The following is a 143,411-nucleotide window of genomic DNA, read 5'->3' on the forward strand; positions in this document are numbered from 1 at the left end:
CACCGGTATATAAGCACTGTGCAGTAATCTTGTATTCAGTATAGTCCCTACCTCCAACCAGTAAAGACCTGTTTTTATTGTTACTCATTAGTCTGTGTCTTAATTAACTAAATAATTCACAGATTTAACACTGGCGACGAGTCAGGTTCTTACCCTGCGGCAGTTATTCCACGGCGGTTGAAGAGAGGTTTCAAACCACCCCACCCCACTGGAAGCGACAGGCATTAGGACCCTGAAGCCTCCATCAGCTTGTGAACCGGAGTAGAAGACAGGGCTGGGGAAGACAGGTACAGGGCGATAGTGATCGGCAGATAAGGGCCGGGCCGCTTTCAAGTGCGAGGCGCAGCCGGGCCATCGATCGCATCCGCTGATAAGGGCCGCACTCGGGCGATCGCGGCGAAGATAAGGGCCGCACTCGGGGGCTGAAGGGAGACGGCGTCGGGGGACGGGTGAAGACCGCCAAGCGCGGGAAAACCGCCATTTTGTGGGCGGAGGACGACGGCAAGAGCGGGAAGCCGCCATCTTTGATAACAAGTAAAGAAAAGAAAATCTGAGTAATTGCAAATCTACAATGCCTAAACATGGGAATATTAGCACCTTTGATAGTGACCTTGAAGATTGGGCCATATATGTTGAAAGAATAAAAAAAATTTGTAAGGCCAATAAAATTCATGACCAAGATAAAGCTCTAACATTATTAAATTTAATGGGTGCGAAGACATACGGGCAATTGAAACACCTGTTATCACCAGATGAACCGGCGGATAAGACGTTCGATGAGATTGTTACTGTCCTGAAAGATCATCTAAACCCCACGCCGCTGATGCTAGCGGAACGATTTAAATTTTACGACAGAAGGCAGCTACAGCATGAAAGCAATGCTGAATATTTGCTGGAATTGCGTAAATTAGCGAAATATTGCCAGTTTGGAACGGGACTGACAGATGCACTACGAGACAAATTTGTGTGTGGTTTATTTAAACAGGATACACAAAAGCGACTGCTCGAGGAGAATGAGCTGACGCTTGAGAAGGCGGTCACTATGGCAGCAGCACACGAAGCCGCAGCGAGAGGCACGGCAGTAATGCAGCTACGGTCACCGGAGCTCAGTGCACACAAATTGGGTGTGAGTTCTGGCAAATGTTATCGTTGTGGAAAGACAACGCATGATCAGAACCAGTGTTGGTTTAAAAACCAAGAATGTAGAACTTGTGGTAGGCTTGGACACATAGCTAGAGTATGCAGGTCAGGGAAGAAGACCAGCAACAAGAAGTCACCGCAAGGAAAATACGCAAAGGTACACAAGGTGACCGAACAGGAGTCCGATTCAGATGCAAGCTGTAATGAACTGGCTAGCTTAAGAGTACTCAATGCTGGTAAGGGTGCAGACCTCCAGACAATTTGGGTCACTCTTCAGATAGAAGGAGTCCAAGTAAAACTGGAATTGGACACTGGATCGGCATTGACGGTCATAAATAAGAAAGATTACGGAAAGTTATTCCAACATATTCCCCTACAGGATACGGGGATTATATTGAAAACATACACGGGGCAAAGAGTGTACCCCATCGGGAAAATAGAGGTTGCAGTGGTCCACAAGGGCGAAGACAGTCAAATAATGGACTTATATGTGATATCTGAAGGAGGTTCTCCACTACTAGGACGGGAGTGGATTAGGAAAATGAATATGGACTGGCATTTCCTACAAACAATAACGAGTGAGAACTCGGTGAAGATAGTCGGCCCAGACTCTGGAACGGATGATGGTAAGCCCAACTCAGGTGCAAAAGACAAAGTTTCAGCACAGAATTCCACTGAGCAACAACAACATAGTTTAACTGTGGATTCTGAGTCTGGCAAGTCTACTGATGTGCCCATTTCTGAGGGACACCGGGCTCGAACTCAACTCCATTTCAAACTACAACAGCAATTAGAACAAATGCTTCGCCGTTGTGAGCAAGAGTTGAATGCAACGAAAGAGTTCTTTGATATAGAGTTGGAGAATCTGGAAAGACAACAGAAGCAGCTGATGGAGAAAATGGAGCAGGAGCACACAAAACGTCTGATGTCAGAGGAGTTAACGGTCAGCCAACTCCTGCATATGCTGAAGGACAGGACTCTGAAATGGGAAAAACTTGAACACGAACTTCAATATTCAAACGAAAGGGGTTCGGAGCTCTCAAAGGTTATTGGAAGAGCTGAGGTGGCAACACAGACTGAGATGACTGCAACAGAGCAGCCCTTGGATGCCAAAAGTACGCTGACTCACGTCAACGTAGAACAACAGACCGCTGAAACAGCTGCTCCGGTAGAGGGATTGAATAGTCCGATCAATCAATCTCCAAAAGAAGTTGAAGTAGTAAAATCTCAAATGAGGTCATTAGTAAACGACTTGCTGAAAGCCCAGAAAAAGCTGGATGAAGAGGTACGCATGAAGAAGTCTCTTCAGGAAAGATGTCTGGACTTGGAACAAAAGCTGGCTAACGCCCAGCTGGGTATGGAGGAAATAGAAGACCCTCTCGCTGGCCTAGATCAGGACGACACCGAATATTACTATGTCCTGTCCTGCCCAACTTGTAACTTCGACTCCCACCATACAGAAATCATGGAGGAGCACCGAAAGTCTACGGAACATCGGGAGAAGGTGGCTCTACTACGGAAAAAGGAGGGAGAGAAGGAGGAACTGCGCATGCAGCTGGCAGCTGACAGTGGAGCCCAGAGAGTCTCCAAGAAGCAGAAAAGGAAAAGTCGAAACAGAAGATGACCCATCTGAACCATTATTACCTCTACCAGATCACACACGTCCCTCCGAACGGAGCCAATTCAGTTCGGAAGTTCAAACTGTTAAATCCATGGAAGGACTATTGAATGAGTCACTCCAGCAACGTGAACCGACTCCACCACAGAGATTGAATCTGTGAACTGTTTTCCGCAGAGACTGAATCTGTGATCTGTTTTGACATGAAGTTATCTATGTATCTATGTTATTCTGTTATGTTAAATGGGGAGATGACTGTAAAGCTAGGAAGGGAGGAATGTTGTGTATGTAATATGTGTGCTACTTTGAACCTATGGACAGGACTGCACTACTTGTTGGGCGTAGTGATACGCAGCACCACTCCTGGCCATAGGGGTATAAATAGTACTGTGGGTACTGATCTCCCCTCAGTTCCCGCCTGTGGGCATGAAGTAAAGACCTACGTATAGTCCCTACCTCCAACCAGTAAAGACCTGTTTGAGTTATACGTTTAAGTCTTTGTGTTAATTGTTCAATACAATACACATACTTAACACTCCCCAAGTTGGCGTCTGGCACGGCACGCACCAGAAGTGCGCACGCATGGCGCGGCCACCATTTTGTTCACGAAACGGCACCCATAACGGCGGAAAATCGGGCGCCACGGAGCCAAATTTTTCGCCCAGCATCTCCACACTGGAAGTGTATGCCAATCATATTTTAACGTGCGGTTAGGAAATTACTGTCCGCGATCAACATTCTGTGATAACCACTGGCTGCAGAAAGAAAGACTTGCATTTCTATAACCCCTTTCACAGCACTGGGAGCGCCAGCCTGGATTTTGTGCTCAAGTCTCTGGAGTGGGGCTTGAACCATGATGACTCAAGAGGCGTGAGAGAGTGCTGCCCACTGAGGCACAGTTGACACTGTACTGGTTAGTAATCTGGTGCACACTGCACGGCCATAATCCACTGTCATTCGCATCAGCAACTCCTCGGCTCTGGAGCTCAGTGCTACAATTGAGCTGTGGTGGGTTAACTGAATTTACAAACTTTGATAGGCTTTGTTTTTCAGATTAGTAGTGAAACACACACATCCACACAAATTAAGTCATTTAAAAACTTCAGTGAGGACACGAGCAGTTCTCACTAATTGTGAAATCTCATAACATGGTTTAGCAAACAAGTGAGCGAAGAACTGAGCACAGGACTGACATGTCAATCACATAGAGGTGTCCAATTAGGTCAAGTGAAAGGGGAAGGGCTGGCTCAACACAGTACAAATAAGCATTGAAAAAGTATCAGAAAAGACTTTCGACTTTGAACCTTGCAGTACCTGGTCCGAGAATGCTGCTTTTTGCAGATTCTTTGCTGAATGGCGCCCTGGCATTGATTGGCACACTGACGTGCCTCTACTACTTTGCTAAGTACACTTGGGAGCTCCTGGTTGGCATCAGGACTTACGTCCTATCCAAATTTTGGAGAACAGACCTGACATCCTACGGGGAATGGGCTGGTAAGGTTGTGGTTTGTTTCCTGCTCAGAATTTTCTTGGCGTCTCCTGATGGTGTGGACTCTTTCCTGGGTCGCGAACTCGCAGGCGCTTCCCACCACCTGGCACCGTGTGGTGGGTAATCGCACGCAGACCTAAGCCGCGAATGCTGGCAGGGGCTATTTGCATCACGGCAGAGGCTGGTCCATAGTCAGCTGACACTCCCCCCCCCCCCCCCCCCGCCCCCCGCCCTAACACACGTTTACCCTGAAGGGTTTCTGGATAGTGATCAGAACCGGGAGTTCTGGTTGATCACCCTTGAGGCAGGACAGAATGGTGAAGAAATTAGGAATGTGCGATATAGCAAATTTCATATATCTTGGATAGCTATCTATGGGTGGTGTGTTTGGGGAACTTTTCCAAAAATAGTCTGTTCCCAGAACATTCCCAAAGTCACTTGGGAAGCCATGCTGATGGAACAAAAAAAAATCATAATTTTAAAGTAGGCACTCTCTTTGCCTAGTTTTGCTCATGTGCAATCTGAATTTGTTAATACCCGCTTTCGTTAAAATGTAATTAAATTGATCACTGCCTGGGCAGCATTGGGGCGCTCCTGCGTAGTCACCCGTGGCTCTCTTTTGCCTCTGAGTCAGAAGGCCGTTGGTTCAAGTCCCATTCCAGAAATTTGAGCATAAAATCAAGGCTGACACTCCCAGTGCAGTACTGAGGGAGCGCCGCACTGTCGGAGGGGCAGTACTGAGGGAGCGCTGCACTGTCGGAGGGGCAGTACTGAGGGAGCGCCGCACTGTCGGAGGGGCAGTACTGAGGGAGCGCCGCACTGTCGGAGGGGCAGTACTGAGGGAGCGCTGCACTGTCGGAGGGGCAGTACTGAGGGAGCGCCGCACTGTCGGAGGGGCAGTACTGAGGGAGTGCCGCACTGTCGGAGGGTCAGTACTGAGGGAGCGCTGCACTGTCGGAGGGGCAGTACTGAGGGAGTGCCGCACTGTGGGAGGGGCAGTACTGAGGGAGCGCTGCACTGTCGGAGGGGCAGTACCGAGGGAGTGCCGCACTGTCGGAGGGGCAGTACTGAGGGAGTGCCGCACTGTGGGAGGGGCAGTACTGAGGGAGCGCTGCACTGTCGGAGGGGCAGTACCGAGGGAGTGCCGCACTGTCGGAGGGGCAGTACTGAGGGAGCGCCGCACTGTCGGAGGGGCAGTACTGAGGGAGCGCTGCACTGTCGGAGGGGCAGTACCGAGGGAGTGCCACACTGTCGGAGGGGCAGTACTGAGGGAGCGCCGCACTGTCGGAGGGGCAGTACTGAGGGAGCGCCGCACTGTCGGAGGGGCAGTACTGAGGGAGCGCCGCACTGTCGGAGGGGCAGTACTGAGGGAGCGCCGCACTGTCGGAGGGGCAGTACTGAGGGAGCGCCGCACTGTCGGAGGGGCAGTACTGAGGGAGCGCTGCACTGTCGGAGGGGCAGTACTGAGGGAGTGCCGCACTGTCGGAGGGGCAGTACTGAGGGAGCGCTGCACTGTCGGAGGGGCAGTACTGAGGGAGTGCCGCACTGTCGGAGGGTCAGTACTGAGGGAGCGCCGCACTGTCGGAGGGGCAGTACTGAGCGAGCGCTGCCTGTCGGAGGGGCAGTACTGAGGGAGCGCCGCACTGTCGGAGGGGCAGTACTGAGGGAGCGCCGCACTGTCGGAGGGGCAGTACTGAGGGAGCGCAGGACTGTCGGAGGGGCAGTACTGAGGGAGCGCCGCACTGTCGGAGGGGCAGTACTGAGGGAGCGCCGCACTGTCGGAGGGGCAGTACTGAGGGAGCGCAGGACTGTCGGAGGGGCAGTACTGAGGGAGCGCCGTACTGTCAGAGGGGCACTACTGAGGGAGTGCTGCATTGTCGGAGGGGCAGTACTGAGGAAGTGCTGCACTGATGGAGGGGCAGTACTGAGGGACTGCTGCACTGATGGAGGGGCAGTACTGAGGGAGTGCCGCACTGTCGGAGGGGCAGTACGGAGGGAGCGCCGCGCTGTAGGAGGGGCAGTACTGTGGGAGCGCCGCACTGTAGGAGGGGCAGTACTGAGGGAGCGCCGCACTGTCAGAGGGGCAGTACTGAGGGAGAGCTGCACTGTCAGAGGGGCCATCATTTGGATGTAACATTTTGCCCTCTCAGGTGGACGTAAACGTTCCAATGGCCACTATTCAAAGAAGAGCAGGGGAGTTTTTCCCCGGTGTCCTGGCCAACATTTATCCCTCAACAGATGATCTGTTTGTTATTACATTGCTGTTATTGGGAGCTTGCTGTATGCAAATTGGCTGCTGCGTTTCCTACATTGCAACAGCGACTACACTTCAAAACATTGGCTGTAAAGCGCTTTAGGACGTCATAGAGTCATAAGTCATACAGTCATAATGGCACAGAAGGAGGCCATTCGGCCCATCGGGTCCATGCCGTCCTGAGGTCATGAAAGGCGCTATAGTAATGCATGTCTATTTTCTTTCCACTGAGTTTTAATGCTCCTGATTTGAGGGGGGCAGAGAAAGAGAGAGTGGTGGGGGAGAGGGTGGGATTAAGTTAAACCTCCTCTTGTGCACCCCTTCTGGAAAGTGTGGATGTTGAGACTGGGTTTTGGGGTGACAATAGAATCGGGGTCTGCTGTGCTGCCCCTCACACTTAAAGAGCCTGCTGCACAAAATAGCCACTTGGCATAAATACAGGAGCCGCTGCCCTCTGGAGGGAAAGCAATTTATCAAGGTTATCGCAGAGGCTGTGGTGCTCAAGGGCAGAACGATGTTACCTCACAGTCGCGTCTGGTCAGCTGTGTACATGCACAAAGCTCTATTGCTGACACCATTAAAAGAAAGAAAGACTTGTATTTCTCCAGTGCCTTTCATGACCACCGGACGTCTCAAAGCGCTTTACAGTCAATGAAATATTTTCACTGTTGTAATGTGGGAAATGCAGCAAGCTTCCACAAACAACGATGTGATAATGACCCGATAATCTGTTTTTGTTATGTTGTTGAGGGATAAAAATTGGCCCGAGGACACCGGAGAGAACTCCCCTGCACTTCGAAATAGTGCCGCGGGATCGTTTATGTCCACCTGAGAGAGCAGGCGCTAACTCAGTTTAACATCTCATCCGACAGTGCAGCACTCCTTCAGTACTGGAACTGGAGTGTCAGCCGAGATTTATTGTGCTTAAGTCTCATGGAGTCAGAAACTCAGAGGCGAGGGTGCTACCGACTGAGCCACAGCTGGCAATCTTTAGAAGTAGTTAAAATCTTTAGAATTAAAATAACTTGCAAAGATCAGTAGATGTCAACAAGTCTGTATGACTGTAACTGTCATCTTATAAAACAGCCTTGGATCAGCCTCTGGTGGTCACAATGATATATTTCTTCTTTCTATACATGTGAATAGGTGAGGTGCTTTAATTACGTCTAGAGATTGGACGGTGTAGCCTATGGAGGCGAAATTCCCCTTGTTTGCGCCTCCAGTGAGAGGCGATAACGGGGCGCAAATGGCTTTCCGCCCCCCGCCACCCCACTCCGAGGCGATAACTGCACCTCCCGCAAAATTCCGCGGGAGGTTAGCGGCGGTGCTATCGGGTACCGCCCCGATCTTCTGCGCCCGGAGATCGTGACGTCAACTCCAGGCACAGCTACCCGGCAGCGCCTCAGGAGAAAGGTTTGCACTCACGCCCCGCAGCAGCCCGGCGCTAACTAGCCAAACATTTTTCACTTAGCCCCTCAAAATGGCCCTCTGGGGGAATTTCCTCCCCCTTTGAGTCTTTGGTAGGTTCAGGCAGTTATAACTAATGTAACACCAAGCCTAACAGGTCACGGAGGAGGTGATGTAGTCACTTGTAATGTGAGCTGGGGAGAAGCGAGAAAACTGGAGCGTTAAGCTCAATGGACAGGCACATGTGCAACCATATCTTATGTAATCTCGTTGGCTGTGAGGAAGTTCTTGTTCGTTTAACTGTCAACTGTGTCTGGCTAGGACTTTGAACTCGCTATTAATACAGGGACAGAATGCAAACTCTGTCTATGTACTAAAACAAATTTACGTTCCTAACAATGCCTCCACGTTTAAAGCTCTTGAGAGCACCGAATCTGGGATAGGGTGCCTCCGCTGCCACTGAGCTACAGTCCCCGGGCTGGAGAGTGAAGTGTGTTAAGTATGTGTATTGTATTGAACAATTAACACAAAGACTTAAACGTATAACTCAAACAGGTCTTTACTGGTTGGAGGTAGGGACTATACATAGGTCTTTACTTCATGCCCACAGGCGGGAACTGAGGGGAGATCAGTACCCACAGTACTATTTATACCCCTATGGCCAGGAGTGGTACTGCGTATCACTACGCCCAACAAGTAGTGCAGTCCTGTCCATAGGTTCAAAGTAGCACACATATTACATACACAACATTCCTCCCTTCCTAGCTTTACAGTCATCTCCCCATTTAACATAACGTAATAACATATATACATATATAACTTCAGGTTTACATAACAGAATAACATAGATACATAGATAACTTCATGTCCAAACAGATCACAGATTCAGTCTCTGCGGAAAACAGTTCACAGATTCAATCTCTGTGGTGGAGTCGGTTCACGTTGCTGGAGTGACTCATTCAATAGTCCTTCCATGGATTTAACAGTTTGAACTTCCGAACTGAATTGGCTCCGTTCGGAGGGACCACGTGTGTGATCTGGTAGAGGTAATAATGGTTCAGATGGGTCATCTTCTGTTTCGACTTTTCCTTTTCTGCTTCTTGGAGACTCTCTGGGCTCCACTGTCAGCTGCCAGCTGCATGCGCAGTTCCTCCTTCTCTCCCTCCTTTTTCCGTAGTAGAGCCACCTTCTCCCGATGTTCCGTAGACTTTCGGTGCTCCTCCATGATTTCTGTATGGTGGGAGTCGAAGTTACAAGTTGGGCAGGACAGGACATAGTAATATTCGGTGTCGTCCTGATCTAGGCCAGCGAGAGGGTCTTCTATTTCCTCCATACCCAGCTGGGCGTTAGCCAGCTTTTGTTCCAAGTCCAGACATCTTTCCTGAAGAGACTTCTTCATGCGTACCTCTTCATCCAGCTTTTTCTGGGCTTTCAGCAAGTCGTTTACTAATGACCTCATTTGAGATTTTACTACTTCAACTTCTTTTGGAGATTGATTGATCGGACTATTCAATCCCTCTACCGGAGCAGCTGTTTCAGCGGTCTGTTGTTCTACGTTGACGTGAGTCAGCGTACTTTTGGCATCCAAGGGCTGCTCTGTTGCAGTCATCTCAGTCTGTGTTGCCACCTCAGCTCTTCCAATAACCTTTGAGAGCTCCGAACCCCTTTCGTTTGAATATTGAAGTTCGTGTTCAAGTTTTTCCCATTTCAGAGTCCTGTCCTTCAGCATATGCAGGAGTTGGCTGACCGTTAACTCCTCTGACATCAGACGTTTTGTGTGCTCCTGCTCCATTTTCTCCATCAGCTGCTTCTGTTGTCTTTCCAGATTCTCCAACTCTATATCAAAGAACTCTTTCGTTGCATTCAACTCTTGCTCACAACGGCGAAGCATTTGTTCTAATTGCTGTTGTAGTTTGAAATGGAGTTGAGTTCGAGCCCGGTGTCCCTCAGAAATGGGCACATCAGTAGACTTGCCAGACTCAGAATCCACAGTTAAACTATGTTGTTGTTACTCAGTGGAATTCTGTGCTGAAACTTTGTCTTTTGCACCTGAGTTGGGCTTACCATCATCCGTTCCAGAGTCTGGGCCGACTATCTTCACCGAGTTCTCACTCGTTATTGTTTGTAGGAAATGCCAGTCCATATTCATTTTCCTAATCCACTCCCGTCCTAGTAGTGGAGAACCTCCTTCAGATATCACACATAAGTCCATTATTTGACTGTCTTCGCCCTTGTGGACCACTGCAACCTCTATTTTCCCGATGGGGTACACTCTTTGCCCCGTGTATGTTTTCAATATAATCCCCGTATCCTGTAGGGGAATATGTTGGAATAACTTTCCGTAATCTTTCTTATTTATGACCGTCAATGCCGATCCAGTGTCCAATTCCAGTTTTACTTGGACTCCTTCTATCTGAAGAGTGACCCAAATTGTCTGGAGGTCTGCACCCTTACCAGCGTTGAGTACTCTTAAGCTAGCCAGTTCATTACAGCTTAAGCTAGCCAGTTCATTACTGCTAGCGTCTGAATCGGACTCCTGTTCGGTCACCTTGTGTACCTTTGCGTATTTTCCTTGTGGTGACTTCTTGTTGCTGGTCTTCTTCCCTGACCTGCATACTCTAGCTATATGTCCAAGCCTACCACAAGTTCTACATTCTTGGTTTTTAAACCAACACTGGTTCTGATCATGCGTTGTCTTTCCACAACGATAACATTTGCCAGAACTCACACCCAATTTGTGTGCACTGAGCTCCGGTGACCGTAGCTGCATTACTGCCGTGCCTCTCGCTGCGGCTTCGTGTGCTGCTGCCATAGTGACCGCCTTCTCAAGCGTCAGCTCATTCTCCTCTAGCAGTCGCTTTTGTGTATCCTGTTTAAATAAACCACACACAAATTTGTCTCGAAGTGCCTCTGTCAGTCCCGTTCCAAACTGGCAATATTTCGCTAATTTACGCAATTCCAGCAAATAATCAGCATTGCTTTTATGCTGTAGCTGCCTTCTGTCGTAAAATTTAAATCGTTCCACTAGCATCAGCGGCGTGGGGTTTAGATGATCTTTCAGGACAGTAACAATCTCATCGAACGTCTTATCCGCCGGTTCATCTGGTGATAACAGGTGTTTCAATTGCCCGTATGTCTTCGCACCCATTAAATTTAATAATGTTAGAGCTTTATCTTGGTCATGAATTTTATTGGCCTTACAATAATTTTTTACTCTTTCAACATATATGGCCCAATCTTCGAGGTCACTATCAAAGGTGCTAATATTCCCGTGTTTAGGCATTGTAGATTTGCAATTTCTCAGATTTTATTTTGTTTACTTGTTATCAAAGATGGCGGCTTCCCGCTCTTGCCGTCGTCCTCCACCCACAAAATGGCGGTTTTCCCGCGCTTGGCGGTCTTCACCCGTCCCCCGACGCCGTCTCCCTTCAGCCCCCGAGTGCGGCCCTTATCTTTGGTTCCGATCGCTGGCCCGCGCTGCGCCTCGCACTTGAAGCGGCTCCCGGCCTCTGGCTTACCCGCTCGCGCGGCTCTTGCTCGCTCCCTCCCGGGCTCTGGCTTACCCGCTCGCGCGTTTCACCGCGGCTCTTATCAGGGATTGCGATCGCCCTTATCTTCTCCAACTTCCCCAGCCCTGTCTTTGCAGCCAACACTGCACGGCTTACCCCACCACCTAGGTTGAACAAGGAAATTGCAGAAAGACTTCTGTCAGTCGCTGGAAGCTGTCAGGATGTTTGTTGCACTCCAGTGCTCAGTCGCTGATGGAGGCTTCAGAGTCCTAAAGCCTGTCGCTTCTAGTGGGGTGGTGATGTTTGAAACCTCTCTTCAACTGCCGCAGGGTAAGAACCTGACTCGTCGCCAGTGTTAAGTATGTGTATTGTATTGAACAATTAACACAAAGACTTAAACGTATAACTCAAACAGGTCTTTACTGGTTGGAGGTAGGGACTATACATAGGTCTTTACTTCATGCCCACAGGCGGGAACTGAGGGGAGATCAGTACCCACAGTACTATTTATACCCCTATGGCCAGGAGTGGCACTGCGTATCACTACGCCCAACAAGTAGTGCAGTCCTGTCCATAGGTTCAAAGTAGCACACATATTACATACACAACAAAGTGCACATGGTATACTGCTCTTCTGGCTCTTCCCCTCAGACTCGTCCCACGTTCACAGACTGTTATCACAGCCAGGCGCCTGGAAAAGAACAGGAAAAGATGCTCAAGTTGTCATCCGTGGCTCAGTGGGTTGCACTCTGAGTCAGAAGGTTGTGGGTTTGAGCCCATAATCTAGGCTGACACTCTCGGTGCAAGTACTGAGGGAGCGCCACACTGTCGGAGGGACAGTAGTGAGGGAGCGCCACATTGTCGGAGAGGCAGTACTGAGGGAGCGCCGCACTGTCGGAGGGGCAGTACTGAGGGAGCGCCACACTGTCGGAGGGACAGTACTGAGGGAGCGCCACATTGTCGGAGAGGCAGTACTGAGGGAGCGCCGCACTGCCGGAGGGGCAGTACCGAGGGAGCGCCACACTGTCAGAGGGGCTGTACTGAGGGAGCGCTAAAACGGTCAGACGGGCAGTACTGAGGGAGTGCTGTATTGTCAGAGGGGCAGTACCGAGGGAGCGCCGCACTGTTGGAGAGGCAGTACTGAGGGAGCGCCGCACTGTCGGAGGGGCAGTACTGAGGGAGCGCCGCACTGTCGGAGGGGCAGTACTGAGGGAGAGCTGCACTGTCGGACGGGCAGTACTGAGGGAGCGCTGCACTGTCGGAGGGGCAGTACTGAGGGAGAGCTGCACTGTCGGAGGGGCAGTACTGAGGGAGCGCTGCACTGTTGGAGGGGCAGTGCTAAGGGAGTGCTGCACTGTTAGAGGGGCAGTGCTGAGGGAGCGCCGCACTGTCAGAGGGGCAGTGCTGAGGGAGCGCTGCACTGTCGGAGGGGCAGTACTGAGGGAGTGCTGCACTGTCGGAGGGGCAGTATTGAGGGAGCGCTGCACTGTCGGAGGGGCAGTACTGAGGGAGCGCAGCACTGTCGGAGGGGCAGTACTGAGGGAGCGCCGCACTGTCGGAGGGGCAGTACTGAGGGAGAGCCGCACTGTCGGAGGGGCAGTACTGAGGGAGCGCCGCACTGTCGGAGGGGCAGTACTGAGGGAGCGCCGCACTGTCGGAGGGGCAGTACTGAGGGAGCGCCGCACTGTCGGAGGGGCAGTACTGAGGGAGCGCCGCACTGTCGGAGGGGCTGTACTGAGGGAGCGCCGCACTGTCGGAGGGGCAGTACTGAGGGAGCGCCGCACTGTCGGAGGGGCAGTACTGAGGGAGAGCTGCACTGTCGGAGGGGCAGTACTGAGGGAGCGCTGCACTGTCGGAGGGGCAGTACTGAGGGAGCGCAGCACTGTCGGAGGGGCTGTACTGAGGGAGCGCTGCACTGTCGGAGGGGCAGTACTGAGGGAGCGCTGCACTGTCGGAGGGGCAGTACTGAGGGAGCGCAGCACTGTCGGAGGGGCAGTACTGAGGGAGCGCAGGATTGTCGGAGGGGCAGTACTGAGGGAGCGCCGTACTGTCAGAGGGGCACTACTGAGGGAGTGCTGCATTGTCGGAGGGGCAGTACTGAGGAAGTGCTGCACTGATGGAGGGGCAGTACTGAGGGAGCGCAGCACTGTCGGAGGGGCAGTACTGAGGGAGCGCAGCACTGTCAGAGGGGCAGTGCTGAGGGAGTGCCGCACTGTTGGAGGGGCAGTACTGAGGGAGCGCCGCACTGTAGGAGGGGCAGTACTGAGGGAGCGCCGCACTGTTGGAGGGGCTGTACTGAGGGAGCACTGCACTGTCGGAGGGGCAGTGCTAAGGGAGCGCTGCACTGTCGGAGGGGCGGTACTGAGGGAGCACCGCACTGTAGGAGGGGCAGTACTGAGGGAGCGCCGCACTGTTGGAGGGGCTGTACTGAGGGAGCGCTGCACTGTCGGAGGGGCAGTACTGAGGGAGCGCTGCACTGTCAGAGGGGCGGTACTGAGGGAGCGCTGCACTGTCGGAGGGGCAGTGCTAAGGGAGAGCTGCACTGTCGGAGGGGCAGTACTGAGGGAGAGCTGCACTGTCAGAGGGGCCATCATTTGGATGTAACATTTTGCCCTCTCAGGTGGACGTAAACGTTCCAATGGCCACTATTCAAAGAAGAGCAGGGGAGTTTTTCCCCGGTGTCCTGGCCAACATTTATCCCTCAACAGATGATCTGTTTGTTATTACATTGCTGTTGTTGGGAGCTTGCTGTACGCAAATTGGCTGCTGCGTTTCCTACATTACAACAGCGACTACACTTCAAAACATTGGCTGTAAAGCGCTTTAGGACATCATAGAGTCATAAGTCATACAGTCATAATGGCACAGAAGGAGGCCATTCGGCCCATCGAGTCCATGCCGTCCTGAGGTCATGAAAGGCGCTATAGTAATGCATGTCTATTTTCTTTCCACTGAGTCTTAATGCTCCTGATTTGAGGGGGGCAGAGAAAGAGAGGGTGGTGGGGGAGAGGGTGGGATTAAGTTAAACCTCCTCTTGTGCACCCCTTCTGGAAAGTGTGGATGTTGAGACTGGGTTTTGGGGTGACAATAGAATCGGGGTCTGCTGTGCTGCCCCTCACACTTAAAGAGCCTGCTGCACAAAATAGCCACTTGGCATAAATACAGGAGCCGCTGCCCTCTGGAGGGAAAGCAATTTATCAAGGTTATCGCAGAGGCTGTGGTACTCAAGGGCAGAACGATGTTACCTCACAGTCGCGTCTGGTCAGCTGTGTACATGCACAAAACTCTATTGCTGACACCATTAAAAGAAAGAAAGACTTGTATTTCTCCAGTGCCTTTCACGACCACCGGACGTCTCAAAGCGCTTTACAGTCAATGAAGTATTTTCACTGTTGTAATGTGGGAAATGCAGCAAGCTTCCACAAACAGCGATGTGATAATGACCCGATAATCTGTTTTTGTTATGTTGTTGAGGGATAAATATTGGCCCGAGGACACCGGAGAGAACTCCCCTGCACTTCGAAATAGTGCCGCGGGATCGTTTATGTCCACCTGAGAGAGCAGGCGCTAACTCAGTTTAACATCTCATCCGACAGTGCAGCACTCTTTCAGTACTGGAACTGTGGTAGGGAAATTATTGGAAAAAATTCTGAGGGACAAAATTAGCCTCCACTTGGAGAGGCAAGGATTAATTGGGGATAGTCAGCATGGCTTTGTCAAGGGTAAATCATGTCTGACAAATCTGATTGAATTTTTCGAGGGGGTGACTAGGGGGGTGGATGAGGGAAATGCTGTGGATGTGGTTTACATGGACTTCAGTAAAGCTTTTGACAAAGTCCCGCATAGGAGACTGGTCAAGAAGGTAAGAGCCCATGGGATCCAGGGTGCCTTGGCGCGTTGGTTCCTAAACTGGCTGAGTGGCAGGAGGCAGAGGGTGATGGTCGAAGGTTGCTTTTGTGACTGGAAGCCTGTGTCCAGTGGGGTACCTCAGGGATCGGTGCTGGGTCCCTTGTTGTTTGTGATCTACATAAATGATTTGGATGAGAATGTAAAAGGGATGATCAGTAAGTTTGCAGATGACACGAAAATTGGTGGGGTGGTAAATAGCGAGGAGGAAAGCCTCAGGCTACAGGACGATATAGACGGGTTGGTCAGTTGGGCGCAAAAGTGGCAAATGGAATTTAACCCTGAAAAGTGCGAGGTGATGCATTTTGGACGGACAAATAAGGCAAGGGAATACACAATGAGTGGTAGGACCCTAGGAAGTACAGAGGGTCAGAGGGACCTTGGTGTACATGTACATAGATCTCTGAAGGCAGCGGAACAGGGAGATAAGGTGGTTAAAAAGGCATATGGGATACTTGCCTTCATTAGCCGAGGCATAGAATATAAGAGCAGGGAGGTTATGATGGAGCTGTACAAAACGCTGGTGAGGCCACAGCTGGAGTACTGTGTGCAGTTCTGGTCGCCTCACTATAGGAAGGATGTGATTGCTTTGGAGAGGGTGCAGAGGAGATTCACCAGGATGTTACCTGGGATGGAGCGCCTCCGCTATGAAGAAAGACTAAACAGGCTGGGGTTGTTTTCCTTGGAGCAAAGAAGGCTGAGGGGGGACCTGATTGAGGTGTACAAAATGATGAGGGGCATAGATAGGGTAGACAAAGAGGAACTTTTCCCCTTAGTAGGGGGGTCAATAACAAGGGGGCATAGATTCAGGGTAAGGGGCAGGAGATTTAGAGGGGATTTGAGGAGGAACTTTTTCACCCAGAGGGTGGTTGGAATGTGGAACTCAATGCCTAAAAGGGTGGTAGAGGCAGGAACCCTCACAACATTCAAGAAGCATTTGGATGAGCACTTGAAATGCCATTGCATACAGGGCTATGGACCAAATGCTGGAAAATGGGATTAGACTGGACAGGGATGGATGGGCGGCGCAGACACGATGGGCCGAAGGGCCTCTTTCTGTGCTGTAAAACTCTATGACTCTATGACTCTATGGAGTGTCAGCCGAGATTTATTGTGCTTAAGTCTCATGGAGTCAGAAACTCAGAGGCGAGGGTGCTACCGACTGAGCCACAGCTGGCAATCTTTAGAAGTAGTTAAAATCTTTAGAATTAAAATAACTTGCAAAGATCAGTAGATGTCAACAAGTCTGTATGACTGTAACTGTCATCTTATAAAACAGCCTTGGATCAGCCTCTGGTGGTCACAATGATATATTTCTTCTTTCTATACATGTGAATAGGTGAGGTGCTTTAATTACGTCTAGAGATTGGACGGTGTAGCCTATGGAGGCGAAATTCCCCTTGTTTGCGCCTCCAGTGAGAGGCGATAACGGGGCGCAAATGGCTTTCCGCCCCCCGCCACCCCACTCCGAGGCGATAACTGCACCTCCCGCAAAATTCCGCGGGAGGTTAGCGGCGGTGCTATCGGGTACCGCCCCGATCTTCTGCGCCCGGAGATCGTGACGTCAACTCCAGGCACAGCTACCCGGCAGCGCCTCAGGAGAAAGGTTTGCACTCACGCCCCGCAGCAGCCCGGCGCTAACTAGCCAAACATTTTTCACTTAGCCCCTCAAAATGGCCCTCTGGGGGAATTTCCTCCCCCTTTGAGTCTTTGGTAGGTTCAGGCAGTTATAACTAATGTAACACCAAGCCTAACAGGTCACGGAGGAGGTGATGTAGTCACTTGTAATGTGAGCTGGGGAGAAGCGAGAAAACTGGAGCGTTAAGCTCAATGGACAGGCACATGTGCAACCATATCTTATGTAATCTCGTTGGCTGTGAGGAAGTTCTTGTTCGTTTAACTGTCAACTGTGTCTGGCTAGGACTTTGAACTCGCTATTAATACAGGGACAGAATGCAAACTCTGTCTATGTACTAAAACAAATTTACGTTCCTAACAATGCCTCCACGTTTAAAGCTCTTGAGAGCACCGAATCTGGGATAGGGTGCCTCCGCTGCCACTGAGCTACAGTCCCCGGGCTGGAGAGTGAAGTGTGTTAAGTATGTGTATTGTATTGAACAATTAACACAAAGACTTAAACGTATAACTCAAACAGGTCTTTACTGGTTGGAGGTAGGGACTATACATAGGTCTTTACTTCATGCCCACAGGCGGGAACTGAGGGGAGATCAGTACCCACAGTACTATTTATACCCCTATGGCCAGGAGTGGTACTGCGTATCACTACGCCCAACAAGTAGTGCAGTCCTGTCCATAGGTTCAAAGTAGCACACATATTACATACACAACATTCCTCCCTTCCTAGCTTTACAGTCATCTCCCCATTTAACATAACGTAATAACATATATACATATATAACTTCAGGTTTACATAACAGAATAACATAGATACATAGATAACTTCATGTCCAAACAGATCACAGATTCAGTCTCTGCGGAAAACAGTTCACAGATTCAATCTCTGTGGTGGAGTCGGTTCACGTTGCTGGAGTGACTCATTCAATAGTCCTTCCATGGATTTAACAGTTTGAACTTCCGAACTGAATTGGCTCCGTTCGGAGGGACCACGTGTGTGATCTGGTAGAGGTAATAATGGTTCAGATGGGTCATCTTCTGTTTCGACTTTTCCTTTTCTGCTTCTTGGAGACTCTCTGGGCTCCACTGTCAGCTGCCAGCTGCATGCGCAGTTCCTCCTTCTCTCCCTCCTTTTTCCGTAGTAGAGCCACCTTCTCCCGATGTTCCGTAGACTTTCGGTGCTCCTCCATGATTTCTGTATGGTGGGAGTCGAAGTTACAAGTTGGGCAGGACAGGACATAGTAATATTCGGTGTCGTCCTGATCTAGGCCAGCGAGAGGGTCTTCTATTTCCTCCATACCCAGCTGGGCGTTAGCCAGCTTTTGTTCCAAGTCCAGACATCTTTCCTGAAGAGACTTCTTCATGCGTACCTCTTCATCCAGCTTTTTCTGGGCTTTCAGCAAGTCGTTTACTAATGACCTCATTTGAGATTTTACTACTTCAACTTCTTTTGGAGATTGATTGATCGGACTATTCAATCCCTCTACCGGAGCAGCTGTTTCAGCGGTCTGTTGTTCTACGTTGATGTGAGTCAGCGTACTTTTGGCATCCAAGGGCTGCTCTGTTGCAGTCATCTCAGTCTGTGTTGCCACCTCAGCTCTTCCAATAACCTTTGAGAGCTCCGAACCCCTTTCGTTTGAATATTGAAGTTCGTGTTCAAGTTTTTCCCATTTCAGAGTCCTGTCCTTCAGCATATGCAGGAGTTGGCTGACCGTTAACTCCTCTGACATCAGACGTTTTGTGTGCTCCTGCTCCATTTTCTCCATCAGCTGCTTCTGTTGTCGTTCCAGATTCTCCAACTCTATATCAAAGAACTCTTTCGTTGCATTCAACTCTTGCTCACAACGGCGAAGCATTTGTTCTAATTGCTGTTGTAGTTTGAAATGGAGTTGAGTTCGAGCCCGGTGTCCCTCAGAAATGGGCACATCAGTAGACTTGCCAGACTCAGAATCCACAGTTAAACTATGTTGTTGTTGCTCAGTGGAATTCTGTGCTGAAACTTTGTCTTTTGCACCTGAGTTGGGCTTACCATCATCCGTTCCAGAGTCTGGGCCGACTATCTTCACCGAGTTCTCACTCGTTATTGTTTGTAGGAAATGCCAGTCCATATTCATTTTCCTAATCCACTCCCGTCCTAGTAGTGGAGAACCTCCTTCAGATATCACACATAAGTCCATTATTTGACTGTCTTCGCCCTTGTGGACCACTGCAACCTCTATTTTCCCGATGGGGTACACTCTTTGCCCCGTGTATGTTTTCAATATAATCCCCGTATCCTGTAGGGGAATATGTTGGAATAACTTTCCGTAATCTTTCTTATTTATGACCGTCAATGCCGATCCAGTGTCCAATTCCAGTTTTACTTGGACTCCTTCTATCTGAAGAGTGACCCAAATTGTCTGGAGGTCTGCACCCTTACCAGCGTTGAGTACTCTTAAGCTAGCCAGTTCATTACAGCTTAAGCTAGCCAGTTCATTACTGCTAGCGTCTGAATCGGACTCCTGTTCGGTCACCTTGTGTACCTTTGCGTATTTTCCTTGCGGTGACTTCTTGTTGCTGGTCTTCTTCCCTGACCTGCATACTCTAGCTATATGTCCAAGCCTACCACAAGTTCTACATTCTTGGTTTTTAAACCAACACTGGTTCTGATCATGCGTTGTCTTTCCACAACGATAACATTTGCCAGAACTCACACCCAATTTGTGTGCACTGAGCTCCGGTGACCGTAGCTGCATTACTGCCGTGCCTCTCGCTGCGGCTTCGTGTGCTGCTGCCATAGTGACCGCCTTCTCAAGCGTCAGCTCATTCTCCTCTAGCAGTCGCTTTTGTGTATCCTGTTTAAATAAACCACACACAAATTTGTCTCGAAGTGCCTCTGTCAGTCCCGTTCCAAACTGGCAATATTTCGCTAATTTACGCAATTCCAGCAAATAATCAGCATTGCTTTTATGCTGTAGCTGCCTTCTGTCGTAAAATTTAAATCGTTCCACTAGCATCAGCGGCGTGGGGTTTAGATGATCTTTCAGGACAGTAACAATCTCATCGAACGTCTTATCCGCCGGTTCATCTGGTGATAACAGGTGTTTCAATTGCCCGTATGTCTTCGCACCCATTAAATTTAATAATGTTAGAGCTTTATCTTGGTCATGAATTTTATTGGCCTTACAATAATTTTTTACTCTTTCAACATATATGGCCCAATCTTCGAGGTCACTATCAAAGGTGCTAATATTCCCGTGTTTAGGCATTGTAGATTTGCAATTTCTCAGATTTTATTTTGTTTACTTGTTATCAAAGATGGCGGCTTCCCGCTCTTGCCGTCGTCCTCCACCCACAAAATGGCGGTTTTCCCGCGCTTGGCGGTCTTCACCCGTCCCCCGACGCCGTCTCCCTTCAGCCCCCGAGTGCGGCCCTTATCTTTGGTTCCGATCGCTGGCCCGCGCTGCGCCTCGCACTTGAAGCGGCTCCCGGCCTCTGGCTTACCCGCTCGCGCGGCTCTTGCTCGCTCCCTCCCGGGCTCTGGCTTACCCGCTCGCGCGTTTCACCGCGGCTCTTATCAGGGATTGCGATCGCCCTTATCTTCTCCAACTTCCCCAGCCCTGTCTTTGCAGCCAACACTGCACGGCTTACCCCACCACCTAGGTTGAACAAGGAAATTGCAGAAAGACTTCTGTCAGTCGCTGGAAGCTGTCAGGATGTTTGTTGCACTCCAGTGCTCAGTCGCTGATGGAGGCTTCAGAGTCCTAAAGCCTGTCGCTTCTAGTGGGGTGGTGATGTTTGAAACCTCTCTTCAACTGCCGCAGGGTAAGAACCTGACTCGTCGCCAGTGTTAAGTATGTGTATTGTATTGAACAATTAACACAAAGACTTAAACGTATAACTCAAACAGGTCTTTACTGGTTGGAGGTAGGGACTATACATAGGTCTTTACTTCATGCCCACAGGCGGGAACTGAGGGGAGATCAGTACCCACAGTACTATTTATACCCCTATGGCCAGGAGTGGCACTGCGTATCACTACGCCCAACAAGTAGTGCAGTCCTGTCCATAGGTTCAAAGTAGCACACATATTACATACACAACAAAGTGCACATGGTATACTGCTCTTCTGGCTCTTCCCCTCAGACTCGTCCCACGTTCACAGACTGTTATCACAGCCAGGCGCCTGGAAAAGAACAGGAAAAGATGCTCAAGTTGTCATCCGTGGCTCAGTGGGTTGCACTCTGAGTCAGAAGGTTGTGGGTTTGAGCCCATAATCTAGGCTGACACTCTCGGTGCAAGTACTGAGGGAGCGCCACACTGTCGGAGGGACAGTAGTGAGGGAGCGCCACATTGTCGGAGAGGCAGTACTGAGGGAGCGCCGCACTGTCGGAGGGGCAGTACTGAGGGAGCGCCACACTGTCGGAGGGACAGTACTGAGGGAGCGCCACATTGTCGGAGAGGCAGTACTGAGGGAGCGCCGCACTGCCGGAGGGGCAGTACCGAGGGAGCGCCACACTGTCAGAGGGGCTGTACTGAGGGAGCGCTAAAACGGTCAGACGGGCAGTACTGAGGGAGTGCTGTATTGTCAGAGGGGCAGTACCGAGGGAGCGCCGCACTGTCGGAGGGGCAGTACTGAGGGAGCGCCGCACTGTCGGAGGGGCAGTACTGAGGGAGAGCTGCACTGTCGGACGGGCAGTACTGAGGGAGCGCTGCACTGTCGGAGGGGCAGTACTGAGGGAGAGCTGCACTGTCGGAGGGGCAGTACTGAGGGAGCGCTGCACTGTTGGAGGGGCAGTACTGAGGGAGCGCAGCACTGTCAGAGGGGCAGTGCTAAGGGAGTGCTGCACTGTCAGAGGGGCAGTACTGAGGGAGCGCTGCACTGTCGGAGGGACAATACTCAGGGAGCGCAGCACTGTTAGAGGGGCAGTGCTGAGGGAGCGCCGCACTGTCAGAGGGGCAGTGCTGAGGGAGCGCTGCACTGTCGGAGGGGCAGTACTGAGGGAGTGCTGCACTGTCGGAGGGGCAGTATTGAGGGAGCGCTGCACTGTCGGAGGGGCAGTACTGAGGGAGCGCAGCACTGTCGGAGGGGCAGTACTGAGGGAGCGCCGCACTGTCGGAGGGGCAGTACTGAGGGAGAGCCGCACTGTCGGAGGGGCAGTACTGAGGGAGCGCCGCACTGTCGGAGGGGCAGTACTGAGGGAGCGCCGCACTGTCGGAGGGGCAGTACTGAGGGAGCGCCGCACTGTCGGAGGGGCAGTACTGAGGGAGCGCCGCACTGTCGGAGGGGCTGTACTGAGGGAGCGCCGCACTGTCGGAGGGGCAGTACTGAGGGAGCGCCGCACTGTCGGAGGGGCAGTACTGAGGGAGAGCTGCACTGTCGGAGGGGCAGTACTGAGGGAGCGCTGCACTGTCGGAGGGGCAGTACTGAGGGAGCGCAGCACTGTCGGAGGGGCTGTACTGAGGGAGCGCTGCACTGTCGGAGGGGCAGTACTGAGGGAGCGCTGCACTGTCGGAGGGGCAGTACTGAGGGAGCGCAGCACTGTCGGAGGGGCAGTACTGAGGGAGCGCAGGATTGTCGGAGGGGCAGTACTGAGGGAGCGCCGTACTGTCAGAGGGGCACTACTGAGGGAGTGCTGCATTGTCGGAGGGGCAGTACTGAGGAAGTGCTGCACTGATGGAGGGGCAGTACTGAGGGAGCGCAGCACTGTCGGAGGGGCAGTACTGAGGGAGCGCAGCACTGTCAGAGGGGCAGTGCTGAGGGAGTGCCGCACTGTTGGAGGGGCAGTACTGAGGGAGCGCCGCACTGTAGGAGGGGCAGTACTGAGGGAGCGCCGCACTGTTGGAGGGGCTGTACTGAGGGAGCACTGCACTGTCGGAGGGGCAGTGCTAAGGGAGCGCTGCACTGTCGGAGGGGCGGTACTGAGGGAGCACCGCACTGTAGGAGGGGCAGTACTGAGGGAGCGCCGCACTGTTGGAGGGGCTGTACTGAGGGAGCGCTGCACTGTCGGAGGGGCAGTACTGAGGGAGCGCTGCACTGTCAGAGGGGCGGTACTGAGGGAGCGCTGCACTGTCGGAGGGGCAGTGCTAAGGGAGAGCTGCACTGTCGGAGGGGCAGTACTGAGGGAGAGCTGCACTGTCAGAGGGGCCATCATTTGGATGTAACATTTTGCCCTCTCAGGTGGACGTAAACGTTCCAATGGCCACTATTCAAAGAAGAGCAGGGGAGTTTTTCCCCGGTGTCCTGGCCAACATTTATCCCTCAACAGATGATCTGTTTGTTATTACATTGCTGTTGTTGGGAGCTTGCTGTACGCAAATTGGCTGCTGCGTTTCCTACATTACAACAGCGACTACACTTCAAAACATTGGCTGTAAAGCGCTTTAGGACATCATAGAGTCATAAGTCATACAGTCATAATGGCACAGAAGGAGGCCATTCGGCCCATCGAGTCCATGCCGTCCTGAGGTCATGAAAGGCGCTATAGTAATGCATGTCTATTTTCTTTCCACTGAGTCTTAATGCTCCTGATTTGAGGGGGGCAGAGAAAGAGAGGGTGGTGGGGGAGAGGGTGGGATTAAGTTAAACCTCCTCTTGTGCACCCCTTCTGGAAAGTGTGGATGTTGAGACTGGGTTTTGGGGTGACAATAGAATCGGGGTCTGCTGTGCTGCCCCTCACACTTAAAGAGCCTGCTGCACAAAATAGCCACTTGGCATAAATACAGGAGCCGCTGCCCTCTGGAGGGAAAGCAATTTATCAAGGTTATCGCAGAGGCTGTGGTACTCAAGGGCAGAACGATGTTACCTCACAGTCGCGTCTGGTCAGCTGTGTACATGCACAAAACTCTATTGCTGACACCATTAAAAGAAAGAAAGACTTGTATTTCTCCAGTGCCTTTCACGACCACCGGACGTCTCAAAGCGCTTTACAGTCAATGAAGTATTTTCACTGTTGTAATGTGGGAAATGCAGCAAGCTTCCACAAACAGCGATGTGATAATGACCCGATAATCTGTTTTTGTTATGTTGTTGAGGGATAAATATTGGCCCGAGGACACCGGAGAGAACTCCCCTGCACTTCGAAATAGTGCCGCGGGATCGTTTATGTCCACCTGAGAGAGCAGGCGCTAACTCAGTTTAACATCTCATCCGACAGTGCAGCACTCTTTCAGTACTGGAACTGTGGTAGGGAAATTATTGGAAAAAATTCTGAGGGACAAAATTAGCCTCCACTTGGAGAGGCAAGGATTAATTGGGGATAGTCAGCATGGCTTTGTCAAGGGTAAATCATGTCTGACAAATCTGATTGAATTTTTCGAGGGGGTGACTAGGGGGGTGGATGAGGGAAATGCTGTGGATGTGGTTTACATGGACTTCAGTAAAGCTTTTGACAAAGTCCCGCATAGGAGACTGGTCAAGAAGGTAAGAGCCCATGGGATCCAGGGTGCCTTGGCGCGTTGGTTCCTAAACTGGCTGAGTGGCAGGAGGCAGAGGGTGATGGTCGAAGGTTGCTTTTGTGACTGGAAGCCTGTGTCCAGTGGGGTACCTCAGGGATCGGTGCTGGGTCCCTTGTTGTTTGTGATCTACATAAATGATTTGGATGAGAATGTAAAAGGGATGATCAGTAAGTTTGCAGATGACACGAAAATTGGTGGGGTGGTAAATAGCGAGGAGGAAAGCCTCAGGCTACAGGACGATATAGACGGGTTGGTCAGTTGGGCGCAAAAGTGGCAAATGGAATTTAACCCTGAAAAGTGCGAGGTGATGCATTTTGGACGGACAAATAAGGCAAGGGAATACACAATGAGTGGTAGGACCCTAGGAAGTACAGAGGGTCAGAGGGACCTTGGTGTACATGTACATAGATCTCTGAAGGCAGCGGAACAGGGAGATAAGGTGGTTAAAAAGGCATATGGGATACTTGCCTTCATTAGCCGAGGCATAGAATATAAGAGCAGGGAGGTTATGATGGAGCTGTACAAAACGCTGGTGAGGCCACAGCTGGAGTACTGTGTGCAGTTCTGGTCGCCTCACTATAGGAAGGATGTGATTGCTTTGGAGAGGGTGCAGAGGAGATTCACCAGGATGTTACCTGGGATGGAGCGCCTCCGCTATGAAGAAAGACTAAACAGGCTGGGGTTGTTTTCCTTGGAGCAAAGAAGGCTGAGGGGGGACCTGATTGAGGTGTACAAAATGATGAGGGGCATAGATAGGGTAGACAAAGAGGAACTTTTCCCCTTAGTAGGGGGTCAATAACAAGGGGGCATAGATTCAGGGTAAGGGGCAGGAGATTTAGAGGGGATTTGAGGAGGAACTTTTTCACCCAGAGGGTGGTTGGAATGTGGAACTCAATGCCTAAAAGGGTGGTAGAGGCAGGAACCCTCACAACATTCAAGAAGCATTTGGATGAGCACTTGAAATGCCATTGCATACAGGGCTATGGACCAAATGCTGGAAAATGGGATTAGACTGGACAGGGATGGATGGGCGGCGCAGACACGATGGGCCGAAGGGCCTCTTTCTGTGCTGTAAAACTCTATGACTCTATGACTCTATGGAGTGTCAGCCGAGATTTATTGTGCTTAAGTCTCATGGAGTCAGAAACTCAGAGGCAAGGGTGCTACCGACTGAGCCACAGCTGGCAATCTTTAGAAGTAGTTAAAATCTTTAGAATTAAAATAACTTGCAAAGATCAGTAGATGTCAACAAGTCTGTACGACTGTAACTGTCATCTTATAAAACAGCCTTGGATCAGCCTCTGGTGGTCACAATGATATATTTCTTCTTTCTATACATGTGAATAGGTGAGGTGCTTTAATTACGTCTAGAGATTGGACGGTGGAGCCTATGGAGGCGAAATTCCCCTTGTTTGCGCTCCAGGGAGAGGCGATAACGGGGCGCAAATGGCTTTCCGCCCCCCCCCCACCCCACCCCGAGGCGATAACCGCACCTCCCGCAAAATTCTGCGGGAGGTTAGCGGCGGTGCTATCGGGTACCGCCCCGATCTTCTGCGCCCGGAGATCGTGACGTAATCTCCAGGCACAGCTCCCCGGCAGCGCCTCAGGAGAAAGGTTTGCACTCGCGCCCCGCAGCAGCCCGGCGCTAACTAGCCAAACATTTTTCACTTAGCCCCCCAAAACGGCCCTCTGGGGGAATTTCCTCCCCCTTTGAGTCTTTGGTAGGTTCAGGCAGCTATAACTAATGTAACACCAAGCCTAACAGGTCACGGAGGAGGTGATGTAGTCACTTGTAATGTGAATTGGGGAGAAGCGAGACAACTGGAGCGTTAAGCTCAATGGACAGGCACATGTGCAACCATATCCTATGTAATCTCGTTGGCTGTGAGGAAGTTCTTGTTCGTTTAACCGTCAAGTGTGTCTGGCTAGGACTTTGAACTCGCTATTAATACAGGGACAAAATGCAAACTCTGTCTATGTACTAAAACAAATTTACGTTCCTAACAATGCCTCCACGTTTAAAGCTCTTGAGACCACTGAATCTGGGATAGGGTGCCTCCGCTGCCACTGAGCTACAGTCCCCGGGCTGGAGAGTGAAGTGCACATGGTATACTGCTCTTCTGGCTCTTCCCCTCAGCCTCGTCCCACGTTCACAGACTGTTACCACAGCCAGGCGCCTGGAAAAGAACAGGAAAAGATGCTCAAGATGTCATCCGTGGCTCAGTGGGTTGCACTCTGAGTCAGAAGGTTGTGGGTTTTGTGGTGTATGTAACCGTTCCACCTTTAAGAGAACTATTTTAAGAGATGCACTACTTTATCTTGGCTGCTGTATACTGTAATACCGGTGGTGACCACACCGGTATATAAGTGCTGTGTAATGATTTATTGGGCAGTTCAGCCTGACCTCCGACTAGTAAAGACCTGTTGAATTTACTCTTGTGGTCTGTGTGCAGTGATTCTTATTAACAATAACTAGAACACACAGACTTAACAGTGGCGACGATGACGATCTTACCCTGCGGCAGAGATATATCCAAGGCAGTTTAACGGGCGTCGAGAAGAGGCATCCGCCCTCATCATCCTGCTGAGAAAAGACTCGGGTCTGAAGAGCAAGGAAGAATCCTGACACGAAGCCTTCCATCAGCAACAGGCAGTGATCATCCCTTCTATCACGGTGGTGGGTAAGCCGATCAGCGACGAGCAGCAAGTCGGCCACGTTGGCTGTGAAGTAGGGGAGGGAAAAACGGAGGATATAAGGGCGGAGAACTCGACCACGGCCGGGGAAAAGAGCCGGACAGAAGTCGGGGCCAGAGGCGCTGAGACTGGGGCAGCGTAAGGCACGGGAGCCGCGGTGAATGCAAACGCAGCCGGTGTAAAAGACCGGGCTGCAAGCGGGCTGGGAGACGCAACGGCGTCGAGAGAGAGCTCGACCGCGACCGGGGAAAAAGGCCGGGCAGCTACCGAGGCCGCGAGGCGCGGGATAAAATAAAAAAAAATTAAAAAAAACGCGGAGAACTCAGCCGCAGCCGGGGGAAAGGACCGGACTGCAAGAGGGGCTGGGAGGCACGATTTGAGAACCGCTGGGGAGGGCGAATGCAGCAATACGGCAATCGCCATTACAGCCAGCGGGGGAGAAAGGCAAATGCGGGAAGCCGCCATTTTCGTAGGCGGGGGAAGAAGACAAGCACGGGAAACCGCCATTTTGAAAAAAATAAATAAATAAAATAAAAATTTCTTTTTGTTTCTCAAGAAGATTGCGAGGATGCCTAAGCGTGGTAACATCAATGATTTCGATCCCGATGTTGAAGATTGGGCCACGTATGTAGAACGCATAGAGATTTATTGTAAGGCAAATAAAATATCAGATGAAGATAAAGCACTAACCTTACTAAACTCAATGGGTGCGAAGACATACGGGCTATTGAAGCATCTTCTATCACCAGCTAAACCGGCGGATCAGGCTTTCGCTAATATTGTTGCTGTCCTGAGAAATCATTTGAACCCCACACCGCTGATGTTAGCGGAACGATTTAAATTTTATGCGAGAACGCAACTGAAAGAGGAAAGCAACGCGGAGTATTTAATTGAACTGCGTAAGCTAGCGAAATACTGTCAGTTTGGGGAAAGACTGACAGAGGCACTGAGAGACAAATTCGTGTGTGGATTGTCGAAAGAAGGAACACAAAAGCGGCTGCTTGAAGAGAATGATCTTACACTTGATAAGGCTGTCACTATTGCAGCATCGCACGAAGCCGCAGCGAGAGGCACTGCGGAAATGCAGCTGAAGGCAGCGGTACTCAGCGTAGATCAAATGGCTTTGGGTACAGCGAAATGTTACCGTTGTGGAAAGACAACACACGATCAGAACCAATGCTGGTTTAAAAATCAGGAATGTAGAAAATGTGGCAAGCTTGGTCACATAGCTAAAGTATGCCGGTCAGGAAAGAAGACCAGCAACAAAAAGTCACCGCAGGAAAAGTGCAGAAAGGTACATAAGGTGGCTGAGAAGAGTTCGGATGAACAGAATTCGGATTCAGACTCCAACAGCAAGGAACTGGGTAGTCTGAGAATTCACAATGTGAGTAAGGAAGCTGACCTACAAACTATCTGGGTCACACTTCAGATAGCAGGAGTCCACGTGAAGATGGAATTGGACACTGGATCGGCGTTGACGGTCATGAATAAGCAAGGTTACAAAAGGTTATTCACACATATTCCCCTACGGGATACGGAGATAGTATTGCAGACATACACGGGGCAAAGAGTATACCCCATCGGAAAGATAAAAGTCAAGGTGGTACACAAGGGCAAAGAACACCAAGGAATGGACTTATATGTACTACCTGAAGGAGGTCCACCACTTCTGGGACGGGAGTGGATCAGGAAAATAAATATGGACTGGCACTCCCTAAAAGCAATAACGGTAGATTCCGGAAAAAAAGATGTTAAACCTGAACGATTGTCCAGAATATTGGATGAGGTTAAAGAGGTGTTCCAACAGGGACTGGGAACACTGAGAGGAATTAAGGCAAAAATCAAGATTGCAGAACATGCAAACCCAAAATTTTTCAAAGCCAGACCGGTACCTTATGCGATACGACCTGCTGTGGAAGCTGAGCTGGATGGGCTAGAACGTTCAGGAGTACTGTCTAAGGTGGACTGGAGTGAGTGGGCCACGCCCATTGTTCCCGTCATGAAGCGTTCATCGAGTAACAAGCCAGGGGAACCGGGGAAGGTCCGCATCTGTGGAGACTTCAAGATCACGGTTAATCCGGTGCTTCACACGGTGCAATATCCGCTTCCGCGGATTGAGGATATCTTTGCTTCATTGTCTGGCGGGAAACACTTCACCAAGATAGACCTGGCGCAAGCGTACTTACAGATGGAAGTTGAGGAAGAGTCGCGCCAGTATCTCACAATCAACACGCACAGAGGCTTGTATCGATATAATAGACTGGTTTTTGGAGTGGCTTCGGCTCCAGCAATTTGGCAGAGGGCCATGGAGCAGGTATTACAGGGAATTCCAAGCACTCAATGTTACTTGGACGATATCCTGATTACAGGAGATGACGATGAGGAATACCTTGCAAATTTGAAACTGGTGCTCACCAGATTGAAGGAATATGGACTTCGAGTTAATTGCCAGAAATGTGAGTTCTTTCAGAAACGGATCTCGTACTGTGGTCATGTCATTGACCAGGAGGGGCTGCACAAGTCACCTGACAAGATCGAAGCTGTTGTGAAGGCTCCCGCTCCGGAAAATGTATCCCAGTTGAGGTCGTTCCTAGGGTTGATTAACTATTACCATAAGTTTCTGCCAAATCTATCCACGGTGCTGCACCCGCTGAACGCTCTTTTGCAGAAAGAAGTACCATGGAAGTGGAGCGAGGACTGTAAGAAGGCCTTTCACAAAAGCAAGGCATTGATCACCTCAGAGGAAGTGTTGGCTCACTTCAACCCAACGCTACCTATTCGTTTAGCTTGTGATGCTTCTCCTTATGGTATTGGAGCAGTACTCTCACACAAGTTGCCAAATGGCTTGGAAAGGCCAGTCGCATTTGCATCCAGATCATTGACCTCCGCTGAGCGCAACTGTGCTCAGATAGATAGGGAGGCTCTCAGCCTTGTGTGGGGAGTAAAGAAGTTTAATCATTACCTGCAGGGCCAGAAGTTTACACTGCTGACAGACCACCAGCCGTTGGTATCCATTTTTAACCCTAAGAAGGGTGTTTCGGTGATGACAGCACAGAGGCTCCAGAGATGGTCCCTTTTCCTAGGGGCACATCAATATCAGATAGAATTCAAAGGTACAAAGCAGCATGGTAATGCTGATGGGCTGTCGCGCCTGCCACTACCTACTGAGGAGGAGGCACCGACGGTTGACCCGGTGGAGTTATTTCACTCGACCATCATCGAATGTTTACCTGTCACCAATGCAAATATTGAAAGGGAGACTAGGAATGACCCGACACTGTCCCGGGTCTACGAATTGACAGTAAAGGGATGGCCAGCCCATGGTGATCCACTGTTACCGGCATTCTCAGCAAGACGAGAACAGCTGTCCATCTGTCAGGGAACATTGATGTATGGAACAAGGGTGATTATCCCTCCTAAGTTAAGAGAGAGAGTTCTAAAAGAACTACATGAAGGTCATCTGGGGGGAGTCAAGATGAAAAGCCTTGCTAGGGCTTATGTGTGGTGGCCAGGTATCGACCAACAGATAGAGGATCTGACGAAAAGCTGCTCAGGGTGCCAAAAAGTCCAAAATGCACCTCCAATTGCACCGCTGCATCCATGGGAATGGCCTTCAACCCCATGGCAACGTGTACATATTGACTTTGCTGGTCCATTCATGGATTCCATGTTTTTAATTGCGGTGGACGCACATTCTAAATGGCCAGAAGTGATTAAAATGACTACCACTACCTCGGAGAAGACGATCGCGGTGCTAAGAACGATATTTGCAAGAAATGGATTGTCAGAGCAAATATGTTCAGACAACGGACCACAGTTCGTGTCAGAGGAATTCCAGAAATTCCTGAAGAAGAATGGGGTGAAACATTATACCTCTGCCCCATATCATCCAGCTACGAATGGGCTGGCCGAGAGGTTTGTACAGACGTTCAAAAAGGCAATAAAGGCCATGAGCGAAGATCAGATTCCACTGCAACACAAGGTGGACAATTTCCTACTGGCATATCGAAACGCCACCCATGCAACAACAAACCAAAGTCCTGCCATGATGTTCTATAACAGGAGGTTGCGGTCCAGGTTGGACTTGTTAAAACCAAATGTGTGGAGGGAAGTCAAAAACAAACAGTTCCAGCATATCAATAACAAGCCCACTCGGAGTTTTGAAATAGGACAACCGGTGTTAGCCAGGGACTATAAAAACGAGAAATGGCAATCTGGAACAATTCGGGCCAGACAAGGACCCCTGATGTACACGGTAGATGTTGGTGAAAATGTAATGTGACGTCATGCTGACCAACTGGTGGGATCGAGAACAAGGGTCGAGCCCATGGTTACGACAGAGACAACCGTGGAGGAAGTTAGTGAACCTGAAGCATCTACCTCAGAAGTGAATATACCTGATGATGATGTCCTATCCATAGGGGATCAACTAGATGAGTCACCCCAGCAACGAGAACCAGAGACCCCTGAAAGGCGTTATCCGTCTCGGATCAGGAGGCCTCCTCAGAGACTGAATCTGTGAACTGTTTTTACATGAAGTTGTGTATATATGTTATTATGTTATGTTTAATGGGGAATATATACTGTTAAGCTAAAAAGGGAGGATTGTGGTGTATGTAACCGTTCCACCTTTAAGAGAACTATTTTAAGAGATGCACTACTTTATCTTGGCTGCTGTATACTGTAATACCGGTGGTGACCACACCGGTATATAAGTGCTGTGTAATGATTTATTGGGCAGTTCAGCCTGACCTCCGACTAGTAAAGACCTGTTGAATTTACTCTTGTGGTCTGTGTGCAGTGATTCTTATTAACAATAACTAGAACACACAGACTTAACAGGTTTGAGCCCATAATCTAGGCTGACACTCTCGGTGCAAGTACTGAGGGAGCGCCACACTGTCGGAGGGACAGTACTGAGGGAGCGCCACACTGTCGGAGAGGCAGTACTGAGGGAGCGCCACACTGTCGGAGGGACAGTACTGAGGGAGCGCCACACTGTCGGAGAGGCAGTACTGAGGGAGCGCCGCACTGCCAGAGGGGCAGTACTGAGGGAGCGCCGCACTGCCGGAGGGGCAGTACCGAGGGAGCGCCACACTGTCAGAGGGGCTGTACTGAGGGAGCGCCAAACTGTCAGACGGGCAGTACTGAGGGAGTGCTGTATTGTCAGGGGGGCAGTACCGAGGGAGCGCCGCACTGTTGGAGAGGCAGTACTGAGGGAGCACCGCACTGTCGGAGCGGCAGTACTGAGGGAGCGCCACACTGTCGGACGGGCAGTACAGAGGGAGTGCCACACTGTCGGAGGGGCAGTGCTGAGGGAGTGCCACACTGTCAGAGGGGCAGTACTGAGGGAGCGCCGCACTGTCGGAGGGGCAGCACTGAGGGAGCGCTGCACTGTCGGAGGTGCAGTACTGAGGGAGCGCTGCACTATTGGATGTGCCAGCTTTTGGATGAGACGTTAAACCTAGGCCCCGTCTGCTCTCTCAGGTGGACATAAAAGATTCCATGGCACTTTATCGAAGAAGAGCATGGGAGTTCTCCCCGGTGTCCTGGTCAATATTATTCCTCAACCAACAATATTTATCCCTCAACCAGATTATCATGTTGCTGTTTGTGTGAGCTCACTGTGCTCACATTGGCTGCCGCGTTTCCTACATTACAACAGTGACCACACTCAGGTCCTGAGGTCGTGAAAGGCGCTATAGAAATGCAAGTCTTTCTTGCTTTCTTTAGTCCTCTACCTTTAGAGATGACCAGCTCATCTCTCACCAGCCTTTTTGCCAAGGTTTTTAACGCATTGCAAAGAAACTAAGGTGAGCGGCCAAGGTTGCAAAAAGGTGGGGAGGGGGCAATTGAGAAGTGACAGTCAGGTGACACTAAGCTTGGGATTTCAAAGCATAAAGGCCTAGAAATTCAGTTGCGTGCGCCAGCTGTTAGTGCCTTAGGAGGAGTAGATCTCGAGCGCTAGGCACTTAGCGGCCGGGCGCAGGGCGATCTGCGCCTACGCCCAACTTCAGTAGACATTTAGCGCCGGCGCAAAGTGTTTGCGCGCGCTCAGCTGCGCGCGCAGCTTATGACGTAATTTCGTCGTGCAACGCCCTTTGTGCGCCCCAAACCGGAACTTCAGTCGCGCCCGCCCAATGTGGGCGTGGCGGTGCTAAGAACTGTGAAGTGGAACGCAGCAGAGGCCCTACGGGCCTCGGGGAGCACTAATTAAAGGGCACTTACACTGAACTATAAAGGCCAGCCATTTTGCTGCAATGACTTTTGTGCAACGGATTTCTGGACAGAGACCAAGGAAGAGACCTTACTGATTTGGCCCAAAATAGGAGAGGTATTTTTGGCTTCTGGCCGGAGCTTGGAAATTTGCCTCATTGTGATTTCATTGTTTGCAAGTATATTATGGGGGCTGCATGGGGTTCCAACCCTCAGTTCCAGCATTATGTGCGAAGGGCTCGCAGATGCTGTGTGAGAGGGGCAGCCATGCCTAGACGCAGAGGGGGCATCAGGCGTCGGCAACGTAGGCCTTACCCACTCAGGGAATACCGCCAGCAGGTGTCCTATCTCACCATGACTGCCGCGCAGTGTGTTAAGAGGCTGCACTTCAGAAGGGAGGTGGTTGCAGAGATCTGCCAGCTGCTTCACAGAGATCTGCATCCACAGCTGATGTGCAGGACGTCTCTGTCGGTGGAAGTGAAGGTCACGGTGGCTCTGAACTTTTATGCAAGCGGCTCCTTCCAAGCCGCTGCTGGGGACATAGCTAACATATCCCAGTTCGCCGTGCATCGCTGCATCCGGCAGGTCACCGATGCCCTTTTCACAAGGAGACACCAATTCATCTCCTTCCCCATGACCCTGGAGAGGCAGGAGCAGCGTGCAGTCGGATTTGCGAGGATCGCCGACTTCCCCATGGTGCAGGGCGCCATTGACTGCACGCATGTGGCTTTGCGGGCACCTATCGACAATGCCGAGGATTACCGCAACCGGAAGGGCTACCATTCCCTCAATGTACAGCTGGTGTGTGACAACAGGCAGCGCATCCTAGCTGTCAATGCCCGCTTTCCAGGCAGCAGCCACGATGCATTTATCCTGCGCCAGACTACTGTGGCTGACATGTTCCAGGCACAGCCTCCCCCAAGAGGATGGCTTATCGGGGACAAGGGCTACCCTTTGTGTACATGGCTCATGACCCCGCTCCGCGCGCCCAGGACCCCTGCTGAGGAGGCATACAACGAAAGCCATCAAGCCACAAGGAACATCATAGAGCAAACGATTGGCGTCCTCAAGCAACGGTTCCGCTGCCTGGATCGCTCCGGCGGATCTCTGCAGTATTCGCCGGATAGAGTCTCCCAGTTCGTCGTCGTTTGCTGCATGCTGCACAACCTGGCTATCCGCAGGACTAAGGCACTGCCACCTCACGTTGGACCACCACCTCAGGAGGAGGAGCAGGAGGACCATGAGGAGGAGGAGGAGGAGGAGTACCAGCCTAGGAGGGAGCCACAAGGTCCAAGGGCCGTCCGCCGGCGGCTTATTGAACGACACTTCTAGGCCCCCTGTCAGGGAATGGCTTGTGGCAATGAAGGGACATGAATGCAGCCGCTCCGCAAGCCCTCAGCCGGTTAACGCAACAACCACTTCAAACATCACACATGGACAAGCTGAATAAAGAAAAAGCTTTATTGAACAAACTCAGGGCCCTTCCCACATGAAACCCAAAAACAGACAACACCCCCAAAAAACAGTCAAACACATGACTCACTCCTACAACCTGGGGAGGAATAACAAAACTTTTCCATCCAAATGGCCTTCATCCTCGGCCTTACCAAAACAACCCCCCCCATAGACAACACAACCACCCACATATAAAAAAACATTTGGCAACACACTCTACTTTGTGTGCCGAGAGGGCGAGTCCTTGTCCAGCCTTTTCCGGCCCCTGGCCGACCTGCTGCTCCACCTCAACCTGGGCCCTGTGGGTGCTGCAAGGCTGGGGGAAGGCTCCTGAGGGGCACATTGCGTGACGGCAGATGCCCTTGGGGGTCGGCCTAGACGAGCTCTGGCCCTCGAGGGGCCGGCTGCTGACTGCTGCAGCTGTGGCTGGGCAGCATCAGTCTCTCCAGCAGCTCGTGGCAGCTTCGCTGGGGGAGTGGCAGTGGCGGCTGCAGCAATGGGGGCAAGCTGGCTGATGCCAGGCGCTCGCTGCTCGCCTGAGACACTGGCACTTGGCCGGGCTGGCACTGCAGCAAGTGCAGCAATCTGCTGAAGGCCAGACCGCTGTGCTGCTGCAGCGCGGCGGGTGCCCTGGCGATGCCTGCCTGACACAGCGAGTGTGGCAGCAGTGAGTGCCCGTACTGCCCTGGTCTGTGCCCGCATCAGACCAGCCAGTGACTGCACGGCACCACTGATCAACTGGCCACTCGCTGCCTGTGCTGCCCTGAAGTCGTCCCGACTCGCGTCCTGTGCTGCCCTGAATTCGGCCCGACTCGCGTCCTGTGCTGCCCTCAATTCGGCCCGACTCGCGTCCTGTGCTGCCCCGAGATGTTCGAAACCCCTGGCCTGTGAGGCCCCGAAATCGGACACACTATGAGCCAGGGACTCGATGGCCTCAGGCAACCGTGCCACAACCCCCATGAACTCGGTGTGCCGGCGATCCGAGTCCACGGACATTTGATCGAGGAGGCGCACCTCCTGGGCGAGGACCGTCTCTGGACTGGAGGCTGGACTCTCCCTCTGGGGAGAAGGCCGCCGAGCTGGCCGACCCTTCCCGCATGGCTGGACGCCACTGGGCCCAGCAACTACACTCCCCTGCAACACTTCCCCCCTCTGGGGAGAAGGCAGCCGAGCTGCCCGACCCTTCCCGCGTGGCTCGACGCCACTGGGCACAGGAGCTACACCCCCCTGCAACACTTCCCCCTGCCTCTCCTCCAGGGAAGACGTGTCCCCTCCATTGCCATCCCCTGGCGCGGATGAGGGTTCCCCCGAGGGGCCGCCTTCCTCTTGCTCCTCCTCGTCCTCCTCTTCCGAGGGACTGTCACTGGCAGCTTCAGGGACCTCCTCCTCACCAGCTGAAAGCAGGAAGGCACAAGAGTAGCTTTAGAGTGAGGACAGGGCGTCAGCGAGGGAGGCATGAGTGGTGGCATTCAGCGCATTGGTCGGACAGTGGCAAAGGATGTAGATCTGAAGCGCAAGGGGAACGAGAGAGGTCCAAAAGGTCATGTCCTTACCATTGGGGCCCAGCACAGGGTCGGCATCTCCACATGCAACGGGGCCAATCAGCCGGCCACCCATGAGTCGACCCACGCGCTCCTCCAGGTCACTGAGCTGCTGGAACTGGGGACGGCCTCCACCGGTGACAGTCCGGCTCCTCAGATTCTGGGCCAGCTTGGCCTGCAAGAGAAAGGACGGCCTCTAAGTACAGTGTGGTGCCCTGTTGTTGTGTGCACTGCCTCCCATGGTCGAATAGCTTGGCCAGTGTGGTGCCCTGTTGTTGTGTGCACTGCCTCCCATGGTCGAATAGCTTGGCCAGTGTGGTGCCCTGTTGCTGTATGCACTGCCTCCCATGGTCGAATAGCTTGGCCAGTGTGGTGCCCTGTTGCTGTATGCACTGCCTCCCATGGTGGAATAGCTTGGCCAGTGTGTAACGTGCAGAAAGTGCAATTGATGTTCATGCCAGTGCCATAGCTGCTGGATGAGGGCTGGCCATTAGGGCTTTGAGGTCCCTTTGCCCATAACGTGAGGTGCACATGCAAGGATGAGGAGGACACTGGAAAGGGTACTCACCCTGACAATCCGAGTGAGGTCGTTAAACTTTTTCCGGCATTGGACACCAGTCCTGGGGACATCGCTGTTGGCTGTGACCCTCTGGGCGATATCCCTCCAGGCTCTCCTGTACACCCTGGTGGCAGGCTTCTTGCCACTGTCCGGGAACAAGATATGGCGTCTCCTCTCCAAAGCCCTAACCAGCACCTTTAAATCATGGGCAGAGAAGCGCTGCGCTCGCTCACGGGCCCTCTGCATCCTTCCTGGCGCTATTTCTCTCCAGCAGCAGTGTTTAGGCCTAGCTGGAGGGCTGCAGTATCCAGGGCGTGGCAGCAGACCAAGTCGACCCTTCCCCCTTTAAGAGCTGGCCGGCGCCAGGGTGTCTGCTGTCAATCAAGACATGACCGCACCTGCGCTGCGCCCGGCCTCGGCGGTATCAGTCTGCACCGCCGGCTTAGCGCCTAAAGATAGCCGTGCAACGCCAGTTTCAGCGCTCGAGCAAACTCGTTGGCCAAAGCTACTGAATATCGGCGAAGTGGCCTCCACTTTCCGGCGGGCGCAAACTTTAGCGGCCGCCCGACTTTACCGCCCCAAAAGTGGCTATACTGAATTTCTAGGCCAAAGTTCGTAGAAGGAAGCGAATGTAGAGAGCGGTGAGGAACGCCGCCATCACGAGATAATGGGTTGTTAGCGAGCCGGAAACTGTCTTGGATTCAGCCTGATGTCGATGGAGAGGGAGAAGACCAAGCATGTCGGTCAGTGTGTGGAAGTTTCGGAAGATCAGAGGAAAGTGCACATGAGGTGGGGAGATGGAATTCAGTAAGAGAGGAAAGTATAGTGAATCATAAATGAATTATACGTCAGTAAAATGGATTTTTAATCAGTTACTTTTTCTAGTTGTAACAGGTGCAACCGCTGGGATTGGAAAAGCCTACGCTCATGAGGTAATACAGATCTCTGCCTTTGAGTTGCTGTCTATATTCATAGAATGATGCAGCACAGAAGGAGGCCATTTGGCCCATTGTGCGTGTGCCGGCTCTTTGGTAGAGCTATCCAATTAATCCCACTGCCCCCCCCCCCCACCTCCCCCGCTGCTCTTTACTGTCTATATTGTAATTGAATTATTACAGAGACAATCTTGGTTATGTTTGCAAATATTTGCATCCATGCTTTTGTTACCTCCAGACTCGAGCGTTCCAATGGTCTCCCGGCCGACCTCCCACTTTGCCCAAACTTGAGTTCATCCAAAACTCTCATTCCCGTATCCTAAATTGCACCAAGTCCCGTTCACCCATTACCCCTGTGCTCGCCGACCTGCTCCCGGTCCAGCAACGCCTCGATTTTAAAATTCTCATCCTTGTGTTCAAATCCTTCCCATCACCTCGCCCCCCAACGCCCACCCCACCCATATCTCTGCAGCATCCTCCAGCCCCACAACCCTCTGAGATTTCTATGTTCCTCCAACTGGCTTCTTGTGCCTCCCTGATTTCCTTTGCCCCACCATTGATGGCCATGCCTTCAGCTGTGTAGGCTCTGGAATTCCCTCCCTAAACCTCTACGCCTTAAAACCTACCTCTGTGACCCAGCTTTTGGGCACCTGTCCTAATATCTCCTTATGTGGCTCGGTGGCAAATTTTGTTTGATAATCGCTCCTGTGAAGCGCCCTGGGATGTTTTACTATGCTAATAGCCCAAGTTCTTGTATTATTTCTAAGATATTCAGCTTTTTTCCCCCAACTTTCTCTCCAGCCTCTCCTGAAGGAGCTGAGTCCTGCTCGGGTACAGGTTCACTGTCAACGGCCATCCTCCAGTACTTCATAGCTGAGCCGAGACAGAGGGCATCAGCAGGCTATTCCGTTGTGAAGGCATCACACCGAAGATGAACCCCGGACAGTGATTGAGAATGGGAAGCCTGGCTGAATTCCCATCCCTCCTCCCAAGGGTACTGAGGACAATTATAGTGCCCCAGATAATGCCCTGGCCAAGATCAGCTACTTCAGCAGAGACCCGAGATTGTATCTGAGATCTTTCTGGTCTATGTGCCTCAGTACCACACTGGGGCAGTGCTACCAGCTACTAGGGAGCGCCTCCTTTTCTTCTAATGGAACATTGCATTGCAATATCTGATTACAGCAGGATCTTCCCTCTCACTGGTATACACTGCTGGTGTAGTGCTCAGCTTGGCCCTTACCACACCAGTGGGGCACTGGATTAATGCATTTCTTTTCTTGATTCCCAGTTGGCAAGAAGGGGGCTCAATGTGGTGCTGATCAGCCGGTCGTTGGAGAAGCTGAGAGCCACAGCAAAGGAGATAGGTAAGAACCACAGAAGATTCCCACAGAGGGAGGTTGTTCAGCCCATCGCGTCTACGCCGGCTCTTTGCTAGAGCAATGCAAAAATAATCCCACTGCATAGACCCTGTAGAGGCACAGGTGCTGCATCAGTAGGTCAGTGACCCTGTGTCTACTACACTTGGGGACATAGGGCTAAAAATTCAGTTTGGGGCGCCCAGCTCGCCTGGGTGCCGGAATTACCGCTGCGCGCGGAGCCACTTGCGCCAGCGGGATATTCAGTTTCTGCGCCCCAAATGGAAGCGGGCCGCTAAACGAGGCTTCCCGCGCCCCGCTTGGGGCGCTGAAACTGAATATCGGCGCGCAAAGTGCCGCAGCGCCACCCGCTGCGGCACGGCACGCTGCGGTACTGCAGGCCTTCCTCCCACTGTTAAGGGGGAGGTGCCTGCAACAGCGCGATCCCCGCTCGCGAGTGCCGGCAAATGAGCCCGGCACCAAGGAGAAGTGCCGGGCTCTCGGGGAAACAGCCGGCAATGCCGCGGGGGGGGGGGGGGGGGTGTGTGTAGGAGGCCGGGGACGGAGGTGCGGGCAGGCGGCCGCCGAAAAAGCGGCCGGCCGCACCTCCACCTTAACTAGCGCCACTACCGGCACAGGTTGGCCCCTGTGTACCGGTCGCTATTTGCGGCCGGCGCTGAGGAGGCGGTCGTGACCTAATATGGCGTTCGGGGTGGTAGCGGGGCGCTGCGCACACCGATGACGTCATTGGTGGCGGCGCAGCGCTACAGGCTAACGCCGCCATTAGCGCCCCGCTAAATATCGCGGTGGTTGCGGCCAGTGGCGCTAAAGCCTCTGAGTGGCCTCTTTGGGCGCAAACTGGTGGCGCAGGCCACTGAATTTCTAGGCCATAGTCTTTATGACCCACAACCCTCCTCTAATTCTGGCCTCTTGAGCATCCCCCCGATTTTCATTGTTCCACCATTGGCGGCCGTGCCTTCAACTGCCTGGGCCCCGAGCTCTGGAATTCCCTCCCTAAACCTCTCCGCCTCTCTACCTCTCTCTCCTCCTTTAAGACGCTCCTTAAAACTGGCCTCTTTGACGAAGCTTTTGGTCACCTGTCCTAATATCTCCTTATGTGGCTCGGTTCAAATTTTGTTTTGTAACGCTCCTGTGAAGCGCCTTGGGACATTTTAAAGGCGCTATATAAATACTAGATGTTGTTGTTGAATTACATAAGAGATGATATCACAACTAATGATTGCCTGTTGGCGGTTACAATTGGCCTTAGTGTCCCTGGGTTACGGAGGGGTAAAAAATCAACCAGGCTTCCTCCTGCTGTTCGCTATCCAATGCGCACTGCTTGAAAGTGCGCCTGGTGAGGAGCTGGCTCAGTTGTGATGGCCCTCTCTGTCGAATAGCCTACTAGCACACATTGCCTGCACTCTCTCATATGAAGGAAGAATGGCCTTTTTGGGCAAAGCACCCAAGGCAGCTGGCATCAGTGGGAGAGTACCCCAGCGAGGGCCAATGTCTCTGGGAGAGGCGGGCAGATCCTTGGGCACAATGCGACGAGAGACAGGTGGAAACAAGAGTTTCAAATCTCGTTGAGAGGAAGCAGCACATCCACCACTCGCTGTCTCACAGCTGTTGAAAATTCAGTGGAAACCTCAGTAAACCCCATCATGAGACAAGGACGCAAAGTGGGAACGGAAAACTGTTGCTTTTGGTGTTAAAATTTACATTTTTAAATATCTCACAAGCCACTCCGAAATGGGACTATTTGGCCCAAAGCTAGTTGGGTGAGAAGCTCCATCTCTTCAGTCACTTCGCCCGACCCACAATCCAAACATCCCACCCAAAGGCAACACCAGACATTCCTGCGTTGGGCTGGGAAAAAGCTGCTCTGTTTTAAAATGATGCCCATCGTAAATCGGGCCCCGTGATACAAACCCAGTTAGGCCCCAGCTGGAGTATTGTGTCCAATTCTGGGCACCGCACTTTAGGAAGGATGTCAAGGCCTTGGAGAGGGTGCAGAGGAGATTTACCGGAATGGTACCAGGGATGAGGGACTTCAGTGATGTGGAGAGAGTGGAGAAGCTGGCTGGGATTGTTCTCCTTAGAGCAGAGCAGGTTAAGGGGAGATTTAATAGAGGTGTTCAAAATCATGAAGGGTTTTGATAGGGTAAATAAGGAGCAACTGTTTCCAGTGGCAGGAGGGTCGGTAACCAGAGGACACAGATTTAAGATAATCGGCAAAACAACCAGAGGCGACAAGAGGGGATTTTTATTACGCAGCGAGTTGTTGTGATCTGGAACGCGCTGCCTGAAAGGGCGGTGTAAGCAGATTCAATAGTAACTTTCAGAAGGGAAATGGAAATGTTAATATTTGCAGGGCTATGGGGAAAGAGCAGGGGGGAGTGGGACTAATCGGAGAGCTCTTTCAAAGAGCCGGCACAGGCACGATGGGCCGAATGGCCTCTTTCTGTGCTGTGTATCATTCTGTGAAACCTGTTTGGGTGAGAGGACATGTCGAGTGATTCTGGAAGTTATTCGGGCTGTGAGATGATGACTTGTTCCTCTCTGGGTGATTGCAGAGCAGCAGCAAGGCAAGAAAACCAAGATTATTCAGGCCGACTTCTCGTCTGGCGCCGAGATCTACGGACCGATCGAGGCAGCGCTGAAGGACCTGAACATTGGGATCCTGGGTAATTCCATCTCGTTCCCAAGGTTTGGATTTGACCAACTTTCTCATTTTTACAGGATTCCCGCTGCCCGGCAGGGAAAATCCAGGTATAACAATAAGGAGAGCGTTGTTCCAGATGCGCTTGCACACGCGGGAGTAAGGAAACGTAAGAAAAATCAAAGAGCGGAGGAAAGGGTTACTGGTGTTAAAAAATCTAATTCAGGTGTTTTAAAAGACGGGAGGTGTTCACCATCAGAAAGCATTCATCAAATCATTACACAGAATGATCATCAATTCAAACTTATTTTGTTCTACTCCACAACATTGATTCTTCAATATCTTATGGTTATTTTTAGTACAGTATGTTGGCAGCCTGTTACAGAAATGGATTAACTAGAGATACAGTCAGTAAATAACACGGCGCTGGGGGAGGAGTTACTGAGTGACTGTGAGGGAGCTGGATTAACATCAGTGGAGATACAGTCAGTAACACAGGGTGCTGGGGGAGTGGGGTTACTGAGTGACAGTGTGAGGGAGCCAGATTAACATCAGTAGAGATACAGTCAGTAACACAGGGTGCTGGGGGAGAGGGGTTACTGAGTGACAGTGTGAGGGAGCCAGATTAACATCAGTAGAGATACAGTCAGTAACACAGGGTGCTGGGGGAGAGGGGTTACTGAGTGACAGTGTGAGGGAGCTGGATTAACATCAGTAGAGATACAGTCAGTAACACAGGGCGCTGGGGGAGAGGGGTTACTGAGTGACAGTGTGAGGGAGCTCAATTAACATCAGTAGAGATACAGTCAGTAAATAACACGGCGCTGGGGGAGGAGTTACTGAGTGACTGTGAGGGAGTTGGATTAACATCAGTAGAGATACAGTCAGTGACACAGGGCGCTGAGGGAGAGGGTTTACTGAGTGACAGTGTGAGGGAGCTGCATTAACATTAGTAGAGATACAGTCAGTAACACAGGGCGCTGGGGGAGGAGTTACTGAGTGACTGTGAGGGAGCTGGAATAACATCAGTAGAGATACAGTCAGTAACAGGGCGCTGGGGGAGGAGTTACTGAGTGACAGTGTGAGAGAGTTGGATTAACATCAGTAGAGATACAGTCAGTAACACAGAGAGGGGTTACTGAGTGACTGAGGGAGCTGGATTAACATCAGTAGAGATACAGTCAGTGACACAGGGTGCTGGGGGAGAGGGGTTACTGAGTGACAGTGTGAGGGAGCTGCATTAACATCAGTAGAGATACAGTCAGTGATACAGGGCGCTGGGGGAGAGGGGTTACTGAGTGACAGTGTGAGGGAGCTGCATTAACATCAGTAGAGTTACAGTCAGTAACACAGGGCGCTGGGGGAGAGGGGTTACTGAGTGACAGTGTGAGAGAGTTGGATTAACATCAGTAGAGATACAGTCAGTAACACAGAGAGGGGTTACTGAGTGACTGAGGGAGCTGGATTAACATCAGTAGAGATACAGTCAGTGAAACAGGGCGCTGGGGGAGAGGGGTTACTGAGTGACAGTGTGAGGGAGCTGCATTAACATCAGTAGAGATACAGTCAGTAACACAGGGCCCTGGGGAGTTGGGCTACTGAACTGAACATTTGTTGATGTGGTTCTGTTCTAATTGTGATTTTCTGTGTTGCAGTTAACAATGTTGGAAAGACGTACGAAGTGCTTCCATGTTATTTTCTTGATGTTGCTGATGTCGATAAGGTGTAGTACATTACACATTCTCTTAGATTTTGTGTTACATAGTGCAATTATCTGGCCCATTATTCAGTCCAAGATCAGTCTGGTCCACAGTTCATAGAATTACATCGAAGCTGTGGAACAGAAACAGGTCGTTCGGCCAAACCTGTCCATGCCGGTGTTTATGCTCCACACGAGCCTCCTCCCACCCCTCTCCATCTAACTCTATCGATTCATTTTATGTTCAATTTCTCTCGATTCCAGGGAGAAGTCGGGGTGCATTTTGCTCTCAGAACCTGCCTCCTTCCCCTCCCACTCTCCTTCTCTAAGTCATGCTCGTTGGTGGACTGGTTTCCGCAGCCAGACAGAGCATTCCCCTCAGGGAGTCAGGTGTTGGAATAAAAGTCTCCTCTGTTAAGACATTCAGATTGACAGTTTATAGAGTTCAGACCCGTGGAACAGACAACTCGAGACAAAGATTTCAGGGTAAACTATTCTTTACCTAAAATCAGCAAGCGGTTACAAGTACCCAAAGTCAGAGGCTGGGTATTCTGCGGCGAATGTCTCACCTCCTGACTTCCCAAAGCCTTTCTACCATCCACAAGGCACAAGTAAGGAGTGTGATGGAGTACTCTCCACTTGCCTGGATGAGAGCAGCTCCAACAGCACTCAAGAAGCTCGACACCATCCAGCCCACTTGATCGGCACCCTATCCACCACCTTAAACATTCACTCCCTCCACCGCCGGCGCACCGTGTCTGCAGTGTGTACCATCTACAAGATGCACTGCAGCAACTCGCCAAGGCTTCTTCGGCAGCACCTCCCAAACCCGCGACCTCTACCATCTAGAAGGACAAGGGTAGCAGGCGGATGGGAACACCACCACCTCCAAGTTCCCCTCCAAGTCACACACCATCCTGACTTGGAAGTATATCGGCCGTTCCTTCATCGTCGCTGAGTCAAAATCCTGGAACTCCCTCCCTAACAGCACTGTGGGAGCACCTTCACCACACGGACTGCAGCGGTTCAAGAAGGAGGCTCACCACCACCTTATCGAGGGCAATTAGGGATGGGCAGTAAATGCTGGCTTTGCCAGCGAGGCCCACGTCCCATAAAAACGAATTTAAAAAAATATACAACCCGTACTCAAATTATTTACCTGTTAGAAGCAAGCACGCATGGAATGACAACCATGCTCAAATCCTTTACTAAGTACGCACGGATCTTAATCATTTGCTTTAAGCTCAAGTGATCATAAGAAACCATACACGTACTAACACCAGTGAGAGGTCAATTCAGCGATGACTGGACGTATGACTTTAGCTGGCAACTGACCACGTTGCCCTCAACTGCAGCCGCGAGTGGTCATTTTACAGCACCTTTTATACCCCAAAACTTGGCAGCTCGCCCACAGCATTCATGTCCTGAACTGTGTGATGAGTGTTGTTTTCTCATTTGTTTTGATGCTTAGTTAACCAAGATCATTCAAGGGTGGGAGAGAGTCGTTGTTTTTGCACCTGAAGGTTGTTGACTCCTGGTTCTCACTGAATTTTCAGGATCTTATTGTTGTGTATGTAACCTGTTCCACCTTAAGAGAGCTTAAGCCTGTTCCACCTTAAGAGATGTACTACTTTCTCAGGCTGCTGTAGACGTAATACCGGGGGTGAACACACCGGTATATAAGCACTGTGCAGTAATCTAGTTAATTAAGACACAGACTAATTAATAACAATCAAAAACAGGTCTTTACTGGTTGGAGGTAGGGACTATTCTGAATACAAGATTACTGCACAGTGCTTATATACCGGTGTGTTCACCCCCGGTATTACGTCTACAGCAGCCTGAGAAAGTAGTACATCTCTTAAGGTGGAACAGGCTTAAGCTCTCTTAAGGTGGAACAGGTTACATACACAACACTTATCTTTTTGGAGAGAAAACAAAACAGCTTGCAAGCGCATCATTTATTTTACAAATGTTGTAGCCAAGCCGTCTCTTGCCCTCAAAGCTTGTCGGTACATTTGGTCACTTTAGATTCAGTCAAATTTACCGTGAAGGGTATAATCTGACACTGGATATAAAGGGCAAACATGAAACGAGTTTGGAGCATTTACTGATCCATTTCCCAGTGGTCCACAGCACAAAGCAGGACCTGGCTCAGCTGCCAAAGAATGCGAGTGTGAAATGAAAAATTGTAGCTTTGGTGCGGTAAGGAGTGCTCTTCTGGGGCTGGGCCTTGGGTTGCCAACCGTCCAGGACTGACCTGGAGTCTCCAGGAATTCTTAGGCAGTCCCTCGGAACCGAGGATAACTTCCTTCCACATTAAAAATGAGTTCTCAGGTGACTGATGAGTCCAATGCGGGACCTACAGTCTCTGTCGCAGGTGGGGCAGACGGTGGTTGAAGGGGCGGGTGGGTGGGGTGCTTGGGTTGACGTGCGCTACTTGCGCTGCCTGCGCTTGGCTTCCGCTTGCTCCCGGCGAAGAGACTCGAGGTGTTCAGCGCCTTCCCGGGTGCTTCTCCTCCACTTTGTGCGGTCTTGGGCCAGGGATTCCCAGGTGTCGGTGGGGATGTTACACTTTTTCAAGGAGGCTTTGATGGTGTCCTTCAAGCGTTTCCTCTGCCCGCCTGGGGCTCTCTTGCCGTGTCAGAGCACCGAGTAGAGTGCTTGTTTGGGGAGTCTCGTATCGGGCATGCGGACAATGTGACCCGTCCATCGGAGCTGATCGAGCGTGGTCAGAGCTTCGATGCTGGGGATGTGGGCCTGAGCAAGAACACTGACGTTGGTGCGCCTATCCTGCCAACGGATGTGCAGGATCTTGCGGAGGCAGCGTTGGTGGTACCTCTCCAGTGCTTTGAGGTGCCTGCTGTACATGGTCCATGTCTCTGAGGCATACAGGAGGGCGGGTATCACTGCTGCTCTGTAAACCATGAGCTTGGTGCCGGGTTTGAGGTCCTGGTCTTCAAACACTCTCTTCCTGGAGTGTTCTCCAGGAATTTAATCTCCTGGGCACTGCTGCCAGCAAACTGGGGAGAAGAAAAATCATAGGGACATAAAAAATATTGTGCGTTTTTTTTTCATTTTCTTTGGACACTTTTGTTTATAAAATATAAAAATATTGGAGAGGGGGGAAAAAAGGCTGTTTGACTGGGCGGGTGTTTGGAGGGGGGCGGGGGCGGAGGGAGGTTCATGGCAGGAGGTGATATGATGAAACTTCCAGGAATACATCCAACCATAGTTGGCAACCCAACTGAGCCTGAGGCCTTTGGTGAAAGGGTCAGAATGTGCTACAAGATCGTCGATGCATTGCAAGTTATGTACTGGGTGAGATCTTGCACACTTAGGCTGTGCTAAATCTGGTTAACAAATCTCTCCGTGTCTGTTCCACTTCAGTGTTGACTGAACTTTGGCAGCAGAATACTGCACTGTGTGATGCAGGCATAATGCTCCTGTTCTTGTGTATAACAGCATGTCTTACCCGTGCTTTCAAAAAGCAAGGCACGTCCCATTTACAAACGGGCATTTCGCCATCAGGGCACCTCGTGTAGAAGAGTCACGAAGAATTAGGATTAATGGAAACGTTATTTCTGACTGTGGTGCATGGAAACCTCAGGCTCAAACCCCCTGGCCTGTGCTCAATCTCAAAATTAGCCGCTGACACAAAACTTGGAGGTATAGTGGACAGTGAGGAGGATAGTGATAGACTGCAAGAAGACATGGACAGGCTGGGGGAATGGGCAAACACGTGGCAGATGAAATTTAATGCAGAAAAGTGCGAAGTGATACATTTTGGTAGGAAGAGCAAGGCGAGGCAATATAAACTAAAGGGTACAATCCTAAGGGGGGTGCATGAACAGAGAGACCTGGGGGTATATGTGCACAAATCATTGAAGGTGGCAGGGCAGGTTGAGAAAGCGGTTAAAAAAGCTTACGGGATCCTGGGCTTCATAAATAGAGGCACAGGGCTCGATTTTCATTGAGCCATGGAGTCGGGCTTGGAGGGGTTAAAATCGCAAAAACAGGTGGGCGGGACCCCCCCCCCCCCCCCCCCCCGGCCTGGTTCCTGTCTCCGAGCAATTTTAACTCAGGTGTGTCTGATGGTCCCGACTCCGTCCCGCATCCAACAGGCGGCACTGTTCTTTAAAGCCCTTAATAACCACTAAATGGCCTCTATAATCCTATTTTAACAGGCCCTTGCAAATTTAACCCTTTTCCCACGTAAAACACGCCTGGTGGGAAACACGATGGTGAAACCTGGCAGGAGCACTATTGGATTGCTGACTATCAACTGCAGGTCAACCATTAAAGAGATTTGATCAGCCATCATTTGCAGGTGGCAGGACTTAGTGGTCTCAGGTCTGGGGCAACTTTTAGAAGGCTTAACCACACCTCTGGAAGGTTGGAGCCTCACACCCATCTCCAGTGTGACCTCCTGGGAAACCCCTCTCGCCACCTTCACTCAGCGCTTCCTCAACGGAGGCATATACCAGAAGCATGGGAGCCATTTATTTCGTTCCCATCTGGGAATTAGAGGAGCTTGAGCACCAACCGTGGCAGCAGCAGAACCAGGAACAACAGCAGCACCAGCAACATCAGCAGCAGCAGGAGCGCCAGGCTGCTGCTCACCCACCTGAAGCTGCACAGGCCAGAAGGGGCCAGTGCCTGGAAGAGGCTGGAGAGCACCTTGCTGCACATCAGGGGGGCCATGGGGACCCGTATCTGCAATGGCAGTCCTACTCAGAAGGAATTCCATGAAGGTCTGGTTTCTCTGTTCAATAGATGCCCATCGCTCCTCAAGAGATGTCATTCTATTCTGAACAATGACCATGTTTTCCATACCCCGGCGACTAAGCTCCTCCATGGCCGTAGCCATCCTCTCCTCTACAGTAGCCAGCCTTACCACGGAGGTAGCAATCCTTTCCACGGAGGTAGCCATCCATTCCATGGAGCAACAGTTGCAACTCTGTTGGACGGAGTATCAATCAGGAAATAGTTGAGGCTTGTAATAAGGGAGCATCTATAATTATGGGGGATTTTAACTATCATATTAATTGGACAAATCAAATTGGGCAGGGCTGCCTTGAGGATGAGTTAATTGAGTGTATTAGGGATGGGTTTCTTGAACAGTATGTAACTGAACCGACCAGGGGGCAAGCAACCTTAGATCTGGTCCTGTGTAACGAGACAGGATTAATTAAAAATGTCCTAGTAAAGGATCCCCTTGGAATGAGTGACCATAACATGGTTGAATTCCATATTCAATTAGATGGTGAGAAGGTTGGATCTCAAACAAGCGTGCTAAGCTTGAATAAAGGAGACTATGAAGGTATGAGAGCGGAATTGAGTAGAGTGGATTGGGAAAATAGATTAAAGGGTAAGACGATACATGATCAGTGGTGTACATTTAAGGAGTTATTTTACAACTTCCAAAAAAAATATATTCCACTGAGAAGAAAAGGGTGTAAAAGAAAAGACAGCCATCTGTGGCTAAGTAAAGAAATTAAGGATAGTATTCGACTAAAAACAAGGGCATATAAGGTAGCCAAATCTAGTGGGAGGATAGAGGATTGCGAAAACTTTAAAAGACAGCAACAAATAACAAAAAGATTGATTAAGAAAGGGAAGATAGATTATGAAAGTAAATTAGCAAAAAATATAAAAACAGATAGTAAGAGTTTTTATAGTTATATAAAAAGAAAAAGGGTGGCTAAAGTGAATGTTGGTCCCTTAGAGGATGAGACCGGGAAATTAATGGTGGGAAATAGGGAGATGGCAAAAACACTGAATGAATATTTTGTATCAGTCTTTACAGTAGAAGACACTAAGAATATCCCAACACTGGACAAACAGGGGGCTATAGGGGGGGAGGAGCTAAACACGATCAAAATCACTAAGGAAGTGGTACTCGGTAAAATAATGGGACTCAAGGCGGATAAATCACCTGGACCTGATGGCTTACATCCTAGGGTCTTGAGGGAAGTGACGGTAGGGATTGTGGATGCATTGGTAATAATTTTCCAAAACTCCCTGGACTCAGCAAAGGTCCCGGCAGACTGGAAAACTGCTAATGTAATGCCCTTATTTAAAAAGGGCAGTAGACAGAAGGCTGGAAACGATAGACCGGTTAGCCTAACATCTGTGGTAGGTAAAATATTGGAGTCCATTATTAAGGAGACAGTAACAGGACATTTGGATAATCATAATTTAATAGGACAAAGTCAGCATGGTTTTATGAAGGGGAAGTCACGTTTGACAAATTTGCTGGAGTTCTTTGAGGAAGTAACATATAGGGTGGATAAAGGGGAACCAGTGGACGTAGTGTATTTAGACTTCCAAAAGGCATTTGACAAGGTGCCACACAAAAGATTATTGCTTAAGATAAAAAAATCACGGGATTGGGGGTAATATTCTGGCATGGATAGAGGATTGGCTATCTAACAGAAGGCAGAGAGTTGGGATAAATGGTTCATTCTCAGACTAGCAATCAGTAAGTAGTGGTGTTCCGCAGGGGTCAGTGCTGGGTCCCCAACTCTTTACAATCTATATTAACGATTTGGAGGAGGGGACCGAGTGTAACATATCAAAGTTTGCAGATGATACTAAGATGGGAGGGAAAGTAGTGAGTGAGGAAGACATAAAAAACCTGCAAGGGGACATAGACAGGCTAAGTAAGTGGGCAGAGATTTGGCAGATGGAATACAATACTGGAAAGTGTGAGGTTATGCACTTTGGCAGGAAAAATCGTAGAGCAAGTTATTATCTTAATGGCAAGAAACTGGAAAGTACTGAAGTACAAAGGGATCTGGGGGTCCTGGTGCACGAAACTCAAAAGGTTAGTATGCAGGTGCAGCAAGTGATTAAGAAGGCCAATGGAATGTTAGCTTTCATTGCTAGGGGGATAGAATATAAAAATAGGGAGGTATTGCTTCAGTTGTACAAGGTATTGGTGAGACCGCACCTGGAATACTGCATACAGTTTTGGTGTCCATACTTAAGAAAAGACATACTTGCTCTCGAGTCAGTACAAAGAAGGTTCACTCGGTTAATCCCGGGGATGAGGGGATGGACATATGAGGAGAGGTTGAGTAGATTGGGACTCTACTCGTTGGAGTTCAGAAGAATGAGAGGCGATCTTATTGAAACATATAAGATTGTGAAGGGGTTGGATCGGGTGGATGCGGGGAGGATGTTCCCGATGATGGGTGAAACTAGAACTAGGGGGCATAGTCTTAGAATAAGGGGCTGCTCTTTCAAAACTGAGATGAGGAGGAACTACTTCACTCAGAGGGTGGTAGGTCCATGGAATATGCTGCCCCAAAAAGCTGTAGAAGCTACATCATTACATAAATTTAAAACAGAAATAGACAGTTTCCTAGAAGTAAAGGGAATTAAGGGTTACGGGGAGCGGGCAGGAATTTGGACATGAGTCTAGGTTCGGATCGGTCATGGCCCTGTGGGTAGCGGAGCGGGCCCAGGGGCCGTGTAGCCTGATCCTGCTCCTATTTCGTGTGTCTAATTCTGTTAGATTCAGGAGATGGTTCTGTGATAGTAGATTGGCGGTTAGGATCAGATCAGCCATGGTCTTATTGAATGGCGGAGCAGGCTCGAGGGGCCGATTGGCCTACTCCTGCTCCTATTTCTTATGTTCTTATGTTCTTCTGATGTGTTCATGCGCCAATGCCTCCACAAAGGCTCTGCTCATGTTCACTATGGATTCCTCCATTCGCTCCACACTCGCAGCGACCCTCGAGACAAAATATGCAAGAGACTCCTGCATCTGTGCCTGGAGTTCCATCACCTCTAATCTTATGGATGGAGCCAGAGGCAGAGGGTCGACATGCTGCTGAGCCGAGCTGGCAGAGTCCTGCGCCCTCTGACTAGGACTCTCCACTGCTGTCCCTGTCTCCACAATCTGCTGATGCTCACTTGTGAGCTGAGATACACCAGGTGACAACACTACTCTACGTCCCAAAAGTCCCACCGAGGTGTGAGTGTCTGCGCTGGTGCTGGGTGCGCTGAATTCTGCTGACGCTGCGCCCTCAGAGGTTGCAGCTTCCTCTGAGGAGTCTGGCTGCTCACCCTCTTCTTCCTGGCTAGGGGGGATGGATGCTTGTGATGGTCCTGTGGGGGAGTAAAGGAAAGAGTCAAAGATGTGATGCCAAGGTTACATGCACATTGCATATTGCAGATGATCATAAGTCCATCTGTTTGGGCTTCAGAGTCATTATCAGTGAATCATGCAATGTCAATGAGAGAGATGGAAAACTATTCTGTCACCAGCTTGCTGTGATACACCCGTCTGTCCATCCCCCACTTGCGCATCGTCCTCCACTCCCACGATCTCCAGGACCGCCTCCTCCCAGGGGGTGAGGTGGGCTACTGAGGGTGGCCCTCCTCCTGTCCTCGCTCTTTCTTGCTTATTGTGAGCTCTCTTTTCCTGCAATGAGGGAGACAAGTGGAGGTTGAGTGAGAATGAAGGAGTGAGTGTAGAGATTCCGTAGCATAGATATTTAGAAGGAGAGAAAGATGGAGTGAGGTGGCAAGACCAAGGGCCCTCCCTGTGTGTTGTCAGTTGTTTTCATAGCATCAGAGTGAGAGGGAGTGTGAGGGCTGCATAGTCGAATAGTTAGGTGAATGTGACCATAGAGAGAAAGGGAATGGGTAAGGGTGCATGGATGTCAGTGTCAAGTGGGATGTGGAGGAAGAGATTGCTAAAGCTGAGTGTTGGCGAGGAAAGGCAATGGGGATCAGATTGAGGGTGATGGGAAATTCATACTCACTTTTCCAGTGCGCTGAAGGTCATGAAATCTTTTCCTGCACTGTATCCAGGTTCTGCGGGTGACTCCCAAGGAGTTGACCTCCTCAGCCACCTGCATCCACACTGCCTTGGTCTGAGTGGGAGGCCTCTTCCTCCCTGGTGAAGGGAACAGCACCTCCCTGTTGGCCCTAGCCCCATCCACTAATGCCTGCAGTGCCACCTCGTCAAAGCGAGGAGCTGATCTGGCCCTCCCACTTGTCATATTTGCTGCAACTCCCTCACACTGCACAGTCAAGAAGCTTGGCAGTCTGCAGAAGAAGCAAGGCTTGCTGTGGACCTTAAATGCAGCAGCAATGATGATGTCATTGGAGGGGACTTTCAGTCATGAAAAACCCATTTGCAAAGGCTTCCCACACGTTGGAAATCAATTGGCCAATTCAGTTAAAATTGCGTCAATCTTCCACATCCATTTAGATTTGTGTGGGAAACACGAAATTCGGATAACACGACAACAGCCCGCACCTGAGTTAAAATCCCCCCCATAGAGTACAAAAGCAAGGAGGTTATGATGAACCTTTATAAAACACTGGTTTGGCCTCAACTGGAGTATTGTGTCCAATTCTGGGCACCGCACTTCAGGAAGTATGTGAAGGCCTTAAAGAGGGTGCAGAAAAAATTCACGATAATGATTCCAGGGATGAGGGACTTCAGTTACGTGGATAGACTAGAGAAGCTGGGATTGTTCTCCTTGGAGCAGAGAAGGTTGAGAGGAGATTTGACAGAGGTGTTCAAAATTATGAGGGGTCTGGACAGAGTAGATAGAGAGAAACTGTTCCCATTGGCAGAAGGGTCGAGAACCAGAGGACACAGATTTAAGGTGATTGGCAAAAGAACCAAAGGCGACATGAGGAAAATCTCTTTTACGCAGTGAGTGGTTAGGATCGGGAATGCACTGCCTGAGAGGGTGGAGGAGGCAGACTCAATCACGGCTTTCAAAAGGGAATTGGATAAGTACCTGAGGGGAAAACATTTGCAGGGCTATGTGGAGAGGGCGGGGGAGTGGGACTAGCTGAAGTGCTTTTGCAGAGTTCTGGCATGGGCTCGATGGGCTAAATGCCTGCCCTCCTGTGCTGTAACCGTTCTATGGACTTGGCTGGGCTAGGGAGAGGATATTGGCCAAGGTCCCTGCTCCAGATCACTGTCCAGTGAGCCCTGCGGAAAATGGTACATATGCGGATATCTGATGAGGAAAGGATCGGGCTGGGCTAAATGGTCAACTGTCCTGCCGACGCTCATTGTCTGGGCTCACACATGGGAGAATGGCCACTCAGCCAGGTACCTGAGGGTCCTTGGTCCTCATGTAACTGTACCTCAGTAGGAGTCAGTGACTTCAGGGTGGGGTGGAGAGAGAAAAATTAGGAACAAAATACTGATGTGTAAAATCAGGTTTCCAGAGAGAACTTTTTAAATATGTTTTTTTTTTGCTTTTATATTTCAGGCAATTCTTGATATCATGAACTGCAATACCCTTTCTGTGCTGATGGTGAGCATTCAAATACTGGGATGTACTGTATGTTTAATTAAAGGGACAGTGTCCCCACGTTTGTCTGTGGAGGGTCATATAATTGGCATTGTGGTGTCACATCTGTAAGAAAAGAAAGAAAGACTTGCATTTATGCAGCACCTTTCACGACAACCGGACACCCCAAAGCGCTTTACAGCCAATGAAGTACTTTCTGAAGTGTAGTCGAGCTCTTCGAGAGGTGTGACTGAGTAATACCGATTTAAGATAATTGTCAAAAAAAACGGGGAGATGAGGAGAAACGATTTTTACTCGGCTTGTCCATCTGCTAGACGACTAGAGATTAAGATTTGAGAAGGAGTTAAGAAATCCATTTTACGCAAAATGAACTACTTCTATTGTTTTCAGTTTTAGTTCTGTGGAAAGAAAGACTCGCATTTATATAGCGCCTTTCACGACCACCGGACGTCCTAAAGCGCTTTACAGCCAGTGAAGTACTTTTTGTCGTCACTGTTGTAATGTGGGAAACGTGGCAGCCAATTGTGCACAGAGCAAGCTCCCACAAACAGCAATGTGATAATGACCAGATAATCTGTTTTTAGCGATGTTGGTTGAGGGATAACTATTGGCCCCAGGACACCCGGGGAGAACTCCCCCTGCTTTTCTTCAAAATAGTGTCGTGGGATCTTTTACATCCACCTGAGAGAGCAGACGGGGCCCCGGTTTAACGCCCCATCTGAAAGACGGCACTTCTGACAGTGCAGCGCTGTCTCAAACTTCTGACTCAGAGGCGAGAGTGCTACCAACTGAGCCAAGGCTGACACAAATTGTTGATAGAAACATAGAAGATAGGAGCAGGAGGCCATTCAGCCCCTCGAGCCTGTTCCGCCATTTAATGGGATCATGGCTGATCATCCAAATTCAGTACCCTGTCCCTGCTTTCTCCCCATATCCCTTGATCCCTTTAGCCTTAAGAAATATATCTAACTCCTTCTTGAATATATTTAATGAATTGGCCTCCACTGCCTTCTGTGGTAGAGAATTCCTCAGGTTCACCACTCTCTGGGTGAAGAAATTCCTCCTCATCTCTGTCCTAAATGGCTTACCCCTTATCCTTAGACTGTGACCCCTGGTTCTGGACTCCCCCGCCATCGGGAACATCCTTCCTGCATCTAGTCTGTCCAGTCCTGTTAGAATTTTATAAGTTTCAATGAGATCCCCTCTCATTCTTCTAAACTCTAGCGAATATAAGCCTAATCGTTCCAATCTCTCCTCATACGTCATACCTGCCATCCCAGGTATCAGTCTGGTGAATCTTCGCTGCACTCCCTCCATGACAAGAACATCCTTCCTCAGATAAGGTGACCAAAACTGCACACAATACTCAAGGTGTGGTCTTAGCAAGGCTCTGTACAACTGCAGCAAGACATCCTTGCTCCTCTACTCGAATTCTCTCGCTACGAAGGCCAACATACCATTTGCCTTCTTAACCACCTGCTGCACCTGCATGCTTACCTTCAGCGACTGGTGCACAAGGACACCCAAGTCTCGTTGCACTTCCCCTTTTCCCAATCTATTACCGTTCAGATAATAATCTGCCTTCCTGTTTTTGCCACCGAAGTGGATAACCTCGCATTTATCCACATTATACTGCATTTGCCATGCATCTGCCCAATCACCCAACCTGTCCAAATCATACTGGAGTTTCTCTGCCTCCTCCTCACAGCACACATGCCCACCCAACTTTTTGTCGTCTGCAAACTTGGAGATATTACATCTAGTTCCTTCGTCTACATCATTTATATATATTGTGAATAGCTGGGGTCCTTGCACCGATCCCTGCGGTACCCCACTAGTCACTGCCTGCCACTCGGAAAAAGACCCGTTTATTCCAATTCTTTGATTCCTGTCTGTCAACCAGTTCTCTATCCAAGATAGTACCTTACCCCCAATCCCGTGTGCTTTAACTTTGCACGCTAATCTCTTATGCGGGACCTTATCGAAAGCCTTCTGAAAGTCCAAATACACCACATCCACTGGTTCTCCCTTATCTATTCTACCAGTTACATCCTCAAAAAATTCCAGTAGATTAGTCAAGCATGGTTTACCTTTTGTAAATCCATGTTGACTTTGTCCGATCCTGTCACTGTTTTCCAAGTGCTCTGCTATTACATCTTTTATAATGGACTCTAGCATTTTCCCCACTACCGATGTCTGACTTACCAGTCTATAATTCCCCATTTTCTCTCTATCACCTTTTTTGAATAGTGGGGTTACATTAGCTATCCTCCAATCCATGGGAACTGTTCCAGAGTTTATAAAATTTTGGAAGATGACCAGCAATGCATCTACTATTTCTAGGGCCACTTCCTTAAGTACCCTAGGATGTAGATTATCAGGCCCTGGGGATTTATCGGCCTTCAAACCCGTCAATTTCCCTAACACCATTTCCCTACAAATACTGATTTCATTCAATTCCTCCCTCTCATTAGACCCTATGTTCCCCGACATCTCTGGGAAGTTATTTGTGTCCTCCTTTGTGAAGACAGAACCAAAGTATGTATTTAATTGGTCTGCCATTTCTAAGTGCCCTGTTACCACGTCCCTATAAATTCCCCTGATTCTGACTGCAAGGGACCTACGCTTGACATCACCAATCTTTTTCTCTTCACATATCTATAGAAGCTTTTACAGTCAGTTTTTATGTTCCCTGCAAGCTTACTCTCATAATCTATTTTCCCCCTCTTAATTAATCCCTTTGTCCTCCTTTGCTGAATCCTAAACTGCTCCCAATCCTCAGGTTTGCTGCTTTTTCTGGCCAAATTATATGTCCCTTCCTTGCATCTTATGCTAACCCTAATTTCCCTTGTTAGCCATGGTTGAGTCACCTTTTTTGTTTTATTTTTATGCCAAACAGGGATGAACAAATTCTGTAGTTCATCCATACGATCTTTAAATGTTTGCCATTGCCTATCCACCGTCATCCCTTTAAGTAACATCTTCAAAGTGTCCTTGTTGGTATTATATTTACAATGTGTAAATCAAAACCACTTTAACTGTGTGTTTACTTTTTTTTTTTACAGTGCAGATAGAGGCCATTTCGGCCCATCGAGCCTGCACCGCCGCATATCCCACCCGATCCCCGTAACCCCTACACATATCCCACCCTATCCCCGTAACCCCACGTATTTAATCCCCCTAACACTAAGGGTCAATTTTATCATAGCCAATCAACCTAACCTGCACATCTTTGGACTGTGGGAGGAAACCGGAGCACCCGGAGGAAACCCACGCAAACACGGGGAGAATGTGCAAACTCCACACAGACCGTCACCCGAGGCCAGATTCGAACCCGGGTCCCTGGCGCTGTGAGGCAACAGTGCTAACCACTATGCCACTTGTTTTCTAGCTATCTCAATTGGTTGCATATTTAATCTTATGGTTCCTGTTTTCCAAGTTTAACATAAAGCTATTTGACCAGCAGATGTTTCTTTACTTGATGTCATGTTTTCAAAGGCACATGCTTCCTTTAATGTTTATGTTTCTGTTCCAACGTGTTAGCTCTTCACACTTTAAACTGGGAATTCTCATTGTGTTCATTGCAAACTGTAGACCTTTCAGAAGCACCAATGGTTTGCTTCAATCTTTCATTGTTATAGCATATTTAACTAATTCCCATTTCAAAGCTTGTTTACAACTTTGTTATCACCTGATCTTATCTCAGAAGCCTGTATTTCTGTTTACAGCCTGTGTCTCCAAGGCTTTAGACTTTTAAACCCAGTATATTCTGTATTAATAATATCAGAATTCTGTTCATATTATCGTGTATTTCTCTGAATCATGGCTATTCCTTCATACCCAATCCATCCTAGCCAACTTGTGCCTCATACCATCGTAGTTTCCTTTATTTAAATTCAGGACCCTAGTCTCTGAGTCAACTACTTCACTCTCCATTTTAATGAAGAATTCTATCATATTATGATCGCTCCTCCCCAAGGGGCCTCGCACAACAAGATTGCTAATTAATCCTTTCTCATTACATAATACCCAATTACAATTGATATTGTAACTTGTGTTGAGTTCATGGCATTGAATGGCATGTGGTCTGTAGCACATAAGAAATAGGAGCAGGAATCGGCCATTTGGCCCTTCATGCCTGCTCTGCCATTCAACAAGATCATGGGTGATCTTCTACCTGAACTCCACCTTCCCGCACTATTCCCATATCCCGAATTCCCTTAGTCCCCAAAAATTTATCAACCTCTGTCTTGAATATACTCAACGACTGAGCCTCCACAGCTCTCTGGGGTAGAGAATTCCAAAGATTCACAACCCTTTGAGTAAAGAAATTTCTCCTCATCTCAGTCCTAAATGGCCGACCCCTTATTCTGAGACTGTGACCCCGTGTTCTAGATTCCCCAGCCAGGGGAAATATTTTCGCAGCATTAACCCTGTCAAGCCCCTTAAAAATTATATATGTTTCAATTAGATCACCTCTCATTCTTCTAAACTCTAGGTAATATAGGCCTAGTCTACTCAATCTCCTCATAGGGTAATTCCCTCATCCCAGGAACCAGTCTAGTGAACCTTTGTTGCACTCCCTCTAAGGCAAGTATGTCTTTCCTTAGGTAAGGAGACCAGAACTGCACAGTACTCCAGGTGTGGCTTCACCAATGCCCTGTATACTTGTAATAAGACTTCTTTACTCTTTTACTCTAATCCCTTTGTAACAAAAGCTAACCTACCATTTGCTTTCCTAATTGCTTGCTGTACCTGCATGTTAACTTTCAGTGATTCATGTACAAGGACACCCAGGTCCCTCTGAATGCCAACATTTCCCGTCTCTCACCATTCAAAAAATATTCTGCTTTTTTGTTTTTCCTACCAAAGTGGATAACTTCACACTTCTGCACATTGTATTCCATTTGCCCTGTTCTTGCCCACTCAGTCAACCTGTCTATATTTCTCTGCAACCTCTTTGTATCTTCCTCACAGCTTACTTTCCCACCTAATTTTGTATCATCAGCAAACTTGGATACGTTACACTCAGTCCCTTCATCTAAGTCATTAATATAGATTGTAAATAGCTGAGGCCCAGGCACTGATCCTTGCGGCACCCCACTAGTTACAGCCTGCCAACCGGAAAAGGTCCCATTTATTCCTACTCTCTGTTTTCTGTCCATTAACCAGTCCTCAATCCATTCTAATATATTATCCCCAATATCATGAGTCCTAATTTTGTGTAATAGCCTCTTGTGTGGCACTTTATTGAATGCTTTTTGAAAATCCAAATACACTACATCCACTGGTTCCCCCTTATTCATTCTACTCGTTACATCCTCAAAGAACTCTTAACAGATTTGTCAAACACGATTTCCCTTTCATAAAACCATGTTGACTCTGCCTAATCATATTACGATTTTCTAAGTGCCCTGTTAGCACGTCCCTAATAATAGATTCTAGCATTTTGCCTACTATTGATGTCAGGCTAACTGGCCAAACTTCCCCATTTTTTCTCTTCCTCCTTTCTTAAATAGCAGGGTTGTGTTTGCTACCAACCAATCTTTGGGGACTGTTCTAGAATCTAGGGAATTCGGGAAGATTATTACCAGTGCATCCACTATCTCTGCAGCTACCTCTTTTAAAATCCCAGGATGCAGGTCGTCAGGTCCAGGGGATTTGTCGCCACTTAGTCCCATTAATTTCTCCAGTATGGTGTCTTTAATTATTCTGATTTCTTTAAGTTCCTCATTCTCTCTAGACCCTTGGTTCCCCATTATTTCCGGAATGTTTTTTGTGTCTTCTACCGTGAAGACAGATACAAAGTATTTGTTTAATGTCTCTGCCATTTCTTTATTCTCCATTATAATTTCCCCTGTCTCTGCCTCTAATGGGCCCACATTTACTTTCACTACTCTCTTCCTATTAACATACCTATAGAAGGAACTGACTTGCTGGTGTCCTCAATACTCGAGATGTCTTTTTCTACAACATTTTTGAAATCCCTAATTTCCTTTTCAAGTGCTCTAGTCAAATCTTCCTGGGTCAGTTTCAAGTAACGTTTTATTTCTGACTGGCCTTTTCTCACCATTTGTCCATCACCCCTGTACTCGCTGACCTACATTGGCTCCCAGTCCGGCCTCGATCTTAAAATTGTCATCCTTGTCTTCAAATCTCTCCGTGGCCTCGTCCCTCCCTCTCTGTAATCTCCTCCAGCCCTAAAACCCTCAGATCTCGGCGCTCCTCAAAGTTCTGGCCTCTTGTGCCTCCTTGATTTCCTTTATCCCGCCATTGGCGCCCGTGCTTTCAGCTGCCGAGGCCTCAAGCTCTGGAATTCCCTCCCTAAACCTCTCCGCCTCTCTACCGCTCTCTCCTCCTTTAAGACGCTCCTTAAAACCTACCTCTTTGGCCAAGCTTTTAGTCGCTTGTCCTAATATCGCCTTATGTGTCAAGTTTTGTTTGATAACGCCCCTGTGAAGCACCTTGGGGATGTTTTACTACGATAAAGCCGCTATATAAATGGAAGTTGCTTTATTGTCAAGAATAAGTTGGCAATTTAAAAAATGTGAGCTTTCAATAATCAAGACAGCGGCTTATGCAATAAAAACTGTTAAGTTGGCAGTGCTTAATATTTTTCCTTTCGCGAGTGTGTTGTATCTAACTCGTGCCCCTTTCCTCCTTGGTAGATGACCAGAATTGTCCTGCCCCACATGCTGGAAAGGTATTGTAGCAGCTTATTACTTGGGAGTTACTTTATTATCAAGTGCAACACATGGAAGGGTTGGGGGAGGCTGAGGTGGGGTGAGGGGTTGAGTTTGATGTTTATAAGAACATAAGAAATAGGAGCAGGAGTAGACCAGTCGGCCCCTCGAGCCTGCTCCGCCATTCAATAAGATCATGGCTGATCTGATCCTAACCGCCAATCCACTATCACAGAACCATCTCCTGAATCTAACAGAATTAGACACACGAAATAGGAGCAGGATCAGGCTACACGGCCCCTGGGCCCGCTCCGCTACCCACAGGGCCATGACCGATCCGTACCTAGACTCATGTCCAAATTCCTGCCCGCTCCCCGTAACCCTTAATTCCCTTTACTTCTAGGAAACTGTCTATTTCTGTTTTAAATTTATGTAATGATGTAGCTTCTACAGCTTTTTGGGGCAGCATATTCCATGGACCTACCACCCTCTGAGTGAAGTAGTTCCTCCTCATCTCAGTTTTGAAAGAGCAGCCCCTTATTCTAAGACTATGCCCCCTAGTTCTAGTTTCACCCATCATCGGGAACATCCTCCCCGCATCCACCCGATCCAACCCCTTCACAATCTTATATGTTTCAATAAGATCGCTTCTCATTCTTCTGAACTCCAACGAGTAGAGTCCCAATCTACTCAACCTCTCCTCATATGTCCATCCCCTCATCCCCGGGATTAACCGAGTGAACCTTCTTTGTACTGACTCAAGAGCAAGTATGTCTTTTCTTAAGTATGGACACCAAAACTGTACGCAGTATTCCAGGTGCGGTCTCACCAATACCTTGTACAACTGAAGCAATACCTCCCTATTTTTATATTCTATCCCCCTAGCAATGAAAGCCAACATTCCATTGGCCTTCTTAATCACTTGCTGCACCTGCATACTAACCTTTTGAGTTTCGTGCACCAGGACCCCTAGATCCCTTTGTACTTCAGTACTTTCAAGTTTCTTGCCATTAATATAATAGCTTGCTCTACGATTTTTCCTGACAAAGTGCATAACCTCACACTTTCCAGTATTGTATTCCATCTGCCAAATCTCTGCCCACTTACTTAGCCTGTCTATGTCCCCTTGCAGGTTTTTTATGTCCTCCTCACTCACTACTTTCCCTCCCATCTTAGTATCATCTGCAAACTTTGATATGTTACACTCGGTCCCCTCCTCCAAATCGTTAATATAGATTGTAAAGAGTTGGGGACCCAGCACCGACCCCTGCGGAACACCACTATTTACTGATTGCCATTCTGAGAATGAACCATTTATCCCAACTCTCTGCCTTCTGTTAGATAGCCAATCCTCTATCCATGCCAGAATATTACCCCCAATCCCGTGATTTTTTTATCTTAAGCAATAATCTTTTGTGTGGCACCTTGTCAAATGCCTTTTGGAAGTCTAAATACACTACGTCCACTGGTTCCCCTTTATCCACCCTATATGTTACTTCCTCAAAGAACTCCAGCAAATTTGTCAAACGTGACTTCCCTTCATAAAACCATGCTGACTTTGTCCTATTAAATGATGATTATCCAAATGTACTTTGTGTTGTGTATGTAATATGTGTGCTACTTGAACCTATGGACAGGACTGCACTACTTGTAGGGCGTAGTGATACGCAGTACCACTCCTGGCCATAGGGGTATAAATAGTACTGTGGGTACTGATCCCCCTCAGTTCCCGCCTGTGGGCATGAAGTAAAGACCTACGTGCAGTCCCTACCTCCAACCAGTAAAGACCTGTTTGAGTTATACATTTAAGTCTTTGGGCTAGATTTTCAGTTGCTTGCGCCAGCAGTTAGCGCCTTAAGAGAAGTGATTTTCGGGCGCTATTCGTGTAGCGCCCGGGCGCAGCGCAGTTTGCGCCCCGCCCCAAATTAAGTTGCCCGTTAGCGCCGGCGTAAAGTTTAGCGGCCGCCCGGATGCGCGCGCAGAAAATGACGTCACATCCTCGTGCAACGCCCTTTGGCCGCCCCGAATCCAAACTTCAGTCGGACCGCCCCATTCTGCGGCTGGCATCCAGAGCGTTTGTAAAATGGAACGCAACACACCCTGGGGAGCGCAAATTAAAGGGCACTCCTCCTGCACTATAAACGGCAGTCTGCATGTGTTGTGTGGAAGGATCCAGTGTGTTGTTGTGAACGGTGTATCATCATCATCATCATCCTCCTCCTCCTCCTCCTGCTCCTCCTCCTCCTCCTCCTCCTCCTCCTCCTCCAAAAACACATGCACCCTTCCCCTTTAAGAGCTCACTGGCACCAGAGTGTCTGCCGTGCGCTGCGCTCTGCACCGCCGGCTTAGCGCCTAAAGATAGTAGTGGAACGCCTCTTTTAGCGCTCCACCAACCTCTTAGGGCGAAGCCACTGAATTTCCGGCAACAGGGCGCTACTTTGGGGCGGGCGCTAACTTCGGGCGGGCGCTAAGGTTAGCGCCCCAAAACTGCCTATACTGAAAATCTAGCCCACTGTGTTAATTGTTCAATACAATACACATACTTAACACTGGCGACGAGTCAGGTTCTTACCCTGCGGCAGTTATTCCACGGCGGCTTCGTCCAAAGACAGGACGTTGAAGAGAGGTTTCAATCCTCAACACCCCACTCAAAACTGAAGGGCAGCAGAAATCCTGACAGCTTCCAGCGACTGGAAGCGACAGGCATTAGGACCCTGAAGCCTCCATAACCTCGTGGGTAAGCCGAGCAGCGTTGGCTGCAAAGATAAGGGCCGCACTCGGACTGAAAGGCGCGGCGGCTGCAGAAGCTCAAGGTGCGAGAGCCGCGGTGCACAGCGCGGGCTATCGATCGCACAGAAGATAAGGGCCGAGAGCCGCTTCGGTCAGGAGCCACTTCGCGATCCAGCGATCGCATCCGCTGATAAGGGCCGCACTCGGGCGATCGCGGCGAAGATAAGGGCCGCACTCGGGGCTGAAGGGAGATGGCGTCGGGGGACGGGTGAAGACCGCCAAGCGCGGGAAAACCGCCATTTTGCGGGCGGAGGACGACGGCAAGAGCGGGAAGCCGCCATCTTTGATAACAAGTAAAGAAAATAAAATCTGAGAAATTGCAAATCTACAATGCCTAAACACGGGAATATTAGCACCTTTGATAGTGACCTCGAAGATTGGGCCATATATGTTGAAAGAGTAAAAAATTATTGTAAGGCCAATAAAATTCGTGAGGCTGATAAAGCACTAACATTATTAAATTTAATGGGTGCGAAGACATACGGGCAATTGAAACACCTGTTATCACCAGATGAACCGGCGGATAAGACGTTCGATGAGATTGTTACTGTCCTGAAAGATCATCTAAACCCCACGCCGCTGATGCTAGCGGAACGATTTAAATTTTACGACAGAAGGCAGCTACAGCATGAAAGCAATGCTGAATATTTGCTGGAATTGCGTAAATTAGCGAAATATTGCCAGTTTGGAACGGGACTGACAGATGCACTACGAGACAAATTTGTGTGTGGTTTATTTAAACAGGATACACAAAAGCGACTGCTCGAGGAGAATGAGCTGACGCTTGAGAAGGCGGTCACTATGGCAGCAGCACACGAAGCCGCAGCGAGAGGCACGGCAGTAATGCAGCTACGGTCACCGGAGCTCAGTGCACACAAATTGGGTGTGAGTTCTGGCAAATGTTATCGTTGTGGAAAGACAACGCATGATCAGAACCAGTGTTGGTTTAAAAACCAAGAATGTAGAACTTGTGGTAGGCTTGGACATATAGCTAGAGTATGCAGGTCAGGGAAGAAGACTAGCAACAAGAAGTCACCGCAAGGAAAATACGCAAAGGTACACAAGGTGACCGAACAGGAGTCCGATTCAGACGCTAGCAGTAATGAACTGGCTAGCTTAAGCTGTAATGAACTGGCTAGCTTAAGAGTACTCAACGCTGGTAAGGGTGCAGACCTCCAGACAATTTGGGTCACTCTTCAAATAGAAGGAGTCCAAGTAAAACTGGAATTGGACACTGGATCGGCATTGACGGTCATAAATAAGAAAGATTACGGAAAGTTATTCCAACATATTCCCCTACAGGATACGGGGATTATATTGAAAACATACACGGGGCAAAGAGTGTACCCCATCGGGAAAATAGAGGTTGCAGTGGTCCACAAGGGCGAAGACAGTCAAATAATGGACTTATGTGTGATATCTGAAGGAGGTCCTCCACTACTAGGACGGGAGTGGATTAGGAAAATGAATATGGACTGGCATTTCCTACAAACAATAACGAGTGAGAACTTGGTGAAGATAGTCGGCCCAGACTCTGGAACGGATGATGGTAAGCCCATCTCAGGTGCAAAAGACAACGTTTCAGCACAGAATTCCACTGAGCAACAACAACATAGTTTAACTGTGGATTCTGAGTCTGGCAAGTCTACTGATGTGCCCATTTCTGAGGGACACCGGGCTCGAACTCAACTCCATTTCAAACTACAACAGCAATTAGAACAAATGCTTCGCCGTTTTGAGCAAGGGTTGAATGCAACGAAAGAGTTCTTTGATATAGAGTTGGAGAATCTGGAAAGACAACAGAAGCAGCTGATGGAGAAAATGGAGCAGGAGCACACAAAACGTCTGATGTCAGAGGAGTTAACGGTCAGCCAACTCCTGCATATGCTGAAGGACAGGACTCTGAAATGGGAAAAACTTGAACACGAACTTCAATATTCAAAGGAAAGGGGTTCGGAGCTCTCAAAGGTTATTGGAAGAGCTGAGGTGGCAACACAGACTGAGATGACTGCAACAGAGCAGCCCTTGGATGCCAAAGGTACGCTGACTCACGTCAACGTAGAACAACAAACCGCTGAAACAGCTGCTCCGGTAGAGGGATTGAATAGTCCGATCAATCAATCTCCAAAAGAAGTTGAAGTAGTAAAATCTCAAATGAGGTCATTAGTAAACGACTTGCTGAAAGCCCAGAAAAAGCTGGATGAAGAGGTACGCATGAAGAAGTCTCTTCAGGAAAGATGTCTGGACTTGGAACAAAAGCTGGCTAACGCCCAGCTGGGTATGGAGGAAATAGAAGACCCTCTCGCTGGCCTAGATCAGGACGACACCGAATATTACTATGTCCTGTCCTGCCCAACTTGTAACTTCGACTCCCACCATACAGAAATCATGGAGGAGCACCGAAAGTCTACGGAACATCGGGAGAAGGTGGCTCTACTACGGAAAAAGGAGGAAGAGAAGGAGGAACTGCGCATGCAGCTGGCAGCTGACAGTGGAGCCCAGAGAGTCTCCAAGAAGCAGAAAAGGAAAAGTCGAAACAGAAGATGACCCATCTGAACCATTATTACCTCTACCAGATCACACACATGGTCCCTCCGAACGGAGCCAATTCAGTTCGGAAGTTCAAACTGTTAAATCCATGGAAGGACTATTGAATGAGTCACTCCAGCAACGTGAACCGACTACACCACAGAGATTGAATCTGTGAACTGTTTTCCGCAGAGACTGAATCTGTGATCTGTTTTGACATGAAGTTATCTATGTATCTATGTTATTCTGTTATGTAACCCTGAAGTTATATATGTATATATGTTATTACGTTATGTTAAATGGGGAGATGACTGTAAAGCTAAGAAGGGAGGAATGTTGTGTATGTAATATGTGTGCTACTTGAACCTATGGACAGGACTGCACTACTTGTAGGGCATAGTGATACGCAGTACCACTCCTGGCCATAGGGGTATAAATAGTACTGTGGGTACTGATCCCCCTCAGTTCCCGCCTGTGGGCATGAAGTAAAGACCTACGTGCAGTCCCTACCTCCAACCAGTAAAGACCTGTTTGAGTTATACGTTTAAGTCTTTGTGTTAATTGTTCAATACAATACACATACTTAACACTTTGAGGCTGACTTCAAATGAACTGAACTCCTCAGTTTCATGTTGAGGGATGTCAAAGCAGATTGGGGTGGGGGTGGGAAATGGGCCAATTGTTAAAACTCACGACTGCTGGGGTCCAGTTTGCATTCGAGAAATCTCCAGGGTGGGGGGGAGTGCGTTCTCCCCTCTTCAGAACCAAATGTGAAGCAGGAAGTACACATCACAAGTGAATTGCAAATTGCATTTTGCCACCAGAGTCACCACTCCAGGAGTTAACATCTGCACAACTTAGCTCCTTCAAACTTGCCTCAAACGTGGAGGGGAAAGGCGGAGCTTACAAGGGATTGGGGCAGACCGAGTGTTTGAAGCTCCAGTTTTGTACCCAAGAGCCTAAGTTCGTGGGTTCAAATCCAGGCTGACACTCCCACTGCAGTACTGATGAGGCGCTGCACTGTCGGAGGGGCAGTACTGAGGGAGTGCTGCACTGTCGGTGGGGCAGTACTGAGGAGGCGCTGCACTGTCGGAGGGGCAGTACTGAGGAGGCGCTGCACTGTCGGAGGGGCAGTACTGAGGGGGCGCTGCACTGTCGGAGGGTCAGTACTGAGGGAGCGCCGCACTGTCAGAGGGGCAGTACTGAGGGAGTGCTGCACTGTCGGGGGGGCAGTACTGAGGAGGCGCTGCACTGTCGGAGGGGCAGTACTGAGGGGGTGCTGCACTGTCGGAGGGGCAGTACTGAGGCGGCGCTGCACTGTCGGAGGGGCAGTACTGAGGGAGCGCCGTACTGTCGGAGGGGCAGTACTGAGGGAGCGCCGTACTGTTGGAGGGGCAGTACTGACAGAGCGCCCCGCTGTCGGAGGGGCAGTACTGAGGGAGCGCCGCACTGTCGGAGGGGCAGTACTGAGGGAGCGCCGCACTGTTGGAGGGGCAGTACTGAGGGAGCGCCGCACTGTCGGAGGGCAGTACTGAGTGAGTGCTGCACTGTTGGAGGGGCAGTACTGAGGGAGCGCAGTGCTGAGGGAGTGCCGCACTGTTGGAGGGGCAGTACTGAGGGAGCGCAGTACTGAGGGAGCGCAGCACTGTTGAAGGGGCAGTACTGAGGGAGCGCTACACTGTCGGAGGGGCAGCATTGAGGGAGCGCTGCACTGTCGGAGGGGCAGTACTGAGGGAGCGCTGCACTGTCGGAGGGGCAGTACTGAGGGAGCGCAGCACTGTCGGAGGGGCAGTACTGAGGGAGCGCCGCATCATTGGAGGGACAGTACTGAGGGAGTGCTGCACTGTTGGAGGGGCAGTACTGAGGCAGCGCAGTACTGAGGGAGTGCTGCACTGTCGGAGGGGCAGTACTGAGGGAGCGCCGCATCGTCAGAGGGTCAGTAATGAGGGAGTGCTGCACTGTTGGAGGTGCCGTCTTTTGAATGAGACAGTAAACCGAGGCCCCGTCTGTCGCCTACCCCTATTTCTTGATTTCACCTCAAATCTTTTGTCCCACTCTCTTCGATCTCGGTGGTGTCCTGCACCTTGGGCCTCGGCTCAAAGGAAAAATTGCCTGTCTTTCTCTCTGTTCAGGTGATGTGTTTGTTTTGAACTTGGCAGGAAAAAGGGCATCATGATCAACATCTCTTCAGAAGCTGGGACTCACCCACATCCGATGCTCACCATGTATTCAGCTACCAAGGTATTTTTTTGTTATTATTTAACTGGTTCAGTGGGTAGCGCTCTCGCTTCTGAGTCAGAAGGTTGCAGGTTCGAGCCTCGCTCCACAAGACTTGGGCGTGTAATCTTGGCTGACGCTCCAGTGCGCTATTGGGAGCGCTGCATTGTCAAGAGGTGCTGCCCTTTGGATGACATGTTAGACTGGGGCTTGACTGACTATTCCTGTGGCTCAATGGGATGTTCCCCAGTTTACGGCCCGTGCAGTAAACAAGTGATTTCTGCTCATTTCTATTGAGTGTAGACATCAGAGAGTGAAGTAGAATCATAGAATCTTACAGCACAGGAGGAGCCCATTCGGCCCATTGTGCCTGTGCCGGCTCTTTGATAGAGCTCTCTGATGTGCCTTCAATAACCACAAAACTAGAAGTTATAGGCCTAGAAATTCAGTGCCCTTAGCACCGATTTTGCGGCGCTAGAGGGCCTAGCGCTGCAATTGGCGCCGGTTCCTAAATTGCCTGGGGCCCTTCCGCGGCGGTAGACCGGTAGCGCTGCGCCGGCACCGATGACGTCATCGGTGTGCGCAGCGTCCCGGTTGCCGTGGTAACCCGGCCCCAAGCCGAAATTCAGTTGCTGCCGCCTCGCCAGTGGCAGCCGCAACTAAGACTCCGGCAAACGAGTGTTGCCGGAGTCTGCGCTGGCGCTTTAAGGAGGCGCGGCGGCCGGCCGCTTTCCCGCCGGCCGCCTGCCCGCAGCTCCCTCCCCGGACTTCTCCCCCCCCCCCCGGAACAGATGCAAGCCCGGCACTTGTCCGAGGTGCCGGGCTCATTTTTGAAGAGATTTGCGCGGGCCGCGGCCGGGTGCAGGCAGCTCCTCCTTAACGGAAGGAGGAGGCCTGCACTTCCCGAGCCTGCCGCACCGCAGCGGGCGCTGCAGCGCCGGAATAGCGCCGCATTGCAGCGTGTTGCGCCAGTTTTCAGGCGCTAAAACCCTTCAGTAGCGCCGGCAGCCGTTTGGGCGCGGCGCTACTGAATTTTTGGCGCGCGCAAAGGGACTTAGCGCCGGCGCTAACTTCCGGCGCTAAAGCCCTGGCGCAGCGCAAACTCAATTTCTAGGCCATAGACTTTAACAAGTTGGCTTTTAATCACTAAGATCAGAGCTAACATCTCAACACACCGACTGGTTCACAGGAATGAGTCATACAGATCCTGAGATCTTTAAGTAAGAGAAGTCAGGGGCGGAGCCAAGAGCCAAGACCTGGAACCTTCCAGGTTAGTCAGGAAAGAGGAAGTGAAACTATACACCGTGTGGGGGAGGGTAATATACGAGTGCAAAACAGATACAGGCAAGACAAACAGATTTCATTACACTCTCCAATTAGTCCCACTCCCCCCTGCTCTTTCCCCATAGTCCTGCAAATTTTTCCCCTTCAAGTATTTATCCAATTCCCTTTTAAAAGTTGTTATTGAATCTGCTTCCACCACCCTTTCAGGCAGCACATTCCAGATCACAACAACTCGCTGCGTAAAAAAATTCTCATCTCCCCCCTGGTTCTTTTGCCAATTACCTTAGCTCTGTGTCTTCTGGTTACCGACCCTCCTGCCACTGGAAACAGTTTCTCCTTATTTACCCATCATAATTTTGAACACCTCTATCAAATCTCCCCTTATCCTTCCGTGCTCCAAGGACAACAATCCCAGCTTCTCCAGTCTCTCCATGTAACTGAAGTCTCTCATCCCCTGGTATTGTTCTAATAAATCTCCTCTGCACCATCTCCAAGACTGTCTTGTTTTGCACACTTTGTACAAAAATAATAAATTGCAGGACAACGGAGTATTACAGTTTAAACTCTTTTATGAAGCATCAGGTCTGTTCTTACTCACAGCAGTACAGTGGGGACAAGATGGAGTTAGGACCCCTTACAGATGCCTGCAGGCCAATGACAACTCAGCATGTGATCACATGTGAATCTAATAGGCATTCCTTACAGATGCCTGCGGGCCAATGATAATTCAATATGCAAATGTTACAAAGACCTTGACATCCTTCCTGTGGTGGCCCAGGACAGGCTGTAACTAGTGGGGTACTGCAAGGATCAGTGCTTGGGCCTCAGCTATTTACAATCTATATTAATGACTTAGATGAAGGAACTGAGTGTAATGTATCCAAGTTTGCTGATGATACAAAGTTAGGTGGGAAAGTAAGCTGGGTGGAGGATGCAAAGAGGCTGCAGAGAGTTATAGACAGGTTGACTGAGTGGACAAGAACATGGTAAATGGAATACAATGTGGGGAAGTATGAAGTTATCCACTTTGGTAGGAAAAAAAAGCAGACATTTTTTGAATGGTGAGCGACTGGGAAATGTTGGCATTCAGAGGGACCTGGGTGTCCTTGTACATGAATCATAGAACATTAACATACAGGTACAGCAAGCAATTAGGAAAGCAAATGGTATGTTAGCTTTTGTTACAAAGGGATTAGAGTATAAGAGTAATGAAGTCCTATTACAATTATACAGGGCATTGGTGAGGCCATACCTGGAGTATTGTGTACAGTTCTGGTCTCCTTACCTAAGGAAAGACACACTTGCCTTAGAGGGAGTGCAGTGAAGATTCACTAGACTGGTTCCTGGGATCAGAGGATTGCCCTATGAGGAGAGGCTGAGTAGATGAGGCCTATATTACTTAGAGTTTAGAAGAATGAGAGGTGATCTAATTGAAACATATAAAATTCTTAAGGGGCTTGACCGGGTAGAGGCAGGGAGGATGTTTCCCCTGGCTGGGGAGTCTAGAACTAGGGGTCACAGTCTCAGAATAAGGGGTCGGCCATTTAGGACTGAGATGAGGAGAAATTTCTTCACTCAAAGGGTTGTGAATCTTTGGAAGTCTCTACCCCAGAGAGCTGTGGATGCTCAGTCGTTGAGCATTTTCAAGGCAGAGGTCGATGAACTTTTGGGAACGAAGGGAATTAGGGGATGTGGGGATAGTGCAGGAAGGTGGAGATGAGGTAGAAGATCAGCCATGATCTTAGTGAATGGCGGAGCAGGCTCAAGGGGCCAAATGGCCGATTCCTGCTCCTATTTCTTATGTTCTTAATTGGCCAGCTGGGCACCAGCCAGTGATTTATGAAGGTTGAGCATAATTTGAATGTTTTAAGTGATGGGCAAAGGGGGCTACAGGACCAGAGTGGTTCTTTTGATGACTGGGTTCTTCAGTCTGCAATCTCCTTCTCCCACAGGTCTTTGTTGACTTCTTTTCTCGAGCACTGAACGCAGAGTACAAGCCAAAGGGGATTATCGTACAGGTATGGCAAAACAAATGACAATTTGTTTTCCTTCTTCCGGCTGACTGGAAAACACTCAAGATAAGATGAGAATTGTAGAATGGACTTCACAGCTGTGGGCGTGACTGGGATTGTCAGATGACCAAAGCATGTGAGTGAGGCTAACCTCATTCTTTGCCCAGTCTTGGTTGATGTCGCATTGTGGTGCTTCATCCCATGTTGTTTCGAGGTGCCAGGCCTTGGCTCAGTGGGTAGCACACTCGCCTCTAAGTCAGAAGGTTGTGGTTTCCAAGCCCAATTGCAAAGACACAAGTCCATTATCTAGGCTGGCACTCCAGTGCAGCACTGAGGGAGCAGCTGCACTGTCAGAAGTGCCGTCTTTCGGATGAGACGTTAAAACCGAGGTCCTGTCTGTTCTCTCAGGTGGACATAAAAGATCCCATCGGACTATTTTGAAGAAGAGCAGGGGAGTCCTCCCCATTGTCCTGGTCAATATTTATCCCTAAAGCATCATCACTAAAACAGATGATCTGGTCATTTACCTCACTGCTGTTTGTGGGGGTTTGCTGTACGCAAATTAGTTGCTGCATTTCCCCACAACAGTGGCTACCCTTCAAAAGTACTCCATTGGCTGTAAAGTGCTTTGGGACGTCCTGAAGCTGTGAAAGGTGCTGGAGAAATGCAAGCTCTTCTTTCTTTATGGTTGTCCAATAACCCAGTAACACCCTCTGCCTGGGCTTGCATAGAGAGAATGGCCAATTGGGCATGGTGCATGTGGGCTCCTGGTGCCTTTCCAGCTTGACTCATTTTCAGGGCAGGAAAGGGGAAAAGCTGAAGGCAAAATGATCCTGGCGTGATTGAGATTGGGTGGTCCAGTTGACTAGGACCTGGGGTGGAATCCAGCCTAGACCGGCAAGGACCAGATGGGCTGAATGTCCTGTTTCTTTGCTGTAAATTCTATGTAAAAAGTCTGAACTCAGTTGCTTGTGCCTCTGAATCCCGAGCACAAACTGTCATTGATTGACTGTCACACTCAGAAGCCTCGCGAATGGCTGATCTGAGCGATAGATAGGTTCCGAATGTACCAGAATGCGAGTTATTCTGAGGCAAAGGCACGCTGATCATCCTGTACCCGATCTTGGGAGTCCTTGTTGGCAGCTTGGCTCAGTTGATAGCGCTTTCACCTCCTGAGTCAAAAGGTTGTGGGTTGAAGCCCCATTTCAGACTTGATCACATAATCTAGACTGGCACTTCAGTGCAGTGCCGAGGAACGCTGCATTATCAGAGGTCCCGTCGCTCAGACGAGATGTTAAACTGAGGACTCGTCTGCCTGCTCAGGTGGGCCCTATTTGAAGAGGAACTGGTGCCCTGGCCATCAGTTCTCCCTCGGCTAATACCACCGAAAACAGATTAATTGCTCTAATTGGCTGTTTGTAGGGCTTGGCTATGCTGTGTTTGCTTATGTAAGAAGTCACACAACGCCAGGTTATAGTCCAACAGCTTTATTTGAAATCACAAGCTTTCGGAGCGCTGCTCCTTCTTCAGGTGAAGTGGAGAAATGCATAAAGACACAGCTTATATAGTCAGAGAATCATGTCAGATGTTTACAGGTAACCTTTCCAACTGCCATTTATCTCACCTCGGCAGAGAGATAATCACAGCAGTCAAAGGTGTGAATGGTGTCCAAACAGGTCAGTCAGGGAAACATTACATCAAAGAACAATGAGGTGGGGTCACAAGGGGTCAAATATTGCAGATGCTGGGGTCTGTATGAAAAACAAAAAAACAGACAAAAAACATTTTTTTTGGCTGGAAATCACAGCAGGTCCGGCCACATCTGTGTAGACTGACGGGAGCGCTGTCCAATAGGAAGAGGGCTGAGCTGGGAGGACTGAACTAGGCGGCCTGGTCCTCCAATCAATGGCTTATGTAATGAGTACACTTCAAAAGTAATTCATTAGTGCTTGGGAATGTCCTGAGGACATAAGTCACTGTACAAGTTTCCCTTCTTTCTCATCCAGTCCATGCTGTGTTTGATGGGCGGTGGATGTGAAGCTTTGTGCTGGATCTAAAGCACATCTCACCCGACTTGAAAATACTGGCTGCTAAAAGTACAATGATCTCTCGGATCTTGAATTAGATAACAACAATTTGCACTTATACAGCGCCTTTAACATAGTAAAACATCCAAAGGTGTTTCACAGGAGTGTTATCAGAAAATATTGGACACCAAGCCATGTAGGGAGATATTAGGACAGGTGCGTGACTAAATGTCTTAAAGGAGAGAGAGGAGGGAACTCCAGAGCTTAGGGCCCGAGTCAGCTGAAGACATGGCCGCCAATGGTGTGGCAAGGGAAATTGGGGATGTTGTAGGGCTGGAGGAGGTTACAGAGCTTGGGAGAGTCGGGGCCATGGAGGGATTTGTAAACAAGGTTGAGAATTTTAAATATTTTTTTAATTTTTAAAAATTATTTCATGGGATGTGGGCGTCGCTGGTAAGGCCAGCATTTATTGCCCATCCCCTAATCGCCCTCGAGAAGGCGGTGGTGAGCCGCCTTCTTGAACTGCTGCAGTCCGTGTGGTGAAGGTGCTCCCACAGTGCTGTTAGGGAGGGAGTTCCAGGATTTTGACCCAGCGACGATGAAGGATCGGCCGATATACTTCCAAGTCAGGATGGTGTGTGACTTGGAGGGAAACTTGGAGGTGGTGGTGTTCCCATGCGCCTGCTGCCCTTGTCCTTCTAGGTGGAAGAGGTCGTGGGTTTGGGAGATGCTGCCAAAGAAGCCTTGGCGAGTTGCTGCAGTGCATCTTGTAGATGGTGCACACTGCAGCCACGGTGCGCCAGTGGTGGAGGAAGTGAATGTTTAAGGTGGTGGATGGGCTGCCAATCAAGCGGGCTGCTTTGTCCTGGATGGTGTCGAGCTTCTTGAGTGTTGTTGGAGCTGCTGTCATCCAGGCAAGTGGAGAGTATTCCATCACACTCCTTACTTGTGCCTTGTAGATGGTGGAAAGGCTTTGGGGAGTCAGGAGGTGAGACACTCGCCACACAATACCCAGCCTCTGACCTGCTCTTGTTGCCACAGTATTTATGTGGCTGGTCTAGTTAAGTTTCTGGTCAGTGGTGACCCCCAGGATGCTGATGGTGGGAGATTTGGCGATGGTAATGCCGTTGAATGACAAGAGGCAGTGGTTAGACTCTCGCTTGTTGGAGATAGTCATTGCCTGGCACTTGTGTGGCGCAAATGTTGCCTGTCACTTATCAGCTCAAGCCTGAATGTCGTCCAGATCTTGTTGCATGCGGGCATGGACTGATTCATTATCTGAGGAGTTGTGAATGGCACTGAACACTGTGCAGTCATCAGCGAACATCCCCATTTCTGACCTTATGTTGGAGGGAAGGTCATTGATGAAGCAGCTGAAGATGGTTGGGCCGAGGACACACATGAGGTGTTGCCAGACTGGGAGCCAATGTAGGCCAGTGAGTGCAGGGGTGATGGGTGAATGGGACTTGGCGAGTTAGGATACAGGCAGCAGATTTATGAAAGAGCTCAAGTTTACGGATGTGAGGCCGGTCAGGAGAGCATTGGAAAAGTTGCATATTTAGTATCCTTCTTCCCACCCCAAACAATAAGAGAAATATTATGGAAATAAGAAAATTACACAGCATAGCTGAGATAGATGTTGTTTTTCAGTGTGTGATGCCTCTTATGGTCTCCACCAACTTGACACACGACGCAGAAACCAATCTTTTTGTGAAGCAAGCAGATGACTACGTCCGAGAAGCTCTGAACACGGTCGGGATAAGAGAGCGGACGAATGGCTGCTTGTCCCATGCCTTGCAGGTAAGCTCGAAGGTCACTAAGATGATGCCTCGGTGTGTATCGGGCAGGCGTGGAGCTGAGCCGCACATCGTGAGTTCGATCCCATTTTGCACGTTTATCTGGGGCAGGAGTTGAGATGCTGCAGCGACCCTGTGTGACAGAGTGAGGGAGGGAGGGTGGGGGGGAAATAAAAGAGCAAATGTCTCTTCGCCTGATCGCTATCTGCTGACTTCTGATGGAAGGGGGACGTCAGCTGAGCACAGGGTTAGACCTTGCAATGATGCCTGCCAAGGCCGAATATGCCGCTGCCACTCAATGCCTAGACTCGCACGTGAAGGACCATTTTGGGCCAGGTACCCTGGCACAGCTGGTGACCATGAAACCACACCCAAGAAAGCGTCAGTGCCTTCGGGAGAGGCAGTGAGAAAATGGGGGAGGGGTGGGAAAGAGTCTGCCGCATGATAGCACAGCACTCTGGAGTCCCAGTACCAAAGGGTGGGCTGGTACTCGAAATCCTCCATGCACACCGCTATCTACCTATGCCTGCCACTGTGGGAGGTGATAAGTGAAGGCCATGCACTTCCGAAGCTTGGCCCGGGAAGCAATTGGGGAACCAAAATTAGTCTCGTGCTGGAGGGAGATGGTGGGTGGTGGGGGGAGGGGCTGCGTAAACCAGCCAGAATTCTACTATCCAGCCACCCTAGCTGAGAGCGGGAATGTGCGCATTGGGCCTGGCTGTGTTTACCCCGCCCCCTCCCCTCCCCTCCCCCAATGGTGGAATAGCTTGGGAGCCTCGTTCCTGTTTATGCTCACACAATAAGGACGGGCCATCGGGGAAGTAGCGGAGGGCAGCCAGTGCCTGAGGAGCTGTACCCCAGTAAGATTGAGCACCCCAATATTGGCGACACTCGCTGAGCCATCCAAGGAGTTCCGCACTCCAGCCCTTTCACTGCAAGGTGATCAGCAGCTTCCCCAAGGAACAGGACGGGCTGTATCATGTAGGCCTTCGGGTCAAGAGATTTTCAAAAGGCATTCGATAAGGTGCCCCATGAAAGGTTGTTACACAAGATAAGGGCTCATGGGGTTGTGGGTAAGTTATTAGCATGGATAGAGGATTGGTTAAAGGACAGAAAACGGAGTAGGAATAAATGAGTTGTTTTCAGGTTGGCAGACTGTAAGGATCAGTGCTTGGGCCTCATCTATTTACAATCTATATTAATGACAGAGATGAAGGGACCGAGTGCAATGTTTCCAAGTTTGCTGACGATATTAAACTGTGTGGAAGACACAAAGAGTCTGCACAGGGGTATAGATAGAATGAGTGAGTGGGCAGTAAGGTGGCAGATGGAGTATAATGTGGGGAAATGTGAGGTTATTCACTTTGGTAGGAAGAATAGAAAAACAGAATATTTTTTAAATGGTGAGAAACTTTCAAATGTTGGTGTTTAGAGGGATTTGGGTGTCCTTGTACACGGAACACAGAAAGTTAGCATGCAGGTACAGCAAGCAATTATGAAGGCAAATGGCATGTTGGCCTTTTTTGCAAGGGGGTTGAAGTATAAGAGTAAGGAAGTTTGCTGCAATTGTACAGGGCCTTGGTGAGACCACACCTGGAGTACTGTGCACAGTTTTGGTCTCCTTATCTGAGGAAGGATATACTTGCCTTAGAGGCGGTGCAACAAAGGTTCGCTAGATTGATCCCTGGAATGATAGGGCTGCCCTATGAGGAGAGATTGAGTGGAATGGGCCAATACTCTCTGGAGTTTAGAAGAATGAGAGGAGATCTTATTGAAACATATCAGATTCTGAGAAGGCTTGACAGGGTCGATGCTGAGAGGATGTTTCCCCGGGCTGGCGAGTCTAGAACTAGGGGGCATAGACTCAGGATAAGGGGTCGGCCATTTAGGACCGAGATGAGGAGAAATTTCTTCATTCAAAGGGTTGTGAATCTTTTGAATTCTCTGCCCCAGAGGGCTGTGGATGCTCAGTCGTTGAGTATATTCAAGGCTGAGAGAGATAGATTTTTGGACTCTAAGGGAATCGAGGGATATGGAGATCGGGCAGGAAAATGGAGTTGAGGTAGAAGATCAGCCATGATCTTATTGAATGGCAGAGCAGGCGTGAGGGGCCGAATGGCCGACTCCTGCTCCTATTTCTTATGTTCTTATGTTGTTTGTATCTGAATGGAGGGGTGGGGGTGGGGGTGGAGGGGAACGTTAGTCATGTTGGGATCAGATGCCAGTTTATCCTGATGAATCTCTTTTTCTAAACTGTTCCTCCAGCATTTCCTCTTCGAAAGGATGGTTCCGGGATGGCTCCGACTGACCCAGCTCAGCATAACTAAATTGAAGAAACTTAGTGAAAACAGAAAGCCGTTGGTGGAGAAATGGCGCAGGAAGTACAAGATGACATAGTCGGAACGTGATTGGGAGGGGGTGGGGGGTAGGGTGGAGGGGAGAGGAAAACTCTTTCAGTAATTCTCTGATACCATAATTATTGTGTGGTCCTCTCATCATCTGGTGTTTTGTGGTTTAGTTCAACGACATGTTTAACATGATCCATGTAACTGAATTTGTTGGGCCAGCTGAAGTGGTTACTCATTAGTGGTTTAAGATATTAATGTTCTGCCTTGTTCACCGAAGCTAGGGTTTTGAAGGGAGTTAGAAGGTCCTTGGAATTTGAGAGAGGGTTTAAAAGTCAGATAGGTTATTTTAGATGAGGATAGAAGCGGGGTCTGAAAAGTGTGTTCTAACATTTTTATTTAATAGTCTATAAGTTTCTGAGCACAGCGGAAGTGCAGTAAAAGTGTGGTATGCGCAAGGTTAGCTGAAGGTGGAAGAGAGGGCCCCAAGCAAGGATGGCAGGGGTTCTTTGCAGACTTACCTCAGAGGACCATAGAACGGCCAATGGTGCGACCAGCCTGCTATCCAAGGAGCCAAGATGCATCATTTTATGCTCCCATCGCCTAAAAGGCAGCCCGCAACATTGGAAAACCGAGAACGATACGCTGAATTCAGATTTAACCTGGCAAAGCCACACCGCCACCTTGAAAATCAATGAGTGGATGAGGCGAATAGCTGCATTTAAGTCGAAGCTGGATAAATACCTGAGGGAGAAAGGAATAGAAGGACATGCTGTTGGAGTGAGGTGAGGTAGGGTGGGAGGAGGCTTGCGTGGAGCATAAACACCGGCATGGACCAGTTGGGCAAAATGGCCTGTTTCTGTGCTACACATTTTATGTAATTTTATGTGAAAAATGTTAATTTTGTCATGCTATAATTAAGCAAAACTAAAGAAATGCTGCATTATGGTGGTGTGTACAATTACATTTACTGCTGAGCTTCAGGGGATTCCGATTCTGTTCCTTGATCTTAAACCAGTTACTTTGATAGTGATTGGCAATACCGACCGTGCAATGGTACCTAAGTTCCGATCGAGAGTCAGGCAAACATGGGGCTGTGCTGACCCAAGTCGCAGGCTTGGGAAGGCCCACGTCAACTTTTGCAATAGGAGTCCCTTCCCCTAATTTGGATAGGCTATCGGCACACGGAAGGCTTGCCCAGAGAGCTTGGCCTGAATACAGAAGGGAGCAGAAGCACACTGAAAGAGAGAACGACAGAAACAGTGAGCGGAAGCATGACAACGTTTCAAAGACAACTAGACACCACAATGAGAAAGAAAAATAGAAAGACTTGCATTTCTATCGCACCTTTCACAACCATAGGGACATCACAAAGCGCTTTACAGCCAATTGAGTACTTTTGAAGGGCAGTCACTGTTGTAATGTAGGAAACGCTCCCACACACAGCAATGTGATAATGACCAGATCATCTCATTTAGTGATGTTGGCTGGGGGAAAAAATCGGCCAGGACACCGGGGAGAACCCTGCTCTTCTTTGAAATAGTTCCTTGGGATTTTTTACATCCACCTGAGAGAGCAGACGGGGCCTCGGTTTAACGTCTCATCCGAAAGACGGCACCTCCGACAGTGCGGCGCTCCCTCAGTACTGCCCCTCCGACAGTGCAGTGCCAATCAAACGGGCTGCTTTGTCCTGGATGGTGTTGAGCTTCTTGAGTGTTGTTGGAGCTGCACTCATCCAGGCAAGTGGAGAGTATTCCATCACACTCCTGACTTGTGCCTTGTAGGTGGTGGAAAGGCTTTGGGGAGTCAGGAGGTGAGTCACTCTCTGCAGAATACCCAGCCTCTGACCTGCTCTTGTTACCACAGTATTTATGTGGCTGGTCCAGTTAGGCTTCTGGTCAATGGTGAACCCCCAGAATGTTGATGGTGGGGGATTCGGCAATGGTAATGCCGTTGAATGTCAAGGGGCAGTGGTTAGGCTCTCGCTTGTTGGAGATAGTCATTGCTTGGCACTTGTGTGGCGCGAATGTTACCTGCCACTTGTCAGCCCAAGCCTGAACGTTGTCTAGTAATTAAGGTTGACGTGCACGCTAGCCGGCCCAATTGGTGGGTGCGGGTCGGCTGCTCGGGCTTGATGACGGGCTAGGAGCCTGTATATTTAAGGGGGCCATGTCCCCTTTGATTTTCACTTGCTTTCTTCTGCTTCCGAATGCTGGTTGCTGCAGGCATGGCAGCGCAACGGACCAAGGCTGCTCCCCGGTTTGATGATGACATCCTCCATGCTCTTGTGGAGGTAGTAAGAGGACACAAGGAGGTCCTCGTCCCTTCAGATGGAAGGAGGAGGCCTCCTCAGCACACAAAGGCAGCCTGGCTGCAAATTGCTGAGGAAGTCAGTGCAAGGTCGGTCTGTACACGCACCTGGGTGCAATGTAGGAAAAGGATCAATGATCTGATGCGCTCAGCAAAAGTGAGTATAACATTACACTTACCTTCAATCTGCTTCCCATCTCTTCTCATCCCCCATCACTCTGCATTGGCAACCTACTCCTGCACATCCCAACTCACCCTAAAATCCCTTGCACCCTCACCCATCCCTCACTCTCTATATACAGAATCACTTCACCATCCTACTATGCACCCTCACACTCACTCTCACTGTTATGCACAGCTAACATTGCACAGGGAGGGACCTTGGCATTGGCACCTCACTCCATCATTGTCTCCCTCTAAGCATCTATGTTATCCATTCTTTACACGCACTCCATCAATCTCTGTGAAACTCCACTTGTGTCCCTCACTACAGGAAAAGAGAGTCCACAATAAGAGGGAGAGGGGGAGGGCAGGAGGAGGCCCACCATCTGTGGTGCATCTAATGAACGCTGTGGAGGCAGCTCTGGAGATCACTGGAGGTGCAGAGGAGCTGGTAGTGGGGGACAGAGAGACAGGTGCAGTGCAGCAAGCTGGTGACAGAATTGATTTCCAACCCTCTGATTTTGCATTCATGAGTGTCTCATCTGGGATCTGATGTTCATAGAAATTGAGTTCTGATCATCTGCACAATGGAATGTGTCTGCAACCTATATATCACATGTCTAACTCATGCTTTTACTCCCCCACAGGACCATCAAGAGCCCCTCTCCCCACTGTCCAAGAGGAAGAGCAGGAGGACTCCTCAGAGGAACCTCCAGCCCTGTGCAGCATCAGGTGGCTCTGGAGAGGTTGGCGCTCTTGTTGTCGGTGCTGTTGGCGTGCCTAGTTCTGCTGCTGTTGCAGCTGCTCGTCCTCTGAATCTGAGGACCAGGATGAGAGAGTGTTGAGATACCGCGGCAAACGTGGGAGTCGAGACCAGAGCTAGTAAAACACAACTGCTTTATTCAACCTCATGGCAAAGAGGAACTGGAAAAGCCCGCGCATCCACTTAAATACTCCCCAGACAGGAAGTGCTCCTGGCAGCCTGTCCCTGCGGGAAACAAGTTGCTGGAGGAAAGGGCCCCCGGCTGGGAGCGTCTGCTTAAACTGTCCGTGCCGCCGTGAGCGGGTTATGTCCAGTGGTGGCGTGTTGCCACAGAGCTCCCCCCAGAATCCGCTTAGGAGGAGTGGACGAGTTGTGACGGTGGTCTGATGGTTCTGCCACAGCGGCTCTGAGTGGTCGCCGGTCTAGTTGGTGGGGCCGGGCGGTTCGCCGCCGGCTGTGCTGGCTTGCTGGCGGGACGGCCTCTAGTTGGAGGCCGGGCCACGGGGACCTGTTCCCCTGGTTCTGTGTGTGCTGGTTTGAGCTGGTCGATGGAGACTGTGTCGACCCTGTCGCCGAGTCGCAGCTTGAAGACCTTGTCCCCGGTTTGTAGTACCTCGTACGGTCCATCATACGGGGGTCGCAGGGGCCCACGGTGCGCGTCGTGTCGCACGAAGATGAAGCGCGCCTGCTGTAAATTTGGCGGGAAGTGAGGTGCGAGTTCGCCGTGTTGGTTGACCGGAAGAGGGGCGAACTGCTGAGCGGAAGAGAAAGAGTTGAACCGCTGCTGTTCGGCCGACCAAGGCGTGGTAGCCTCCGGAAGGAATTCGCCTGGGACGTGCAGCGGTTGTCCGTAGACTAACTCCGCTGCTGAGGACTGGAGGTCTTCCTTGACCGCGGTGCGTAGGCCTAGTAGCACCCACGGTAGGCGGTCAGTCCAGGTACTGTACTGCAGGCCGGCGCAGAGTGAGGCCTTGAGTGACCTGTGGAAGCGTTCACACAGCCCATTGGCCTGCGGGTGGTACGCCATGGTTTGGTGGAGCGTCACCCCGAGGTTGCGTGCTGTGGCCGTCCAGAGTTCGGAGGTGAACTGGGCGCCTCTGTTGGAGGTTATGTCGGCTGGTACGCCGAACCTTGCGACCCAGGTGTTAACGAACGCCCTGGCGATGTCGGCTGTAGTGGTGGAGGGCAGCGGCACTGCCTCAGGCCAGCATGTGTAGCGGTCGACCATCGTGAGGAGATAAGTTTGGCCTTGCGATGGCGGCAGAGGACCGACGATGTCGACATGTATGTGGTCGAAGTGGCGGCTGGGTACCTCGAAGTCTCCCAGGGGTGCTTTTGTGTGTAGCTGTACCTTAGCCCGTTGGCAGGTGAGGCAGGAGGTGGCCCAAGTCTGAACATCTTTGCTGAGGCCGCGCCAGACGAAACGCTGGGAGAGGAGTTTGACGGATGCGCGGGCACCCGGATGGGAGAGCACGTGTAGTGCGTCGAAGATGCGGCGGCGCCAGGTTGCAGGGACGATCGGCCTGGGTTGGCCGAGTGAGACGTCGCAAGTGACTGCCGTGGCTTCGGGCCCGTGCGTGACCTTGGCTAGGTGTAGCCCTGGCAGGCTGGTAGCCGCCGAGAGGAGGTCTGGGTCCATGAGCTGGGCCGCTGCTAGTTGCGCGTAGTTGACCGCGAGTTGATTCGCGCAGATGGCGGGATGGGAAAGGCAGTCGGCGACAATGTTGTCTCTACCGGAGACGTGCTGGATGTCCGTAGTAAACTCGGACACGGCCGTGAGCTGGCGTTGCTGCCTAGCGGACCAGGGTTCGGTGTGCTTGGCCATCGCGTATGTGAGTGGCTTGTGGTCCACGTACGCGGTGAAGGGGCGGCCTTCCAGGAGGAACCTGAAATGGCGGACCGACAAGTGGAGCGCGAGAAGCTCGCGGTCGAAAGTGGAGTATTTGACCTCTGGGGGGCGCAGTTGGCGGCTGTAGAAGGCAAGTGGCTGCCACGCGCCATTGACCCACTGCTCGAACACGGCTCCGACCGCATGGTCAGAGGCGTCGGTGGTGAGCGCGACCCGGGCATTGGCCCTCGGGCGTGCGAGCAGGGTGGCGTCGGCGAGCGCGTTTTTGGTGGCGTCGAAGGCGGCTGACGTGTCAGTGGTCCAGGCTACGTCCATCTTGCCGGATTTACCTCGGAGGGAGTCGTATAGGGGCTTCATGAGGGCTGCAGCTCTGGGGATGAACCTGTTGTAGAAGTTCACCATCCCGAGGAACTCCTGGAGGCCCTTGATGGTTTTGGGGCGGGGGAATTGCTGGACGGCCTGCACCTTGTTGGGCAGGGGGACGGCCCCAGCAGGGGTGATGTGGTGACCGAGAAAATCAATCTCGGTTAGGCCGAATTGGCACTTCGCCGGGCTGAGGATGAGCCCGTGTTGGGCTAGGCGCCCGAACAGGATGCGAAGGTGTTCGAGGTGTTCCTGTTTGGAGGAGCTGGCCACGAGAATGTCGTCTAGATAGACGAATAGGAAGTTCAGGTCCCGGAGGACTGAGTCCATAAGGCGCTGGAAAGCCTGGGCTGCATTCTTGAGGCCGAAGGGCATCCTCAGGAACTCGAACAGGCCGAATGGGGTGATGACGTCCGTTTTGGGGATGTCCGCGGGGTGTACAGGGACTTGGTGGTAACTGCGCACCAGGTCGACCTTGGAAAAGACGGTTCATCCGGCCAGTCGGGCCGAGAAGTCCTGGATGTGTGGCACCGGGTATCGGTCAGGGGTGGTGACGTTGTTGAGGCGGCGGTAGTCCCCGCAAGGGCGCCAGCCTCCGCCGGGCTTGGGGGCGATGTGGAGGGGCGAGGCCCAAGGGCTGCTGGAGCGGCGGATGATGCCGAGTTGTTCCATGGTGGTGAACTCGGCCCGCGCGATTTCCAGCTTGGCCGGGTTGAGTCTGCGGGCGTGGGCAGAAACTGGGGGGCCGGTGGTGGGGATATAGTGCTCCACACTGTGTTTGGCGGCTTTGGCCGAAAAGGTCGGGTTAGTGAGGGCGGGAAACTCGGCTAGGAGTGCCGAGTAGTCGTCCGTGGCTCTGGCGAGGCAGTAGGTCGTCAGGCCGGCCGAACGGGCCGGGGTGAATGCGCTGGGGATGGGGGCCATAGTGTTGATGTCGACGAGGCGGTGCCTCGGAATGTCGACAAGGAGGCCGTGGGCGCGTAGAAAGTCGGCGCCGATGAGTGGGCAGAGGACCTTGGCTGTGAGGAACTCCCAGCGGTAGCGGCGGCCTGCGAGGTCGAGCGTGACCATGCGGGTGCCATATGTGCGGATGTAAGAGCCATTGGCTGCGGCCAGCGTGATACCCCGTGTGCCGCGTTGGATTTCGAGGGCGGAGGCGGGGGTGATGCTGTGCTGGGCCCCTGTGTCGCACAGAAATCGGCAGTTGGTTCTGTCGTCGGTGACGTACAGTAGAGGCCCCTTTTGCCCCGCGGCCATCGCGGGGGCCGGTGCGGGGGGGGGGTTTGAAAGTGCACGGTGGCGTGCAGCGTTGGGCCCTAGTGCCAAAGCGGGTGTGGTAGTAGCAGTGACCCAGAGTGGTAGGGCGGTCGGGCCTAGTGGGCCGGGAAGACCGCGTGGTCGTTGCCGTGAGGTCAGGCGCAACGTCGCGAGCGGACTGCGCAGAGAGCAGCCGGTCGGCCTTTTCGGCTATGTCATTCAGGTCCGTGGAGCCAGACTCCACAATGAGCGGGCGGATGCTGGTGGGGAGCTGCCGAATGAAAAGCGTGTGAAAGAGGGCGCCGGTGTTTTTGTCGTCCGAGAGGGACAGCATGTGGGAAAGCAGATCCGAGGGTGAAGTGTCACCAAGGCCGGGGAGGTCAAGGAGTTGGCAGTTGCGCTGGTAAGAGGACGTTTGAAATTTTTTAAGGAGCGCAGCCTTTAGATGTTCGTACTTGCCTTCCACTGGTGGATCCTGCAGCGCTGCCCAAACCTTGGGGACTGTGGCATAGGTGAGAGAGGAGACGAGGTAGTCGTACTTTGTGGTGTCGACTGTAATGTGTTTCAGCCGGAATCTGGACTCAGCTTGAACAAACCAGGCTTCGGCCAGGTTCTCCCAAAAGTCCGGTAGTTTAACCGTGACTGCGTTTGTATCCGCCATGCTAGCTTAGGATTCGTCCTGAGCGTCGGGGTCACCAGTGTTGAGATACCGCGGCAAACGTGGGAGTCGAGACCAGAGCTAGTAAAACACAACAGCTTTATTCAACCTCATGGCAAAGAGGAACTGGAAAAGCCCGCACATCCACTTAAATACTCCCCAGACAGGAAGTGCTCCCGGCAGCCTGTCCCTGCGGGAAACAAGTTGCTGGAGGAAAGGGCCCCCGGCTGGGAGCGTCTGCTTAAACTGTCCGTGCCGCCATGAGCGGATTATGTCCAGTGGTGGCGTGTCGCCACAAGAGTATAAATGGTTCCCATTCTACTGGTAAAAATGTCACTTGAGGATGAAATGTTATAAGCGCTCAGTCAATGTGGAGAGAGGTTATTCCACGGAGGTCACAGTGCACATAGATCTCACACCACACACTTACAACCTCAATACGCCTGAAAAATGTCTCCAAATCCTGAAATCAGAAAGTTCTGGCTTTTGAAATTGAACTGACGTGGCAGGTTAGCTTTAATATTGCACTTGCAGCTGTGAACTATTCAGCTTGTTGGAACACCCGACACAATCAGCTGGCGTGTTTCTGGAACACCGGGGGACACGCTGAAAATGTTACAAAATTGAAAAGCCTTCTCAAAATAGCATTAAACAGGTAGTTAACAATTAACTACCATAACTGCCTCTCCCACTGCTTGGTGTCGGGTCTGATCAGGAGTCGCAGACCCAACACTTTGGAGAGGCGGGTTCGCAATCCGCCGTCAATCATCTTGTATTTAACTCCTGACCCACCTCTAAACCCACCCTCTGAGCACCGGCAAAATCGCGGCCTTGGAGTGGGAATGAATATAAGGTTGGTGGGGAAAATTAAGACTTTTATTTTCCTCACAGGAGCAATGGTACAGAGGCCAACTGTGTTAAAGCATGTATTACTGTACAACAGCTCCCGTTGGTTCATTGGCTTAGATTTCCTGATTGTCAGGGTTTAATGCCTCTGCTAAAATAATGCCAATGGGAAACTCTAGGTCACCACCCCCTCTGACTGGGTCAGCAATGCCGCGAGAGATCTGCGAGTTTTTCTGCCAAATATTTCTTGAGTGTCGTAAAAATTATTTTTTGATCTGTATGCCTAGACACCGTGGGGGCAATCTTAACCCAACCCGCTGGCGGGGAAACCCATGGGATCGGGCGGAACACCGATTTTACAGCCCGCCCAATATTGCTCTCCGTTGGCCAGATCCCGTCAGTCTGCTGACGGACGGCCTGGTTAGGTTAACATTCCCCCACCCCAGTCTTTCTGTCACATTCCAAGGCTGATGAGACAATGACTGAGCTTTCTGTTTACCTGGTCTCACATCCCTCGCCGCCAACCCCCGTTGAGGAGGCATTAAGACAGTGCACATTACTCCGTGCACACCAGAGATTTAAAAAAAAAAATTCTGCCTCTAATTTTCTGTCGTCCTGCTGTGAAGATGCCGACGCCTGCTGGTCAATGGTCTGGTACCTCAGCCAAGTCGCCAATCTTGTGCCACCCGAGACAGTGTTGGTGGGTTAAACAACTTCAGGGTGGACATCAGGAGCCCAGTCCTGACCTCGCCCGACCCCCCACATAGTTGCACTTTCCAGCATGGAGCACCAGGGACTAGCACTGGGTACCTTTTCTCCCCATCCACCACCCCCGCTCCCGCTGCCTTGCACTAGGGCGCTGAGGCCAAATGCAGCCTTGACTGGAATCCACTGACTCAGCAGTGGCTGGGGGGATTGAACTCTGGGTCTGCACAGTTTTGTTTTATTCATTCACGGGATGTGGAGGTCACTGGCAATTTTGCCAGCATTTATTGCCCGTCCCTAATTGCCCTCAAGAAGGTGCTGGTGGGCCTCCTTCTTGAGTACAACTGGCTTGCGAGGCCACTTCAGAGGACAGTTAAGAGTCGACCATATTGCTGTGGGTCTGGAGTCACGGATGGGCCAGACTGAGAAAGGACGGCAGATTTCCTTCCCTGAAGGGACATTAGTGAACCAGGTAAGATTTTACGACAATCCGGTACTTTCACGGTCACCATTACTGGTGCAAGCTTTTTATTCCAGATTTATTTAATTGAATTTAAATTCCCCAGCGGCTGTGAGTGGGATTTGTCTCCGGATCATTAGTCCAGGCCTCTGGACTACCAGTCCCGTAACATAACCGCTGTGCTACTTTGAGCAGCGTTATTTGGGGAAGCTTGTTATTGGTCTGAAAAGGACTGAAAGTGTACTAAAGGTGACTAAAGAGGGTCACATTGAAGCAAGTACAAGAGATGCACAGCAGGAGAGGCCTTTCATAGGGATCACACGTGTTGTTTCAACCTCCCGCCCCTCTCCCAAAGATACCTTTTTAGACTGATGTCTGCTTTGTCGAATGTGTACAAACTGGAATCCTTGGCATCTCTTTATCTTGTTTACTCTCATTATTACTGGACCCCATGACAAACGTTTCCTTCCACGACTGTCGAGAGAGGGGTCATTGAAAGTCAAATGAGAAATGTTATACTGGGATGCACAAAGAAGGAGCCAGGCCCGCCCCTGCTCTCCACTCAGAACATAATTCTCGTTACAATGTGCTACTTTTTCACCTATCCTTGACTACAAATTACTAATAATAAGGCATGCTGAGCTAGGCCAGATCACGCCTCATTCACACATTCTATGTTATGTCTCTAAGCCACAGAATGTATGAGCAATTGGTAAATTATATTATTGATTGACTGGGTCAAAGGTAGCTCAACCTACGTCTTTGTTTTCAAGTTTCTCTTAATTAGGTAGTCATTTTTTTGTTAAATTGTTGTTAAATTAACAGGCTTGGTGGCCCAGCCAGTCCCTTCCTAGCCGTCTTCTCTACGTTTTCTACGCTGCTCCAGCAAGCATTCCCAGGTCAGTGCGGGTTAGAAACAGAGTGAAGCTTCTTCCTTGTGCAACCCAGTATAACATTTTTCATTTGACTTTCTATGACCCCTCTCCCGACGCTCGGGGAAGGGAATGTTTGTCATGAGGTCCAGCTAACATGCAGCAATGGGAGTAAACAAGATAAAGAGATGCCAAGCCTTCCAGTTTGTAGACGTTTGACAAAGCAGATATCAGTCTAAAAAGATAGCAAAATCCAAACTAACAACAGAAAATGCTGTAAAAACGCAGCAGGCCAGGCAACATCCGTGGAGAGATAAACAGAGTCAACGTTTCCTTTTACAGAACTGAGAGAAAAGGCAGGAAATGAAAGAAAAGGCAGTTTGGGGGCTGGGAAATGGGGGAGGGGATGAAAGAAGAGACATTAAGAGATATTCAAGGCGAGACGAGACGGTAATAGGACAGGTAAAGAGACAAAGGATGGCTCTAGATGAAGTGTGAAATGTGCCGGCAGTGTGAGAGACAGCTGCCATGTGGGAGAGAGGAAAAAAAGGAAAAGGCACAAACCAGAAGTGTGGATAAAAAATATAAAAATGTAATAGGGGCCGAGGTTATGATCTGAAATTGTTGAACTCGATATTGAGTCCGGAAGGCTGTAAAGTGCCTAATCGGAAGATGAGGTGCTGTTTCTCGAGTTTACGTTGAGCTTCCGTGGAACAATACAAGAGCCCGAGGACGGTGAGGTCCGAGTGGGAGTGGGGCGGTGAATTGAAATGACAGGCGACCGGAAGCTCGGGGTCACCCTTACGGACTGAACGGAGGTGTTCCGCAAAGCGGTCACCCAATCTGCGTTTGGTCTCCCCAATGTAGAGGAGACCACATCGTGAGCAGCGAATACAGTATACTAGATTGCAAGAAGTACAAGTAAATCACTGTTTCACCTGGAAGGGGTGTTTGGGACCCTGGACAGTGGGAAGGGGGGAGGTATATGGGCAGGTGTTGCCTCTCCTGCACTTGCATGGGAAGGTGCCGGGCGAAGGGGAAGGGGTGCTGGGGGTGATAGAGGAGTGGATTAGGGTGTCTCGGAGGGAGCGGTCCCTACGGAATGCTGAAAGGGGAGGGGAGGGGAAGATGCGTTTGGTGGTGGGATCACGTTGGAGGTGGCGGAAATGGCGGAGGATGATCCGTTGAATGTGGAGGCTGGTGGGGTGAAAGGTGAGGACAAGGGGAACCCTATCGTGGTTCCGGGAGGGAGGGGCAGGGGTGAGGGTAGAAGTGCGGGAAATGGAACGGACACGGTCGAGGGCCGTGTCAACCACAGTAGAGGGGAATCCTCGGTTGAGGAAAAAGGAAGACACGTCGGAAGCACTGGTGTGGAAGGTGGCATCATCGGAGCAGATGCGGCGGAGACGGAGAAACTGGGAGAATGGAATAGAGTCCTTACAGGAGGCGGGGTGGGAGGAAGTGTAGTCCAGGTAGCTGTGGGAGTCAGTGGGCTTGTAGTGGATGTTGGTCAATAACCTATCCCCAGAGATGGAGATGGAGAAGTCGAGGAAGAGAAGGGAAGAGTCGGAGATGGACCATGTGAAGGTGAGGGAAGGGTGGAAATTGGAGGCAAAGTGAATGAAATTGTCTAGTTCAGGGCGAGAGAAGGAAACGGCACCGATACAGTCATCAATGTACCGGAAAGAGGTGAGGGAGGGGACCCGAGTAGGACTGGAACAAAGAGTGTTCCACATATCCCACGAAAAGGCAGGCATAGCTAGGACCCATGCGGGTACCCATAGCAACACCTTTAATTTGGAGGGAATGAGTGGAGTCAAAGGAGAAGTTGTTCAGCCAGGTGGAGGAGGGTGGTGGTGGATGGGGACTGGTTGGGCCTCTGTTCAAGGAAGAAGCGGAGCGCCCTCAGGCCATCCTGGTGGGGGTTGGAGGTGTAGAGGGATTGGACGTCCATGGTGAAAAGGAGGCGGTTGGGGCCAGGAAACTGGAAACTGTTAAAGTGGCGGAGGGCGTCAGAAGAGTCGCGGATGTAGGTGGGAAGAGACTGGACAAGGGGAGCAAAGATAGAGTCGAGATAGGAAGCGATAAGTTCCGTGGGGCAAGAACAGGCTGAAACGATGAGTCTACCAGGGCAGTCCTGTTTGTAGATCTTGGGAAGGAGGTAGAAACAGGCTGTGCGGGGTTGGGGAACTATGAGGTTGGTGGCCGCGGGGGGAAGATCTCCAGAGGAGATGAGGTCAGTGACAGTCTTGGAAACGGTGGTTTGATGTTCGGTAGTGAGGTCATGGTTCAGGTGGAGGTAGGAGGAGGTGTCGGAGAGTTGGCGTTCAGCTTCCACTAGGTAGAGGTTGGTTCGCCAAACAACAACAGCACCACCCTTGTCAGCAGGTTTAATGACAATGTCGGGGTTGGATCTGAGAGATTGGAGTGCTGCAAGTTCAGAGGGAGGTAGGTTGGAGTGAGTGAGGGGAGCAGAGAAATGGAGACGCCCGATGTCACGGCGGCAGTTAGCAATGAAAAGATCTAGAGAGGGTAAGAGGCCAGGGGGAGGGGTCCAGGTAGAACGAGAATTCTGAAAGTGGGAGAAAGGGTCAGTTGTGCGGGGGGAAGACTCCTGGCCAAAGAAGTGGGCACGGAGACGAAGGTGGCAGAAAAAGAGCTCAGCATCGTGCCGAGCTCGAAATTCATTGAGGTGGGGGCGTAAGAGGATGAAGCTCAGGCCTTTGCTGAGGACTGATTGTTTGGGGTCAGAGAGGGAAAGGTCAGAGGGGATAGTGAAAACACGGCAGGGGGTGAGATTGGGAGGGGGAGGGTCAGAGGAAAGTGAAGGGGAAGGTTCCGGAGGGACGTTGGTGTTCATGAGTTGATGAAGCTTGCGATCCTTGACATCGGAAAGGGAGGAAAAAAAGTTTTTTGTTGAAGCGTCGGATGAGTCGAAGGATGAAATGGAACTGTGGACCCGGACAGCTTTGAGATATGAGTGCGTCGGTGCTGCTGAAGAGAGAGGTCGAGAGTGTTCATGTGGCGCCACATGGCGTTGAGCGTGGATCTCAAGATGCGGCGAGAGCAGTAGTTCGAGGAACGATGAATATCTTGGAGATATTTGTAATCCTGGGTGGATCCGAAACATGAAGGGTGGAAGTTTAGTTGGAATCCACGTGGACTAAGTTGGAACCGGAGACAGTTGCTGACGAAAATGTTGTGGCTGTGAAACCGAGTCTTGGCAGATACCTGATCAAACACGAGAAGGGAAACTGAAAGTAATGAAGATGAACAAGGTTGAAGAACCAAACGGAGATCCCGTCGAAGAGAAGAGCAGAACTTCTTCAAGGTGGGCATTCCTAGAAGAGGTGTGGCAGTGAACCAAACACTAATATGCTAGCAAAATACTGCGGATGCTGGAAATCCGAAATAACAACAGAAAATGCTGGAAAAACACAGCAGGCCAGGCAACATCCGTGGAGAGAGAAACAGAGTCGACGTTTCGGGTCGAAACCCTTCGTCAGGACTGAGAGAAAAGGCAGGAAATGAAACAAAAGGCAGTTTGGGGGCTGGGAAATGGGGGAGGGGATGAAAGAAGAGACATTAAGAGATATTCAAGGTGAGACGAGACGGTAATAGGACAGGTAAAGAGACAAAGGATGGCTCTAGATGAAGTGTGAAATGCGCTGGCAGAGTGAGAGACAGTTGCCATGTGGGAGAGAGAGGAAAAAAGAGGAAAAGTCACAAACCAAAAGTGTGGATAAAAAATATAAAAATATAATAGGGGCCGAGGTTATGATCTGAAGTTGTTGAACTCGATATTGAGTCCGGAAGGCTGTAAAGTGCCTAATCGGAAGATGAGGTGCTGTTCCTCGAGCTTACGCTGAGCTTCCGTGGAACAATGCAAGAGGCCGCGGACAGCGAGGTCCGAGTGGGAATGGGGCGGTGAATTGAAATGACAGGCGACCGGAAGCTCGGGGTCCCCCTTACGGACTGAACGGAGTCTAAAAAGGTATCTTTGGGCGAGGGGCGGGAAGTTGAAACAACACTTGTGACCCCTATGAAGGGCCTCTCCTGCTGTGCATCTCTGTGAATTTTGCGGGAGGTGTTAGCGGCGCCGCGCCTAGGCGCTAATTGATTTGCGGCCCGTTAGCGCCCTAGGGAGCTAACGGAAGCAGCAAATCAACTGAATTTAGCCCCCCCCGGCCTCTTGCCACTTAAAAAATTATTCCGGTTTGCATTTCCTGGATCCAAAGTGGATGACCGCACACGTCCGTTGCGCCTGTCTCAATGTTAAATGGCGAGTTCAGGAGTCACACCTTGCCCATCACGTCGCACTCAATGCCTCAGAGCCTTGCCAAGCTTCAGAGCGCCATCTGCTGGATGAAGGTTGTTGCGTTTTTAATTAAAAAAAAAAGATTTTTAACATTTCAAATTTTGCTATGTGTGTTTTTTCAGTGACCTCCTGCTCTTCCCAGTGAGCCCTTGGCACCCAGCCCACACCTGGCACCCAGTCTCCATGGCCTGCATAGGCTCCCCCAGTCCCTGATGCTTCCCCAGGCTTAGGCTTCCCTCAACTCCCCTCAAATATCTTGCTGAGTGGACATTCTCCCATGTGTGAGCTCAGATAGTGAGCGTCAGCAGGATTATAAACATACAGGCGGTGGAAGCAGATCCAATAGTACCTTTCACAAGGGGATTGAAAGAAAGACTTGCATTTATAGAGTCACACAGAAGGAGGCCATTCGGCCCATCGAGTCCGTGCCAGCTCTCTGCAGAGCAATCCAGTCAGTCCCATTCCCCCGCTCTATCCCCATAGCCCTGCAAGATTATTTCCCTACAGTGCCTATCCAGTCTCCCTTTGAAAACATTGAGTGTCTCCACTTCCACCACTTCCGTCGGCAGCGAGTTCCAGGTCCTCACCAATCGCTGCGTAAAAAAGTTTTTCCTCACATCCCCCCCGTATCTCTTGCCCAAAACCTTAGATCCCCCATTCCTGGAACCATTCTGGTAATTCTCCTCTGCACCCTCTCAAGGGTCTTCACATCCTTTCTAAAGTGTGGTGACCAGAACTGGACGCAATACTCCAGTTGTGGCCTAACCAGCGCTTTATAAAGGTTCAGCATAACTTCTCTACTTTTGTACTCAATACCTCTATTTATGAAGTCCAAGATCCCATGGGGAAAAATTTGGTTGCTTTGCGCTTCCCGTTAGTGCCCTAAGAGGGCGCTAATGGGGCACGAAGCAACTAGTGCCCGGGTGCGGCGATGTTTGCATCGCTCGCGAAATTGACCAGACATTTTGCGGTGGCGCCAAACACTACCGCCACGATCTCCTGCGCCCGCAGATCGTGACGTCAGTCGAGTGTGCAACGCCCCGGTAGTGCCCCGGACTAGATATTGAGTGGCGTCCCCTGCCTTACCGCCTGCCGCTAGCAACGGCCGTTTGAGGGGAGCATTTTGCAGTCGGGAAGGGACTGGGGGAGCGCTATTTAAAGGCGACAGCTTCCTGCCTTTTTTTGTCGGCGACATTTTTGCATCACGCATTCTGAGAGAGAGAGAGAGACTTCTGGAGAGAAGGAGTTTAGGGTACTGAGCAGCACTTTGCAGGTTCATTTTGATTTGACCTTCCTTGCATCGATTTAGAAGAGACTGTGGGGGCTGCACTCTGAGCTCTTTCCCTGGGCCTCTCCATTGTTATTTCCAGCAGAATTGATGTACAGGTCTCTCCAGGCAGAGATTCAAGGCTGCAATGAGCAGGATGTGGATGGAGAGCAAGATCGACCCTCTCCTTTAAGAACTGGCCGGCACCAGTGTGTCTGTGTTCCATTGCTGACTGACATCACATGAGATTCACCAGCGCTCTGAGGTAGCGCCTCGCTCCTCGGCGTTAGCGCCTTGAGAGAGGTTTGTAGTGCCTGATTTAGCGCTCCAATCACCTCTAGGGGGCGATAGAAGCCAAGTTTGCAGTCGGAGGTGATAATTAGCGCCAGGTGCTAAACTTCGCACCTGGCCGATAATTGCGCCCCAAACGGGGCAATGCCGAATTTCTCCCCCCATATGCTTTGCTAACCACTCTCTCAATATGTCCTGTCACCTTCAGGGACCTATGCACATTAACTCCCAGGTCCCTCTGTCCCTGCACACTCTTTAAAACTGTGCCATTAAGTGTATATTGCCTCTCCCTGTTCCTTCTGCCAAAATGCATCACCTCACACTTCTCTGTATTAAATTCCATCTGCCACTTGTCTGCCTATTCTGCCAGCCTTTCTATGTCCTGCTGCAGTCGATTGGTATCATCCTCACTGTTTTCCACACCCCCAAGTTGGTGTCATCGGCAAATTTAGAAATTCTCTTTATTTCAATATCCAGGTCATTTATATATATCAAAAAAAGCAGTGGCTCCAGCACTGACCCTTGGGGAACACCACTGTCTACCATCCTCCGGTCTGAAAAACAGCCATTTACCACAACTCGCTGTTTTCTGTCCTTAAGCCAATTCCTTATCCAAGCTGCCACTGACCCACCTATTCCATGAGCCTCAATTTTGTTAACCAGCCTTCTATGTGGTGCTTTGTCAAACCCCTCCGAAAGTCTATGTGGACAACATCCATTGCATTCCCTTCATCAATCCTCTCTGTTACTTCATCAATAAATTCAATTAGATTAGTCAAATTCGATCTGCCTTTTACAAATCCATGCTGGCTCTCTTTAATTAGTTTAAACCTCTCCAAGTGCCGTTAATTTTTTCCTTGATTATTGTTTCTAAAACTTTACCCACCACTGATGTTAAACTGACCAGCCTGTAGTTACTAGGATTGTCCTTACACAATTTCACCGCAGGGACTGGAGTGCATCATCACCCCCAGCAACCAAATTTCAATTTAATTTGATAAGTTTCATTTAATGTTTTAAGTTTAGTTAGAAACATAGAAACACAGGAGCAGGAGTCGGCCATTCGGCCCTTCGAGCCTGCTCCATTCAATATGATCATGGCTGATCCTCTATCTCAATACCATATTCCTGCTCTCTCCCCATACCCATTGATGCCTTTTATGTCTAGAAATCTATCGATCTCCTCCTTAAATATATTCAGTGACTTGGTTCCACAGCCTTCTGTGGTAGAGAATTCCACAGGTTCACCACCCTCTGAGTGAAGAAATTTCTCCTCATCTCAGTCCTAAATGTCCTGCCCCATATCCTGAGACTGGGACCCCTCGTTCTAGACCCCCCCAGCCAGGGAAAACATCCTCCCTGCATCCAGTCTGTTTAGCCCTGTCAGAATTTTATACGTTTCAATGAGATCCTCTCTCATCTTCTAAACTCTAGTGAATACAGGCCTAGTTGACCCAATCTCTCCTCATACCACAGTCCTGCCATCCCAGGATTCAGTCTGGTGAACCTTCGCTGCACTCCCTCTATGGCAAGTATATCCTTTCTCAGGTAAGGAGAGCAAAACTGCACACAGTACTCCAGGTGTGGTCTCACCAAGGCCCTGTATAACCGCAGTAAGACATCCTTGCTCTTGTACTCAAATCCTCTTGCAATGAAGGCCAACATACCATTTGCCTTCCTAACTGCTTGCTGCAACTGCATGTTTGCTTTCAGTGACTGGTGTACAAGGACACCCAGGTCCCTTTGTATATCAACATTTCCCAATCTATCACCATTTAAGTAATACTCTCTATTTGTTACAGTCTATTTGTTTAGGGGTTGCTCAAAAAGAGTACACCCTTTCTTGAACAATGGTGTCACATTATATAGCGCCATTCACTAACACCGGATGTCCCAAAGCGCTTTACAGCCAATGAATTACTTTTTGGAAGTGTAGTCATGGTTGTAATGTAGGAAAAGCAGCAGGCAATTTACGCACAGCAAGCTCACACAAACAGCAATGTGATAATTGGCCCTGCTCTTCCTTCCACGGGATCTTTTACGTCCACCTGAGAGAGCAGGCTGGCCCTCGGTTTAACGTCTCATCCGAAAGGCAGCACTTCTGACAGAGCAGCGCTCCCTCAGTACTGCCCCTCCGACAGTGCGGCGCTCCCTCAGTACTGCCCCTCCGACAGTGCGGCGCTCCCTCAGTACCGCCCCTCCGACAGTGCGGCGCTCCCTCAGTACTGCCCCTCCGACAGTGCGGCGCTCCCTCAGTACCGCCCCTCCGACAGTGCGGTGCCCCCTCAGTACTGCCCCTCCGACAGTGCGGCGCTCCCTCAGTACTGCCCCTCCGACAGTGCGGCGCTTCCTCAGTACTGCCCCTCCGACAGTGCGGCGCTCCCTCAGTACTGCCTCTCCGACAGTGCGGCGCTCCCTCAGTACTGCCCCTCCGACAGTGCGGCGCTCCCTCAGTACCGCCCCTCCGACAGTGCGGTGCCCCCTCAGTACTGCCCCTCCGACAGTGCGGCGCTCCCTCAGTACTGCCCCTCCGACAGTGCGGCGCTTCCTCAGTACTGCCCCTCCGACAGTGCGGTGCTCCCTCAGTACTGCCCCTCCGACAGTGCGGCGCTTCCTCAGTACTGCCCCTCCGACAGTGCGGCGCTCCCTCAGTACTGCCTCTCCGACAGTGCGGCGCTCCCTCAGTACTGCCCCTCCGACAGTGCGGCGCTCCCTCAGTACCGCCCCTCCGACAGTGCGGTGCCCCCTCAGTACTGCCCCTCCGACAGTGCGGCGCTCCCTCAGTACTGCCCCTCCGACAGTGCGGCGCTTCCTCAGTACTGCCCCTCCGACAGTGCGGTGCTCCCTCAGTACTGCCCCTCCGACAGTGCGGCGCTCCGTCAGTACAGCCCCTCCGACAGTGCGGCGCTCCGTCAGTACTGCCCGTCCGACAGTGCGGCGCTCCCTCAGTATTGCCCCTCCCACAGTGCGGCGCTCCCTCAGTACTGCCCCTCCGACAGTGCGGCGCTCCCTCAGTACTGCCCCTCTGACAGTGCGGTGCTCCCTCAGTATTGCCCCTCCGACAGTGCGGCGCTCCCTCAGTACTGCCCCTCCGACAGTGCGGCGCTCCCTCAGTACTGCCCCTCCGACAGTGCGGTGCTCCCTCAGTACTGCCCCTCCGACAGTGCGGCGCTCCGTCAGTACTGCCCCTCCGACAGTGCGGCGCTCCGTCAGTACTGCCCCTCCGACAGTGCGGCGCTCCCTCAGTATTGCCCCTCCCACAGTGCGGCGCTCCCTCAGTACTGCCCCTCCGACAGTGCGGCGCTCCCTCAGTATTGCCCCTCCCACAGTGCGGCGCTCCCTCAGTACTGCCCCTCCGACAGTGCGGCGCTCCCTCAGTATTGCCCCTCCGACAGTGCGGCGCTCCCTCAGTACTGCCCCTCCGACAGTGCGGCGCTCCCTCAGTACTACCCCTCCGACAGTGTGACGCTCCCTCAGTATTGCCCCTCCGGCAGTGCGGCGCTCCCTCAGTACTGCCCCTCTGACAGTGCGGCGCAGTAACGCTCCTCCCCACTCCCCATCCAGACCCTCCCCACTCTCCATCCAGACCCTCCCCACTCCCCATCCAGACCCTCCCCACTCTCCATCCAGACCCTCCCCACTCTCCATCCAGACCCTCCCCACTCCCCATCCAGACCCTCCCCACTCTCCATCCAGACCCTCCCCACTCTCCATCCAGACCCTCCCCACTCCCCATCCAGACCCTCCCCACTCCCCATCCAGACCCTCCCCACTCTCCATCCAGACCCTCCCCACTCCCCATCCAGACCCTCCCCACTCTCCATCCAGACCCTCTCCACTCCCCATCCAGACCCCACTCCCCATCCAGACCCTCCCCACTCTCCATCCAGACCCTCCCCACTCTCCATCCAGACCCTCCCCACTCTCCATCCAGACCCTCCCCACTCCCCATCCAGACCCTCCCCACTCCCCATCCAGACCCTCCCCACTCCCCATCCAGACCCTCCCCACTCTCCATCCAGACCCTCCCCACTCTCCATCCAGACCCTCCCCACTCCCCATCCAGACCCTCCCCACTCCCCATCCAGACCCTCCCCACTCCCCATCCAGACCCTCCCCACTCCCCATCCAGACCCTCCCCACTCCCCATCCAGACCCTCCCCACTCCCCATCCAGACCCTCCCCACTCCCCATCCAGACCCTCCCCACTCCCCATCCAGACCCTCCCCACTCCCCATCCAGACCCTCCCCACTCCCCATCCAGACCCTCCCCACTCCCCATCCAGACCCTCCCCACTCCCCATCCAGACCCTCCCCACTCCCCATCCAGACCCTCCCCACTCTCCATCCAGACCCCACTCCCCATCCAGACCCCGGCTGGGTGCTGCTTGTGCTCTGGCGGAGCTGCTTGTTATTGGTTGGTCTTGCTTTCTTCGTCTGGCGTGCTGCGGTTTTTCCAATTGATTGCGGTGACCACGATCACAACTCCCCTCTCCGTGCACTATTACTGGCGTTTCCACGGTGCTTGAAGACTGGTGTTTCCTTCTTATTACACAGCATTTTAACAGATAACCAGGAAACAGTAACACACCGTGCTTTTCATCTTACAATATTACCAACAAACAGACAAAGGAATGTTCGCACACAGACGCCATAAGAATGTGAGTATTGACAGGCCCAACCAGGGTGTCTATCACATTATTATTTGCTAATCAAAAATGTAGTTAGCCACATCAGGATTCCCAATGAGCCACATGTGGCTATTGCATTGGACAACACTTTATTCTGAACGCATGTTGACATCTTGTGACCACCTCTGGATGAAGACTGGTAGAATTCCATTAAACATGGTGTTGGAGATTAAGATGAAGTAAGGGAATCCATTTTATACTAAGCTCTAAAAACTAGAAGCTTAAGGGGGAAAAATTCGGTTGGTTAGCGCCTCCTGTTAGCGCCTCCGGGGGCGCTAGTAACTTAGCACCCGGGCGCAGCAATTTTAGCGCTGCTCGCGAAATTGACCAATCGTTTTGTGGCAGCGCTAAACACTACCGCCACGATCTCCTGCGCCCGAAGATCGTGACGTCAGTGAAGCGTGCAACGCCCCAGACCAGATATTGAGTCGCGGCCCCTGCCTTAGTGCCTGCCGCTAGGAATAACAGGTCGAGGGGAACGTTTTCAAGTCGGGAAGGGGCTGGGGGAGCGCTATTTAAAGGCGGGCGCTTCCTACCTTTTCTTGCTGCTCTAAGGAGTTTTGGCCCTCAGCACCACTTTTGAGGTTCCTAAGCGCCGGGCTCGTTCCCTGGGCCTATCCATTAGTGCTTCCAACACAATTACTTCTGAGGTCTCTCCAGGCCGAGATTCAAGGCTGCAACGAGCAGGGTGTGACTGGCCAGCAAGATGGCCCCTCCCCTTTAAGAACTGGACGGCGCCAGTCTGTCTGGCTTCCATGGTAACGGTCATTGCCTGAGCTTTGGTAGCGTTCTGAGGTAGCGCCTCGCTCCCTGATGTCTGCGCCTTAAGAGAGGTGTGTAGCACCTGATTTAGCGCTCAAATCACCTCCAAGGGCGATAGAGGCCAATTTTGCAGTTGGAGGCGATAATTAGCGCCGGGCGCTAAATTTTGCGCCCGGCCGATATTAGTGCCCCAAAATGGGTGATGCCGATTTCCCCCCCTAAGAATTAAAGTTTGCAGCCTTTACCTGGTGGTACAGAGACTGCAAAGTTCTGCACAGAGGTCAGACGCTGCCAGCTTTCTAGGCCAGGCTGCATGTTTACATTTCGGCCTAACTCTATCACTGTTTATGTATCGGCAGCGAAGCCAAATGTTAATACATCCTATGCCTTACTAGAACCCAAATACCTGCCAGCCATGGGTGCACAGACATCAGAAAGAAAGGCTCAGGTGATAGATGTTGAGGGCACGGTGAGAAGCCATCCACAAAGGCGCCTCCTACAACAAGGCCCGTCGCATTGCTGATGCTGAATGTAAACGCCAGCTGAGGAAGGCTTGCTTGAAAAGAAAAAAATCAAGATTCCCAACCTGGTGTATCCGGGATCCACTGTTCAACCTACGATCGCTCATGCCGAGCAAAAATAGGTCTCGTCAGTCACCAAAGAACTCACTGCAAACGATGAGATGATATTCTGGCTGTCTTCTTTGATGTCGAAGGATGAAAATAAACGTGCAAGTGTTTGACTCCATGTCTAGAACCCATTCTTGGCATTTAGACGTAGGGCTGCAGCCTCTTGTCTATATTATTACAAAAATGCACTTCCGCCACTGGTATCATTCTGGTGAATCTGCGCTGCTCCTCCGCCAAGGCCAACATATCCTTCCTGAGGTGCGGGGCCGAGAACTGAATGTGGTCACTCCAGATGGGGGTCTGACCAAGGCTCTGTACGACTGAAGCATCACTTTGCATTCCAGCCCACTTGACATAAAGGCCAACTTTCCACTAGGACCGACCTCAGTACTGCCCATGTGACAGTGCGGCACTTCCGCAGTACTGCCCCTGCGACAGTGCAGCGCTCCCTCAGTACTGCCCCTGCGACAGTGCGGCGCTCCCTCAGTACTGCCCCTCCGACAGTGCCGCGCTCACTCAGTACTGCCCCTCCGACAGTGCGGCAATCCCTCAGTACTGCCCCTCCGACAGTGCGGCGCTCCCTCAGTACTGCCCCTCCGACAGTGCGGCGCTCCCTCAGTACTGCCCCTCCAACAGTGCGGCGCTCCCTCAGTACTGCCCCTCCGACAGTGCGGTGCTCCCTCAGTACTGCCCTTCCGACAGTGCAGCAGTCCCTCAGTACTGCCCCGCCGACAGTGCAGCGCTCCCTCAGTACCACCCCTCCGACAGTGCAGCGCTCCCTCAGTACTGCCCCTCCGACAGTGCGGCGCTCCCTCAGTACCGCCCCTCCGACAGTGCGGCGCTCCCTCAGTACTGCCCCTCTGACAGTGCGGCGCTCCCTCAGTACTGCCCCTCCGACAGTGCGGAACTCCTTCAATACTGCCCCTCTGACAGTGCGGCCCTTCCTCAGTACTGCCCCTCCGACAATGCGGCGCTCCCTCAGTACTGCCCCTCCGACAGTGCGGCGCTCCCTCAGGACTGCCCCTCCGACAGTGCGGTGCTCCCTCAGTACTGCCCCTCCGACAGTGCGGCGCTCCCTCAGCACTGCCCCTCCGACAGTGCGGCGCTCCCTCAGTACTGCCCCTCCGACAGTGCGGCGCTCCCTCAGTACTGCCCCTCCGACAGTGCGGCGCTCCCTCAGTACTGCCCCTCCGACAGTGCGGCGCTCCCTCAGTACTGCCCCTCCGACAGTGCGGCGCTCCCTCAGTACTGCCCCTCCGACAGTGCGGCGCTCCCTCAGTACTGCCCCTCCGACAGTGCGGCGCTCCCTCAGTACTGCCCCTCCGACAGTGCGGCGCTCCCTCACTACTGCCCCTCCGACAGTGCGGCGCTCCCTCAGTACTGCCCCTCCGACAGTGCGGCGCTCCCTCAGTGTCCATGCGGAGCTGCCAACTCTGGTTGGAGGTATTCCTGGAGGGGTCCTCGCCCGACCCTGTACTAAAACATTTCGAGGCGCTTCATAGGAGCGTTATCAGATGGAAAATTGGACACTGAGCCAATAAAGCCTTCATTTTACCTGACTTTTGACTGTCAGCTCAGATCTGTTTATAACTAATAACCAAAGTGTTGAAAGATATATTGTCTTTTTAAAATAAACATTTAAAGTCCCAGTAATCTTTCTTTCCGCTGGGATTGCTCTTGGCAGCGTGGCTGAATCACTGGACACGCTACGATTGGTCGGATCAGCGAGCGGGAGAGAGGAGACGCTGTGATTGGTCGGATCAGATTCTCCAATCACTCAGTCACTTTGCCCCCGCTCCTCCAATCACAGAGTCACTCCCCCCAGCGCTCCTCCAATCACAGTCTCTCGCCCCCACGCTCCTCCAATCACAGAGTCACGCGTCCTCCCTCTCCTCCAATCAGAGGCACTCCGCCCTCCCCGCTCCTCCAATCACAGTCATTCGCCCCCTCGCTCCTCCAATCACAGTGTCACTGTGTCCCCGCTCCTCCAATGACAGATTCACTTATCCCCCTCCCCGCTCCTCCAATCAGAGTCACACTGCCCCTGCTCCTCCAATCAGAGAATCGCACGCCCCGCCGCTTCTCCAATCACAGCGTCGCTTTTGTTCCCGCTCCCCCCCCGCTCGCGCTTTTGCCGTTGGGGGTTTGGCGGTTGAGCCGGCGTTGCCCCTAGGCTCCCTTCACTCGCTCGCCCTGCAGCGGGGCCCCGCTTCCACAGCCTTTCCACCGCAACCAAAGCCCAAGGGACTTGTTTCAGGGGAGAGGCCCCGCTTCCACAGCTTTTCCACCGCAACCAAAGCCCAAGGGACTTGTTTCAGGGGAGAGGCCCCGCTTCCACAGCTTTTCCACCGCAACCAAAGCCCAAGGGACTTGTTCCAGGGGAGAGGCCCCGCTTACACAGCCTTTCCACCGCAACCTTGTTCCAGGGGAGAAGCCCCGCTTCCACAGCCTTTCCACCGCAACCAAAGCCCAAGGGACTTGTTCCAGGGGAGAGGCCCCGCTTCCACAGCCTTTCCACCGCAACCAAAGCCCAAGGGACATGTTCCAGGGGAGAGGCCCCGCTTCCACAGCCTTTCCACCGCAACCAAAGCCCAAGGGACTTGTTCCAGGGGAGATGCCCCGCTTCCACAGCCTTTCCACCGCAACCAAAGCCCAAGGGACTTGTTCCAGGGGAGAGGCCCCGCTTCCACAGCCTTTCCACCGCAACCAAAGCCCAAGGGACTTGTTCCAGGGGAGAGGCCCCGCTTCCACAGCCTTTCCACCGCAACCAAAGCCCAAGGGACTTGTTCCAGGGGAGAGGCCCCGCTTCCACAGCCTTTCCACCGCAACCCATCGCAACCAAAGCCCAAGGGACTTGTTCCAGGGGAGAGGCCCCGCTTCCACAGCCTTTCCACCACAACCAAAGCCCAAGGGACTTGTTCCAGGGGAGAGGCCCCGCTTCCACAGCCTTTCCACCACAACCAAAGCCCAAGGGACTTGTTCCAGGGGCGAGGCCCCGCTTCCACAGCCTTTCCACCGCAACCAAAGCCCAAAGGGACTTGTTCCAGGGGCGAGGCCCCGCTTCCACAGCCTTTCCACCGCAACCAAAGCCCAAGGGACTTGTTCCAGGGGCGAGGCCCCGCTTCCACAGCCTTTCCAACGCAATCAAAACCCAAGGGACTTGTTCCAGGGGAGAGGCCCCGCTTCCACAGCCTTTCCACCGCAACCCATCGCAACCAAAGCCCAAGGGACTTGTTCCAGGGGCGAGGTCCCGCTTCCACACCCCCGCCTCAAAAAATGGAGCAAAAAACACGAATGTGAAGAAAGAACTGAGGGGGCAGGGAGATGGAAAGCTGGTTGATTGAAGCGGACTAGGATGAGGCAGAGGTGACAGCGAGTTTCCTCTCTGAGACCAAATCCAGAGAGGAACTTACACCAAGAGACCAAATCCAGGGATCACTGACACCCTGAGACCAAATCCAGGGACCACTGACATGGAGAGACTAAATGCAGGAGCCACTGATACCGAGACAAAATCCAAAGACAAATTTATACCGAGAGTCCAAATCCAGGGATCACCGACACCGTGAGACCAAATCCAGGGACCACTTATACCGAGAGACCAAATCCAGGGATCACTGACACCTTGAGACCAAATCCAGGGACCACTGAGACTGAGAGACCAAATCCAGGGACCACTTACACCGAGAGACCAAATCCAGGGACCACTGAGACTGAGAGACCAAATCCAGGGACCACTGAGACTGAGAGACCAAATCCATCAACCACTGACACCAAGCGACTAAATTCAGATCTTACACTGCGACTATAAAATGGGAATCGGAGTGCTTCAGCCTGGGGAATGGTCATCGTGGCGTAACCAGCTCCAGTGAAGGCGAAAGGCGGGTAATGGCTGAAGATATGACGGTGGAATCGGATGACGACTGTTGGGGCCTGGTGACAGGTTATTGTCAGAAGCCCTTGTCAGGCAAGGCCGATGACTTGGATCTAACCAGTGCAACACCTGGACTCGCCTGGTCTTGTGCCAAAATCCCGAAGTCCAATATCCGTGTTGTCTTTTTCTGTGAGAGATGTAGAGATGTGGAAGAAGGGAGGAAATTGGACTGGGAAGAAGAATCCTTGAATGAACTGGTAAGGGTTTCTTGTGACTCATCTGTGAGTAAAAAAAAACACGAAATGAAAAAGGACTTGTCTAGTGACAATGGCGTTAATAGTGGTTTCTAACTTTAACCCCTAACAACCTAACTACTGGCCCCAAGCCCTAATCCTAATCACTAGCCACAACCAATAACGCCAATCCTAATCCTAACCCCCTACCCTCAGCCCCTAACCCCAACCATTAACCCCAACCACTAACTTCAGGCCCTAACCCCAACCCCAGGGTGGCACAGCTCTGTGACAACGTCTTTGCTGCAGTGGAGCTTTCGAACACATTGGTCCTCAGTGAAATTCACGTAGGAGAACTGCTGGCCGGAATACCCTGGGACTGAGCTACCCTGCCATGCCTTTATTTAATAGACTATTAACCAACTTATAGAAAGGGGTTATCTTATGTGGGAGGAGGCATTGCTGGATCTGGTTCTGGTGAATGAGGTAGGTCAAGTGGAGCAAGTGTCAGTAGGTGAACATTTAGGGCACAGTGATCATAGTACCATAAGGTTTAGATTAGCTATGGAAAAGGACAGGGAGCAATCTAGAGTAAAAATGTTTAACTGGGGGAAGGCCAATTTCAGTGGGATGAGAACGGATCTGGCCCGGGTAAACTGGAATCAAAGATTGGCAGGCAAAACTGTAGTGGAACAATGAGCTGCCTTTAAAGAGGAAATAGTTCAGGTACAGTTGAGGTACATTCCCACTAGGGGGAAAGGCAGGGCTCCCTGGATGACGAAACAGAGAGCCAATATGATGAAGCAGAAAAAGAGCGTGTATGACAGATGTCAAGTGCAAATACATCTGAGAATCAGGCTACATATAGAAAGGTCAGAGGAGAAGTGAAAAAGAAAATAAGAGGGGCAAAGAAAGGGTATGAGAATAGAATGGCAGCCAACGTAAAAGGGAATTCAAAAGTCTTCTATAGGCATATAAATAGTAAAGGATAGTAAGAGGTGGGGTGGGGCCAATTAGGGACCAAAAAGGAGACCTATGCATGGAGGCAGAGGGTGTGGCTGAAGTACTAAATGAGTACTTTGCATCGGTCTTCATCAAGAAAGAGGATGCTGCCATAGATATAGTGAAGGAGGAGGTAGTGGAGACACATGATTTGATAAAGAAGAGGTATTAGAAAGGCTGGCTGTACTTAAAGTAGATAAATCACCAGGAGCGGATGGGATGCACGCTGAGGGAATTGAGGACGGAAATCGCGGAGGTACTGGCCATAATATTCCAATCCTCCATAGATATGGGGGGTGGTGCCAGAGGACTGGAGAATTGCAAATGTTACACCCTTGTTCAAAAAAGGGTGTAAAGATAAACCCAGCAACTACAGGCCAGTCAGTTTAACTTTTAGAAACAGTAATCAGGGACAAAATTAACAGTCACTTGGAAAGGTGTGGATTAATTAAGGAAAGCCAGCATGGATTTGTTAAAGGCAAATCGTGTTTAACCAACTTGATCGAGCTTTTTGTTGAGGTAACAGAGAGGGTTGTTGGGGGTAATGCGGTTGACGTGGTGTACATGGATTTCCAAAAGGCATTCGACAAAGTGCCACATAATAGGCTTGCCAGCAAAGTTGAAGCCCATGGAATAAAAGGGACAGTGGCAGCATGGATATGAAATTGGCTAAGTGACAGGAAACAGAGAGTAGTGGTGAACGGTTGTTTTTCAGACTGGAGGAAGGTATACAGTGGTGTTCCCCAGGGGTCGGTTCTAGGACCACTGCTTTTCTTGATATATGTTAATGACTTGGACATGGGTTCCGATCCCGCCGTCAACCCGCCTCCGTGCAACTTTCCTAAATGCGGGCTCCCAGACTCCCGTTCGGTCCCGCCTCCAAGTGGCGGGATAGGCCCTTAAGGCAGTTAACAGCTTGTTAGCTGCCTGGATAATGCTATTTTGACAGCGGTTTTAGATTTTGCCACTTTTTCTGCGTGTTCCACGCCGTTCCCAAACCACGCTCGGTTCACAAGTGGCTGCTTTCTTGACAGCTGCAGCTCCAGCATAAAAATGGAGCTCTCAGCAAGGCTCACTTACAGATGACAGAACTTTGTTTTTTCATCTTTGGAAAACTTTTTGCCGGTCTACTGATCTTGGAAGTGGTGAAGCTGAGATCCCTCTCCACTGTGACCTCCTGGGAAAACCCTCTCCCCACATTGATTGAGCGCTTCCTCAACTGCGATATCTGCCAGCAGCATGGGAACCATTTATTTCCTTTCATCCTGGACCTCAGATTCGGAGGGAGAGCAGCCGCAGCAACAGAACCAGGCACAATAGCAGCACCAACAGCAGGAGCACCAACCTCCTGCTCACCCACCTGATGCTGCACAGGGCAGAAGGCGTCAGCGCAGGGCTGCATGTCGCCACAGGAGATACCCCCAACACAGGGTTTACAGGCCGAGGATGAGCTTCCTCAACATGACTGAGCAGCAGTGCCAAAGGAGGCTGAGACTTTCGCGAGAGGTAGTCGCTGACATCTGCACCAACACCTGGAGCCCAGAGGAGCGGGTGGACACCCCTTACCAGTGGCTGTCAAAGTCACCACCGCCCTCAATTTTTTTGCTTCAGAGTCCTTCCAGGGTTCATCAGCAGACATCAGCGGCATCTCCCAGTCGGCCGCACACACTTGCATCATGCAGGTAACTGATGCCCTCTTTGCAAAGGCGCATAATTACATCCACTTCTCGACGGATCAAGCAAGTGTAACCGCGCGTGCGGTTGGCTTTGCAAATATGGCAGGCTTGCCAAGGGTGCTGGTCGTCATAGATTGCACTCCATCACAACCGAGCTGTTTTTGTCAACTGCAAGGGCTTCCACTTCCTTAACGTCCAGCTGATGTGTAACCACAGGAAGGACATTTTGCATGTTTACGTGAAGTACCCTGGCAGTTATCATGACTCATTCATCCTGCGGCAGTCCACTGTGCCTCCACTCTTCAATCCGCCGAGACAACTTTTCGGATGGCTACTTGGAGACAAGGACTATCCCCTGAAGATGTGGCTGATGACGCCATTGAGGAGGCCATCAAACGAAGCTGAGGAGCGTTACAATGCCAGCCACAATGCGACCAGATCCATTATCGAGCAAACCATCGGCTTGCTGAAGATGCGATTCAGATGCCTTGACAGATCAGGTGGAGCCCTACGGTACTCAGCAGCCAGGGTCTCCAGAATCAACGTGGTCTGCTGTGCACTGCACAACATCGCACAGCATTGTGGATTGCAGCTGCTTGAGGAACAAGTGGCTCAGCGCATGGAGGAGGAGGAGGAAGACAACCTTGCGGAGGGGGATGAGCCAGCTGCAGCAGCATGCGAGCACATTGCTGCCCATGATGCAAGGGATGGACTAATCTTTGCCAGATTCGCTTAAGTAGACAAATCAAACATGTGGCAGGCACCTTCTTATCACACCATAGACAATGGACAAGAACCTGTGGGTTCCTATCACTCTGACCACCATTATTACAAATGCAAGTCACCCTGAGCCCTCAACGTGCAACTTCCATTTCCCAGATCACATAGGCCAGATTTTCAACTGTTTGCCATCACTTCTGTTTAATCAATGCACAAAAGGATGACAATGGCAAAAATTAAAGACAACCGAGTGACTACCCTTGTGACTAATTGTGCTTTATCTTCCTCTTACGTGTGCTTGTACGTGGTGCTTCCCCTGTGGCTTCAGCAGATGTGGAGGCACCTTGCTCACTTTCCTGCTGCTCCTGTTTCGACACCTTTGGCGGGCATCGTCTGGGATTGTGAGCCTGTGAGGGCTTGGCAACAGTCTGCTCCTCCTGCGGCTGCGCAGGGGCTGAGACGCCCATCTCAGTTGGGTGAGGACTCTGGTGGGGCTCTGACCGAGGGCTACTCAGTGGCATGGGAGTGAGCGCTTGGAGAGGAGCCCCCACTTCCTTGTTGTCTGTCACCAACATCCCTCTCATGGGTCAGCCCCACTTCAGTGCTAGCAAGTGGCTGGACAGCACCTTGTTGCACATCAGGGGGGCCATGAGGACCCGTATCTGCACTGGCAGTCCTACTCAAAAGGACTTCCATGAAGCTCTGGTTTCTCTGCTCAGTAGCTGCCCATCGCTCCTCCAGAGGTGTCAGTCTATTCTGAACATTCACCATGTTTTCTTGACTCTGGCGACTTACTTCATGGCCGTAGCCATCCTTTCTGTGGTGTTGCGTTCATGCGCCATTGACTCCACAAAGGCACTGCTCATGTTAGAGATAGACTCCTCCATCCTCTCCACACTTGCAGTAACCCTGGAGACAAAACCTGCCAGAGACTCCTGCACTTGTTCCTGGAGTGCCAGCACCGCTCTCTTTCTGGATGGACCCAGAGGCACAGGGTCCACATGCAGCTGAGCAGAGCTGGGAGCGCCCTGCGGCCTCCGACGAGAACTCCCCACTGCTGTCCCTGTCTCATAGAAACATAGAAGATAGGAGCAGGAGTAGGCCATTCGGTCCTTCGAGCCTGCTCCGCCATTCAATGAGATCATGGCTGATCATCCAAATTCAGTATCCTGTCCCTGCCTTCTCCCCATATCCCTTGATCCCTTTAGCCTTAAGAAATATATCCAACTCCTTTTTGAATATATTTAATGAACTGGCCTCCACCGCCCCCTGTGGCAGAGAATTCCACAGGTTCACCACTCTCTGGGTGAAGAAATTCCTCCTCATTTCAGTCCTAAATGGCTTACCCCTTATCCTTAGACTATGACCCCTGGTTCTGGACTCCCCGGCCATCATAAACATCCTTCCTGCATCTAGTCTGTCCAGGCCTGACAGAATTTTATAGGTTTCGATGAGATCCCCCTCTCAATCTTCTAAACTCCAGTGAGTATAAGCCCAATCGACACAATCTCTCCTCATACGTCATTCCTGCCATCCCAGGTATCAGCCTGGTGAATCTTCGCTGCACTCCTTGTGATGAAATATTCCATTCATCACTCATTGGTATTCTCTGCTTGTGACTGTGGTTGGTTTCAGTTTCATTTCCCTTACCTCAGTTCCGTTTCCTCACCATTGTATTGTACTGTGTGTAGGGCTCCGCCCATACCTGGCCCCTATGTAAGCTGGCCCAGCCTGCATCACATCCAGTACGGCAGACCTCTGGATGGAAGATACCTCTCTGTGTGTTACCTTCCAAGTCAATAAAAGCCTTGTTTTGTTTCGCTAACATCGAGTCTCGGATTTATTGAGGCACATCACTCCTTCCATGGCAAGAACATCCTTCCTCAGGTAAGGCGACCAAAATGGCACACAATACTTAAGGTGCGGTCTCACCAAGGCCCTGTACAGCTGTAGCAAGACATCCTTGTTCCTGTGCTCGAACCCTCTCGCTACGAAGGCCAACATACCATTTGCCTTCTTAACCGCCTGCTGCACCTGCATGCGTACCTTCAGCGACTGGTGCACAAGGACACCCAGGTTTCGTTGCACTTCCCCTTCTCCCAATCTATTGCCATTCAAATAATAATCTGCCTTCCTGTTTTTGCTATAAAAGTGGATAACCTCACATTTATCCACATTATAGTGCATTTGCCATGTTTCTGCCCCAATCACCCGATCTGTCCAAATCGTACTGGAGTTTCACGACATCCTCCTCACAGCTTACCCTCCCACCCAGCTTTGTGTCGTCTGCAAATTTGGAGATATTACATCCAATTCCCTCGTCCAGATCATTAATATATATTGTGAACAGCTGGGGTCCTAGGACCGATCCTTGCGGTACCCCACTAGTCACTGCCTGCCACTCGGAAAACGACCCGTTTATTCCAACTCTTTGCCTTCTGTCCGCCAACCAGTTCTCTATCCAAGTCAATACCTTGCCCCCAATCCCATGTGCCTTAATTTTGCACGCTAATCTCTTATGTGGGACCTTATCGAAAGCCTTCTGAAAGTCCAAATACACCACACCCACTGGTTCTCCCTTATCTATTATACCAGTTACATCCTCAAAAAATTCCAGTAGATTAGTCAAGCATGATTTACCTTTTGTAAATCCATGTTGACTTTGTCCGATCCTGTCACTGTTTTCCAAGTGCTCTGCTATTACATCTTTTATAATGGACTCCAGCATTTTCCCCACTACCGATGTCAGGCTTACCGGTCTATAATTCCCCGCTTTTTCTCTGCCACCTTTTTTGAATAGTGGGGCAACATTAGCTACCCTCCAATCCATGGGTACTGTTCCAGAGTCTATCGAGTTCTGGAAGATGACCAGCAATGCATCTACTATTTCTAGGGCCACTTCCTTAAGTACCCTGGGATGTATCAGGCCCTGGAGATTTATCGGCCTTCAGTCCCATCAATTTTCCTAACACCATTTCCCTACAAATACTGATTTCTTTCAGTTCCTCGCTTCATCAGGCCCTATGTTCCCCGGCATCTCTGGGAGGTTATTTGTGTCCTCCTTTGTGAAGACAGAACCAAAGTATGTATTTAGTTGGTCTGCCATTTCTTTGTTTCCCATTATAAATTCCCCTGATTCTGACTGTAAGGGACCTACGCTTGACTTCACCAATCTTTTTCTCTTCACATACCTATAAAAGCTTTTACAGTCAGTTTTTTGTTTCCTGATAGCTTACTCTCATATTCTATTTTCCCTTTCTTAATTAATCCCTTTGCCCTCCTTTGTTGAATCCTAAACTGCTCCCAATCCTCAGGATTATTGCTTTTTCTAGCCAATTTATATGTCCTCTCCTTGGATCTAATGCTATCCACCATCTGCTGATGCTCACTTGTGAGCTGTGATACACCAGGTGACAACACTACTCTGTCGTGAAGGTCCCATCGAGGTGTGCGTATCTGCGCTGGCGCTGGTGCTGGGTGCGCTTAACTCTGCTGACGCTGCGTCCTCAGAGGTTGCAGCTTCCTCTGTGGAGTCTCCCGGCTCAGGCTCTTCCTCCTGGATAGTGGGGAGGGGGGCTGTCGATGGTCCTGTGGGGGAGTAAAGGCACGAGTTAGACATGTGATATTAACGTAGCATGCACATGGAATTGTGCAGATGATCATAAGTCAATCTGTGTGAGCATCAGATGCCATAATCAGTCACTCATGCAATGTAAATGAGAGAGATGCAAATCTATTCTGTCACCAGCTTCCTCTGCTGCACCCGTCTGACCATCCCCCACTTCCAGATCCACATCGCCTCCGATGATTTCCAGTGCCGCCTCCTCAGCATTGGTGAGATTGGAAATGGAAGGTGGCCCTCCTCCTGCCATAGCCCTCTCCCTCTTATTGTGGTCTCTTTTCCTGCAATGAGGGACACAAGTGGAGTTTGAGTGATAATGAAGGGGTGAGTGTAGAGAATCCATAGCATAGATGCTTAGAAGGAGACAAAGATAGAGTGAGGTGCCAATACCAAGGGCCCTCCCTGTGCGTTGTTAGTTGTCATTGCATAACAGTGATAGCGAGTGTGAGGGCAGCATAGTCGAATAGTGAAGTGATTGTGTAGATAGAGAGGGATGGTTAAGGTTGCAAGGGATGTAAGGGTAAAGTGGGATGTGCAGGAGTAGGTTGACAATGCAGAGTGCTGGTGATGAGAGGAGATGGGGAGCAGATTGAGAGTAAGTGTGATGTTATACTCACTTTCCCTGCCAGGTCATTGAACCTTCTTCTGCACTGCACCCAGGTTTGAGCGCACAATGATCTGGAGCTGACCTCCTGAGCAATTTGCAGCCAGGCTGCTTTGGCTTCTTCCGCCCAGAGGATGGGAACAGTACCTCCTTGTGCCCTCTGACTCCCTCCACAAGACCATGGAGGGAGTCGTCATCAAATCGGGGAGAGGCCTTGGCCCTTGAAGCAGTCGTGAAGCAGTTGTCAGCACGAAATCCACCATCAAATAATGAGAGAATGAAACAAGGCTGCATGGGCCCCTTAAATGCAACTGGCTCACAGACATCAGCAGAGGCGAGTTGCAGACCCAAAATAACTAATTGGCCAGGGGAGCACTCACGCAGGGACTCAATTGCCCAATTAGGGTAAAATTGCAAAATTTTACCGGCTGAAAGCGGCAGCGGGACTGGAACCCGCCGACCACCTGACCCGCACCCATGGGAAAATCACGGCCTTTGTGTCCTCCTCACAACTTGCTTTCCCACCTATCTTTGTATCATCAGCAAATTTGGCTACAGCACACTCGGTCCCTTCATCCAAGTCATTAATATAGATTGTAAATAGTTGAGGCCCCAGCACAGATCCCTGTGGCACCCCACTAGTTACAGTTTGCGAACCGGAAAATGACCCATTTATCCCGACTCCCTGTTTTCTGTTAGTTAGCCAATCCTCTATCCATGCTAATATATTACCCCCAACCCCGTGAGCTCTTATCTTGTGCAGTAACCTTTTATGTGGCACCTTATCGAATGCCTTCTGGAAATCCAAATACACGACATCTGCTGGTTCCCCTTTATCCACCTTGCTCGTTACATCCTCAAAGAACTCTAGAAAATTTGTCAAACACGATTTCCCTTTCATTAAACCACGTTGACTCTGCTTGATTGTATTATGATTTTCTAAATGTCCTGCTATTACCTCCTTAATAATGGATTCCAGCATTTTCCCAATGACAGATGTTAGGCTAATTGGCCTATAGTTTCTTGCTTTTGCCTCCCTCCTTTCTTGAATAGGGGCGTTCTACGCGGAGTGAACACACGAAAGGCTGCTGGACCGGATAGCATCCCTGGACGGGTACTCAAGGAATGTGCTGATCAGCTGGCTGATGTCTTCACCACCATCTTCAATCTGTCATTGGCCCAGGCAGTAGTCCCTACATGCTTCAAGACCGCTACCATTATTCCTGTGCCAAAACAAACGGCTGTGACGTGCCTGAACGACTATTGACCTGTCGCACTCACACCCATCATAATGAAGTGTTTCGAGAGACTGGTCTTAGCCCACATCAAAGCCAGTGTTCCTGCCTCCCTTGACCAACACCAGTTTGCCTATCGTGCAAACAGATCAACGGAGGATGCAATCACAACTGCTCTACACTCGGCACTGAATCACCTAGATGGTAAGGAGACCTACATCAGAATGCTGTTTATCGACTACAGCTCAGCATTCAACACTATCGTCCCCAACAAGCTGGCCACCAAACTCCAAACTCTTGGCCTGAACACTTCCCTCTGCAACTGGACCCTGGACTTCCTAACAAACAGACCCCAGTCTGTCAAATTAGGTAACCACACCTCCCCCCCACCTGACCCTGAACACGGGGGCCCCACAAGGCTGTGTGCTGAGCCCCCTCCTCTACTCCCTCTTCACCCACGACTGTGTGGCTGTTCATGGTTCCAACACCATCATCAAGTTTGCGGATGACACCACGGTAGTAGGCCAGATCACCACCAACAACGATGAGTCAGCCTACAGGGAGGAGGTCCAGCATCTCGTGAAGTGGTGCGCCGATAACAACCTGGCCCTTAACACCAAGAAAACAAAAGAAATCATTGTGGACTTCAGGAAGTCGAAAGGCGGAAGTCACACCCCCATCCACATCAATGGGGCTGTGGTGGAAAGGGTGGACAGCTTTAAGTTCCTCGGAGTCCACATCACGGAAGACCTCTCCTGGTCCCTCAACACCTCCTCTCTGGTGAAGAAGGCCCAGCAGCGCCTATATTCCTTAAGGAGGCTGAAGGGATGTAATCTGTCACCCCTGATCCTCTCTAACTTTTACCGCTGCACTATAGAGAGCATCCTGACAAACTGTATCACAGTATGGTATGGCAGCTGTAGCTACTCTGACCGGAAAGCCCTGCAGCGGGTAGTCAAAACTGCCCAACGCATTACCGGCACCCGGCTACCGACCATAGAGCACATATACCAGAAACGCTGTCTACGGAGGTCACGGTCCATCATCAAAGACCCTACCCACCCCAGCCACAGTCTGTTCGCCCTCCTGCCATCTGGGAGACGCTACAGATGCATTCGCACCCGTACGACCAGATTTAGGAACAGCTTCTTTCCCAGGGCTGTCATCCTACTGAACTCCACAAATAAACTCTAAAGCCTGCACATCTGCCAATGCACTTTATTATGGTCATATTTATGTTAATATACTACAAGCCAAATGTATGTTGAATGTTTAAATGTCTTAATCCAAATGTACACTCTCGGGAGCCGCAAGCCTACATTTCGTTGTACTGCACTTGTGCACTAACAATGACAATAAAAGTTGATTTGATTTGATTTTGATTTTGATTCATTTGTGGTTTTCCAATCTGCTGGGACCTTTCCAGAATCCAGGGTCTTTTGGTAGATTACAACCAACACATCCACTATCTCTGCTGCCACTTCTTTTAAGACCCTAGGATGTAAGCCATCAGGTCCGGGGGACTTGTCAGCCTTTAGTCCCATTAGTTTGCCTAGTACTTTTTCTGGTAGGTTGAGAAAGCAGTTAAAAAAGCTTACGGGATCCTGGGCTTCATAAATAGAGGTATAGAGTACAAAAGTGTCAAAATTATGATGAACCTGTATAAAACACTGGTTCGGCTCCAACTGGAGTATTGTGTCCAATTCCGGGCACCGCACTTTAGGAAGGATGTGAAGGCCTTAGAGAGGGTGCAGAAAAAATTTACGAGAATGATGACGGGAATGAGGGACTCCAGTTACGTTGATAGACTGGAGAAACTGGGGTTGTTCTCCTTGGAGCAGAGAAGATTGAGAGGAGATTTGATAGAGGTGTTCAAAATCATGAGGGGTCTGGACAGAGTAGATAGAGGGAAACTGTTCCAATCGGCAAAAGGGTCGAGAACCAGAGGACATGGGTTTAAGGTGATTGGCAAAAGAACCAAAGGCGACCTAAGAAAAAACTTTTTTACGCAGCGAGTGGTTAAGATCTGGAAAGAATTTCCTGAAATGGTGGTGGAGGCAGACTCAATCTTATAGTTCAAAAGGGAATTGGATAAGTATCTTAAGGGGGAAAAAATTGCAGGGCTACGGGAAAAGGGCGGGGGAGTGGGACTAGCTGAAGTGCTCTTGCAGAGAGCTGGCATGGGCTCGGCGGGCTGAGTGGCCTCCTTCCGTGCTGTAACCATTCTATGATTCTATAATAGATATAAATTGAGCCAGGAATTTACAGCTCCTTCTGCTTGTGCTTACTTGCACAAGCAGAGGGAGCTTCATACCAGAGGATCAGCAGGATCCTGGAGTGACAGATCTTGGAGTGACAAACTCTGGTGTGACAAATCCTGGTGTGACAGATCCTGGCGTGACAGGTCCTCATGTGACAGATGCAGGTGTGACAGATGCTGGTGTGACAGATGCAGGTGTGACAGATGCTGGTGTGACAGATGCTGGTGTGACAGATGCTGGAGTGACAGATCCCGGAGTGACTGATCCTGGACTGACAGATCCTGGTGTGACAGACCCTGGAGTGACTCATCCTGCAGTGACAGGTTCTGGTGTGACAGATGCAGGTGTGACAGATGCAGGTGTGACAGATGCTGGTGTGACAGATGCTGGTGTGACAGATGCTGGAGTGACAGGTGCTGGAGTGACAGGTGCTGGAGTGACAGATGCTGGTGTGACAGATCCTGGAGTGACAGATGCTGGTGTGACAAACCCTGCTGTGACAGTTTCAGAAGTGACAGATCCTGGAGTGACAGATTCTGGAGTGACAGGTCCTGAGTGACAGATGCTGGAGTGACAGATGCTGGAGTGACAGATGCTGGAGTGACAGATGCTGGTGTGACAGATGCTGGTGTGACAGATGCTGGTGTGACAGATGCTGGTGTGATGAATCCTGGAGTGACAGATCCTAGAGTGACAGATCCTAGAGTGACAGATCCTGTTGTGACAGATCCTGTTGTGACAGATCCTGGATTGACAGATCCTAGATTGACAGATCATGGTGTGACAGATGCTGGTGTGACAGATGCTGTTGTGACAGATCCTGGATTGACAGATACAGGTGTGACAGATCATGGAGTGACAGATCCTAGAGTGACAGATCCTGCTGTGACAGATGCTGTTGTGGCAGATCCTGGATTGACAGATGCTGATGTGACAGATCCTGGATTGACAGATCCTGGTGTGACAGATGCTGGTGCGACAGATCCTGGTGTGACAGATCCTGGAGTGACAGATCCTGGAGTGACAGATCCTGGTGTGACAGATGCTGGTGTGACAGATGCTGTTGTGACAGACCCTGGATTGACAGATCCTGGTGTGACAGATGCTGGTGCGACAGATCCTGGTGTGACAGATCCTGGAGTGACAGATCCTGGAGTGACAGATCCTGGTGTGACAGATGCTGGTGTGACAGATGCTGTTGTGACAGACCCTGGATTGACAGATCCTGGTGTGACAGATGCTGGTGCGACAGATCCTGGTGTGACAGATCCTGGTGTGGCAGATCCTGGAGTGGTAGATCCTGGAGTGACAGATCCTGGAGTGACAGATCCTGGAGTGACAGATCCTGGAGTGACAGAACCTGGAGTGACAGATGCTGGTGTGACAGATCCTGGAGTGACAGATCCTGGTGTGATATATACTGGTGTGACAGATCCTGGAGTGACAGATTGTAAGGGGTGGTGTGTGTGGTCAGCTTCACCTCTGACTCCCTGAGCGGTTCGAATCGCTCCCACTCCTTTGGTTCTAGACTTCGGACTTATTTGGGGGTTGTAATGAAATTGCAACAGACACCTGGGTTGGTCAAAAGAATTGAGATCTTTATTTTGAGACAGGAAAATATACAATTCAATGAAACTTATACTTTATAAGGGTGGGGAACACTCGGAATATGCGAGGGAGAATTACAATAGACAAAATCCCTTACCCTCCCAACCCCACTATCCTAACTAGGTTGAAAACCAGAGGACCAGGAAATGCTCACCAAATGACTCTCTTGACAGATTGTAGAGGTTCGTGATTTCGGGGTTCTCTTTAGTTGTGGTGGTTGGGGCCTGCTGTACCCCAGACGTGGTAGAAGACTGCACCTGCGTTGGGTCTTCAGTCTTGGTTTGTCCGCTGATGCGGTTAGCTGCGTAGTTGGATTTATCGGGTAAGTACCCAATTTTCTTTGGTTAGGTAAAGTTTTTAGGGTCGTTTGTGTCAAATCTTACCCAGGGATAAGTCAGACTAGCCTGTAGAGTGGAAACAAGTTTGTGATTTTCGAATTCTCGGTGGTTGGTTTCTTGTTGGTCGCGGTGGCCCACTATTACCTGGTTGGTGGTAATATTGGTAGTTGTTGGTTTCTTGAGGCCTTTGGTTGCCGCGATTTCCTTTTCCCTCTGTTCCGTTCTTCTTTCTTCAAGTCTCCGATTCTCCTGTACTGTCTTTCGAACGCAGCGATGATGTTGATCTCTCCTGGATGTTACCGTGCTGTCTTGCCTTTGTCGAACTGTTGCTGAACGTACTGACTGAACTAGCAGGCCTCAATTATACTGGTTTGAGGCCTGGCCTATCTGACAGCCAAATCTTTGTTAAATTTGGTGGGCTCGTTAGTTTTAATATGTTTTAAATCTTTAGCGAGCTTCGGGGATGGTCCATCTATTTTTAATTGGCTTGTAACTGGTTTCGGGATTGCCTTGAAATCAGTTTAAAATGTGTAAAGCGTTCTGGAAATCTTTCTGATTGGTTTTAAACTGCTGTTTGATTGTCTTTTCCTGCTGAGGCCATGTTTTCTTTTGTTGACTGTTGGCATGTATTGTATTATTCATGTTCTTGGTGGCTCTGTGAGTTTCAGTGGGAACAGTTTTTACTGTCTTTATGTAAAGGTTGGGGTGGCCCAGAACATTCCCAGACGGCCCAACACTCAAACTGTCTGTGTTTCGGGGGCCCATCCCACCTCCCCTTTGTCACAGTTTTCCGCAGGCCTGAACATGCCTTTTAAAACTAGCCAAATCTTCCTGAGGTTTTGATTGTAAGCCCCTTTGGCCCAATATTAATTCAAACAGTCCAATATCTCTTCTTTTCTTATTTGGGGGTTGGGGGGGGGGGGAATCTGTGTAATTTTGTGAGCCTTACACAGATCCTGGTGTGACAGATCCTGGTGTAACATATACTGGTGTGACAGATCCTGGAGTGACAGACCCTGGAGTGACAGGCCTGGAGTGACAGATCCTGGTGTGACAGATCATGGTGTGACAGATCCTGGAGTGACAGGTCCTGGTGTGACAGATGCTGGTGTGACAGATGCTGGTGTAACAGATCCCGGAGTGACGGATCCCGGAGTGACAGATCCCGGAGTGACAGATCCCAGTGTGACAGATCCCGGTGTGACAGATCCCGGTGTGACTGATCCTGGAGTGCCAGATCCTGGCATGACAGATCCTGGAGTGAAAGATCCTGGAGTGACAGATCTTATGTGACAGCTCCTGGAGTGACAGCTCCTGGAGTGACAGCTCCTGGTGTGACAGATCCTGGCGTGACAGATGCTGGAGTGACAGATGCTGGAGTGACAGATGCTGGAGTGACAGATGCTGGAGTGACAGATGCTGGAGTGACAGATGCTGGAGTGACAGATGCTGGAGTGACAGATGCTGGAGTGACAGATGCTGGAGTGACAGATGCTGGAGTGACAGATGCTGGAGTGACAGATCCTGGAGTGACAGGTCCTGGTGTGACAGATGCTGGTGTGACAGATGCTGGTGTGACAAACCCTGCTGTGACAGATCCTGGAGTGACAGATCCTGGAGTGACAGATCCTGGAGTGACAGATCCTGGAGTGACAGATCCTGGAGTGACAGATCCTGGAGTGACAGATCCTGGAGTGACAGATCCTGGAGTGACAGATCCTGGAGTGACAGATCCTGGAGTGACAGATACTGGAGTGACAGATACTGGTGTGACAGATCGTGGAGTGACAGATACTGGTGTGACAGCTCCTGGCGTGACAGATGCTGGCGTGACAGATGCTGGTGTGTCAGATCCCGGTGCGACAGATCATGGAGTGACAGATCCTGGTGTGACAGATATTAGTGTGACAGATCCTAGAGTGACAGATGCTGGTGTGACAGCTCCTGGAGTGACAGATGCTGGTGTGACAGATGCTGGTGTGACAGATATTAGTGTGACAGATCCTAGAGTGACAGATGCTGGTGTGACAGATCCTTGTGTGACAGATCCTTGTGTGACAGATTCTGGTGTGACAGTTCCTGGTGTGACAGATCCTGGTGTGACAGATCCCGGAGTGACAGATCCTGGTGTGACCGCAGTACGGCCAACATCTTACATTGACGTGTTAATTCCTATTGGAGCGCCATCTATTGGTATCATCTGGAATGGCTATAGGTCAAGAGCAACAACTACCTGTGGACATTTTAACATGAACAGCTGCATAGGAATGGTAATATAGGAGGATTAACATTGCAAAGTGTCCCAAATGGTTCCTTCCTGTATGAGGCCTCCCACTCTGTTCCACTTTAAAGGCCTGCTGCCGGGGGTTACAGCTGCTCCACTGCCAGGCCATGTAACCATTGAGTACAGACAGGCCCTGGCTTGATGTACTGAGGGGAGCCCTCGCTCACCTGCACAGGTACATTGCTCAGATATTGCTTCCATTGTCCTGTCCCATCTCTTTGTCGGTTTGCTTTTAACCTGCTGCTTGTTTTTCTGATATTTGTTTGGTTCTGACCCCCTGTTTGGAATCTCTCCCTGTTCCCTATCTGTTCCCCCTCTGCTGTTTCCCCTCTATCTCCCTCATTCCCTTTCTAATCCTGAGATTCCCCACATTTGCCCTGTTCACACTGTACACTCTCCAGTTTGTGTATACACGTTCCTGTGCTTTATACAGTGAGCTTTGATCAGTGTTTGTTTCACATTGATGTGGGATCATTGTCTACCTGGCTACTTATACTGAGACCTCTCATTGTCAATTTGTTTCACACAGAACAGTACAAATCCCTTTACCTCACTGTAAAATCACATCATTACAAAAGGGGCATTGCTCAGTTCTACTCGTATTAAAGTAATCCATTCCTGTGTCTGGGTATGTTCCGATACACACCTCTCGCTAGCTCCTTCTGCTGGTGTCTCTCTGTATCACTCACTATACTCAGTCACACCTTTATCTCCTGCTGGTGTCTCTCTGTATCACTGAACTCGGTCACATTTAACAGAAGTGTTAAAACTGTGCAATCCCAGCATTGTATATTAAACTCAGCATGTAGCTGTGGAATGGCTCAATTACCTGTGAGTTACACACAGAACAAGTTCTGTTGTCAGTCTTTAATGAGACTGGATTTCCCTTCAGTCAGACAATCATTCAGCAACGTAACAAGTGCAGTGCTCAAACAGTTTATTACCAGGTGAAAAGCACTTAAAATACTTGCCAGTTTACACCAATTTATACATTGCGGACGTCTCTCATTGGCTGCGATTTTTGGTCCAGAGGAGATATCCACAGCTCCTCACTATGCATCTTCAAGTCGTGCTCCCTACATCCTGTTAACAGCCCCTGTACCTGTTACACAGGGAGCGCTAACTTCACAAGCACTCGAAACCTGCACTGTGCTAATTAACAAGGATGGGATTAATTTTCCTTTTTGACGCTAGTCGTCGTTGATTTCTGTTTGGATTGGCTAATTTAATGAACACTCGCTGCCCCAGTCCCTGCAGTAGAAGTGATTTTAAAAGCCTTTTTAAAAGAAAAAGATACTGACTCTGGCAAACTGAAAGATTCACATTAGTCCGTGAATGGGTATCAAAGGGGCATAAACAGTACCAGAAACAGGAAGGACTTTGTTTTAATGAGAAGAATTACTAGATATTCATGCAAAATCATAGAATTATGGTTAATGCACAGAAGGAGGCCATTCGGCCCGTCGAGCCCGTGCCGGCTCTCTGCAAGAGCACTTCAGCTAGTCCCACTCCCCCGCCCTTTCCCCGTAGCCCTGCAAAATGTTTTCGTTCATGAACTTATCCAATTCCCTTTTGAAAGCAGTAATTGAGTCTGCCTCCACCGCCCTCTCAGGCAGTGCATTCCAGATCGTAACCACTCTCGGCATAAAAAAGTTTTTCCTTATGTAACATTTGGTTCTTCTACCTTAAATCTGTGTCCTCTGGTTCTCGACCCGTCTGCCAGTGGGAAGTTTCTCTCTATCTACTATGTCTAGACCCCTCATGATTTTGAACACCTCTATCAAATCTCCTCTCAACCTCAGCTTCTCTAATCTATCCTCGTAACTGAAGTCCCTCATCCCTGGGACCATTCTTGTAAATCTTTCCTGCACCCTCTCTAAGGCCTTCACATCCTTCCTAAAGTGCGGTGCCCAGAATTGGACACAATACTCCAATTGAGGCCGAACCAGTGTTTTATAAAGGTTCATCATAACTTCCTTGCTTTTGTACTCTGTGCCTCTATTTATGAAGCCCAGGATCCGTACGCTTTTTTAACCACTTTCTCAACCTGCCCTGCCACCTGCAATGATTTGTGCACATATACCCCCAGGTCTCTCTGTTCATGAATTGGTAAATATACTTGAAAAAATAAATGAAAGGATATCGAGAAAGAGCGGGGAGATAAGTTCAGAGCAGAGAGTACTGGTACAATGAGCCCAATGGACTGCATCTGTGCTGAAATCGCTAAGGGATTGAGGGAGCTTTAAATGGGAAATGGAACCAAAAAAATAGCAAATAGAACTGAATGTTATCAAGATTAATAATAGGGGAGGGTAATGGGAAAAATTGATCCTGATGAGAAAAGTAGAGAGCGATTCAAAGACTCACGCCTCATTAATTGAGCGAGGTGATCAGTCAAAACTGACTGAATGCCGAAGAGGAAGGTAATACACACATTGAGGATCGGGATTCGGACCTATGTAATCTGACGAAAGCGGCCATGGGTATTAAAATAGGTAACGGCAACACAAAGAGCAGTACTGCTAGGAATCTAAATGTAAGTGTTGGTGGGGGATGTTAAAGACCAGATTGGATCCTTCAAAGGTTACTTGGGTGGAACTGTTGTGCAGGCCAATGCTGAGACATTGCATCCCTACTCTCCACAACTGTCTCCTAATGCTGGTCCAATTTCTCACCTTTCTCACTGCCTTAAAAACTCAGCTCATCGACTGGTCCATTGGTTTCTCACCCGGTCCATAATTCCTTCACTTCCGGCTCAGTGCCTGATGCTTTGACCTGTGTAACGCATCGCGACGTGTGTGGTGGGTGCTTTGTAACTATGTGTTGTTGCAGGGGATCAGGAAGTGTCTGATCCATAGTGTAGATTCTTGTAATCAATGGGCGCTTTAGACAACTGTGGAACCAGGTGGTACTCCCTAAGAATCTATCATGTGCATACGATAAAAACAAATTCAATATCTACAAGAGAGCTCAGTCACATACACCTAAGATAGTTGGATGTGGCCCGTGGGGGTGGTCGCTCTGGCTGCCTGCCTCTCTTCCACAGTCTGGGTGGCCCTGGAGAAAGATCACACGCTGTCTGCTTGAACACTTGAGGCCTTCCTTGACTGGTGGGTGCTGCAGGGACTGAAAGGCATATTGGACATGATGGCAATATTATTATTTAATTTGATAAGTTTCCTTTGTTTTTTATGATTTATGATTAGTTGTGCCTGTACCTGTAAAAATGGGGCACGTTTGTTAGGTTTTTGTTGTAATGAGGAGATTCACGTTGTCTCTTGAGTAGTAACAAAAATAGTCATTGCTTCAGGTTCAATACTTTTAATATGCTGAAGTGGAGTATTTGAAATAAACACGCGACACCAGGTCTGCGTTTGAAGATTCAAGCAGTCTTTATTCGCACCGGTGGGGAGACAACCTGCTATCTGTCTATCCAGGCTTCTCTCCAATGATACAAAGTTTTAAGCAGACTTTTATACAAAGTTTTGGTACATAATTAGCCTCGTGCACGATCCATCTTAACAATTTGATTGGGTTTTGTCCCGTGTGCACATTCACTGATTGGTTGCCCATGCGGCGTTATATTAAAGTATCGCCTTTATTACCGGAAAAGTATATGTCCGTTATCACCGCAAGCTGTTGTTGCACCTATGACCTTTGTTCATGCCAGATGCGGTTTCACCAATATTGTACTTCTGACTCATTGTCCAGCTTTCCTGCCCTCTAAGACTTTTTACTTCCAACTCATTGTTTTACTTTCCTGCCAGAGCAGATCTTGCATCCTCGAGGCCTCTTATGCTTCCACGTCCGGCTATTTGCAATTGTCTCCAAGTGACACAGCTTGCAGTCGTTAATCATTCTAACACTACTGCAAAATCAACATGTTATTCTTTAGCATTACCTCAACTGCCAGTTCAGCAACTTAGAAAAGGCTTACTACTGCAAAGGCCTATTAGCTCATTCGATTCCCATTCTTAACCCTTTAAGTATAGTAGACCTCAAAAGCCCCACTTCATATGCAAAGCAGTTTACAAGCAGAGGAGATTAAACAGACAGAGTACAATAGATGTAAGCATGCATCCTAACATTGTACTAAACTTTAAAACACAAACTGTCTGTTTTTATATAATTTTGTACCTGTAGTGAACTTGAATCTGCCTCTTTTCCCTTGATTGGATTCCTTCTGGTGCCTGACTGAACATGTCACCGCCCCTTTAGTAATCTTCCCATGGTGTCCATTCTGAATCAAAGTTCAAGCTCCATGTCACATAGTTTCCCTTATCTCATCTGTCCTCAGAACATTATTTGTCTGCTTTTCTGTGTGAAAAGCAGCTGCAGTTTAATAACTCCTTTCAACTGTCTTTCAAACTTGTACAAAGCCTTCATCTGGCAGGCGTTCAGGTTCCAGGACAATGCTTTATTTCAATTAATGACACACGCACACACACTATCCTGCAATAATATTTCCTATTCACTATGCTAAACTAGCTATTCGTTTTCCCACTATCTTTCTACCAAGTTCATTTGGCTCACAAGTTTATTGTAATTACCTATGTGAATATATAAAGAAAATATATGTTAACTATCAAATGCGCACGACACTATATGCTAGCCTTAATATCCCATCAAGCTGTTTGCCTCTTCCTTCTTCATGTTTCAACATGTCCCATGTCCCAACAGTTTTTTGCTTATGGGTTTGATATGAAAAGACATACACCTGAGATTCCTCAAAGAAATACACAACCACTTTAACGGTTGAGTCCCCGCGTGGTATTAAAGCAAAAACGCACTTCACAAAACAAAATGAAAAGGGTACATATCAACAATATGCAAAGGTTGGTGATATGAATGTATTATAATTAAGAAGTGCCGTCAAATGGATAAAATCTGTGGCCTCTGGATTAACACCTGCAAAAGAAAGAGGTAAACCATTTATTTCTCGCTGTATAAAAAATCTTACATCTCCATGCATTTCCTGTCAGCTATTTACATTACAAATTCCTATGCCCACATTTATAATGGGAACTGGATATGTAAACTTGTCATGCTGTAATTACACTCTGCCTCCAGTGGAGGTGCTGCAGGGCCAGCTCTGGCAAGAGGGTATAATTACAGTCTGAGACATTTGCATGGGCCATTCCCATTATAAATGTGGATGTAGGAATTAATAATAGCAATATAAAAATGAGGACAGAATGTAAATTCTTAAAATGGGGACTGAATTATGTCTGTGTGCCCTGGTCCAATTATCCCCTGCCCTCCAAACACCGATTCACCTAAAGACTACACTTGATCCAGACTCCTGTTTGCAACACCACAGGAAATCAATTAGCATTATATTACAAATCTTGTGTGAGCATGCATTTCCTGTTCACAACTTCACTTCCTGTTGTCACAATATTTGGTCACTTTTTTTGTCAACATTTGACATTGGGAATGCCCAATGTAATCCCGTATTAATGGAAATTCTCTATGTAAACAGGCCAATTGGGGGCGCTGTAACTCCACTGTAGCTTATGCCGCTGTATCCTCCGGCACACTGTGAGCAATGTCATGGGATGTCCGCTGGCCTACAGAACAGTGTGAGATGCATCATCACACATGCAAATTTTTGTACCTGACTTTTTGAGAAAAGACAAAGTAAGCCAGTAATTTCCTGCTGGTTTTTCTGACCCTGTCCTGTCTGCAAAGATTTACAAGCAGAGGCCAATCTGTAGATCACTTGCATCAGTGTGACAGTGGTGGTATAACTGGCCCATTATATTATCGTAGCCAAACAACAGTTTAAACACAAACCTCCTTAGTGATGAAGACGGAATCCAGTACAGGTTTAATTTTACTCATGGAATAGGTGGACGATTCCCCTTCACCTGTTGGACCTGCATTATAAACATATACAATGGGCATCAAGTCAAGAAAAAACAAACTTGTGTGCATATGGCACCTTTCACATCCTCAGCGTCCCAAAGCGTGTCACAGCCAGTGAAGGACTTTCGAATTGCCTTAATGTAGGAAATGTGACGGCTAATGAGCACACATCAAGATCCCCAATCAGCAATGAGGTAAATGACCAGTGGATCTGTTGGTGTTGGTTGATGGAGGAATGTTGGCCAGGACAGTGGGGAGATCTCCCTGCTCTTTGACTAGTGCAACGGGATCCTTTTGCCACCTGAATAGTTGGCCTGGACCTTATTAAACAAGATTAGGGCTCATGGGATTGGGGGTAATATACTGGCATGGATTGAAGATTGGTTAACGGACAGAAAACAGAGAGTAGGAATAAACGGGTCATTTTCGGGTTGGCAGGCTGTAACTAGTGGGGTACCGCGAGGATCAGTGCTTGGGCCTCAGCTATTCACAATCTATATCAATGATTTGGATGAGGGGACCAAATGTAATATATCCAAGTTTGCTGATGATACAAAGCTAGGTGGGAATGTAAGTTGTGAGGAGGATGCAAAGAGGCTTCAAGGGGATATAGACAGGCTAAGTGAGTGGGCAAGAACATGGCAAATGGAATATAATGTGGTGAAATGTGAAGTTATCCACTTTGGTAGGAAAAATAGAAAAGTAGAGTATTTTTTAAATGGTGAGAGATTGGGAAATGTTGGTGTTCAGAGGGACCCGGGTGTCCTTGTACACCAATCACTGAAAGTTAACCTGCAGGTACAGCAAGCAATTAGGAAAGGAAATGGTATGTTGGCCTTTATTACAAGAGGATTTGAGTATAAGAGTAAAGATGGCTTACTGTAATTATATAGGGCCCTGGTGAGACCACACCTGGAGTATTGTGCACAGTTTTGGTCTCCTTACCTAAGGAAGGATATACTTGCCATAGAGGGAGAGCAACAAAGGTTCATCAGACTGGTTCCTGGGATGGGGGAATTGTCCTATGAGGAGATATTGAGTAGACTAGGCCTATATTCTCCAGAGTTTAGAAGAATGAGAGGTGATCTCATTGAAACATACAAAATTCTGACAGGACTAGACAGACTAGATGCAGGGAGGATGTTTCCCCGGGCTGGGGAGTCTAGAACCAGGGGTCACAGTCTCAGAATATGGGGTCGGCCATTTAGGACTGAGATGAGGAGAAATTTCTTCACTCAGAGGGTGGTGAATCTTTGGAATTCTCTACCCCAGAGGGCAGTGAAGGCTCAGTTGTTGAGTATTATCAAGACAGAGATCGATAGATTTTTGGAAATTAAGGGAATCAAGGGATATGGGGATCAGATGGGAAAGTGGTGTTGAGGTAGAAGATCAGCCATGACCTTATTGAATGGCCTACTCCTGCTCCTATTTCTTATGTTCTTATGTACCACAGGTAGGGTAGTGACTAGAAGCTGAAGAGCATTGATCTGTAACCATGCTGTGTAAGATTGGTGATTGGATCCATTAACTCCCTTTGTTGAAATAGTGGATGAGGAATTTTTCACCAAATGTGCTGATGTGTTTTGTTGCTGATGTTACACAGTGGGACATCAACCGCATGGCCTCTGTCGAAGCAGTTATTAGGCCAGCAACTGCATCAAGGTCGATAGTTCTTTGGCTTGTCAGCTGCTTGACCGCTATTTGCATTTTGCTGTCGCCGGCACAATCAGGGTGAACGAAACCGGCACACCAACTTGCCATTCCGGTCCTTGAAACCAACGGAAAGAGGGTCAGTCATCTTTTGTTCCATTCAGTAGAGAAGCTAGAAGTGATTCTTGTATTAAATTAAATTCCCAAGGGGCCACACAAACTGCCGGGCACCGGTCTCACACGGGAGGCTCAGGAGTGTGAGGAGCAGCTGGTAAATTCAAGTTATACTATCAGCTGCGCATTGTCCTCCGCCAAGCAATAAAGGAGCTGGCAGAGAGAGAGAGAGAGAGTGGACAGACCCAGTACTCTCCCCATCTGTTTTAAATATTTCAATTAAAGTTTTAAAGAACGTTCTCAGGCTGTCCCTCTGTTAACATTAAACTTGGCTTTGCAGACTGCAGTCTAACCAACTTGAGATTCTCCATGGGGTCGGGGTTTACCCCTCTTTAATATGGTCCAGAGCCCCTTTTCAAATCAGTGGCTTGGCTTTCAATATAAATATTGTATCCAGTTTTAGGAACCTTACTTTAGGAGAGATGTTGAGTCTTGTGAGACAATGCAAAGATTCACTGAGCTGATCCAGGGATGAGAAAAAGAAAAGACTTGCATCTCTATAGCTCCATTCATGACCTCAGAACTTCCCAAAGCGTTTTACAGCCAATGAAATAGTTTTGAAGTGTAGTCGCTGTTGTAATGTAGGGAAACGTGACAGCTAATTTACACACAGCAAGCTCCCACAAACAGCAATAAGATAAATGACTAGATAATCTGTTTTAGTGACGTTGTTTGAGGGATAAATAATGGCCAGGACACCAGGGTAACTCCCCTGCACTTCTTCGAAATAGTGCCATGGGATCTTTCACCTCCACCTGAGAGAGCAGACGGGGCCTCAGTTTAACAGCTGATCCGAAAGACGGCATCACCGACAGTGCAGCAGTGGAGTGTCAGGCTAGAGTTTGTGTGAAAGTCCTTGGAGTGGTACTGTGAACTCAGGACATTCTGACTCAGGCAAGAGTGCTACCCACTGAGCCAAGGCTGAGAGGCTTTAGTTATGAGGGAAGACTACAGAAACTGGACCTTTTTTCATTAGAACAAAGAAGGCTAAGAAATGATCCGATGGAGGTGTTCAAAATCAGGAGAGGTTTCAGCAAGGTAAATCGGAGGGGGGTGGTGGCGGGGGTAATTATTTCCACTGGTCGGTGAGCTGGTAACTAGAGGACATCAATTGAGGATCAGCAGCAAACGAAAGAAATGAGAGGTTAGGAGAATTTTTTTTATACAGAAGGTCATGGAGGAAGCAGACTCATTAACATATTTTAAAAAGGGAAGTGGAAAAATCTTTGGAAGAGAAAAATTTTAAAGGGTCTGAGGTAAGTGGGGCCGAACGAATAGCTTTTTCAGGGAGCTAGCACAGATATGATGGGCTGAATGGGCTCGTCCTGTGTTGAAAGATTCTATACAGCTGCTTGTGTACCTGAAACCGCTTCAGTGCCGCAACCAGCTACTTTACACTGGGGATGTTGCAGCCTGTATGTTAATGTTTTACCCTTGCAAAGATTAAAGCAGTAAAACAAAAGGTCTGGAAATAACGGGGTGATGTCATCACACAGACGTTAACACGCCCAGGTCTAATTCCGCAATCTCAGCGGAGGCGGTGACCCATCGCAGTACTGTCCCTGTTAAACAGCGGAGAGAGGGATGTGATACAACGCGTTAACCGAGTAAGCCCCCCTGTAGTCATCGTAAGACTTTTTTTCTGAATGTGTTGGACAATCTCTACCCCTTTCTGTCAGTGGCTTGTTCCACCTTCAGGCACAGGCGACACTTAAATCTTTACCAACGTTTGACTTCAGGTTTTGAGCGATTGGTTTATTATCTGTTTCCCTGCCGTTGACCCGTTTACCATCTGCTGTACCAGGCTGCTGTACACTGTCAGTAAGTTTTATTTTCAAAGCATTCCCTCATCAAGGCCAACTTTTCTACACCAACCGGCTCAAATCCGATGCGTTCTTGACCATTCATGTCTGTGTAAAGTCCTGGTAAAATTGAAAGATGTCGTAAATATCAGTATTACCATCAAAGCCTGTGGCGCCTCTGTTAGCCATAGTCATGGACCCAGGACTGTGCCATTCCCAATCGTCTTCCGCCCACTTCTCTGATATAATTTTGCTCTGTTCATTATACCTGTTAAAAGACACAAGCACCAGAGAATTACACTTCGAAAAAAGGGAAATGGAACTACTTTGTAGGGACCTAGATGACCAGGTGGGTTGGCACACTGTCCTTCCAATCCTTGCACCATCTTAGCAACTTGGTTCAAGAGGTCACAGCAATGCTGGTGTGGGGAATGGAATATGTTGCATTCAACCCCACTAAGTAATATGTACTTCAGTCCCAATAAGAAGCTCAAGAGCAGCAATTGCATGGAAAGCACCATCACCTCCGGGTTCCCCTCTAAGTCACACACCATCCTGATTTGGACACATAACGCTGTTCCAACATCGTCACTGGGCCAATATCCCGGAATTCCCCATTCAACAGCAAGGCCAACGCCAGAGGTGGAAAGCTTTGAGAACCCTAGGTCCAAAGTCACTTGTCCCTGAGCATGCCACATGCCATGTCTCAAATTACTCACGTACTGTATCCCAAAATGTTATTTTCTGAAAGAAATTTATCTCATTTACATTTGAATGAATCAATCGTAACCAGTTACGCCATCACCCTGGGACCCTGTTACATAGATTGACCACTGCTTTAGTGAAATGCTGTTTCCGCAGATTAGTTTTGAATTTACCCTCCTTTCAAACGCAGGCCATGTCCTCTGGTTCTACTGTTCTGGCCAAGATGAAACACCTTGTCACGGTTGACATCTAGCGCCTTCAGAATCCGAAAAACCTCTCAGCCTTCTTTACTAATGAGAACATGCCCAGTTGACATAATTGCTCCTTATTGTCTAATCCCTTCATCCCCTCAAACATTCTGGTTTCTCTCTTTATCCTTTCAATAGCTGTAATATCCTTTCTGTACTGTGGCGATCAAATCTGTACACAGTATTCTGTGCAGTTACACCAGTGATGTAATTGGTAAACACACCTGGGGTGAGTGTAACCTGAGCCTCTGGTCTGTATGGCTCAGTGGTTCACCACGTGGTGCATTTACAGACCGAGCCAGGGGCAGCTTCCAGATATTTATCAATAGAGACTTTGGGCTAAAAATTCATCATAGCCAAGGAATGGGCGGCGTTAGGACAAAAGATGGTGAATTAGCGTCAGATGAAAATGCCCTAGACTGCTCGCAAAATTCGTCCTCCCTGCTCAATAAAACGATTGGAGTCTTAAATCAAGTCTAAAACTCCAAGCTCATTGGCGTTACACTTAAAGGCTGGACCAATATCGGGGGCAGTCTAATCGCAACTCATGATTGCCAGAGACTTTTTTCACTAATTAAAGGGGAGGTTCATTGACACTGCAGCACCTCATTATCAGCGTTGTTGGCTGTGCAGCTGCCTCAACAACCATAAGAAGGACAAGGAGAAGGAGCAATTATTTACAAATCCTCAAGGCAGATCGCCACCCCAGGGAGAGAGCCCGCAGGTTTTCCTTTGGAGGCATTGGTTTTAGCGCTGGAGAGAAGGCGGGCAGTCTACCCACCAACTGGCAGGAGGCCCTCGCCATAAGTCTGCCGCACTATGTGCAGGGAGGTGGCACACCACATCACAGACCATCCGTCCGGAAGCCTGATTTTCCACCTCCCTCCTGTTCCTCATCGTCATCATCCCCGTCCTCCTCCCTCTGCGCACATGTTCCCATTTTTCTCGCTGTCTACGCTTCCTCTGCCGTAGATCCTGGAGGGCGAGGTGACATGCCAGTACAGCCCCCATTAACCTTACCAAGTGTTGCAGTTTGAATCTTTGAAGCATAAATGTAGCTACTTTGTACTTGCCACAACACTCCTGATACCAAAGAACCATCAAATCACTAAATAAAACTGTTGCAGTAGCTGAAACTAACAAAAAACCACTGAAACTTCACCAACCTGTCAGATGCGAGTGATTGGGACTGACCCCTTTAAAGGAAATTAATATTAGTAAAAAAATAGTGCTGGAGAAATTAATGGGACTGAGAGCTGATAAATCCCCAGGGCTTGATAATCTGCATCCCAGAGCACTAAAAGAGGTAGCCATGGAAATAGTGGATGCATTGGTTGTCATCTTCCAAAATTCTACAGATTATGGAACAGTTCTGGCAGATTGGAGGGTGGCAAATGTAACCCTACTATTTAAAAAAGGAGGGAGAGAGAAAACCGGGAACTACAGACCGGTTAGCCTAATATCAGTAGTAGGGAATATGCTAGAGGCTATTATAAAGGATGTGATAACAGGACACTTAGAAAATATCAACGGGATTAGTACAAAGTCAACATGGATTTATGAAAGGGAAATCGTGTTTGACAATCCTACTGGAGTTTTTTGAGGATGTAACTGGTAGAATAGATAAGGGAGAACCAGTGGTTGTGGTGTATTTGGATTTTCAGAAGGCCTTTGATAAAGTCCCACATAAGAGGTAAGTGTGCAAAATTAAAGCACATGGGATTGGAGGTAATATACTGGCATGGATTGAAAATTGGTTAACAGACAGGAAACGGAAAGTAGGAATAAATGGGTCTTTTTCGGGGTGGCAGGCAGGGATCAGTGCTTGGGCCCCAGCTATTCACAATATATATCAATGATTTGGATGAGGGAACCAAATGTAATATTTCCAAGCTTGCTGACAACACAAAACTGGGTGGGGTTGTGAGGAGGATGCAAAGAGGCTTCAAGGTGATTTAGACAAGTTGAGTGAGTGGGCAAATACATGGCAGATGCAGTATAATGTGGATAAATGTGAAGTTATCCACTTCGGTAGGAAAAATAGAAAGGTAGAGTATTATTTAAATGGTGATAGATTGGGAAATTCTGATGTACAAAGGGACCTGGGTGTCCTTGTACACCAGTCACTGAAAGCAAACATGCAGTTGCAGCAAGCAGTTAGGAAGGCAAATGGTATGTTGGCCTTCATTGCAAGAGGATTTGAGTACAGGAGCAAGGATGTCTTACTACAGTTATACAGGGCCTTGGTGAGTCCACACCTGGAGTACTGTGTGCAGCTTTGGTCTCCTTACCTAAGAAAGGATATACTTGCCATAGAGGGAGTGCAGCGAAGGTTCACCAGACTGATTCCTGGGATGGCAGAACTGTCGTATGAGGAGAGATTGGGTCAACTAGGCCTGTATTCACTAGAGTTTAGAAGAATGAGAGAGGATCTAATTGAAACATATAAAATTCTGACAGGGCTAAACAGACTGGATACAGGGAGGATATTTCCCCTGGCTGGGAGGTCTAGAACGAAGGGTCACAGTCTCAGGATATGGGGTAGGACATTTAGGACTGAGAGGAGGAGAAATTTCTTCACTCAGAGGGTGGTGAACCTGTGGAATTCTCTACCACAGAAGGCTGTGGAGGCCACATCACTGAATTTATTTAAGAAGGAGATAGATAGATTTCTAGACATAAAAGGCTTCAAGGGGTATGGGGAGAGAGCGGGAATGTGGTATTGAGATAGAGGATCAGCCATGATCATAATGAATGGCAGAGCAGGCTCGAAGGGCCGAATGGCCTACTGCTGCTCCTATTTTTCTATGTTTCTATAACAAAGTGATTATCTGTAGAAACATTTCTTGTGTTCTGCGCGTGCGCGCGGTAGACCCCGCCCTTTTTTGCGCATGTGCACCGGATCCCCTTCGCATGCGCGTTGTCACCAAGGTCCGGTCGTGCATGCACAGTACCTCACAGTTGTGGCTGGAGTGCTGTGTGGGCCACGCTTTGTTCAGCTCCGTGGCAGAAGGCCCGTCACTAGATCCATGGGGAGAAGGGAGGATCGAAAGGGGAGAGAGAGCAGGGGAATCGGAGTGAGAGAGGGATGGTGGAGAGAAGGAAACGGAGGGAGAGGGAATCGGAGGGGGAGAGAGGGAATCAAAAGGAAAGGATCTCAGAGGGAGGGAGGAGACAGGGAGGAATCGGAGGGAGAGGGACTGAGGGAGGGAGGAGAGAGAGGGGAATGAGAGGGGGAGAGGGAATCGGAGGGAGGAGCGAGGGAGAATCGGAGGGAGGGGAGAAAGGGAATCAGGGACAGGGACTCTGAATCGGAGGGAGGGGGAGAGAGGGACTCGGAGGGATAGGGAATCGGAGGAAGGGGCACTCGGCGGGAGGAGAGGGGGAATTGGAGGGGTGAGAGAATCGAAGGGAGGAGGAGAGGGACTCGAAGGGAGAGGGAATCGGAGAGGGGAGAGATGGACTCAGAGGGAGAAGGAATCAGAGGGGGTGAGAGTGAATCGAAGGGAGCGGGGGTGAGTGAGGGACTTGGAGGGGGAGAGAGGGGGACTCAAAGGGGGGGAGAGAGGAGGTCAGGAACTCTGTGGGGGGGATAAAGAGTACCGAGAGCACAGTGGGGATGGCAGAAGAACGTGATCCAGGTCAAAAGTGGGGGGGGGGGGGGGGGGGGGGCGGGGGAGTTGAGAGAGAGAATGTGATCCAGATGGTAAGACGGATCACGTTCTTCCAACCCCACCGTCCTTACACCTGCAACACATTCTCCCTCTTCTCTCCCTACACCTGGTTGATTTCTCGGAAAGCTCGGTGCATGTGTGGCAAGTGACATCATTGGACTGGACTAAATCCGGAAGTAACGACACTGTCACTATTCACTTCATACCCAATGAACCTGTTAACAATCCGAGATCCACACACATCTATGGCAGGGCGGAGGGCGTGGGGAAGGTCAGGAACTGTTTGCGGGGAGAAGGTCATGAATCTGTGGGGGAGGAAGTGGGCAGGGGAAGAAGTTCAGGAACCCGTTTGGGGGGGTTGGGGGGAAGAAGGTCAGGAAATTGGGTAGGGGGAGATCATCAGGAACTTGGGCAGGGAGAGAAGGACAGGAACTCTGGTCGGGAGGGAGGAGGTCAGAAACTTGGGCAGAGGGAGGTGGAGAAGGTCAGAAACTTGGGCGGGGGGGAAATAGGTCAGGAACTTGGGCGGGGGGGGGAAATAGGTCAGGAACTTGGACGGGGGGAAATAGGTCAGGAACTTGGGCGGGGGGGAAGTAGGTCAGGAACTTGGGCGGGGGGGGAAATAGGTCAGGAACTTGGGCGGGGGGAATAGGTCAGGAACTTGGGTGGGGGGGGAAATAGGTCAGGAACTTGGGCGGGGGGAATAGGTCAGGAACTTGGGCGGGGGGAATAGGTCAGGAACTTGGGCGGGGGGAATAGGTCAGGAACTTGGGCGGGGGGAAATATGGTCAGGAACTTGGGCGGGGGGGAAATAGGTCAGGAACTTAGGCGGGGGGAAATATGGTCAGGAACTTGGGCGGGGGGGAAATAGGTCAGGAACTTGGGCGGGGGGGAAATAGGTCAGGAACTTGGGCGGGGGGAAATAGGTCAGGAACTTAGGCGGGGGGAAATATGGTCAGGAACTTGGGCGGGGGGGAAATAGGTCAGGAACTTGGGTGGGGGGGGAAATAGGTCAGGAACTTGGGCGGGGGGAATAGGTCAGGAACTTGGGCGGGGGGGAAATAGGTCAGGAACTTGGGCGGGGGGAAATAGGTCAGGAACTTAGGCGGGGGGAAATATGGTCAGGAACTTGGGCGGGGGGGAAATAGGTCAGGAACTTGGGCGGGGGAAATAGGTCAGGAACTTGGACGGGGGAAATAGATCAGGAACTAGGGCGGGGGGGAAATAGATCAGGAACTAGGGCGGGGGGGAAATAGGTCAGGAACTTGGGCGGAGGGGCAATAGGTCAGGAATTTGGGCGGGGGGGGAAATAGGTCAGGAACTTGGGCGGGGGTGGAAATAGGTCAGGAACTTGGGCGGGGGGAAATAGGTCAGCAACTTGGGCAGGGGGGGGGAAATAGGTCAGGAACTTGGGCGGAGGTGGAAATAGGTCAGGAACTTGGGCGGGGGTGGAAATAGGTCAGGAACTTGGGCGGGGGGTGGGAATAGGTCAGCAACTTGGGCTGGGGGGAATAGGTCAGGAACTTGGGCGGGGAAAATAGGTCAGGAACTTGGCGGGGGGAAATAGGTCAGCAACTTGGGCGGGGGGTGGGAATAGGTCAGCAACTTGGGCTGGGGGGGAATAGGTCAGGAACTTGGGCGGGGAAAATAGGTCAGGAACTTGGCGGGGGGAAATAGGTTAAGAACTTGGGCGGGGGGGGAATAGGTCAGGAACTTGGGCTGGGGAGGGGGTGGAGTAGGTTGGGAACTTGGGCGGGGGAGAGGAGGTCAGGAACTTGGGCAGAGAGGGGGAGGAGCTCAGGAACTTGGGTAGTGGGGCAGGAACGTGTTGGGGGGGGTGGTGGGAGAAGGTCTTAACCCTTGAGGGTGTGCCCTGTCTGTTTCAAGTGAGCTCTGTTTTGTCTGGAGTAGGCAGTCAGAATGGCTCGAATTACACTTAAACTGTATCAATTTTTCTTCAGTATGGTTGGTAGTTATTCTGGTGACTGCCTGTGCCTCTAGATGCCTTTTCATAGCTGTTCTCCTGACTATTGTAGGTACCATATTCTGGAGCTAACTGATTATGTAGGCAGGGAGGATCTAATTATACATTCCAGAGAAACTGCTGGGTGTGTCTTGCCCTCCAAGGGGACCAATCAGTAATCAGGACTTGTCATCCAAGGGGACCAATCAGAGCTTTAGGTGTTGCAAATAAACACGTCCTAAAAAAGTGCTCGGCAAACTTATGGGTCTAAATGCTGACAAGTCCCTTGGAGCTGCTGGCCTGCATCCTAGGATCTTAAAAAAAGTGGCTACAGAGATAGTGGATGCATTGGTTGTAATCTTCCATATTTCCCTTTACTCTGGAAAAGTACCTGCGGATTGAAAAACTGTAAATGTAACGCCCTTATTCAAAAAAGGAGGGAGACAAAAAGCAGGAAACTATAGGCCAGTTAGGCTAACATCTGTCATTGGCAAAATGCTGGAATCCATTATTAAGGAAGTAGTAGCAGGGCGTTTAGAAAATCATAATACATCAAACAGAGTCAACATGGTTTTATGAAAGGGAAATCGTGTTTGACAAATCTATTAGAGTTCTTTGAGGAGGTAACGAGCAGAGTGGATAAAGGGGAACCAGTAAATGTAGTGTATTTGGATTTCCAAAAGGCATTCGATGAGGTGCCACATAAAAGGTTACTGCATAAGATAAGAGCTCATGGTGTTGGGGGTAGTACATTAGATTAGATAGAGGATTGGCTAACTAACAGAAAACAGAGTCGGGATAAATGGGTCATTTTCAGGATGGCAATCTGTAACTAATGGGGTGCCACGGGGATCAGTGCTGGGTCCTCAACTATTTTCATTCTATATTAATAACTTGGATGAAGGAAGTGAGTGTATTTTAGCCAAATTTGCAGACGATACAAAGATCGGTGGGAAAGCAAGTTGTGAGGAGGACACAGAGTCTGCAAAGGGATATAGATAGATTAAGTGAGTGGGCAAGAATTTGGCAGATGGAGTATAATGTGGGAAAATGTGAAGTTATCCACTTTGGTAGGAAGAACAGAAAAGAAAAATATTATTTAAATGAAGAAAGACTACAGAATGCAGCGGTACAGAGGGATTTGGGTGTCCTTGTACATGAAACACAAAAAGTTAACATGTAGGTGCAGCAAGATTTCAAGGGGGATAGAGTATAAAAGTAGGAAAGTCTTGCTACAACTGTATAGGGCGCTGGTGAGACCTCACCTAGAGTACTGCGTACAGTTTTGGTCCCCTTGTTTAAGGAGGGATATACTTGCATTAGAGGCAGTTCAGAGAAGGTTCACTAGGTTGATTCCTGGGATGGAAGGGTTGTCTTATGAGGAAAGGTTGAGCAGGTTGGGCCTATACTCATTGGAGTTTAGAAGAATGAGAGGTGATCTTATTGAAACATATAAGATTCTGAGGGGGTTGGACAGGGTAGATGCTGAGAGGATGTTTCCCCTCATCAGGGAATCTAGAATGAGGGGGAATAGTCTCAGAATAGGGGGTCGCCCATTTAAGATGGAGATGAGGAGGAATTTCTTCTCTTAGAGGGTCGTGAATCTTTGGAATTCTTTACCCCAGAGAGCTGTGGAACCTGAGTCATTGAATATATTCAAGGCTGAGATAGATAGATTTGTGAGCAACAGGGGAGTCAAGGGTTATGGGGAGCGGGCAGGAAAGTGGAGTTGAGACCAAAATCAGATCAGCCATGATCTTGAGGGGCCGAATGGCCTGCTCCTGCTCCTATTTCTTATGTTCTTAAATAACGTCCCTGGAGCCGGCTTTCTGGTGCTGCACACCAGCTCTCCATGTTGTTGTTAACTCCAGGCATTGAGGTAAGCGTCGAGAAGCAATTCGGCAAATCGGGCGTTCAGTGAGCGTTACATACTGACATCACAATCTCCATGGTGTTGAAGTCCCCGGCGATCGCTGTTACCGGCAGCGCTACAGGGGTCCCGATTTGGAATGTGCCGCTGGGATTGACAGGAGCTGTCATTACAGCTCTCAATGTCGCATTAGCACCATCTACTGCCACTAACGGGCGGCGCTAAGGGGACAAATTTTTCCCCCTTTGCGTTTCTGTTAAATCTTTTTTTTATTGTCAGGGTTTTTCAAGATCTATTCGACTTAGTTTTACAAGGAAAGGCAAAGATACAAAGCCATTTAGATGGTCATATTTTACCGTACCTTTTTCTCATGACCTTTCGCAACTTCACCTGGTAGATTGTGAGGGCCAAAACGCCCAGAATAAGCAGGATCATTGTCACTGATAAACCACCGATCAAACCGTTCTTATGAATCCGGATGTTACAGAAATCTCCAAAGTACCAGTAGTCTTGAGTCATGTCACAGCTGGGAAGAAGTGAAGAGAAAAATCTACCATTACTAGCAGACATCCCATTCCATTGCTCATGGTACATCAAGGTTCTGAGGACAGGAGATTCATACCATGTAACACACAATGTATTATTGCATGCTTAACTTGGCATGTCCCTTTTGAGGCTCCACAGTGTAATGGCTGTATTTCCTGGGTCAGGTAGAGGCTAGTTGTTCAGTTAGAGCCACATTATTCAATTAGAGGACATTAGTGGCTAATATGATACTTTATAGAAAGAAACACTTGGATTTCTATAGCGCCTTTCACAACCTCAGGACGTCCAAAATGCTTTACAGCCAATGAAGTATAGGAACTGTTGTACCATAGAAAACATGGCAACCCATTTGCGCACAGCAAGATCCCACAAGCAGCAATGACATAATGAGTTAAAAATCTGTTTTTAGTGACGGTGGTTGATGGATAAATATTGGCCCAGGACACCGGGGCGAATTCCCCTGCTCATCTTTGATATAGTGGCCATGGGATCTTTTACATCCACCTGAGAAGGCAGGTGGGGGCCTCGGTTTAATGTCTCATCCTAAAGATGGCACCTCCGACAGTGCAGCACTCCCTCAGTACTGCACTGAAGTGTACTATAACGGGGCTATAAAGGTATATAAGGATATGAGAAGCAAGGCTTAGTTGATTGTTCAGTCTTACTAGCATATGGGTCCATTACTTTTCATTCCACACTTTCCATTCCCACATTTCACAGAGTCGTTCCTTGCTGAATTACATAATGAAGCACATATGGCCTTGGTATTGGTCAGAACCAGTTTATAATACTGCTTTAAATTCTCGGGAACCTTTGAAGCACACGTATCTGTTGATAGTAAAATAAGTACAAGTTATTATCGAGCTCTAATACATTAAATATCTCACATCTGCAATCACTCCCTGTCAACTGTTTACAATATCAATTCCCACTTCTACATTTGTACAAAGTTTGTGCAAAAAGTCTGGCAAAATCGTGACAAATGGAAGTAAGGATTTGTAGACAGCAAGTACGTGCAGACATAACATTTAAAATATTTTATAGACGTCTCACATCTAGTATGTATCAGTCACATTTAGAATCATAGAAGCTTACAGCACAGAAGGAGGCTGTTTGGCCCATTGTGCCTTGGAAAGAGCGCTCTCCAATTAGTCCCACTCCCTAGCTTTTTCCCCATAGACCTGCAAATTTTTCCTTTGCAGGTATTTATCCAATTCTCTTTTGAAAATTACTATTGAATGTGCTTCCACCGCCCTTTCAGGCAGCGCATCCCAGATCACAACTTACTGCGTAAAAAAAATTCTCCTCCTCTCCCCCTCTGGTTGTGCTCCCAATATTCTTAAATCTGTGTCCTCTGCTTACCGACTCACCCGTCAGTGGAAACAGTATTTGCAAAATGTCAAAAGTATTAAAAAAGGTGCGCAGATATATTGATTTATATTTCCTAACAGGTTATTCATTAATAGGAACACAACATTAATACTGCAACATTATAAATAACAGTAAAAAGATTGCACCCCTTACCAGTCACAACGGCGTCTTGCACTGTTGCATGGCTAGTGTCGAATGCGAATCCATCGCAGTCAGCTGCAGTTTAGAATGCAAGATTATGTGAATCACTTCTTATCATGAAGTATCAGTGGATAATAAATACTCCAACTGTGCTGGACTTGGAGTTTTCTTTTCTGAATTTGCTGCTGACTAAGGCGAGTGATATTAGTGCTATGAAATGGAACACAGCAAAGTCCCCTCTACATTGCCCATCAAAAACTCCCATGTCAGGTACAGCACAGGTTAAATACAGAGTAAAACTCCCTCTACACTGTCCCATCACACAGTCCCAGGGCAGGTACAGCGTGGGTTAGATACAGAGTAAAGCTCCCTCTACACTGTCCCCATCAAACACTCCCAGGGCAGGTACAGCGCAGGTTAGCTACAGAGTAAAGCTCCCTCTACACTGTCCCATCAAACACTCCCAGGGCAGGTACAGCGCGGGTTTGATACAGAGTAAAGCTCCCTCTACACTGTCCCATCAAACATTCCCAGGGCTGGTACAGCACGGGTTAGATACAGAGTAAAGCTCCCTCTACACTGTCCCCATCAAACACCCCCAGGGCAGGTACAGCACTGGTTAGATACAGAGTAAAGCTCCATCTACACTATCCCATCAAACACTCCCAGGGCAGGTACAGCACGGGTTAGATACAGAGTAAAGCTCCCTCTACACTGTCCCATCGAACACTCCCAGGGCAGGTACAGCACAGGTTAGATACAGAGTAAAGCTCCTTCTACACTGTCCATCAAACACTCACAGGGCAGGTACAGCACAGCTCCCTCTACACTGTCCCATCAAACACTTCCAGGGCAGGTACAGCATGGGGTTAGATACAGAGTAAAGCTCCCTCTACACTGTCCCATCAAACACTCCCAGGGCAGGTACAGCACGGGTTAGATACAGAGTAAAGCTCCCTCTACACTGTCCCATCAAACACTCCCAGGGCAGGTACAGCACAGGTTAGATACAGAGTAAAGCTCCTTCTACACTGTCCATCAAACACTCCCAGGGCAGGTACAGCACAGGTTAGATACAGAGTAAAGCTCCCTCTACACTGTCCCATCAAACACTCCCAGGGTAGGTACAGCACGGTGTGAGGGTGCCGGTTAGTTCTCCTAGTAACCCCTAGGTGGCACCTTCATGAGTGGTTACCCCTGTGTTAAATCCCTTATTGACTGTTATTGGACTTATGAGTTTCACCTGTGATTTGTAGTATATTAGTTCTGTTTTTCCCCTTCTCTGTGCTCAGTCTTGATAAGCCTTTGTGCCAAGTGGTTGCTTGTTAGAGCTTCTAAAGTGTAATTGTATCTTTGTGTTTATTAAGTAAAGTACTTTGTTTGAACTTTATACCTGCCTCAAGCCTTGTCTCTGCACTTGGGTCCAGAACCAGCCTCGCCCTGACAGCAAGACTGAGCCAGTATGGACCCAGCAGTGATGGAGGAACTTCGTTCTATTCTCTCCCTTCAGGGTGCTTTCCTCGGCCGCCTTGAGCAACTTCTCCAAGGCATTTCGGACAAGGTAGATACGTGGACTCAGACCATTCAACACCTAGCTGCTGTGGCTTCTGCTCGGGACGTTCCTCTTCGGTCAGTTCCTTTGGGTGCTACCCCACCGGTCGCCGATCGCCAGACTTACTGAGAGCCTCGCCTATCGGCGCCGGAGCGCTATGATGGTGATCCAGGCAAGTGTCGTGGCTTCCTGACCCAGTGCTTCCTGGTTTTTGAACTTCAACCTTCCATGTTCCATTCATCTCGCTCTAAGGTAGCATTCATTATTTCACTACTTTCGGGAAAAGCTCTCGCCTGGGCTACCGCTATCTGGGAGCAGCAATCTTCGGTCTGCTTTGATGTTGTCGATTTCACCGCTGAGATGGGCAAGGTCTTTGACCATCCTGTGAGTGGACGGGAGGCAGCTAAGAGACTTTTGAATCTCTGCCAGGGCGGCTGCAGCGTAGCCAACTTTGCCATTGAGTTCCGCACACTCGCTGCGGAGAGTCGCTGGAACACCGAGGCCCTTCTTTCCATGTTTTTTTACGGCCTTTCCGGAACTATCAAGGATGGACTAGCGTCCAGAGAGATCCCGGAGGACCTTGACACGCTCATCTCCCTTGCTGTCAGAGTGGATAACTGCCTCCGGGAGCATGCTAGAGAGAGGAGATTCACTACTTCCACAAGGGTGAAATCGTCTGGTGTTCCGGATCTGACCAGGAGTTTCCAAGTACCCCCGAGTCCACCTGTTAGCACGGAAGAGACACCTATGCAACTCGGCAGAACTCTGCTCTCCCAGGTTGAGAGACAGAGGAGATTGAGAGAGGGGTGTTGTCTTTACTGTGGCCTGTCTGGTCATTTCAGAGCCACATGCCCAGAGCTCCAGGAACAAGCCAGGAGGATTGGGAAGATACGGATTGATCAAACCCCTTCTGTCTTCCAAACCCTGATTCCTGCTCGTCTCTCTTGGGAGGGAAAGCAGTTCAATCTGCAGGCGTTCATTGACTCCGGGGCCGCGGGTTGTTTTATTGACCGTACCCTGGTGCACAGACTGAAAATTCCTTTCTCCTGCCTGGATAAGCCTTTACAAGTCATGGCCCTTGATGGCAGACCCCTTGGTTCTGGGCACATTCATCATATCACTGGAGTGTTACATGTCCAAGTGGGGGAGAGACATCAAGAGTTGCTGCAGTTTCACCTGAGAGATTCCCCTGAGCTTCCTCTCGTTCTTGGACACCCGTGGCTCTTTCTCCACAACCCTCATATTGACTGGACTACTGGGATGGTGCTGGAGTGGGGCCCTTCATGTTCACCTAACTGTCTCAAGGTCTTCCCTAGTCTGCCTCGTCCTTCCTCTCCCGAGCCAGCCGATCAGCTGGATCTTGCTCGTGTGCCTCCTGAGTATTCGGACCTCCATGCGGTATTTAGTAAGGGGCGGTCCTCTATACTCCCCCCACACCGGCCCTACGACTGTGCGATTGATCTCCTGCCTGGCACTAGCCCTCCTCGGGGTCGGCTCTACTCTCTCTCTGGTCCTGAGAATGTTTCGATGGAGGAATATATCAAAGAAGCCCTCGCCACAGGTTTCATTCGTCCTTCCACCTCCCCAGCGGGTGCAGGTTTCTTTTTTGTAAAGAAGAAGGATGGCGGTCTCAGACCTTGTATAGACTATCGGGGGCTCAACAAAATTACGATTAAGAACCGCTATCCTCTCCCTTTAATGTTCTCAGCGTTTGAGCAGCTACAGGGAGCTACCATCTTCTCCAAACTTGACCTCCACAATGCATATAACCTGGTCCGCATTAGGGAGGGGGATGAATGGAAAACTGCCTTTATCACCCCGAGCGGTCACTGGGAATACCTTGTCATGCCCTTTGGTCTCACTAATGCTCCTGCTGTCTTCCAGGCTCTGGTCAATGACGTGCTCCGGGACCTGCTGAATCAGTTCGTGTTTGTTTATTTGGATGACATTCTCATCTTCTCGAAGTCCCCCCAGCAGCATGTCCAACACGTCAGGCGGATGTTGCAGAGGCTCTTGGAGAGCCGTCTCTTCGTCAAACCCGAGAAGTGTGAATTCCACGTCACTAAGGTCACCTTCCTGGGCTACGTTATCTCTGGTGGAAGCGTCCAGATGGATCCGAGTAAGGTTCAAGCCGTCCTGAACTGGCCGAGTCCCACGTCGGTTAAGCAGATTCAGCGGTTCCTGGGATTCGCCAACTTTTACAGACGCTTCATCCGTAACTTCAGCTCCCTTGCCGCGCCCCTCTCCGCATTGACCAAGGGCTCGCCTGTACGGTTTAGCTGGTGTTCTGAAGCAGAACGGGCATTCCAGGAGCTCAAACAACGCTTCACCTCCGCCCCCATTCTGATACATCCCGATCCCGCCTTGCCCTTCATCGTAGAGGTGGATGCCTCGGATATTGGAGTTGGGGCTGTCCTGTCCCAGCGCTCCCCCAAGGACCAAAAACTTCATCCCTGTGCCTTCTTCTCCCGTCGCCTGAAGCCAGCTGAGTGTAACTATGATGTCGGCAACAGGGAGCTTTTGGCAGTTAAGTTGGCCTTGGAGGAGTGGAGACACTGGTTGGAGGGAGCAGAACATCCTTTTGTCGTCTGGACCGACCATAAGAACCTGATATATATTCAGGACGCTAAGCGCCTCAACCCCCGGCAGGCCAGGTGGGCACTCTTCTTTAACCGGTTCAACTTTCTCCTGTCGT

The 143,411-nt window shown here is 49.9% G+C and overlaps 3 protein-coding genes across 3 annotated transcripts in view; 2 read left to right on the plus strand and 1 right to left on the minus strand.

Moving 5' to 3' along the window:
* Positions 1-4,023: 4,023 nt before the first annotated feature.
* On the plus strand, positions 4,024-78,440 carry hsd20b2 (hydroxysteroid (20-beta) dehydrogenase 2). The gene is made up of 11 exons (XM_085977534.1): positions 4,024-4,252; positions 37,746-37,792; positions 39,087-39,162; positions 41,730-41,840; positions 43,471-43,538; positions 53,768-53,812; positions 60,478-60,512; positions 67,971-68,052; positions 71,265-71,330; positions 75,002-75,151; positions 77,413-78,440. Exons 1-11 carry the CDS (start codon positions 4,084-4,086, stop codon positions 77,542-77,544), a joined length of 981 nt encoding a protein of 326 aa, XP_085833660.1. The 5' UTR covers positions 4,024-4,083; the 3' UTR covers positions 77,545-78,440.
* A 21,041-nt stretch (positions 78,441-99,481) lies between these two features.
* On the plus strand, positions 99,482-113,982 carry LOC147091071 (uncharacterized). Its single transcript, XM_085977156.1, has 3 exons — positions 99,482-99,535; positions 101,790-103,826; positions 112,480-113,982. The coding sequence occupies exons 1-2, from the start codon at positions 99,482-99,484 to the stop codon at positions 102,993-102,995; spliced, it is 1,260 nt and encodes a 419-aa protein (XP_085833282.1). The 3' UTR covers positions 102,996-103,826; positions 112,480-113,982.
* An 8,539-nt stretch (positions 113,983-122,521) lies between these two features.
* The window catches only part of LOC147091072 (mucin-17-like), an 80,132-nt gene continuing 59,242 nt past the window's right edge, over positions 122,522-143,411 (minus strand). Inside the window, exons 6-11 of the mRNA XM_085977157.1 lie at positions 139,177-139,239; positions 138,318-138,480; positions 137,468-137,632; positions 128,805-128,914; positions 124,949-125,031; positions 122,522-124,060 (exon numbers count right to left, since the gene is read on the minus strand). Of these exons, the coding sequence (XP_085833283.1) occupies positions 124,025-124,060; positions 124,949-125,031; positions 128,805-128,914; positions 137,468-137,632; positions 138,318-138,480; positions 139,177-139,239 (620 nt within the window). The 3' untranslated portion in view covers positions 122,522-124,024. The remainder of the gene's footprint in view (positions 124,061-124,948; positions 125,032-128,804; positions 128,915-137,467; positions 137,633-138,317; positions 138,481-139,176; positions 139,240-143,411) is intronic.

The sequence above is a fragment of the Somniosus microcephalus genome, unplaced genomic scaffold (assembly GCF_052327205.1).
Source record: "Somniosus microcephalus isolate GS21.2 unplaced genomic scaffold, FLI_Smic_1.0 unresolved_chr4, whole genome shotgun sequence".
Taxonomy (NCBI): Eukaryota; Metazoa; Chordata; class Chondrichthyes; order Squaliformes; family Somniosidae; genus Somniosus; species Somniosus microcephalus.

Coding starts and splice junctions, on each gene's coding strand:
- hsd20b2 (XM_085977534.1), top strand. CDS start 4,084: ATGCTGCTTTTTGCAGATTCTTTGCTGAATGGCGCCCTGGCATTGATT. Junction 60,513..67,970: donor CTGCCCCACATGCTGGAAAG/GTATTGTAGCAG, acceptor TGAACTTGGCAG/GAAAAAGGGCATCATGATCA. Junction 75,152..77,412: donor GCTTGTCCCATGCCTTGCAG/GTAAGCTCGAAG, acceptor CTGTTCCTCCAG/CATTTCCTCTTCGAAAGGAT.
- LOC147091071 (XM_085977156.1), top strand. CDS start 99,482: ATGGGTGCACAGACATCAGAAAGAAAGGCTCAGGTGATAGATGTTGAG. Junction 99,536..101,789: donor TGATAGATGTTGAGGGCACG/GTGAGAAGCCAT, acceptor CTCCAATCACAG/CGTCGCTTTTGTTCCCGCTC.